The following is a 136911-nucleotide window of genomic DNA, read 5'->3' as shown; positions in this document are numbered from 1 at the left end:
TCTAAGACATTTCACTGGAAGCGGGTTTTTAAGTGCTCTGGAGTCATTTCGTTTATAGCGGGATTTAAGTGCTCTGGAGTCATTTCATTGCAAGCAGGTTTTTAAGTGATCTGGAGTCTTTTCATTGGAAGTGGATTATTAAGTGACCTCGAGTCATTTCGTTGTAAGCGGATTTTTTAACTGCTTTGGAGTCATTTTGTTGCAAGTGGGTTTTTAAGTCTTCTGGAGTCATTTCATAGGAAGCGGGTTTTTAAGTGCTCTGGTGTCATTTCGATCGAAGCGGGTCATAACTGTTCTGGAGTTGTTCCTTGGAAGCGGGTTTTTCAGTGCTCTGGAGTCATTTCCTATTAAGCAGGTTTTTAAGTGCTCTGGAGTCATTTTGTTCCAAGCGTGTTCTAAGTGGTCTGAAGTTATTTCGTTTTAAGCGGGTTTTTAAGTTCTCTGGAGTCATTTCCATCGAAACGGGTCATAAGTTTTCTGGAGTTGTTCGGTGTAAGTGGGTTTTTAAGTGCTCTGGAGTCATTTCGTTGCAAGCGATATTTTACATACTTCTCAGACATTTCATACGAAGAGTGTTTTTTAAGTCCTCTGGAGTCATTTAGTTGCAATCAGGTTTTGAATTGCTCTGGAGTCATTTCATTGGAAGCGGGTTTTTAAGTGCTGTGGAGTCATTTTGTTGCAAGCGGGTTTTTAAGTCCTCTGGAGTCATTTCGTTACAAGCGGGTTTTTACATATTTCTCACACATTTCACTGGAAAGAGGTTTTTAAGTACTCTGGATTCATTTCGTTGCAAGCGGGTTTCTACATACTTCTCAGACAGTTCACTGGAAGCGCGTTTTTTAAGTGCTCTGGAGTCATTTCGTTGCAAGAGAGTTTTTAAGGGCTCTGGAGTCTTTTCGTTGGAAGCGGGTTTTTAAGTGATCTGGAGTCATTTCGTTGCAATCGGGTTTTTAAGTACTCGGGAGTCATTTCTTTTCAAGTGGGATTTTACATGCTTCTCAGACATTTCACTTGAAGCAGGTTTTTAAGTGCTCTGGAGTCATTTCTTTTCAAGTGGGATTTTACATACTTCTCAGACATTTCACTGGAAGCAGGTTTTTAAGTGCTCTGGAGTCATTTCTTTGCAAGGGGGTTTTTAAGTGCTCTGGAGTCATTTCGTTGCAAGCGGGTTTTAAAATGCTCTGGAGTCATTTCTTTGCAAGGGGGTTTTTAAGTGCTCTGGAGTCATTTCGTTTCAAGCGGGTTTTTAAGTGCTCTGGAGACATTTCATTGGAAGCAGGTTTTTAACTGCTCTGGAGTCATTTCTTTGCAAGGGGGTTTTTAAGTGCTCTGGAGTCATTTCGTTACAAGCAGGTTTTTACATATTTCTCACACATTTCACTGGAAGCAGGTTTTTAAGTACTCTGGATTCATTTTGTTGCAAGCGGGTTTTTACATACTTCTCAGACAGTTCACTGGAAGCGGGATTTTTAAGTGCTCTGGAGTCATTACGTTGCAAGAGAGTTTTTAAGTGCTCTGGAGTCTTTTCGTTGCAATCGGGTTTTAAAGTGCTCTGGAGTGATTTCTTTTCAAGTGGGATTTTATATACTTCTCATACATTTCACTGGAAGCAGGTTTTTAAGTGCTCTGGAGTCATTTCGTTGAAAGCGGGTTTTTTCATACCTCTCAGACATTTCAATGGAAGAGGGTTTTTAAGTGCTCTGGAGTCATTTCGTTTCAAGCATGTTTTTAAGTGCTCTGGAGTCATTTCGTTGCAAGCGGGTTTTTAAGTGCTCTGGAGTCATTTCGTTGCAAGTGGGTTTTACATACTTCTCAGACATTTCACTGGAAGGAAGTTTTTAAGTGCTCTTTTGTCATTTCAATGAAAGCAGGTAATAAGTCTTCTGAAGTTGTTCGTTTTTAGGCAGATTTTTAAGTGCTTTGGAGTCATTTCTTTGGAAGCGGGTTTTCACATAGTTCTCGGACATTTTGTTGGAATCGGGTTTTTTAAGTGCTCTGGAGTCATTTTGTTGGAAGCGGGATTTCAAGTGCTCTGGAGTCATTTCTTTGCAAGCGGGATTTTGCATAATTCTCAGACATTTCACTGGAAGAGTATTTTTTAAGGCCTCTGGAGTCATTTCGTTGCAAGCAGGTTTTTAAGTGCTCTGGAGTTTTTTTGTAGCAAGCGAGTTTTTAAGTACTCTGGAGTCTTTTTGTTGGAAGCGGGTTTTTAAGTTCTCTGCAGTCATTTTGTTGCAATCGGCTTTTTAAATACTTCTCAGATATTTCACTGGAAGCGGGTTTTTTAAGTGCTCTGGAGTCATTTCGTTGCAAGCAGTTTTTTAAGTGAGCTGGAGTCTTTTCTTTGGAAGCAGGTTATTAAGTGACCTGGAGTCATTTCGTTAGAAGCGGATTTTTTAAGTGCTCTGGAGTCATTTTGTTCCAAGCGGGTTTTTAATTGCTCTGGAGTCATTTCGATAGAAGCGGGTCATAAGTGTTCTGGAGTTGTTCATTGGAAGCAGGTTTTTAAGTGCTCTGGAGTAATTTCAGTAAAAGCAGATTTTTACATACTTCTCAGTCATTTCACTGGAAGCAGGTTTTTAAGTGCTGTGGATTCATTTCGTTACAAGCGGGTTTTTAAATACTTCTCAGGCATTTCACTGGAAGCGGGTTTTTTAAGTGCTCTGGAGTCATTTCCTTGTAAGCGTGTTTGTAAGTGCCCTGGAGTCTTTTCGTTGGAAGCGGGTTTTTAAGTGCTCTGGAATCATTTCGTTGCAAGTGGGTTTTTACATACCTCTAAGACATTTCACTGGAAGCGGCTTTTTAAGTGCTCTGGAGTCATTTCGTTTATAGCGGGATTTAAGTGCTCTGAGTCATTTCATTGCAAGCAGGTTTTTAAGTGATCTGGAGTCTTTTCATTGGAAGTGGATTATTAAGTGACCTCGAGTCATTTCGGTGTAAGCGAATTTTTTAAGTGCTTTGGAGTCATTTTGTTGCAAGTGGGTTTTTAAGTCTTCTGGAGTAATTTCGTAGGAAGCGGGTTTTTAAGTGCTCTGGTGTCATTTCGATCGAAGCGGGTCATAAGTGTTCTGGAGTTGTTCCTTGGAAGCGGGTTTTTCAGTGCTCTGGAGTCCTTTCCTATGAAGCAGGTTTTTAAGTGCTCTGGAGTCATTTTGTTCCAAGCGGGTTCTAAGTGGTCTGAAGTTATTTCGTTTTAAGCGGGTTTTTAAGTGCTCTGGAGTCATTTCCATCGAAACGGGTCATAAGTGTTCTGGAGTTGTTCGGTGGAAGTGGGTTTTTAACTGCTCTGGAGTCATTTTGTTCCAAGCGGGTTTTTAATTGCTCTGGAGTCATTTCGATGGAAGCGGGTCATAAGTGTTCTGGAGTTGTTCATTGGAAGCAGGATTTTAAGTGCTCTGGAGTAATTTCAATGAAAGCAGATTTTTACATACTTCTCAGACATTTCACTGGAAGCAGGTTTTTAAGTGCTGTGGATTCATTTCGTTACAAGCGGGTTTTTAAATACTTCTCAAACATTTCACTGGAAGCGGGTTTTTTAAGTGCTCTGGAGTCATTTCTTTGTAAGCGTGTTTGTAAGTGCTCTGGAGTCTTTTCGTTGGAAGCAGGTTTTTAAGTGCTGTGGATTCATTTCGTTACAAGCGGGTTTTTACATACCTCTAAGACATTTCACTGGAAGTGGCTTTTTAAGTGCTCTGGAGTCATTTCGTTTATATCGGGATTTAAGTGCTTTGGAGTCATTTCATTGCAAGCAGGTTTTTAAGTGATCTGGAGTCTTTTCATTGGAAGTGGATTATTAAGTGACCTGGAGTCATTTCGGTGTAAGCGGATTTTTAAGTGCTTTGGAGTCATTTTGTTGCAAGTGGGTTTTTAAGTCTTCTGGAGTCATTTCGTAGGAAGCGGGTTTTTAAGTGCTCTGGTGTCATTTCGATCGAAGCGGGTCATAAGTGTTCTGAAGTTGTTCCTTGGAAGCGGGTTTTTCAGTGCTCTGGAGTCCTTTCCTATGAAGCAGGTTTTTAAGTGCTCTGGAGTCATTTTGTTCCAAGCGGTTCTAAGTGGTCTGAAGTTATTTCGTTTTAAGCGGGTTTTTAAGTGCTCTGGAGTCATTTCCATCGAAACGGGTCATAAGTGTTCTGGAGTTGTTCGGTGGAAGTGGGTTTTTAAGTGCTCTGGAGTCATTTCGTTGGAAGCACGTTTTTAAGTGCTCTGGAGTCATTTCGTTGGAAACGGGTTTTTAAGTGCTCTGTAGTCTTTTCTTTAGAAGCGGGTTTTTAACTGCTCTTTTGTCATTTCAATGAAAGCAGGTCATAAGTGTTCTGGAGTTGTTCGTTGGAGGCGGGTTTTTAAGTGCTTTGGAGTCATTTCGTTGGAAGCGGGTTTTCACATACTTCTCGGATATTTTTTTGGATACGGGTTTTTTAAGTACTCTGGAGTCATTTTTTTGTAGCGGGTTTTTAAGTGCTCTGGATTCATTTCGTTGCAAGCGGGTTTTAAGTGCTTTGTAGTCATTTCGTTGCAATCGGGTTTTTAAGTGCTCTGGATTCATTCTGTTGCAAGCGGGTTTTAAGTGCTTTGCTGTCATTTCGTTGCAATCGGCTTTTTAAATACTTCTCAGATATTTCACTGGAAGCAGGTTTTTTAAGTGCTCTGGAGTCATTTCATTGCAAGTGGGTTTTTAAGTGAGCTGGAGTCTTTTCTTTGGAAGCAGGTTATTAAGTCACCTGGAGTCATTTCGTTGGAAGCAGATTTTTAAGTGCTCGGGAGTCATTTTGTTCCAAGTGGGTTTTTAATTGCTCTGGAGTCATTTCGATGGAAGCGGGTCATAAGTGTTCTGGAGTTGTTCATTGGAAGCAGGTTTTTAAGTGCTCTGGAGTAATTTCGGTGAAAGCAGATTTTTACATACTTCTCAGACATTTCACTGGAAGCAGGTTTTTAAGTGCTGTGGATTCATTTCGTTACAAGCGGGTTTTTAAATACTTCTCAGACATTTCACTGGAAGCGGGTTTTTTAAGTGCTCTGGAGTCATTTCGTTGGAAGCGGGTTTTTACGTGCTCTGGAGTCATTTCTTTGGTAGCGGGATTTTAAGTGCTCTGGAGTCATTTCGTTGCAAGCGTGATTTTACATACTTCTCAGACACTTTACTGGAAGTGGGTTTTTTAAGTGCTCTGGAGTCATTTCTTTGCAAGCAGGTTTTTAAGTGCTCTGTAGTCTTTTCGTTAGAATCGGGTTTTTAAGTGCTCTGTTGTCATTTCTATGGAAGCGGGTCATAAGTGTTCTGGAGTTGTTCGTTGGAAGCGGGTTTTTAAGTGCTCAGGAGTCATTTCATGTCAACCGGGTTTTTAAGTGCTCTGGAGTCATTTGGTTGCAGGCGAGTTTTTAAGTGCCCTGAAGTCTTTTCGTTGGAAGCACGTTATTAAGTAAACTGGAGTCATTTTGTTACAAGCGGGTTTTTTAGTGCTCTGGAGTTCTTTCATTGGAAGCAGGTTTTTAAGTGCTCAGGAGTCTTTTTGTTACAAGTGAGTTTTTACATACTTCTCAGACATTTCACTGGAAGTGGGTTTTTTAAGAGTTCGGGAGTCATTTCGTTGCAGGCGTGTCTTTAAATGCTCTGGAGTCTTTTTTTTTTGGAAACGGTTTTTAAGTGCTCAGGAGTCATTTCGTTGCAAGCGGGTTTTTAAGTGCTCTGGAGTAATTTCGTTGAAAGCGGGTTTTTACATAATTCTCAGATATTTCACTGGAAGCGGGTTTTTTAAGTGCTCTGGAGTCATTTTGTGCAAGCGGGTTTTTAAGTGCCCTGGAATCAGTTTCGTTGGAAGTGGGTCATAAGTGTTCTGGTGATGATTGTTGGAAGCGGGTTTTTAAGTGACCTGGAGTCCTTTCATTGGAAGCAGATTTTTTAAGTGCTCTGGAGTCATTTCGATGGAAGCGGGTAATAAGTGTTCTGGAGTTGTTCATTGGAAGCAGTTTTTTAAGTGCTCTGTAGTCATTTCGATCGAAGCGGGTCATAGGTGTTCTGGAGTTGTTCCTTGGAAGCCGGTTTTTAAGTGCTCTGGAGTCATTTCTTTGGAAGCAGGTTTTTAAGTGCTCTGGAGTCATTTCGTTGGAAGCGGATTTTAAGTGCTCTGGAGTCATTTCATTGCAAGAGGGTTTTTACATACTTCTCAGACATTTCACTGGAAGCGGGTTTTTAAGTGCTCTGGATTCATTTCTTTGCAAGGGGGTTTTTAAGTGCTCTGGAGGTATTTCTTTGGAAGCAGGTTTTTAAGTGCTGTGGAGTCATTTCATTGGAAGCAGGTTTTTAACTACTCTGGAGTCATTTCATTGCAAGCGGGTTTTTAAGTGCTCTGGAGTCATTTTGTTACAACCGGGTTTTTACATATTTCTCACACATTTCACTGGAAGCAGGTTTTTAAGTACTCTGGATTCATTTCGTTGCAAGCGGGTTTTTACATACTTCTTAGATAGTTCACTGGAAGCGGGTTTTTTAAGTGCTCTGGAGTCATTTCTTTGCAAGAGTGTTTTTAAGTGCTCTGGAGTCTTCGTTGGAAGCGGGTTTTTACGTGCTCTGGAGTCATTTCGTTGCAATCGGGTTTTTAAGTGAGCTGGAGTCTTTTCTTTGGAATCAGGTTATTAAGTGACCTGGAGTCATTTCGTTGGAAGCGGATTTTTTAAGTGCTCTGGAGTCATTTGGTTCCAAGCGTGTTTTTAATTGCTCTGGAGTCATTTCGATGGAAGCGGGTCATAAGTGTTCTGGAGTTGTTCATTGGAAGCAGGATTTTAAGTGCTCTGGAGTAATTTCAGTGAAAGCAGATTTTTACATACTTCTCAGACATTTCACTGGAAGCAGGTTTTTAAGTGCTGTGGATTCATTTCGTTACAAGCGGGTTTTTAAATACTTCTCAGACATTTCACTGGAAGCGGGTTTTTTAAGTGCTCTGGAGTCATTTCGTTGGAAGGGGGTTTTTACGTGCTCTGGAGTCATTTCTTTGGTAGCGGGTTTTTAAGTGTTCTGGAGTCATTTCGTTGCAAGCGTGATTTTACATACTTCTCAGACACTTTACTGGAAGCGGGTTTTTTAAGTGCTCTGGAGTCATTTCGTTGCAAGCAGGTTTTTAAGTGCTCTGTAGTCTTTTCGTTAGAATTGGGTTTTTAAGTGCTCTGTTGTCATTTCTATGGAAGCGGGTCATAAGTGTTCTGGAGTTGTTCATTGGAAGTGGGTTTTTAAGTGCTCAGGAGAAATTTCATGTCAAGCGGGTTTTTAAGTGCTCTGGAGTCATTTGGTTGCAGGCGAGTTTTTAAGTGCCATGACGTCTTTTCGTTGGAAGCACGTTATTAAGTAAACTGGAGTCATTTTGTTGCAAGCGGGTTTTTTTTTTTTCAATTTAATCTCATGTTTTTAATTTAGCTAAAGAATCCAAACTGTGTCAAGTAGTTTTTTAATTTTTTTTTTCATTGCAGTTTATTCAGGAACATTGAACAATCCTCGGACCCCGGGGAAAGCCAGCCCACAGCTTAAATAGCCTCTGGGTAGCCAACCCAAGCGTGCCACGGGGGCAATGCAGATAGGTCCACATACATGGAAGCAAGCCAGATCCTCGGTCTTAGCCAAATGTGGAATTGTTCGTGACAGAGAGCACTCACCATCGGGAAGGTGGAAGGCAGAAACCAGCTCCATCTTTAAGGCATAGCATTCCGCAGCTCTCTACAGTTCCCCCTTTTTGTTTTAGACGCAACAGGCAAGAGTAGAGTTCTGATCTCTGATATTAGAAATAAATTGGGACTTTGTACAGATGTTCATTTAGGTGTCATCCACCCAAAGAGCATCAGACCCTTCCGATACCTTTTTCTCAGAGGCGGGACCTGGGGCATCAACCCGCATGCAATCAGACATGCTCTTCTCTGGGTCCAAAGCGGCTGACCCTGAGTGCAGTGCTTAGCCTCGCATCCTGAGCGTATCATTTTAGCTTTTTATGGTATCCAACCATGCTTGGGGAGACTGTCCTGCTTCAATGGCTGTAAAGGCCTGAATGATCATGGCTGCATCACACTGTTGTGAGACTCTAATCTTGCATATATACCACAGGCAAACCAAGGAGACCAACACCAGAAGGCCTGCTAACACTCCCATGCCCTCCCATGCCCTCCCATTCCTTCATACTCCAAGCAAGCGGGTTTTTTAGTGCTCTGGAGTTCTTTCATGGGAAGCGGGTTTTTAAGTGCTCAGGAGTCTTTTTGTTGCAAGCAAGTTTTTACATACTTCTCAGACATTTCACTGGAAGTGGGTTTTTTAAGAGTTCGGGAGTCATTTCGTTGCAGGCGTGTCTTTAAATGCTCTGGAGTCTTTTTTTTGGAAACGGGTTTTTAAGTTCTCTGGAGTCATTTCGTTGCAAGCGGGTTTTTAAGTGCTCTGGAGTAATGTCGTTGAAAGCGGGTTTTTACATAATTCTCAGATATTTCACTGGAAGCGGGTTTTTTAAGTGCTCTGGAGTCATTTTGTTGCAAGCAGGTTTTTAAGTGCCCTGGAATCATTTCGTTGGAAGAGGGTCATAAGTGTTCTGGTGATGATTATTGGAATCGGGTTTTTAAGTGACCTGGAGTCATTTCGTTGGAAGCGGATTTTTTAAGTGCTCTGGAGTCATTTCGATGGAAGCGGGTAATAAGTGTTCTGGAGTTGTTCATTGGAAGCAGTTTTTTAAGTGCTCTGTAGTCATTTCGATTGAAGCGGGTCATAAGTGTTCTGGAGTTGTTCCTTGGAAGCCGGTTTTTAAGTGCTCTGGAGTCATTTCGTAAGAAGCGGGTTTTTAAGCGCTCTGGAGTCATTTCATTGCAAGCGGGTTTATACATACTTCTCAGACATTTCACTGGAAGCGGGTTTTTTAAGTGCCCTGGAGTCATTTCGGTGGAAGCGGGTTTTTTAAGTGCTCTGGAGTCATTTCGTTGCAAGCGGGTTTTTAATTGCTCTGGAGTCATTTTTTTGGAAGCGGGTTATTAAGTGAACTGGAGTCATTTTGTTGGAAGTGGGGTTTTAAGTGCTCTGGAGTCATTTCATTGGAAGCGGGTTTTTAAGGGCTCTGGAGTCATTTTGAATGAAGCGGGTCATAAGTGTTCTGGAGTTGTTCATTGGAAGCTGCTTTTTAAGTGCTCTGGAGCCATTTTGTTGGAAGCGGGTTTTTTTTTTTTTTTTAATGCAGTTTATTCAGGAACATTGAACAATCCTCGGACCCCGGGGAAAGCCAGCCCACAGCTTAAATAGCCTCTGGGTAGCCAACCCAGGCGTGCCACGGGGGCAATGCAGATAGGTCCACATACATGGAAGCAAGCCAGATCCTCAGCCTTAGCCAAATGTGGAATTGTTCGTGACAGAGAGCACTCACCATCAGGAAGGTGGAAGGCAGAAACCAGCTCCATCTTTAAGGCATAGCATTCCGCAGCTCTCTGCAGTTCCCCCTTTTTGTTTTAGATGCATCAGGCAAGAGTAGAGGTCTGATCTCTGATATTAGAAATAAATTGGGACTTTGTACAGATGTTCATTTAGGTGTCATCCACCCAAAGAGCATCAGACCCTTCCGATACCTTTTTCTCAGAGGCGGGACCTGGGGCATCAACCCGCATGCAATCAGACATGCTCTTCTCTGGGTCCAAAGCGGCTGACCCTGAGTGCAGTGCTTAGCCTCGCATCCTGAGCGTATCATTTTAGCTTTTTATGGTATCCAACCATGCTTGGGGAGACTGTCCTGCTTCAATGGCTGTAAAGGCCTGAATGATCATGGCTGCATCACACTGTTGTGAGACTCTAATCTTGCATATATACCACAGGCAAACCAAGGAGACCAACACCAGAAGGCCTGCTAACACTCCCATGCCCTCCCATGCCCTCCCATTCCTTCAGATGATTCATGGCTGCACCAATCCATGTTGATAATCCTGTGGCTAGTCCTGCGTCCACTCCGGTAGAATTTACTGTGACAATGGCCACTCTCAGCTGCTCCATCGTAGTATCAAATTCTCCAGTCCAATTACCTATAATATAGCTCGACAATTGTTTAGACAGATTTGCAGCACAGGAAAAATTCTCATGTTGTATGCTAGTGACACAAAGTCCAGCATACTTTCATTGACAGCCAGGTTGAGCAATTTGCCATAGGGTATCAATTTGCTCCTGCACGAGGTCAATCCTCTGATTGAACACCATCAAGCTTCCTTTTAGTTGACTATTAATTCCTTTATGTACAACTAAGGCATGAGCTATATTGGCTAAATGATTATTCAGGGTCTGAGCAGTCTGCCCAGTATGATTCATGGCTAATGCCCTGGTGGTAGCTCCAACAGCCGTCAATGAGATGGTAGTAACAATGGTGGCTGTAGTTCCAAGATCCCTTTTCTGTCTGAAGAGAGTCATAGCGTGAGGGGCATCAATGGGCACAGGCACCCAGTGAGGCATGCGAGTAACCAGGGCATACCTAAATTTACTAGCATTCCAGCATTGGGCAAAAAAGCAAGTATCATTACCACAATTACTTGGCTCTATCTGGCTAATAATGAATAAAAATGGGGGATATAGACAAACAGGTGTGGGCTTATAGGAAATATTATGAGAAGTCTTAACCCCTCGTTGGAACATCCTGAATCAGTTCTAGAACTAGCAGTGGTGGTGTCCGAGGTCTGAGTAGGTTCAGGAGACTATTGCCCCCAGGGGCGAGACGTGCTCCATGCCAATTGACTAACTCCATGTTTTCCTCCAATTTTGAAAGTCATTTAAGGTTCTTAAATTATTTTTTCCCTTTTTTCTTAAATTTTTCATCAATTACACTTTATTCATTCTGCATCCCCCCATAAGCCCCTCCCTCCCCTCCCAAGCCCACCCTCCCTCCTCCCTCTGCTTGCATGCCACTCCCCAAGTCCACTAATAGGGGAGGTTCTCCTCTCCTTTCTGATCGTAGTCTGTCAGTTCACATCAAAAGTGGCTGTATTGTCCTCTACTGTGGCCTGGTAAGGCTGCTCCCCCCCCCCAGAGGGAGGTGATCAAAGAGCAGGCCAATCAGATTATGTCAGAGGCAGTCCCTCTTCACATTACTATGTAACTCAATTGGACTCTGAACTGCCCTGGGCTACATCTGTGCAGGGGTTCTGGGTTATCTCCATGAATAGTCCTTGGTTGGAGTATGAGTCTCTGGGAAGTTCCCTATGTTCAAATTTTCTTGTTCTGTTGCTCTCCTTGTGGAGACCCTGTCCTCTCCAGCTCTTACTATTTCCCAGTTCTTACCTAAAATTCCGTTCACCTGCCCAACAGTTGCCCATTCGGCTCAGCATCTGCTTTGATAGTCTGAAGAGCAGAGGCTTTCAGAGGCCCTCTGTGGTAGGTTCCTAGGTTGTTTCCTGTTTTCTTCTTCTTCTGATGTCCATCCTCTTTGCCTTTCTGGATGGGGATTGGACGTTTTAGTTAGGGTCCTCTCTCTTGCTTAGTTTCTTTAGATGCACAGGTTTTAGTGGGTTTGTCCTATGTTGTATGTGTATATGAGTGAGTATATACCATGTGTGTCTTTTTGCTTCTGGGACAACTCACTCAGGATGATCCTTTCCAGATCCCACCATTTACCTGCAAATTTCATGATTTCCTTATTTTTCATTGCTGAGTAATATTCCATTGTGTAGATGTACCACAATTTCTGCATCCATTCTTCAGTTGAGGGGCATCTGGGTTGTTTCCAGCTTCTGGCTATTACAAATAAAGCTGCTATAAACATGGTTGAGCAAATGTCCTTTTTGTGTACTTGAGCCTCTTTTGGATATATGCCCAGTAGTGGTATGGCTGGATCTTGAGGAAGCGCTATTCCTAGTTGTCTGAGAAAGCGCCAGATTGATTTCCAGAGTGGTTGTACAACTTTACATTCCCACCAGCAATGGAAAGGAAGAAGTCAAATTATCACTATTTGCAGATGATATGATAGTATACGTGAGTGACCCCAAAAACTCTACCAGGGAACTCCTACAGCTGATAAACACCTTCAGCAAAGTGGCAGGATACAAAATTAACTCAAAAAAATCAGTAGCCCTCCTGTATACAAAAGACAAAAGGGCTGAGAAAGAAATTAAGGAAACAACACCCTTCACAATAGCCACAAATGAGATAAGGTACCTCGGAGTAACCCTAACCAAGGAAGTCAAAGACTTGTATGAAAAAAATTTCAAATCTCTGAAGAAAGAATTAGAAGAAGATATGAGAAGATGGAAAGATCTCCCATGCTCATGGCTTGGTAGGATTAACATAGTAAAAATGGCCATCTTACCAAAAGCAATCTACAGATTCAATGCAATGCCCATCAAATTACCAACACAATTCTTTACAGACCTGGAAAGGAAAATTCTCAACTTCATATGGAATAACAAGAAACCCAGAATTGCTAAAACAATCCTCTACAATAAAAGATCTTCTGGAGGTATCTCCATCCCTGATCTTAAGTTGTACTATAGAGCAACAGTTTAAAAAACTGCATGGTACTGGCATAGAAACAGAATGGTGGATCAATGGAACCGAACAGAGGACCCAGAAATAAACCCACACACTTATGGACACCTGATCTTTGACAAAGACGCCAAAATCATACAATGAAAAAAAGATAGCATCTTCAACAAATGGTGCTGGTCTAACTGGATGTCTACATGTAGAAAAATGAAAATAGATCCATACTTGTCACCCTGCACAAAACTGAAGTCCAAGTGGATCAAAGACCTCAACATAAAACCAGACACATTAAATCGGCTTGAAAAAAAGTGGGAAATACCCTAGAACTCATTGGTACAGGGGAAAACTTCCTGAACAGAACACCAACAGCACAGGCTCTAAGAGCAACAACCAATAAATGGGACCTCATGAAACTGAAAAGCTTCTGTAAAGCAAAGGACACCGTCATCAAAACAAAGCGACCACCTACAGATTGGGAAAGAATCTTCACCAACCCTTTATCTGACAGAGGACTCATATCCAGTATATATAAAGAACTAAAGAAGCTGAAAAGCAGCAAACCAAGTAATCCACTTAAAAAATGGGGAACAGAGCTAAACAGAGAATTCTCTGTAGAGGAATACCGAATGGCAGAGAAGCACTTAAAGAAATGCTCAACCTCACTAGCCATTAGGGAAATGCAAATAAAAACAACCCTGAGATTTCACCTTACACCCATGAGAATGGCCAAGATCAAAAACTCAAGTGACAACACATGCTGGAGAGGTTGTGGAGAAAGGGGAACACTTCTCCACTGCTGGTGGGAATGGAAGCGGGTTTTTAAGTGCTCTGGAGTCATTTCGTTGCAAGAGGGTTTTTAATGCTCTTGAGTTATTTCATTGCAAGCGGTTTTTTATACTTCTCAGACATTGCACTGGAATTGGGTTTTTAAAGAGCTCTGGAGTCATTTCGTGGCAAGCGGGTTTTTAAGTGCTTTGGAGTCTTTTCGTTGCAAGCGGGTTTTTACGTGCTCTGGAGTCATTTGGTTGTAAGCACGTTTTTAAGTGCCCTGGAGTCGTTTCGATGGAAGCAGGTTATTAATTGACATGGAGTCATTTCATTGGGAGCGGGTTTTTAAGTGCTCTGGAGACATTTCTTTAGAAGCGGGTTTTTAAGTGCTCTGGAGACATTTCTTTAGAAGCGGGTTTTTAAGTGCTCTGGAGACATTTGATTGCAAGCGGGTTTTTACATACTTCTCTGACATTTCAGTGTAAGGGATTTTTCAAGTGCTCTGGATTCTTTTCGTTGCAAGCTGGTTATTTAAGTGCTCTGGAGTCAATTTATTTCAAGCGGGTTTTTTAAGTGTTCTGGAGTTGTTTCTTGGAAGCGGGTTTTTAAGTGCTCTGGAGTCATTTCTTTGGAATCAGGTTTATAAATGCTCTGGAGTCATTTCATTGCAAGCGGGTTATTAAGTGCTCTTCAGTCATTTCGTTGGATGCAGGTTTTTACATACTTCTCAGACATTTCACTGGAAGTGGGATTATTAAGTGCTCTGGAGTCATTTCGTTGCAAGCGGGTTTTTGATTGATCTGGAGTCTTTTCGTTGCAAGTGGGTTTTTAAGTTCTCTGGAGACATTTCATTGGAAGCAGGTTTTTAAGTGCTCTGGGGTCATTTCGTTGGAAGCGGGTTTTTAAGTGCTCTGGAGTCATTTCTTTTCAGGCGGGTTTTTAAGTGCTCTGGAGTCTTTTCTTTGGAAGCGGGTTATTAAGTGACCTGGAGTCATTTGGATGGAAGGGGGTCATAAGTGTTCTGGAGTTGTTCATTGGAAGAGGGTTTTTAAGTGCTCTGGTGTCATTTCGTTGGAAGCGGGTTTTTAAGTGCTGTGGAGTCTTTTCGTTGCAAGCATTTTTAAGTGCTCGGGAGTCATTTTGTTGCAATCTGGTTTTTAAGTGCTCCGGAGATATTTCGTTGGAAGTGGGTTTTTAAGTGCTCTGGAGTCATTTCAATGGAACCGGGTCATAAATGTTCTGGAGTTGTTCGTTGGAAGCAGATTTTTAAGTGCTCTGGGGTCATTTCGACTGAAGTGGGTCATAAGAGTTCTGGAATTGTTCTTTGGAAGCTGTGTTTTAAATGCTCTGGAGTCATTTCGTAGGAAGCGGGTTTTTAAGCGCTCTGGAGTCATTTTGTTGCAAGCGGGTTTATTTATACATACTTCTCAGACATTTCACTGGAAGCGGGTTTTTTAAGTGCCCTGGAGTCATATTGGTGGAAGCGGGTCATAAGTGTTCTGGAGTTGTTCGTTGGAAGCTGCTTTTTAAGTGCTCTGGAGCCATTTTGTTGGAAGCAGGTTTTTAAGTGCTCTGGAGTCATTTCGTTGCAAGCGGGTTTTTAATGCTCTTGAGTTATTTCATTGCAAGCGGTTTTTTACATACTTCTCAGACATTGCACTGGAAAGGGGTTTTTTAAGGGCTCTGGAGTCATTTCGTGGCAAGCGGGTTTTTAAGTGCTTTGGAGTCTTTTCGTTGCAAGCGGGTTTTTACGTGCTCTGGAGTCATTTGGTTGTAAGCGCGTTTTTAAGTGCCCTGGAGTCTTTTCGATGGAAGCAGGTTATTAATTGACATGGAGTCATTTCATTGGGAGCGGGTTTTTAAGTGCTCTGGAGACATTTCTTTAGAAGCGGGTTTTTAAGTGCTCTGGAGACATTTCTTTAGAAGCGGGTTTTTAAGTGCTCTGGAGACATTTGATTGCAAGCGGGTTTTTACATACTTCTCTGACATTTCAGTGTAAGGGATTTTTCAAGTGCTCTGGAGTCATTTCGTTGCAAGCGGGTTTTTGATTGATCTGGAGTCATTTCGTTCCTAGCGGGTTTTTACATACTTCTCAGACAATTCACTGGAAGAGGGTGTTTAAGTGTTCTGGAGTCATTTCGTTGCAAGCGGATTTTTAAGTGCTCTGGAGTCATTTCGTTGGAAACAGGTTATGAAGTGAACTGGAGTCATTTCGATGGAAGCGGGTTTTTTAAGTGCTCTGAGGACATTTCATTTAAAGCGAGTTATTATATACTGTGTAGACATTTGGTTGGACGCGGATATATAAGTACTCTGGAGCCATTTCGTTGGAAGCGGGTTTTTAATTGCTCTGGAGTCATTTCTTTGGAAGGGGGTTTTTAAGTGCTCTGGAGTCTTTTCATTGCAAGTGGCTTTTTAAGTGCTCTGGAGTCAATTCGTTGGAAGCAGGTTTATAAGTGCTCTGGAGTCATTTCGTTGCAAGCGGGTTTTAAGTGCTCTGGATTCATTTGGTTCCAAACAAGTATATACATACTTATCAGACATTTCACTGTAAGCGGATTTTTCAAGTGCTCTGGAGTCATTTCGTTGCAAGCGGGTTTTTAAGTGCTCTTCAGTCATTTCATTGGAAGCAGGTTTTTAATTGCTCTGGAGTCATTTCGTTGGATGTGGATTTTTACATACTTCTCAGACATTTCACTGGAAGTGGGTTTTTTACGTGCTCTGGAGTCATTTTGTTGCAAGCGGGTTTTTACATTCTTCTCAGACATTTAACTGGAAGTGGGTTTTTTAAGTGCTCTGGAGTCATTTTGTTGCAAGCGGGTTTTTAAGTGCTCTGTAGTTATTTCGAGGAAGCGGGTTTTTTAAGTGCTCTGGAGTCATTTCATTGGAAGCAGGTTTTTAAGTGCTCTGGAGTCATTTCAATGGAAGAGGGTCATAAGTATTCTGGAGTTGTATTTGGAAGCGGGTTTTTAAGTGCTCTGGAGTCATTTCGTTGCAAGCAGGTTTTTAAGTGCTCGGGAGTCATTTGGTTGCAAACGGGTTTTTAAATACTTTTCAGACATTTCACTGTAAGCGGGTTCCTTAAGTACTCAAGAGTCATTTCGTTGAAAGTGAGTTTTTAAGTGCTCTGGAGTCATTTCGTTGTAAGCGGGTTTTTAAGTGCTCTGGAGTCATTTCGTTGCAAGCGGCTTTTTAAGTGCTCTGGAGTCATTTCGTTGCAAGCGGGTTTTTAAGTGTTCTGGAGTCATTTCGTTGCAAGCGTGTTTTTAAGTACTCTGGAGTCATTTCGTTGAAAGCGGGTTTATACACACTTCTCAGACATTTCACGGCAAGTGGGTTTTTTAAGTTCTCTGGAGTCATTTCGTTGAAAGCGGGTTTTTAAGTGCTCTGGAGTCATTTCGATGGAAGCTGCTTTTTAATTGCTCTGGAGTCATTTCGTTGGAAGCGGGTTTTTAAGTGCTCTGGAGTCATTTCGTTGCAAGCGGGTTTTACAGACTTCTCAGACATTTCACTGGAATTGGGTTTTTTAAGGGCGCTGGAGTCATTTGCGGTAAGTGGGTTTTTAAGTGCTCCAGAGTTATTTCGTTGGAAGCGGGTTTTTAAGTGCTCCAGAGTTATTTCGTTGGAAGTGGGTTTTTAAGTGCTTTGGAGTCATTTCAATGGAACCGGGTCATAAATGTTCTGGAGTTGTTCGTTGGAAGTGGGTTTTTCAGTGCTGTGGAGTCATTTCGACTGAAGCGGGTCATAAGTGTTCTGGAATTGTTCTTTGGAAGCTGTGTTTTAAGTGCTCTAGAGTCATTTCGTAGGAAGCAGGTTTTTAAGCGCTCTGGAGACATTTCGTTGCAAGCGGGTTTTTGATTGATCTGGAGTCTTTTCGTTGCAAGCGGGTTTTTAAGTTCTCTGGAGACATTTCATTGGAAGCAGGTTTTTAAGTGCTCTGGGGTCATTTCGCTGGAAGCGGGTTTTTAAGTGCTCTGGAGTCATTTCTTTTCAGGCGGGTTTTTAAGTGCTCTGGAGTCTTTTCTTTGGAAGCGGGTTATTAAGTGACCTGGAGTCATTTCGTTGGATGTGGGTTTTTTAAGTGGTCTGTACTCATTTCATTGCAAGAGGGTTTTTAAGTGCTCTGGAGTCTTTTCTTTGGAAGCGGGTTATTAAGTGACCTGGAGTCATTTGGATGGAAGGGGGTCATAAGTGTTCTGGAGTTGTTCATTGGAAGAGGGTTTTTAAGTGCTCTGGTGTCATTTCGTTGGAAGCGGGTTTTTAAGTGCTGTGGAGTCTTTTCATTGCAAGCATTTTTAAGTGCTCTGGAGTCATTTTGTTGCAAGCGGGTTTTTAAGTGCTCCGGAGATATTTCGTTGGAAGCGGGTTTTTAAGTGCTCTGGAGTCATTTCAATGGAACCGGGTCATAAATGTTCTGGAGTTGTTCGTTGGAAGCGGATTTTTAAGTGCTCTGGGGTCATTTCGACTGAAGTGGGTCATAAGAGTTCTGGAATTGTTCTTTGGAAGCTGTGTTTTAAATGCTCTGGAGTCATTTCGTAGGAAGCGGGTTTTTAAGCGCTCTGGAGTCATTTTGTTGCAAGCGGGTTTATTTATACATACTTCTCAGACATTTCACTGGAAGCGGGTTTTTTAAGTGCCCTGGAGTCATATTGGTGGAAGCGGGTCATAAGTGTTCTGGAATTGTTCTTTGGAAGCTGTGTTTTAAGTGCTCTGGAGTCATTTCGTAGGAAGCAGGTTTTTAAGCGCTCTGGAGTCAATTCGATGGAAGCTGCTTTTTAATTGCTCTGGAGTCATTTCGTTGGAAGCGGGTTTTTAAGTGCTCTGGAGTCATTTCGTTGCAAGCGGGTTTTTAAGTGCTCTGGATTCATTTGGTTCCAAACAAGTATATACATACTTATCAGACATTTCACTGTAAGCGGATTTTTCAAGTGCTCTGGAGTCATTTCGTTGCAAGCGGGTTTTTAAGTGCTCTTCAGTCATTGCATTGGAAGCGGGTTTTTAATTGCTCTGGAGTCATTTCGTTGGATGTGGATTTTTACATACTTCTCAGACATTTCACTGGAAGTGGGTTTTTTACGTGCTCTGGAGTCATTTTGTTGCAAGCTGGTTTTTAAGTGCTCTGTAGTTATTTCGAGAAAGCGGGTTTTTTATGTGCTCTGGAGTCATTTCGATGACAGCGGGTCATAAGTATTCTGGAGTTGTTAGGTGGAAGCGGGTTTTTAAGTGCTCTGGAGTCATTTCATTGGAAGCAGGTTTTTAAGTGCTCTGGAGTCATTTCAATGGAAGCGGGTCATAAGGATTCTGGAGTTGTATTTGGAAGCGGGTTTTTAAGTGCTCTGGAGTCATTTCGTTGCAAGCGGGTTTTTAAGTGCTCGGGAGTCATTTGGTTGCAAACGGGTTTTTACATACTTTTCAGACATTTCACTGTAAGCGGGTTCCTTAAGTACTCTGGAGTCATTTCGTTGCAAGCGAGTTTTTAAGTGCTCTGGAGTCATTTTTTGGAAGCGGGTTATTAAGTAAACTGGAGTCATCGTTGGAAGTGGGTTTCTAAGTGCTCTGGAGTCATTTCATTGTAAGCGGGTTGTTAAGTGCTCTGGAGTCATTTCATTGAAAGCGGGTTTTTAAGTGCTCTGGAGTCATTTCGATGGAAGCTGCTTTTTAATTGCTCTGGAGTCATTTCGTTGGAAGCGGGTTTTTAAGTGCTCTGGAGTCATTTCATTGCAAGCGGGTTTTCCAGACTTCTCAGACATTTCACTGGAATTGGGTTTTTTAAGGGCGCTGGAGTCATTTGCGGCAAGTGGGTTTTTAAGTGCTCCGGAGTTATTTCGTTGGAAGCGGGTTTTTAAGTGCTCCAGAGTTATTTCGTTGGAAGCGGGTTTTTAAGTGCTCCAGAGTTATTTCGTTGGAAGCGGGTTTTTAAGTGCTCTGGAGTCATTTCAATGGAACCGTGTCATAAATGTTCTGCAGTTGTTCGTTGGAAGCGGGTTTTTAAGTGCTCTGGGGTCATTTCGTTGGAAGCGGGTTTTTAAGTGCTCTGGAGTCATTTCTTTTCAGGCGGGTTTTTAAGTGCTCTGGAGTCTTTTCTTTGGAAGCGGGTTATTAAGTGACCTGGAGTCATTTTGTTGGAAGTGGGTTTTTTAACTGGTCTGCACTCATTTTGTTGCAAGAGGGTTTTTAAGTGCTCTGGAGTCTTTTCTTTGGAAGCGGGTTATTAAGTGACCTGGAGTCATTTGGATGGAAGGGGGTCATAAGTGTTCTGGAGTTGTTCATTGGAAGAGGGTTTTTAAGTGCTCTGCTGTCATTTCTTTGGAAACGGGTTTTTAAGTGCTGTGGAGTCTTTTCGGTTCAAGCGGTTTTTAAGTTCTCTGGAGTCTTTTCTTTGCAAGTGGGTTTTTTAAGTGCTCTGGAGTCCTTTTGTTGCAAGCGGGTTTTTAAGTGCTCTGGAGTTATTTCGTTGGAAGCGGGTTTTTAAGTGCTCTGGAGTCATTACGTTGCAAGCGTGTTTTTATTGCTCTGGAGTCATTTTGTTGGAAGCGGGTTATTACGTGAACTGGAGTCATTTCGTCGGAAGTAGATTTTTAAGTGCTCTGTAGTCATTTCTTTGAAAGCGGGTTTTTAAGGACTCTGGAGTCATTTTGAATGAAGCGCGTCATAAGTGTTCTGGAGTTGTTCGTTGGAAGCTGCTTTTTAAGTACACTGGAGCCATTTTGTTGGAAGCAGGTTTTTAAGTGATCTGGAGTCATTTCGTTGCAAGCGGGTTTTTAATGCTCTTGAGTTATTTCATTGCAAGCAGTTTTTTACATACTTCTCAGACATTGCACTGGAATTGGGTTTTTTAAAGGCTCTGGAGTCATTTCGTGGCAAGCGGGTTTTTAAGTGCTTTGGAGTCTTTTCGTTGCAAGCGGGTTTTTATGTGCTCTGGAGTCATTTGGTTGTAAGCGCGTTTTTAAGTGCCCTGGAGTCTTTTCGATGGAAGCAGGTTATTAGTTGACATGGAATCATTTCATTGGGAGCGGGTTTTTAAGTGCTCTGGAGACATTTCTTTAGAAGCGGGTTTTTAAGTGCTCTGGAGTCATTTGATTGCAAGCGGGTTTTTACATACTTCTCTGACATTTCAGTGTAAGGGATTTTTCAAATGCTCTGGAGTCTTTTCGTTGCAAGATGGTTTTTTAAGTGCTCTGGATTCAATTTATTTCAAGCGGGTTTTTTAAGTGTTCTGGAGTTGTTTCTTAGAAGCGGGTTTTTAAGTGCTCTGGAGTCATTTCTTTGGAATCAGGTATTTAAATGCTCTGGAGTCATTTCATTGCAAGCGGGTTTTTAAGTGCTCTTCAGTCATTTCGTTGGAAGCGGGTTTTTAAGTGCTCTGGAGTCATTTTGATTGAAGCAGGTTTTTAAGTGCTCTGGAGTCATTTCGTTGGATGCGGGTTTTTACATACTTCTCAGACATTTCACTGGAAGTGGGATTTTTAAATGCTCTGGAGTCGTTTCGTTGCAAGCGGGTTTTTAAGTGCTCTGGAGTCATTTCGTTGCTAGCGGGTTTTTACATACTTCTCAGACAATTCACTGGAAGAGGGTTTTTAAGTGTTCTGGACTCATTTCGTTGCAAGCGGGTTTTTAAGTGCTCTGGAGTCATTTCTTTGGAAACGGGTTATGAAGTGAACTGGAGTCATTTCGATGGAAGCGGGTTTTTTAAGTACTCTGGAGTCATTTCGTTGCAAGCGAGTTTTTAAGTGCTCTGGAGTCATTTTTTTGGAAGCGGGTTATTAAGTAAACTGGAGTCATTTCGTTGGAAGTGGGTTTCTAAGTGCTCTGGAGTCATTTCGTTGGAAGCGGATTTTTTAAGTGCTCTGGAGTCATTTCGTTGAAAGCGGGCTTATACACACTTCTCAGACATTTCACTGCAAGTGGGTTTTTTAAGTGCTCTGCAGTCATTTCGTGGCAAGCGGGTTTTTAAGTGCTCTGGAGTCATTTCGATGGAAGCTGCTTTTTAATTGCTCTGGAGTTATTTCGTTGGAAGCGAGTTTTTAAGTGCTCTGGAGTCATTTCGTTGTAAGCTGGTTTTACAGACTTCTCAGACATTTCACTGGAATTGGGTTTTTTAAGGGCCCTGGAGTCATTTCGTTGCAAGCGGTTATTAAAATGCTCTAGAGTCATTTCGTTGGAAGCGTGTTTTTGTGTGCTCTGAGGTCATTTCGTTTAAAGCGAGTTATTATATACTGTGTAGACATTTGGTTGGACGCGGGTTTTAAAGTGCTCTGGAGTCATTTCGTTGCAAGCGGGTTTTTAATTGCTCTGGAGTCATTTCTTTGGAAGGGGGCTTTTAAGTGCTCTAGAGTCAATTCGTGGGAAGCGGGTTTTTAAGTGCTCTGGAGTCATTTCGTTGCAAGTGGGTTTTTAAGTGCTCAGGAGTCGTTTGGTTACAAGCAGGTTTTTACATACTTCTCAGACATTTCACTGTAAGCGGGTTCCTTAAGTACTCTGGAGTCATTTCGTTGCAAGCGAGTTTTTAAGTGCTCTGGAGTCATTTTGTTGGAAGCGGGTTATTAAGTGAACTGGAGTCATTTCTTTGGAAGTGGGTTATTAAATGAACTGGAGTCATTTCGTTTGAAGCGGGTTTTTAAGTGCTCTGGAGTCATTTTGAATGAAGCGGGTCATAAGTGTTCTGGAGTTGTTCGTTGAAAGCTGCTTTTTAAGTGCTCAGGAGCCATTTTGTTGGAAGCGGGTTTTTAAGTGCTCCGGAGTCATTTCATTGGAAGCGGGTTTTTAAGTGCTCTGGAGTCATATCAATGGAACCGGGTCATAAATGTTCTGGAGTTGTTCGTTGGAAGTGGGTTTTTCAGTGCTCTGGAGTCATTTCGACTGAAGCGGGTCATAAGTGTTCTGGAATTGTTCTTTGGAAGCTGTGTTTTAAGTGCTCTGGAGTCATTTCGTAGGAAGCAGGTTTTTAAGCGCTCGGGAGTCATTTCGTTGCAAGCGGGTTTATACATACTTCTCAGACATTTCACTGGAAGCGGGTTTTTTAAGTGCCCTGGAGTCATTTCGGTGGAAACGGGTTTTTTAAGTGCTCTAGAGTCATTTCGTTGCAAGCGGGTTTTTAAGTTCTCTGGAGACATTTCATTGGAAGCAGGTTTTTAAGTGCTCTGGAGTCATTTCTTTTCACGCGGGTTTTTAAGTGCTCTGGAGTCTTTTCTTTGGAAGCGGGTTATTAAGTGACCTGGAGTCATTTGAATGGAAGGGGGTCATAAGTGTTCTGGAGTTGTTCATTGGAAGAGGGTTTTTAAGTGCTCTGGAGTCATTTCAATGGAAGCGGGTCATAAATGTTCTGGAGTTGTTCGTTGGAAGCGGATTTTTAAGTGCTCTGGAGTCATTTCGACTGAAGTGGGTCATAAGAGTTCTGGAATTGTTCTTTGGAAGCTGTGTTTTAAGCGCTCTGGAGTCATTTCGTTGCAAGCGGGTTTATACATACTTCTCAGACATTTCACTGGAAGCGGGTTTTTTAAGTGCCCTGGAGTCATGTTGGTGAAAGCGGGTTTTTTAAGTGCTCAGGAGTCATTTCGTTGCAAGCGGGTTTTTAATTGCTCTGAGGTCATTTTGTTGGAAGCGGGTTATTAAGTGAACTGGAGTCATTTCGTCGGAAGTGGATTTTTAAGTGCTCTGTAGTCATTTCTTTGGAAGCGGGTTTTTAAGGGCTCTGGAGTCATTTTGAATGAAGCGGGTCATAAGTGTTCTGGAGTTGTTCGTTGGAAGCTGCTTTTTAAGTGCTCTGGAGTCATTTTGTTGGAAGCGGGTTTTTAAGTGCTCTGGAGTCATTTCGTTGAAAGCGGGTTTATACATACTTCTCAGACATTTCACGGCAAGTGGGTTTTTTAAGTGCTCTAGAGTCATTTTGTTGCATGCGGGTTTTTAAGTGCTCTGGAGTCATTTCCTTGCATGCGGGTTTTTACATACTTCTCAGAGATTTCACTGGATCAGGTATTTTTAGTGCTCTGGAGTCATTTCGTTCCAAGCGGGTTTTTAAGTGCTCTGGAGTCATTTTGATGGAAGCAGGTTTTTATGTAATTCTCAGTCAATTCATTGCAAGTGGGTTTTTAAGTGCTCTGGAGTCCTTTCGTTGGAATCGGTTTTTTATGTACTGCTCAGTCATTTCCTTGGAAGCAGATTTTTACGTGCTCTAGAGTCATTTCCTTGGATGCTTGTTTTTAAGTGCTCTGGAGTCATTTCGTTGGAAGCAGGTTTTTATGTTCTTTTAAGTCATTTCTTTGGAAGCAAGTTTTTAAATGCTGTGCAGTTACTTTGTGGGAAGCAGGTTTTTAATTTCTCTGGAATCATTTCGTTGGAAGCAGGGTTTTTTGTGTTTCTGATTCATTTCTTTGGAAGCGGTTTTTTATGTGCTCTGAGGTCATTTCGTTGGAAGCAGGTTTTTATGTGCTGTGTAGACATTTCGTTGGAAGCAGATATTTATGTGCTCTGGAGTCATTTCCTTGGATTCGGGTTTTTAAGTACTCTGCAGTCATTTCATTGGAAGCGGGTTTTTAAGTGCTCTGGAGTCATTTCGTTGGAAGAGGTTTTGTAAGTGCTCGGGAGTCATTTCGTTGGAAGTGGGTGTTTAAGTTCTCTGGAGTCATTTCCTTGGAATCAGGTTTTTATGTGCTCTGGTGTAAATCTTTGGAAGCGGGTTTTTAAGTGCTCTGGTGTCATTTCGTTAGTAGCGGGTTTTTAAGTGCTCAGGAGTCATTTCGTTGGATGCGGGTTTTTATGTGCTGTGTAGATATTTCTTTGGAAGCGAATATTTATGTGCTCTGGAGTCATTTCCTTGGAAGTTGGTTTTTAAGTGCTCTGTAGTCATTTCGTTGGAAGCGGGTTTTTAGGTGCTCTAACGTCATTTCGTTGAATGCGGGTTTTTATGTGCTGTGTACACATTTCGTTGATAGCGGATATATATGTGCTCTGGAGTCTTTTCATTGGAAGCAGATTTTAATGTGTTCCTGAGTCATTTCGTTGAAAGATGGTTTTTAAGTGCTCTGGGGTCATTTCTTTGGAATCAGGTTTTTATGAGCTCTGGAGTAATTTCATTGGAAGTGGGTTTTTATGTGCTCTGGATTCTTTTCATTGGAAGCGGGTTTTTAAGTACTCTGAAGTCATTTTGATGGAAGCTGCTTTTTATGTAATTCTTTGTCATTTATATGGAAGTAGGTTTTTAAATGCTCTGGAGTCATTTCTTTGGAAGCAGGTTTTTAAGTGTTCTGGAGGCATTTCCTTGAATGAGGTTTTTATGTGCTCTGGAGTCATTTTATTTTGAGTGGGTTTTTATGTGTTCTGGAGTCATTTCATTGGAATCAGGTTTTTATGTGGTTCTCATTCATTTTGGTCGAAGCAGGTTTTTAAGTGCTCTGAAGTCTTTTCGTTGGAATCGGGTTTTTATGTGCTCTATAGTCATTTCATTTGAACCGGGGTTTATGTATTTCTCAGTTATTTGGTTGGAATAGAGTTTTCATGTGCTCTGGGGTCATTTTATTGGAAGCGGCTTTTTAAGTGCTCTGGACTCATTTCCTTGGAAGCGTGTTTTTATGTGCTTCTCGATCATTTCATTTGAAGCAGATTTTTAAGTGCTCTGGAGTCATTGCGTTGGAAGCATGTTTTTATGTACTTCTCAGTCATTTCCATGGAAGCGGGTTTTTAAGTGATCTGTAGTTACTACTTTGGAAGCAGGTTTTTATGCACTTCTCAGTCATTTATATGGAAACTGGTTATTAAGTGTTCTGGAGTCATTTCATTGGAATCGGGTTTTTGCGTGCTCTGCAGGCATTTCCTTGGAAGCGGGTTTTTAAGTGCTCAGGAGTCATTTCATTGGAATCAGGTTTTTATGTGCTCTGGAGTCATTTCATTTCGAGCGGGTTTTTATGTGCTCTGGAGTAATTCATTTGAATCGGGTTTTTATGTGCTCTGCAGTCTTATCACTGGAAGCGGGATTTTAAGTGCTCCAGTGTCATTTCCTTGGAAGCGGGTTTTTAAGTGCTAGGAGACATTTCGTTGGAATCTGGTTTTTATGTGCTCTCGATTCATTTCATTTCAAGTGGGTTTTTATCTGCTCTGGAGTCTTTTCGCTGGAAGCGGGTTTTAGTGCTCTGGAGTCATTTCGTTGGAAGCAGGTTTTTGAGTACTTCTCAGTCATTTCCTTGGAAGCGGGTTTTTAAGTACTTTGAAGTCACTACGTTGGAAGCGGGTTTTTATGTACTTCTCAGCCACATAGTTGGAAGCGGGTTTCTAAGTGCTCTGAAGTCATTTCGTTGGAAGCGGATTTTTAAATGCTCTGAAGTCATTTCGTTGGAAGCAGTTTTTTATGTGCTCTGGAGTCATTTTGTTGGAAGCTTGTTTTTAAGTGCTCTGTACTCAATTCGTTGGAAGCGTTTTTTTTTTTTTTTGTCCTTCTCAATCTTTGTTGGAAGCGGGTTTTTATGTGTTCTGTAGTCATTTCGTTGGAAGCGGATTTTTCAGTGCTCTGGAGTCATTTCGTTGAAAGTGGGTTTTTATGTACTTCTCAGTCATTTCATTGAAAGTGTGTTTTTAAGTGCTCTGAAGTCATTTCTGTGGAAGCGGTTCTAATGTGCTAAGGAGTCACTTCATTGGAAGTTGTTTTTTATGTGCTCTCGATTCATTTGGTTGGAATCGTGTTTTTATGTGTTCTGCAGTCTTATCATTGGAAGCTGCTTTTTACGTGCTGGGGGCATTTCGTTGAAAGCGGGTTTTTAAGTGCTCTGGAGTCATTTTGTTGGAAGCGGGTTTCTAAGTGCTCTGGAGTCATTTCCTTGGAAGCAGGGTTTTTTTGTGTTTCTAATTCATTTCTTTGGAAGCGGTTTTTTATGTGCTCTGAGGTCATTTCGTTGGAAACGGGTTTTTATGTGCTGTGTAGACATTTCGTTGGAAGCGGATATTTATGTGCTCTGGAGTCATTTCCTTGGAAGCGGGTTATTAAGTACTCTGGAGTCATTTCGTTGCAAGCGGGTTTTTAAGTGCTCTGAGGTCATTTCGTTAGATGCGGTTTTTTCTGTGCTGTGTAGACATTTCGTTGGTAGGGGATATTTATGTGCTCTGGAGTCTTTTCGTTGGAAGCAGATTTTAATGTGTTCCTGAGTCATTTCGTTGGAAGTGGGTATTTAAGTGCTCTGGAGTCATTTCTTTGGAATCAGGTTTTTATGTACTCTGGAGTAATTTCATTGGAAGTGGGTTTTGATGTGCTCTGAGGTCATTTAATTGGAAGCAGGTTTGTATCTGCTGTGTAGACATTTCGTTGGAAGCAGATATTTATGTGCTCTGGAGCCATTTTGATGGAAGCTGGTTTATAAGTGCTCTGGAGTCATTTTGTTGGAATTGGGTCATAAGTGTTCTGGAGTCGTTCGTTCGAAGCGGTTTTTTAGTGCTCTGGAGTCATTTCGTTGGAAGCGGGTTTTTAAGTGCACTGAAGTCATTTCTTTGGAAGCATGGTTTTAAGTGCTCTCGAGTCATTTGTCAAGAAATGGGTTTTTAAGTGCTCTGGAGTCATTTCCTTGGAAGCCGGTTTTTAAGTGCTCTGGAGTCATTTATTAGGAAGCGGGTTTTTAAGTACTCTGGAGTCATTTCGTTGGAAGCGGGTTTTTAAGTGCTCTGGAGTCATTTCGTTGCAAGCCATTTTTTAATTGCTCTGGAGTCTTTTCGTTGGAAGCGGGTTTTTAAGTGCTCTTGAGTCATTTCGTAGGAAGGGAGTTTTAATATTCTTCTCAGTCATTTCCTTAGAAGCAGGTTTTTTGTGCTCCTGAGTCATTTCGTTCCAAGCAGGTTTTACATACTTCTCAGTCATTTCATTGGAAGCGGGTTTGTAAGTGCTCGGGAGTCATTTCATTGGAAGCGGGTTTTTGAGTGCTCTTGAGTCTTTTCGTTGAAAGAGGATTTTTATGTGTTCTAAGGTCATTTCTTTTAAATCGAGTTTTTTTTTTTTGTGCTGTGTATACATTTTGTTTGAAGCGGGTTTTTAAGTGCTCTGGAGTCATTTTGTTGGAAGCGGTTTTTAAGTGCTCTAGAGTCATTTCCTTGGAAGCAGGTAATAAGTGTGCTTAAGTCGTTCGTTTAAGCGGGTTTTTAAGTGCTCTGGAGTCATTTCCTTGGAAGCGGGTTTTTAAGTGCTCTGGAGTCATTTCTTTGGAAGTGAGTTTTTAAATGCTGTGGAGTTACTTTGTGGGAAGCAGGTTTTTAAGTGCTTGGCAGTCATTTCATTGGAAGCGGGTTTTTAAGTGCTTTGGAGACATTTCCTTGGAAGCTGGTTTTTCTGTACTTCTCAATCATTTCCATGGAAGCGGGTTTATAAGTGCTCTGGAGTCACTTTGTTGGAAGTGGGTTTTTGAGTACTCAAGAGTCATTTCATTGGAAGTCGGTTTGTATGTGCTCTGGAGTCATTTTATTGAAAGCTAGTTTTTATGTGCTCTGGACTCATTTCGTTGAAAGCGGGTTTTTATGTACTTCTCAGTCATTTCCATGTAAGTGGGTTTTTAAGTTCTCTGGAGTCATTTCCTTGGAAGTGGGTTTTTTTAAGTGCTAGGAGACTTTTCGTTGGAATCAGGTTTTTATGTGCTCTGGATTCATTTCATTTCAAGTGGATTTTTATGTGCTCTGGAGTCATTTCTTTGGAATCGATGTTTAAGTGCTCTGTAGTCATTTCGTTGGAAGCGGGTTTTTAAGTACTTCTCAGTCATTTATATGGAAACAGGTTTTTAAGTGCTCTGGAGTCATTTCCTTGGAAGCGGGTGTTTAAGTGCTCAGGAGTCATTTCCTTGGAATCAAATACTTATGTGCTCTGGATTCATTTCATTTCAACTAGGTTTTTATATGCTCTGGAGTAATTCGTTGGAATCGGGTTTTTATGTGCTCTGGAGTCGTTTCGTTGGAAGCGGGTTTTTATGTATTTCTCACTCATTTGGTTGGAAGCACGTTTTCATGTGCTCTGGAGTCATTTCCTTGGAAGCGGGTTTTTAAGTGCTCTGGAGTCATATCGTTGGGAGCGGGTTTTTAAGTGCTCTGGACTCATTTTGTTGAAAGCGGGTTTTTCTGTACTTCTCAGTCATTTCCTTGTAAGCGGGTTTTTAAGTTTTCTGGAGTCATTTCCTTGGAAGCGGGTTTTTAAGTGCTAGGAGACTTTTCTTTGGAATCAGGTTTTTTAGGTGCTCTGGATTCATTTCATTTCAAGTGGGTTTTTATGTGCTCTGGAGTCATTTCTTTGGAATCAGGGTTTAAGTGCTCTGGAGTCATTTCGTTGGAATCAAGTTTTTATGTGCTCTGGAGTAATTTCATTGGAAGCTGATTTTTTTTTCTAGTCACCTTTCTTGGATTTATTTTTATTTTTTATTGCTTTAAACATTTTTTTTCAATGCAGTTTATTCAGGAACCTTGAATAATCATCTGACCCTGGGGAAAGCCAGCCCACAGCTTAAATAGCCTCTGGGTAGCCAACCCAGGCGTGCCACGTGGGCAATGCAGATAGGTCCACATACATGGAAGCAAGCCAGATCCTCAGCCTTAGCCAAATGTGGAATTGTTTGTGACAGAGAGCACTCACCATCGGGAAGGTGGAAGGCGGAAACCAGCTCCATCTTTAAGGCACAGCATTCCGCAGCTCTCTACAGTTCCCCCTTTTTGTTTTAGACACATCAGGCAAGAGTAGAGGTCTGATCTCTGATATTAGAAATAAATTGGGACTTTGTACCGATGTTCATTTAGGTGTCATCCACCCAAAGAGCATCAGACCCGTCTGATACCTTTTTCTCAGAGGCGGGACCTGGGGTATCAACCCGCATGCAATCAGACATGCTGGAAGTGGATTTTTAAGTGCTCTGGAGTCATTTCTTTGGAAGTAGTTTTTTATGTGCTCTGGATTCATTTCGTTGGAAGCAGATTTATATGTGCTCTGGAGTCATTTCTTTGGAAGTAGTTTTTTATGTGCTCTGGATTCATTTCGTTGGAAGCAGATTTATATGTGCTCTGGAGTCATTTCGTTGGAATCGGGTTTTTAAGTGCTCATGAGTCATTTCGTTGGAATGAGGTTTTTATGTGCTCTGGATTCTTTTCATTTCAAGCGGGTTTTTAAGTGCTTTGGAGTCTTCGTTGGAAGCGGATTTTTAAGTGCTCTGGAGTTATTTCGTTGGAAGCGGGTTTTTATGTACTTCCCATTCATTTCCATGGAAGCGGGTATTTAAGTGCTCTGGAGTCACTTTGTTGAAAGCGGGTTTTTATTTAGTTCTCAGCCATATAGATGAAAGCGGGTTTCTAAGTGATCTGAAGTCATTTCGTTGGAAGCGGGTTTTTATGTGTTCTGAAGTCATTTCGTTGGAAGCAGTTTTTTATGTGCTCTGGAGTCATTTCGTTGGAAGCTTGTTTTTAAGTGCTCTGGAGTCCTTTCGTTGGAAGCGAATTTTTATGTTCTTCTAAGTCATTTCGTTGGAAGCGAGTTTTTAAATGCTTTGGAGTTACTTCGTTGGAAGCAGGTTTTTAATTACTCGGGAGTCATTTCATTGGAAGCGGGTTTTAAGTGCTCTGGAGTCATTTCTTTGGAAGCGGGTTTTTATGTAATTCTCAGTCAATTCGTTGCAAGCGGGTTTTTAAGTGCTCTGTAGTCATTTCATTGTAAGCGGGTTTTTATGTACTGCTCAGTCATTTCCTTGGAAGCGGGTTTTTAATGGCTCTAGGGTCATTTTGTTGGAAGCGGGTTTTTATTTACTTCTCAGTCATTTATATGGAAGCGGGTTTTTAAGTGATCTGGAGTCATTTCTTTGGAAGCCGGTTTTTATGTACTGCTCAGTCATTTCCTTGGAAGCGGGTTTTTAATTGCTCTAGGGTCATTTTGTTGGAAGCGGGTTTTTATGTACTTCTCAGTCATTTTCATGGAAGTGGGTTTTTAAGTGCTCTGGAGTTACTTCGTTGGAAGCGGGTTTTTATGTACTTCTCAGCCATATAGATGGAAGTGGGTTTCTAAGTGCTCTGAAGTCATTTCGTTGGAATCGGGTTTTTATGTGCTCTGGAGTCATTTCATTGGAATCGGGTTTTTAAGTGCTCGGGAGTCATTTCATTGGAAACGGTTTTTTAAGTGCTCTGGAGTCATTTTGTTGGAAGCGGGTTTTTATGTACTTCTCAGTCATTTCCATGCAAGCGGGTTTTTAAGTGCTCTGTAGTTACTACGTTGGAAGCAGGTTATTATGTACTTCTCAGTCATTTATATGGAAACGGGTTATTAAGTGTTCTGGAGTCATTTCGTTGTAATCGGGTTTTTAAGTGCTCTGTAGGCATTTCCTTGGAAGCAGTTTTTTAAGTGCTCAGGAGTCATTTCGTTGGAATCATGTTTTTTTGTGCTCTGGTGTCATTTCATTTTGAGTGGGTTTTTATGTGCTCTGGAGTAATTCATTGCAATCGGGTTTTTACGTGCTCTGGAGTCATTTCATTGGAATCAGGTTTTTAAGTGCTAGGGAGTCATTTCATTGGAAACGGTTTTTTAAGTGCTCTGGAGTCATTTCGTTGGAAGGGGGTTTTTAAGTGCTCTGGAGTCATTTCCTTGGAAGCGATTTTTTAAGTGCTCTGGAGTCATTTCGTTGGAAGTGGGTTTTTATGTGCTATGGAGTCATTTCGTTGGAAGCTTGTTTTTAAGTGCTCTGGAGTCATTTTTTTGGAAGCGGGTTTTTATGTTCTTCTAAGTCATTTCTTTGGAACCAAGTTTTTAAATGCTGTGCAGTTATTTTGTGGGAAGCAGGTTTATAAGTGCTCGAGAGTCATTTCGTTGGAAGCGGGTTTTTAAGTGTTTTGGAGACATTTCCTGGGAAGCGGGTTTTTCTGTACTTCTCAGTCATTTCCATAGAAGCGGGTTTTTAAGTGCTCTGGAGTCATTTTGTTGGAAGCGGGTTTTTATGTAATTCTAAGTCAGTTCGTTGCAAGCGGGTTTTTAAGTGCTCTGGAGTCATTTTGTTAGAATCAGGTGTTTATGTGCTCTGGAGTAATTTCTTTGGAAGCGGGTTTTTATGTGCTCTGGAATCATTTTGTTGAAACCTGTTTTTTTTTTTTTTTGGTCTGGAGTCATTTCGTTGGGAACAGTTTTTTATGTGCTCCTCTATCTTTTAGTTAAAACAGGTTTTTATGTGCTGCTTTGTCTTTTCGTTGAAAACGGGTTTTTTTTTGTGTGTGCTTCAGTTTCTTTTCTTTGAAACGGTTTGTATGTGCTCTTTTGTCTTTTTGTTGGAGAAGGGCTTTTATGTGCTCTTCTGTCCATTCCTTGGAAACTGGTTTTTATGTGCTCTTTTGTTTTTTTGTTGTTGTTGTTGTTGTTGTTGGAAACAGGTTTCTTTGTGCTTTTCTTTCTTTTCGTTGGAAACGTGTTTCTTTGTGTTCTTCAATGTGTTTCTTTGTCTTTCCATTGGAAACAGGTTTCTTTGTGCTCTTCTTCTGTCTTTTGGTTGTAAATGAGTTTTTATGTGCTCTTCTTCTGTTTTCTTTGGAAATGGGTTTTTATGTGCTGCAATGTCTTGTTGTTGGAAATGGGTTTTTTTATGCTCTTCTTTCTTTTCATTGAAAAATGGTTTTTATGTGCTCTTCTGTCCTTTTTTTGGAATCGGGTTTTTATGTGCTCTTCTGTCCTTTCATTGGAAACGGGTTTTTATGTGCTCTTCTGTCTTTTTTTTGGAATCGGGTTTTTATGTGCTCTTCTGTCCTTTCATTGGAAACGGGTTTTTATGTGCTCTTCTGTCTTTTTGTTGGAAACATGTTTTTATGTGCTCTTCTGTCATTTCATTGAAAAATGATTTTTATGTGCTCTTCTGTCCTTTCATTGGAAATGGGTTTCTTTGTGCTCTTCTGTCTCTTCATTGCTAACGGGTTTATTTGGACTCTTCTGTCTTTTTGTTGGAAACGGGTTTCTTTGTGCTGGAAACGGGATTTCAACAAAAGAATCGAAACACAAAGCACAGTGTTGTAAACTAAATCACATTCGTGTCGCCTGTTTAACTAGGTTACAGAAAAACTGAAAACTGATATCTGGCACTGTAGAGCACAGAAACCCATTTCCAACTAAAGAACAGAAAGGCAAAGCATTGTAAACTAAAACACATAAATATCACCTGCTTAACTTCGTTGAATGGGAAACAGAAAACTGATATCTCCTGCAGGAGACCACAGAAACCCTTTTCCAACTAAAGAGCAGAAACGCAAAGCACAGTGTTGTAAACTAAATCACATTCATGTCGCCTGTTTAACTAGGTTTACAGGATAACTGAAAAGTGATATCTCGCACTGTAGAGCACAGAAACCTGTTTCCAACAAAGGACCAGAAACGCAAAGCACAGTGCTGTAAACTAAAACACATACGTGTCACCTGCTTAACGTCATTGTGGAAAACAGAAAACTGATATCTCTTGCAGTAGAGCACAGAAACACGTTTCCAATGAAAGAACAGAAACCCAAAGCAAAGCCTTATAAACTAAAACACATACCTGTCGCCTGTTTAAACAGATTGAGTGGAATACAGAAAACTGATATTTCGTGCAGTAGAGCACAGAAACCCATTTCCAATGAAATAACAGAAATGCTGAGCACAGCATTGTAAACCAAATGACATATATGTCGCCTGCTTAAATTCGTTGAGTGGAAAATAGAAAACTGATATCTCGCTACTTAGAGAAGAGCACATAAACCAGTTTCCAACAAAAGAACAGAAACGCAAAGCATTGTAAACTAAAACACATATGTGTCGCCTGCTTAAATAGGTTGAATGAAAAACAGAAAACTGAATCTCGTGCAGTAGAGCACAGAAACCCATTGCTAACTAAAGAACAGAAATGCAAAGCACAGCGTTGTAAACTAAATCACATTCGTGTCGCCTGTTAAACTAGGTTTACAGGAAAACTGAAAAGTGGTATCTCGGAGGCGGGGCAAGATGGCAGTGCCGGGAGGACTCTCATTCTGACCAGCAGCACAGCAGGATCGGCACAGTGACCAGCAGTGAGAACTCGCGTCCAGCAAACACAAGTGATTGTGTTTCTCAGGTGAGAGGATACCCCATGGTGGAGGATTCAATCAGCTTTAACTCACCCGGCTAAACCACGGAAGAGACCCTGGTTCCTACAGGTGCTTGGTCGCCAGCCCAGAGCCACATGCCAGCACGATCTGGTCACTGTCCCAGACTGAACTGTGGGCCCACAACATCACAGACTGGATTTTCCAGTCAATAGATAACCCACGGAGCAGGAAATGATTTGGACTGACCTTAGGTCACCCAGACATCCCCTGGAAAAGACTCGGGTTCCGCGGGCACCTCAGGAGCCAGCCTGGAGCCAGAGCCAGGGATCCAGGCACCTGCACAGAGCCCTGCCTGCACACCTGATTCGCCACCTCAGATAGAACTGTGGGCCCCAGGGGACCAGAGACTGAGTTTCTCTGTCGGGTGCAAACCCACAGGAAGGGGAATGGCTGGTCTGATCTCAGAGCACTCAGCTGATACCACCACCCCGAAAAGGTCTCGGGAAAATTACCCAGTTTAGGCAGATGCCCAGGCTCCCAACAGCCAGAAAGGCAGAGACACGTAAGTCTGTGCCTGCAGGTTCTGCTCGCTATCACAGACAGAAAGGCTATCTCCAAAGCAAAGACTGGGTGTCCCTATCAGGAGGAAACCCTACAGTGGGGGGATCATCAGGTCCAATGCTCAGGACACCCAGCTCCAAAAGACTTTCTGGATTCATGCAGACGCTAGGCTCTAGCTTTCTAATGCAGGCAGGAGCGCTGTGCTCAGCCACCATTATTGAGTACTGACAGGTCACTGTGGCACACAGCTGCATCCTCAGACCTACAAAAGCCAGAGAGCCATTACAGCAGCCCTCAGATACTGTGCCAAGGATCAACCAGTTATCCCTAGCTAGACTGACAAAACTGTGGGAATCCCTGGTTCTTCAAGAGGGCTGCACCCAAAACTTACACCTTAAGAGCAACAGCTGCTGCTCACTAAATTTAGAGCAAGAAACCCAGCAGCAGGGCAGCCATCACCAGGACCTCTCCTGATGAGAGGAGAGCCTTCCTGAACACCACAGGTCCATACACCTGAAGTGAACTGTGACAATTCCTGAGAAGCACCACCATTCAGTTGACCACACCCAAAAAGCAGAGGAGAACTTCAGAACACCTCCAAGTGGATTCTCCCAGCCCCAGGATTCAGCAGGCACCAGAAATTAACAGACAACACCTGAGACAGAGAGATGGGTAGAGGCCAGCGAAAACAGGAACTACAGAGGTAAGCATAACCATGACAATTCCTGAGAAGCACCACCATTCAGTTGACCATACCTAGGCTACTGTACCCAGCAAAACTCGCAGTCCTCATAGACAGAGAAAACAAGATATTCAATGACAAAAACAAATTTTAACAATACCTACACACAAATCCAGCATTACAGAAGGTACTAGAAGGAAAAATACAACCCAAGAAAACTAACTACTTTCAAGAATTCACAGGAAATAAATAACCTCACTACAGCAAAACAAAACGTAGCCAAACACACTACCATGGCCAGCATCAATATCAAAGGATCTAACAGCCACTGGTCATTGATCTTCCTCAACATCAATGGACTCAATTCTCCAATAAAAAGACACAGACTAACAGAATGGATGTGTAAACAAGACCCAACAATCTGTTCCATACAAGAAACACACCTAAACCACAAAGATAGACATTACCTGAGAGTAAAGGGCGGGAAGACGGTTTTCCAAGCAAATGGACCCAAGAAGCAAGCAGGAGTAGCCATTCTAATATCCAATAAAGTAGAGTTTCAACCAGAATTAATCAAAAGAGATAGAGAAGGACACTTCATACTCATCAAGGGAAAAATCCACCAGGAAGATATCACAATCCTGAACATCTATGCCCCAAATGCAAGGGCACCCACATTTGTAAAAGAAACTTTAATAAAACTTAAACCATACATAGACCCCCCCACAAATTAATAGTGGGAGACTTCAACACCCCACTCTCAACAAAGGACAGGTCAACAAAACAGAAATTAAACAAAGAAACAATAACTCTGACAGAGGTCATGAATCAAATGGACCTCACAGACATCTACAGAACCTTTCACCCAAACTCAAAAGAAGTTACCTTCTTCTCAGCATCTCATGGAACCTACGCCAAAATAGACCATATAGTTGGTCACAAAGCAAGCCTCAACAGATACAGAAGATTGAAATAATCAATTGTATCCTATCTGATCACTGTGGACTAAAACTGGACCTCAATGATAAAAATAGCAAAAGGCCTACACACACATGGAAACTGAACAACTTGCTTCTAAATGACAGCTGGGTCAGAGAAGAAATAAAGAAAGAAATTAAAGACTTCCTAGAATTCAATAAAAATGAAGGCACAACATACTCAAACTTATGGGACACAATGAAAGCAGTGCTAAGAGGAAAGTTCATAGCACTAAGTGCCTTCAAAAAGAAATTCGAGACAGCTCATTCAAGCAACTTAATGGCCCACTTAAAAACCCTAGAAAAAAAAAGAAGCAGACACACCAAAGAGGAGTAGACGGCTGGAAATAATCAAACTCAGGGCTGAAATCAATAAATTAGAAACAAATAAAACACTTCAAAGAATCAATGAAACCAAGAACTGGTTCTTTGAGAAAATCAACAAGATAGACAAACCCTTAGCCAAACTAACTAAAAGGCAGAGAGAAACTATCCAAATCAACAAAATCAGAAACGAAAAGTGGGACATAACCACAGACACTGAAGAAATCCAAACAATAATTAGGTCTTACTTCCAAAGTCTATATGCCACAAAAATTGAAAATCTAAATGAAATGGACTATTTTCTTGACCGATTCTACATGCCAAGGCTGAATCAAGATCAGGTAAATAGTTCAATTAAATTATTTAATTGAAATAGTCCTATATCCCCTAAGGAAATAGAAGCTGTCATCAAAAGCCTACCATGCAAAAAAAAAAAGCCCAGGGCCAGATGGTTTCAGCACAAAATTCTACCAGACCTTCAAAGAAGAGCTAACACCAATACTCTTCAAAGTATTCCACAAGATAGAAACAGAAGGAACACTACCAAACTCATTCTATGAAGCCACAGCCACCTTAGTACCTAAACCACAAAGACCCAACAAAGAAAGAGAATTTCAGGCCAATCTCCCTCATGAACATTGATGCAAAAATACTCAACAAAATACTTGCAAACCGAATCCAAGAACACATCAAAGAAATCATCCACCACAACCAAGTAGGCTTCATCCCAGGCATGCAGGGGTGGTTCAATATATGGAAATCCATCAATGTGATCCACAACATAAACAAACTGAAGGAGAAAAACCACATGATCATCTCCTTAGATGCTGAAAAGGCATTTTTACAAAATCCAACATCCATTCATGTTTAAAGTATTAGAGAGATCAGAGATACAAGGCACATACCTGAACATAGTAAAGGCAATATACAGCAAGCCTATAGCCAACATCAAACTCAATGGAGAGAAACTTATATCATCCCCACTGAAATTAGGAAGAAGGCAAGGCTTTCCACTCTCTCCATATCTCTTCAACATTTTTGTTCTTGAAGTCCTAGCTAGAGCAATAAGACAATTGAAGGAGATCAATGGGGATACAAATTGGAAAGGAAGAAGTCAAAGTATCACTGTTTGCAGATGATATGATAGTATACCTGACTGACCCCAAAAATTCTACCAGGAAACTCCTACAGCTAATTAACACCGTCAGCAAAGTGGCTGGATACAAAATTAACTCAAAAAAAAATCAGTAGCCTTCCTATATACAAAAAACAAAAGAGCCGAGAAAGAAATTAGGGAAACAACCCCCTTCACAATAGCCACAAAAAACATAAAGTACCTTGGTGTGACCCTAACCAAGCAAGTCAAAGACTTGTGTGGAAAAAATTTCCAGTCTCTGAAGAAAGAGTTAGAAGAAGATATCAGAAGATGGAAAGATCTCCCATGCTCATGGCTTAGCAGGATTAATATAGTAAAAATGGCCATCTTACCAAAAGCAATCTACAGATTCAATGCAATTCCCATCAAGTTACCAACACAATTCTTTACAGACCTCGAAAGAAAAATTCTCACTTTCATATGGAACAAGAAACCCAGAATTGCTAAAACAATTCTCTACAGTAAAAGATCTTCAGGAGGTATCTCCATCCCTGATCTCAAGCTGTACTGTAGAGCAACAATGCTAAAAACTGCATGGCCCTGGCATAGAAACAGACTGGTGGATCAGTGGAATCAAACAGAAGACCCTGACATAAATCCACATACTTATGGACACCTGATTTTTGACAAAGATACCAAATCCATCCAATGGAAAAAAGACAGCATCTTCAACAAATGGTGCTGGTCTAACTGGATATCTACATGTAGAAAAATGCAAATAGATCCATACTTATCACCCTGCACAAAACTAAAGTCCAAGTGGATCAAAGACCTCAACATAAAACCAGACACACTAAACTGCTTAGAAGAAAAAGTGGGGAATACCCTTGAACTCATTGGCACAGGAGAAAACTTCCTGAACAGAACACCAACAGCATAGGCTCTAAGAGCAACAATCAATAAATGGGACCTCATGAAACTGAAAAGCTTCTGTAAAGCAAAGGACACTGTCCTCAGAACAAAACGCCAGCCTACAGATTGGGAAAGGATCTTCACCAACCCTATCTCTGACAAAGGGCTAATATCCAGTATATTATATATTTTCCATTATATTATATATTTTTATATTATATATAAATTATATATAATTATATATTATATATAAGTATATAATATTAATTATTAGTTAATAATTATAATATTATTAATTATATTATTATATAATATAATTATATTATTATAATATTGATTGTGTTAATTAATAGTATATTAATAATTATTGATATATTAATATGATATATAATTCTATATTATATTATATCTTTTTTCCATTAAAGAAGTTAAACAGCAACAGATCAAGTAATCCAATTAAAAAATGGGGTACAAAGCTAAACAGAGAATTCTCAATAGAGGAATCTCGAATGGCAGAGAAATACTAAAAGAAATGCTCAACCTCATTAGCCATCAGGGAAATGCAAATCAAAACAACCCTAAGATTTCACCTCACACCCATCAGAATGGCTAAGAAAACTCAAGAGACAACACATGCTGGAGAGGTTGTGGAGAAAGGGGAACCCTCCTCCACTGCTGGTGGAAATGTAAACTTGTACAACCACTCTGGAAAGCAATCTGGCACTTTCTCAGACAACTAGAAATAACACTTCCTCAAGATCCAGCTATACCACTCCTAGCCATATATCCAAAAGACTCTCAAGTACACAATAAGGACATTTGCTCAACCATGTTTGTAGCAGTCTTATTTGTAATAGCCAGTAGCTGGAAACAGCCCAGATGCCCCTCAATGGAGTAATGGATGCACAAATTGTGGTATATCTACACAATGGACTATTACTCAGCAATAAAAAAAAAAAAAGGAAATCATGAAATTTGCAGGTAAATGGTGGGATCTGTTAAAGATCATCCTGAGTGAGCTATCCCAGAAGCAGAAAGATGCACCCAGTATATACTCACTCATATAGACATATAATATAGGATAAACCTACTAAAATCTGTACACCTAAAGAAATTAATCAAGATGGAGGACTCTTGCTAAAATGCTCAATTCCTATCCAGAAAGGCAAAGAGGATGGACATCAGAAGAAGGAGAAAAGAGGGAACAAGTCAGGAGCCTGACACAGAGGACCTCTGAAAGGCTCTGCCCTGCAGACTATCAATGTAGATGCTGAGACTTATGGGCAACCTTTGGGAAGAGTGCAGGGAATCTTAGGAAAGAAGTGGGAAACAGTAAGATCTGGAGAGGAGAGGAACTCCACAAGGAGAGCAACAGAACCAAAAATATCTAAGCACAGGGGTCTTTCCTGAGACTGATATTCCAACCAAGGACTATGCATGGAGATAACCTAAGACCACTGCACAGATGTAGCCCATGGCAGTTCAGTATCCAAGTGGGTTCCATTGTAATAGGAACAGGGACTGTTTCTGACATGAACTGATTGGCCTGCTCTTTAATTACCTCCCCCTGAGGGGGAAGCAGCATTAACAGGCCACAGAAGAAGACAACACAGCCACTCCTGATGAGACCTAATTGACTAGAATCAGAAGGAAGGAAAAGACAGTGGACTTGGGGAGGGGCATGCATGCAGAGGGTGGAGGAAGGGAGAGATTGGGATGGGAAGAGGGAGAGAACCACAGGGGGATACAAAGTGAATAAAGTGTAATTAATAAAGAAAAAAAAGAACAGAAAGGCAAAGAACAGCATTGTCAGCTAATTACAGAAAAACACATAGCAGTGTTTCTGAACTAAACTGAGAAGAAAACATAAAAGTGATATATAGCATAGAAGAGAAGAGGGCATGGTAAGAACAGAAACACAAAGAACAGCGTTGTTAACTAAGCACAGAAAAACACATACCAGTGTTTCTAAACTATGTTGAGAAGAAAACAGAAAAGTGCTATCTAGCAAAGTACTCAAAAGGGCAAAACGTGTTTCCAAGGTAAGAACAGAAACACAAAGAACAGTATTGTAAACTAAGTACAGAAAAACACATAGCAGTGTTTCTGAACTGAGTTCAGAAGAAAAAAGAAAAGTGAAATATAGCATAGTAGAGAAGAGCTCATAAATGTGTTTCCGAATGTTTTTGTTGTATACTTGAGCAACTTTTAAATATATGCCCAGGAGTTTTATAGTTGGATCTTGAGGAAGCACTATTCCTAACTGTCTGAAAAAGCACCACATCGATTTCCAAAGTGATTGTACAAGTTTGCATTCCCACCAGCAATGGAGAAGGGTTCTCCTTTCTCCACAACCTCTCCAGCATGTGTTGTCACTTGAGATTTTGATCTTAGCCATTCTGATTCAGGTGAAATCTCAGAGTCGTTTTGATTTGCATCTCTCTGATGGCTAAGGATGTTGAGCATTTCTTTAAGTGTTTCTCTGCCATTCTGTATTCGTCTATTGAGAATTCTCTGTTTAGCTCTGTACCGCATTTTTTAATCAGATTACTTGATTTGTTGCTTTTTAACTTCTTTAGTTCTTTATATACTCTGGATATCAGCCCTCTGTCAGATATAGGGTTGGTGAAGATCCTTTCCCAGTCTGTAGGCTGTCATTTTGCTCTGACAACAGTATCTTTGGCTTTACAGAAGCTTTTCAGTTTCATGAGGTCCCATTTATTGATTGTTGCTCTTAGAGCCTGTGCTGTTGGTGTTCTGTTCAGGAACTTGTCCCCACTTTTCCTTCTAACAGATTTAGTGAATCTGGTTTTATGTGGAGATCTTTGATTCACTTGGACTTTAGTTTTGTGTAGTGTGATAAATATGTATCTATTTGCATTTTTCTGCATGTAGACATCCAGTTAGACCACCAACATTTGTTGAAGATGCTGTTGTTTTTTTCCATTGTATGGTTTTGGCTTCCTTGTCAATAATCAAGTATCCGTAAGTGTGTGGATTTATTTTTGGGTCTTCTATTCAGTTTCATTGATCCACCATTCTGTTTCTAAGCCAATATCATACAGTTTTTATTACTATTGCTCTGTAGTGCAGTTTGAGACAAGGGATGGAGATATGTCCAGACAATCTGTTGTTGTACAGGATAGTTTTGACAATTCTGGTTTGTTTTTTTTTTTTGTTTTTCCATTTGAAGTTGAGAATTGTTCTTTCAAGGTCTGTAAAGAATTGTGTTGTTTATTTTGGTGGGAATTGCATTGAATCTGTAGATTGCTTTTGGCAGATGGCCATTTTCATTGTTAATCCTATCAATCCATGAGCACAGGAGATCTTTCCATCTTTTGATATCTTCTTTAATTTCTTTCTTCATAGACATGAAGTTTTTTTCAAACAGGTCTTTCACTTGCTTGGTTAGAGTCACACCAAGGTACTTTGTTATTAGTGGATATTGTGAAGGGTGTTGTTTCCCTAATTTCTTTGTTGGCCCTTTTGTCTTTGGTATACAGGAGGGCTTCTGAGTTTTTGAGTTATTTTGTGTCCAGCCACTTTGCTGCAGGTGTTTTTCAACTGAAGGAGTTCTCTAGTTGAATTTTTGGGGTTGCTCAAATACACTATCATATCATCTGTGAATAGTGATTCTTCCTTTCCATTTTGTATCCCCTTGATATCCTTTAGTTATCTTATTGTTCTAGCTAGGACTTCAAGTACTACGTTGAAGAGATACGGAGAGAGAGGGCAGCCTTGCCTTGTCCCTGATTTCAGTGGGATTGATTTAAGTTTTTCTCTGTTTAGTTTGATGTTGGCTATAGGCTTGCTATATATTGCCTATACTATGTAGGTATGTGCCTTGTATCCCTGACCTCTCCAAGATTTTAAACATGAATTGGTGCTGGAATTTGTCAAATGCTTTTTCAGTATCTAAGGAGATGATCGTGTGGTTTTTCTCCTTCAGTTTGTTTATGTGGTGGATTACATTGATGGATTTCTGTATAGTGAACTACCCCTGCATGACTGGGATGAAGCTTACTTGGTCATGGTGGATGTCTTTTATGTGTTCTTGGATTAGGTTTGAAAGTATTTTGTTGAGTATTTTTGCATCAATGTTCATAAGAGAGCTAGGTCTAAAGTTCTCTTTTTTTGTTGTTAGGTCTTAGTGTCGTTTAGGTATCAAGACTGCCCAGGGTCTTTAATGCTGTCCAGGGTCTGCAAGATGACTATGGCTTCATATAAATGAGTTTGGTAATGTTCCTTCTGTTTTTATTTGGTGGAATAGTTCAAAGAGAATTGGAGTTAGCTCTTCTTTGAAGGTCTGGTAGAAATCTGCACTGAAACCATCTGGCCTGGGCTTTTTTTTTTTTTTTGGAAGGGAGACTTTTGATAACTGCTTCTATTTCCTTGGGGGATATTGGACTATTCAATCTGCTTACCTGATCTTGATTTAATTTTGGTAAATGGAATCTATCAATACATTGTCCATTTCATTTAGATTTTCAAATTTTGTAGCTTATAAGCTTTTGTAGTGTAAGGTTTATAGGTAAACCTATAGTGTAATGTTTATAGTGTAAGGCTTATAGGCTTTTGTAGTGTTAAGGACATATTAAATAAAGATGATTAAAAGTAAAACAGATCTTATATGAAGAGGTTTATTAGGTGGAGGTGAAGAGAGGGAGAGAAAGGAGAGCAGGATATAATGTGGAGAAAGAAAGGGGAGACTCCCCAACAGAGAAAGGGGAGAGAGCCAAGAGAAAGGACCAGAAAGGGACCACATGACCAGCTGATCCTTTTAAGGGGCAAGGTAACCACACCTTCCAGGTGTGGCCACCTGGCCAGCTACACATAATGATATCATAGGTTACTAGGCAACCCAGGAGCAGGTTTGGTTCCAAAATCCTAACATTCCTCCTTTTTTCTATAATTAAAAAATGAGGAACTTGGGTTGCTTTTCATGTAAGGTAAGTTAAAGTATTTAAATTTAGGTTAATTGGAAGAGTCTCTTGGTTGTCATGCAAGGGGTTAAGAGACAGAGGAAAATTACAGCAACAAAATGGTCAGATTACATGGTAAAGAGGAGGAAGGGAAGCCTCTGCCCTGGAAAATTTAGGGTAGAGGGTTGTCAGTAGAGAGTTGCCAGCCATGCAAGGCAGCAGGTAAGAACTGAGGAACGCTGGGAAAACCTGGAGCTTTCTTTCCTGGTCCTGAGGCACACCATTTCAGCCTTTTGTTAATAATAAGTGAATAACACATGTAGATTCTCTTCAGCTACTTCCTACTGACACTGGGGGTGCTGTAGGGAAGGCTGAAATGCTGGCCAAATCCAGGAAGAATAGGCTGCTTTAATGCTGTCCAGGGTCTGCAAGAACATCCGTGTCTGGGAGGGAAAGTGCAGGTCCAGCTTGTTGGAAGTTTGTGAGGTCAGACTGGGACAATTGTAGCTGCTTTGGCACTGTTGTGGCTATAGGAAACATCTGTGTCTGGCAGGACACTGAAACATATATATAGGCAGAAGATAAAGTTAAGTAAGTTAGGGAGAAAATCCTTTAGGTATATATTTAAAACATTTAAGAGAGCGAACAGATGTGGATGGTTTGAATCAATGAGACTTGAACATGGGAACCTCCATTTACCTGGGGGGACCTTCATTTAGCCAATCATTGGCAGTAATTAAAAAGGCTTTGTTCCAGAGATGTAGCCCATGGCAGTTCAGTGTCCAAGTGGGTTCCATAGTAATGGGAACAGGGACTGCTTCTGACATGAACTGATTGGCCTGCTCTTTGATCACCTCCCCCTGAGGGGGGAGCAGCCTTACCAGGCCACAGAAGACAATGCAGCCACTCCTGATGAGACCTAACAGACTAGGGTCAGAAGGAAGAAAAAGAAACCCTCCCCTACAAGTGGACTTGGGGAGGAGCATGCATGGAGAAGGGGGAGGAAAGGAGGGGTTGGGAGGGGAAGAGGGAGGGAACTAGAAGGGGATACAAAGTAAATAAAGTGTAATTTAAAATAAAATTAAATTTTAAAAAAAAAAGGCTTTGCTCTAGGTCTGTAATTGAGGAGATGTTTGGTTCCAGAAGTGTGTAGACTTAGAGGCCCTAGTGCTAGCAGGCACTAGGTGTAGAAACCTGAAATTCTCCAGAAGACATCCCAGAGGAGAATCTGGAGGAATGGGCATCTGGGTGTTCCCCATTGGGAGGCAGAGAAGTTAGTGACCTTCCAAATGCGTCCCAAAGGCAAGGTGTGACTCAGACGAGAGATCCTACCTGATCCAATAGTTCGTCAGCTTTTGGCCAGAGACCAGGGGCACAGTTGCCAGAGGGCACAGTCCACCTAGTGCTAGGATTTTCCTGTGCGTGTGAGAGGAGAGGGAGAAGAGACTGTGCGTGGGAGGCTCTCCCAAGGGAAAAGGAGCCCCAGATGTAGATAAGCAGAGAGTCAACCATAGCCAGTGAAGATTATGGTTGAGGGGCGGTCCCTCCATCTCAAAAGATAGTGGGAAGTTTCTGGATGTCCAATAGTCAAGCTTCCCCTATCAAGAGAGGAGTTTTATGCTGATAAATGAGGTGAACTCACCAATCCAGTGGCTGGTCAATGAGGAGAACTTACCAATCAAGCCGGTGTTGCATGCAGCAGATAGCAATCTGGTAGCCATTAAAGGGAAGTCCCAAAACCAGGGAAAGGGGAGGAATCCCACCTTCTGAGATAGGCGATAAGTGAAGTACTTATCTGGAGCCCAATGAGATAGGTAATAAGTGAAGTACTTATCTGGAGCCCAATGGACATGAGAGGTGGATTCAGGTGGATTTTCTGCAGCTTACAAGAATTTCTCTTAAGTTTTAAGGAGATAAAACTTTAGACATATTAGCATCACAATTGTAATCTACACTGAAATATACATTGTAGAAAAAGCAGAAGACATACACATTTGTGTTAACAGCATAAGATTCTTTAAGGTGAGCTCTCAAAAGGCACAAGCCTTTCTTGAAGTAAAAGGGAAACTCACTTGATCTTAACTTAGATAAGCACACATTAGGGAGATTTAAAATCTTGAGCTTGGAACCATGATAGTAGGTAGTATAGTGGAAAGTTTTGTATTAGAGTTAGATTAATAAATCAGAGCTCTATTGATAAGGGTCAAAGCTATGGACAGTCAATACAACAGTAGGATAGCAACAGGAGGAACTATTAAGCAGTTTTACCTATTTAGGATATCTTAAATCACCTTAGACCTTGTAATCTTCATAACTTGTGTTTACCAATCTTAAAACATTTTTAGACATTTAAATGTTTATAACTTGCATTTTCCAACATTAAGACACTTTTTTAGACTTTCAAATATTTTGAGGGGGGCCTTTGTATCTAGTTATTTACCATGAGACATAGGTGAGACTGCTATGAATATATACTGTCCTTTAGCTAAATAAAGGGATGGTAAATGGTTATATTTAGGCCTGTTTTTTAGTCTGGCAACAAGGCATATTGTGTCTCAGCCTGACAATAGCAGTTCTAGGACTTAGCCCTAAGGCCTGGTCTGCATATGAAGAGAACTGAGAAGTCTCCCAATGCAGAAGTTGACAAACATGTCCGTGGGACCCCAGAGTGAGGCCAAAACAGACCTGCAATGTTACGCTGGGTTGGACGAGAGTGGTGGAGGTTGCTGAATCAAAAGGCCATATATTTATCCTCCACCAGGCCAAAGAGCTAGAAGGCTGGAAGTGTCTATAGCTCTTGTGCTGTTTGAACCTCCATGGCTGGGCACAGAGAAGAAACCTGCATGGGAGCATTTTGACTTCCAGAGGCCAGTCTGCCAACAGGCAGTATGTGGCTTGTTGAGGCAGCAGCAGGACAAGTGTCCCCTTTGGGTGCATTTGAAACAGTCACCTGGCAGAACTGACTTTTGGCTATACCCCAGCGAAATTGGGCACTGCAGACCTCTTGTCTTTTGTGCGGGAATGCCAGCAGCCTCAAAGCAGTAGCTAAATTCTGGAGCATAGCTATTGCTCTGGATGAGCCAGTTAGGAAGGCTCTTATTATTTTTACCAACTCCTATATGGTGACTCAATGACCATCCTCAGCTGTTTATTAAAAATTGCAGTGAGACCATGTTTGCATCTGTAGGACTATAAATACAGATTTTGATATCTATGAAATGACTATTAACTTGCATTTGTTAACCATTAAATATTAGGACTTTGTTTTGTCCTTGCTAAGTTAGAACCTTGAAAATCATAAATATAGTCCATTAAAGTGAGACCACAAGAGTTTTTTATAGGATTTAGTGTATAAAGTTTATAGCTTATAGAAGTCTAAGGCTATACTACAGATTAATAATAATACCATTTTTAGAAAATAAGACCAAGCATATTTTAACCTTTTGATAGTAGGAATACAACAAAACAACCAAGTTTTAACATAAATAAATCCTCTAAAATTAATAGATCTTAATTTAGAATATTGGTAAAATGCTATATGTAGTAACCAACCCGAGTTATGAGTTTTAAAACCAACAATATAGCAGAAGAGTATAAAGCAATTTTAAAATTACATTTTAATTTATTGAAGCAAAGCTATTAGCCAGAAAGCCTAGTGGTGAATCTTGATCACAGGCAGCACATGGCAGGAGAAACAGCAACAGCATTTATTAATCCAGGAATTGAAAAGACATAGGCATTTAGACGTACATTTTTAAACCAACTTAATTAGAAAAGATATTTATAACTTTGAAATTTTATTATTACATAAAATTTATTTTGAAGCAGGGTTGAATTTTAGGTAGTAATGTTACACCCAGTTCAAAAGCCCCTAAAAGATCTGCAGGAATCAACTCCATTGCAAAACACATGAGAGTCTTTTTATTGTAAATTACAAGCTGCAGCTTGGACCCACAACACCCACCAGTGGGAGCTGAGCGTGCTGTGCCCAGGTTAGTTGGTTGATTTAAAGATTCTCGTCCCTCCCAGCATTCCCAAGGCAGGGGCGATTCCTGCCTGGCAAGCATCTGTTGGTCAAAATGCTACATTTTGAACCGATTGGCTATAGGAAGGTCCTCAGCCCATAATGACCTGGTGTCCCTCCCTAGGGGGATGGGCCAGTTTCCTAGCAACTGTTATCTCTAGTGGGTGGGGAAAGAATGCAGTAAGGCAGTCCTTCCCCTCAGGGCATTACTGGAGTTCTCCACCCACCTACTTCAGGTCTTAATAGTAGCTGATAATTTTGGAATCTCAGTAAAACGTAACTTTGAATTTTTATAAAAATCCATATCAATTTTAAAATGAGGCTTATTGTTGTCCTAGTTCAAAAGATAAAATAAACAGTTAGTTATGATTAAGGAAGTCTTGGAAATGTAAACCCAATGAGAAAATTATACGTCATTTGATTAAGAATTTAAAGCATTTAAAATATATATTTAAGAGTAGAGTGTACAGAAATCAGGAAGAAAAGATTTTAAAGCTTGGAAATAGCTTCTTAGTGGCCAGAAATATTGAAAGCCAGAGTATAAAATGAAAGTGGCTTAGGGGGGAAGGGGTGAGCACATGGCAAGATGGAGTCAAATTGCCCTGAGTTAAAATGGTGGCGACACAACGTGGAGTCATAGTGTGGAGCCATCATGAAACTATGGTTCCTCCCATTTCCTCCCAAACCCAATATGGCATTGGAAGTATCGAGGGAGATTCAAAATCTTGTTCAAGGGAGCTCCTGCAGCTGTGCAAATCTATGTACTAGGTTTATAGTGATTTCTTACCTAAAGCAGAGCTCCAGATATCCCCAAGCAAGTTTTTAGTACTGCAAGGGTCTCCAGGGCTTGGCACACTGGCAGGGCAGGCTGCCACTGTTGGCACAGCGTCGCCTCAGCTGCAGCCACTGGAACACAGCCATGGGAGCCGCCGCTGCCACTATCGCCGCCACAGGAGTAGAGGAGTGAGTTGTAGCAGCAGGCAGTTGCTGCCGCAGAAACACTACTATGTGCTTTTCTGTACTTAGTTCTTGACTTAGTTTCTTTGCGTTTCTATCCTGACCTTGAAAACATGTTTATGCGCTGTCTTTACTTTGCTAGATATCACTTTTCTGTTTTATTCTCAACTTAGTTCAGAAGCACTGCTATGTGCTTTTCTGTACTTAGTTCATAATGCTGTTCTTTGTCTTTTTGTTCTAATCTTGGAAATACGTTTATGTGCTCTTCTGTACTTTGCTAGATATCACTTCTGTTTTCTTCTCAACTTAGTTCAGAAATACTGCTATGTGTTTTTCAGTACTTAGTCAGAACGTTGTTCTATGCATTTCTGTTTATCTTGGAAACACGTTTTTGTATTCTTCCCTAATTGTGAGATATAATTTTTCTGTTTTCTTCTCAACTTAGTTCAGAAACGCTGCTCTGTGTTCTTCTGCACTTAGAACGTTATTTTATGCATTTCTGTTTATCCTGGAAACACGTTTTTGTGCTCTTCCCTACTTTGTGAGATATTTTTCTTCTCAACTTAGGTCAGAAACATTGCTATGTGTTCTTCTGTACTTAGTTCAAAATACTGTTTTTGGACTTCACTTCCTATCTTGACAACACTTTTTTGTGCTCAACACTGCTATATGTTAAGGTTAGAGTTAGGGTTAGGGTTGTGTTAGGGTTAGGGTTAGGGTTGTGTTATGGTTGGGGTTAGGGATAGGGTTGTATTAAGGTTAAGGTTAGGGATAGTTCAGAAATGCTGCTATGGTTTCCTCTACAGTTTGTTCACAAAGCTGTTGTTTGCCTTTCTGTTCTTATCTTAGAAACAGGTTTGTGGGCTCTTCTGTATTTTGTTAGATTTCACTTGTCTGTTTTCTCCTCAACTTTTTTCAGAAACACTGCTATGTGTTAGGGCTAGGGTTAGGGTTTGAGTTAGCATTAGGGTTATGGTTCGGGTTTGGATTAGGATTAAGGTTGTTTTAGGGTTAGGGTTAGGGTTAGAGGTAGGGGTAGGGATAGGGTTGTGTTCAGGTTAGGGTTAGTTCAGAAATGCTGCTATGTGTTCTTCTGTACTTGGTTCACAATGCTGTTCTTTGTGTTTCTGATCTTATCTGTGAAACACTTTTTTGTGCTCCTCTCTACTTTGTTAGATAGCACTTTTCTGTTTTCTCAGCTTAGTTCAGAAACACTGCTATGTATTTTGGGTCATATCACTGTTCTTTGACTTTTTGTTCTTACCTTGAAAACATGTTTATGCGCTGTCTCTACTATGCTAGATATCACTTTTATTTTTTTCTTCTGAACTCAGTTCAAAAATACTGTTATGTGCTTTTTTGTACTTAGTTCACATTGCTATTCTTTGTGTTTCTGTTCTTTCCTTGAAAACACGTTTATGCGCTCTTCTATATTGGTAGATACTACTTTTTTGTTTTCTTCTCAACTTAGTTCAGAAACACTGGTATGTGTTTTTCTGTTCTTAGTTCACAACGCTGTTCTGTGTGTTTCTGTTCTTACCATGAAAACAGGTTTCTGCCCTCTTCTATTCTATGCTAGATATCACTTTTTGTTTTCTTTTCAACTTAGTTCAGAAACATGGCTATGTGTTTCTCTATACTTAGTTCACAAAGCTGTTCTTTGCGTTTCTGTTCTTACCTTGGAAACACATTCATGCGGTCTTGTGTACTTTGCTAGATATCACTTTTCTTTTTTCAGAAACGCTACTATGTGTTTTTCTGTACTTAGGTAACAATGCTATTCTTTGCGTTTCTGTTCTTATCTTGTAAACACGGTTATGTGTTTTCTCTATGTTGCCTGATATCATTGTTCTGTATTCTTCTCAACTTACTTCAGAAACAGTGCTATGTGTTTTTTGTACTTAGTTCACAATGCTGTTCTTTGCGTTTCTGTTCTTACCATGGAAAACATCTTTATGCACTCTTCTCTACTATGCTAGATCACTTTTCTGTTTTCTTCTGAACTCAGTTCAGAAACACACCTATGTGTTTTTCTGTACTTATTTCACATCATTGTTATTTGTATTTCTGTTTTTACCATGAAAACATCCTTATGCCCTCTTGTGTACTTTGCTAGATATCACTTTTCTGTTTTCTACTCAACATAGTTCAGAAACACTGCTATGTGTTTTTCTGTACTTAGTTTACATAGCTGTTCTTTGCGTTTTTGTTCTTACCTTGAAAGCATGTTTCTGCACTCTACTATGTTAGATATCGCTTTTATTTTTTCCTCTGAACTCAGTTCAGAAACACTGCTATGTGTTCTTCTGTACTTAGTTCACAATGCTGTTCTTTGTGTTTCTGTTCTTACACTGGAAACATGTCTATCCACTCTTGTGTACTTTACTAGCTAGCACTTTTCTGTATCCTTCTGTACTCAGTACTTATCTTAGAAACACCGTTCTGTGCTTTTCTCTATGATGCCTGATATCATTGTTCTTTATTCTTCTTAACTTAGTTCAGAAATACTGCTATGTGTTTTCATGTACTTAGTTCACAATGCTGTTCTTCCCTTTTCTGTTCTTACCTTGGAAACATGTTCATGTGGTCTTGTGTACTTTGCTAGATATCAATTTCCTTTTTTCTTCTGAACTCAATTCAGAAACACTACTATGTGTTTTTCTGTACTTGGTTCACAAAGCTGTTCTTTGTGTTTCTGTTCTTACCTTGGAAACATGTTCATGTGGTCTTGTGTATTTTGCTTTATTCTTCTGAACTCAGTTCAGAAATATGTTTTTCTGTACTTAGGTAATAATGCTGTTCTTTGTGTTTCTGTTCTTATCTTGTAAACATGTTTATGTGTTTTCTCTATGTTGCCTGATATCATTGTTCTGTATTCTTCTCAACTTACTTCAGAAACAGTGCTATGTGTTTTTCTGTACTTAGTTCACATCACTGTTCTTTGCGTTTCTTTTCTTACCTTGGAAACATGTTTATGTGCTTTTCTCTATGTTGTCTGATATCATTCTGCTGTATTCTCATCTTAATTCAGAAACAATACTGTGTTAGTGTTAGTGTTAGTGATAGTGATAGGGTTAGGATAAGCGTTAGGGTAGTACTAGGGTTAGTGTCAGGGAAAGGGTTAGGGTTATGGTTGTACTAGGATTGGGGTTATGGTTAGTATTAGGGTTAGGGTTTTCCTAGGGTCAGGGTTAGGGTTTTCCTAGGGTTAGGGTTAGGGTTGTGCTAGGGTTAGGGTTAGGGTGAGGGTAAGGGTTGTGCTACTGTTAGAGTTAGGGTTAAGGCTAGGGCTAGAGTTAGGGTTGTGCTATGGTTGTTGTTAGAGTTAGGGTTTTGCTAGGATTAGGGTTACGATTGTGCTAGGATTAGTGTTAGGGTTAAGGTTGTGCTACGGTTAGGGTTAGGATTAGCATTAGGTTTAGGGTTATGGTTTTGGTAGGGTGAGGGTTAGGGATGTGCTAATATTAGGGTTTTGTTAGGGTTAGGGTTGTGCTAGGCTTAGGGATAGGGTTAGGCTTAGGGTTAGGGTTAGGGTTGTGCTAAGGTTAGGGTTAGGGTTACGGTTAGGGTTTTGCTAGGGTTAGGGTTAGTGTTGTGCTACAGTTAGGGTTAGAGTTAGGTTTAGGGTTAGGGTTGTGCTACGGATAAGGTGAGGGTTAGGGTTAGGATTAGGGTTAGGTTAGAGTTAGGGTTTGGGTTTTGCTAGGGTTAAGATTAGGATTAGGGTTATTGTTAGGTTTAGGGTGTTGCTGTGGTTAGGGTTAGTGTTAAGATTAGGGTTGTGCTAGAGTTAGGATTAGATTTGTGCTAGGGTTAGGGTTACAGTTAGGGGTAGGTTTAGGGTTGTGCTGGGGTTAGGGTTAGGATTTAGATTTGGGTTAGGGTTAGGGTTAGAGTTAGGGCTAACCCTAGGGATCTGGCTAGTTCTAGGTTTAGGATTAGGGATAAGGTTAGGACTAGGGCTACTGTTATGGCTATGTTTAGGGTTAGGGTTAAAGATAGGTCTATGACTAGGGTGTAGGGCCAGGTCCAGGGTTAAGGTTAGGGTTAGAAGGTTAGGTTTAAGGTTAGGGTTAAGGTTATGATTAGGATTAGGGCTAGGGAAAGGGCTATATCTAGGGCTAGTGTTTTGGTTAGGGTTAAGGTTAGGGTTACGATTAGGGCTAGTTCTTGAAATAGGGCCACGGCTATGGTTAGGGTTTAGGCTAGGGCTAGGCCTAGGGACATGGCTAGGCCTAGGGTTTGGACTAAGGCTAGGGTTAGGGTTAGGGGCAGGTCTAGTTCTTTTGTTATGGTTAGTGGTAGGTTTAGTGTTACTGCTAGGGATAGGGTTTGGGCTTGGGTTAGGGCTAGGGTTAGGGTTAGGGCTAAGGTTCGGTTTAGAGTTAGGGTTAGGGTTAGAGTTATGGCTAGGCCTAGGGCTAGGGTTAGGGCTAGGGCTAGGGTTAGGATGAGGGTGAAGGTGAGGGTTAGGTTTAGCACTACATCTAGGGCTAGGGCTATGGTTATGGCCAGAGCTAGGGCTAGAGCTAAGAATATGGCTAGGGTAAGGGTTAGGTTTAGCGGTAGGTTATGGCTAGGGCTATGACTAGGGATAGTGCTAGGGCCAGGGTTAGGGTTAGGGTTAGGGCCAGGGTTAGGGTTAGGATAAGGGTTACTTTTAGATCTAAGGCTAGTTCTAGGGAGAGAACTAGGGCTAGGGCTAGGGTTAGGGCTAAGGCTAAGGTTAGGGTTAGGGTTAGGACTAGGGCTAGGTTTGAGCTAGAGCCAGGGTTAGGGTTAGGGTTTAGGTTAGAGTTAATCCTAGGGCTTGGACATAGGCTAAGGCTAAGGTTAGGGTTAGGGTTATAGTTAGGGCTTGGTCTATGGCTACTGCTAGGTTTAGGCTAGAGCTAGGGTTAGGGTTACCATTAGGGCTAGGGCTAAGGCTAGGGCTAGGGCTAGGGCTAAGGTTAGGGTTAGGGTTAAGGCTAGGGCTAGGGCCAGGTCCACCACCATGGTTAGGGTTAGGGTTAGGGCTAAGGCTAGGTTTAGGGAAAGGGTTATGTTTAGGGTTAGGTTTCTGGATAGGTTTAGGGTTCCAGTTTGAGTTAGGGTTAGGCTTAGTGTTAGGTTTCATGTTAGGATTTGGGTTAGTGTTAGGGTTAGTGTAAGGGTTAGGGTTCAGGTTAGGGTTAAGGTTAGGGTTAGAGTTATGTTTCCAGTTAGTGTTAGAGTTAGTTTTAGGGTTAGGGTTTGGATTAGGTTTAGGCTTAGGGTTTGGTTTAGGGTTAGGTTTAATGTTAGTGTTAGGGTTAAGAGTTTGGGTTCCAATTAGGGTTAGGGTTAAGGTTAGAGTTCAGGTTTGGGTTCAGGTTTGGTTCGGGTTAGAGTTAGGGTTCAGGTTCCAGTTAAGGTTAGGGTTAAGTTATCACTAGTGTTAGGGTTAGTGTTAGGGTTCAGTTTCAGGTTAGGGATAGGGTGATGGTTAGGGTTAGCATCAGGGTTAAGGTTTGGGTTAGGTTAAGGGTAACAGTTATGTTAGGGTTAAGGTTAGGTTTAGTGTCAGGGTTATGGTTAGGGTTAGGGTTTGTGTTTTGGTTCAGGGTTAGGGTTAGGGTGAGGGTTGGTTTAGGGTTAGGGTTAAAGTTCAGGGTCGGGTTTGGGTTGGGTTTAGGGTGTGGTTAGGGTACAGGTTCATCTTAGAGTTAGTATTTGGGTTAGGATTAGTGTTAGGGTTAGGATTATGTTAAGTTTAGGGTTAGGATTATGAGCTCAGAAACACTCCTCTGTACTCTTCTCTACTTAGCCCAGACACACTGCTTTGTGCTCTTCTCTATATAGCTTGGAACCACTGCTCTGTGCTGTTATCCACTTAGCTCCTTAACACTGCTCTGTCCTCTTCTCCACTTATCCTGGTCACACTCCCCTGTGCTCTTCTCTACATATCTTAGAAGCACTGCTCTGTGCTCTTCTCTACTTAGTCCAGACCCACAGTTCTGTTCTCTTGTCTACTTACCTTGGGACCACAGCTCTGTGCTCTTCTCTATTTAGTTCAGTGATATATTCTACTTAGCTCAGAAACACTGCTCTGTGCTCTTCTCTACCTCAGTAACACTGCTTTATGCTATTCGCCACTTAGCTGGGTAACACTGCCCTGTGCTACTCTCTACTTTGCTCAAAAACATGCTCTGTGCTTTTGTCTACTTAGCTCAGAAATACTCCTCTGTGCTCTTCTCTACTTATCTCAGAAACAATGCTCTGTTGTTCTCCTCTCTACTTGGAAACACTGCTCTGTGCTCTATTCTGCTTAGCCAGAAACAGTGCTCTGTGTTCTTCTCCACTTAGCTCTGAATCACTGGCACTGTCTTGATCATTGGTCAATGTTGTGTAAACACTGCTCCCCAATTATCTGATTGGTTAATACAGAAGCTGGGGAACCTATAGCTGGATAAGAGAGGACTGGCATCAGGATTTCTATCTCCTGTTGAAGAACATGAGGTAGAAAAGAAAGAAAAGGGAGAGAAAGTTCATGACCATGAGGACTGACCTGATGGAGCAGAAACAATCCAGAGGGGACCAACATGCCAAATAATTTGAGGTGTGTGCTGGGAAACAGCAAGACTAGTATAAAGGGTTAGACTAGATCCATCATCTGTCCAGCTCTAGTGCTCTGAGGATTGTTATATTAATCTATAGGTCTCTGTCTCATTTGGGAGCTATCTTTGCATGTGTGTGTGCTGGGTTAGAATAGCTGAGAATGTGCCCAGCTGTAGTACCTAGGCTTTTATAAATAATAATCTCCATGCCTTTCTTATCTGCTGGTGGGTCCAGAGACAGTCTTGCTGTGAGCATGTTTCTGTGTGTGTTCATGACTGAGTGCATCCCTCTCTCAGGCTGAGGGTGAAGAAAATTCTAGAACATTCCACTGTCTGGCCAGCTGGTGGTGGCACCTTTAATTCCACCAGAGGCAGGTAAATCTCCATGTTCAAGGCCAGCCTGGTCTATACAGTGAGTTCCCAGACAGACAGGGCTATACAGAGAAACCCTGTTTCAGCAACAAAAGAAAACATTCCCCAATATCAACAGGTCTGATCATCCTGGGAAAGCAAGAATAGAGAGAGGGAAGGAAGGAGAGAAAGAGGGACGAAAGGAGTAAGAGAGAGAGACAGACAGAGAGACACAGACAGAAACAGTACTTCTTGACGATCATCTCAATCCTCACGATACTGACACAGGAGGATCACGAATTGGAGGCCAGTTTGGATTGTCACTTTTTTATTGAGTTGCAAGTTGCCATGTGCGGGGATTTGTGGCTCTGGCCCCTCCCTCCTTGGGTGCTCAGTTCCCCATCCCAAGCAATGAGGGCGGGGCAGCAGGGTCTACCTGGACCGGATAGGAGCCCCTCCCCAGTGTTCGCCTTGGAGCTTCCCAGTGGGCGCAGAGTGGAGCACAGCGGAGAAGACGGAGCCGGGTGGCAGGCCACCCACTGCAGTTTCAGGGACTCGGGGAGGCGGGGAGCGGGCTCTGTACAAAGTCACACCCTATACTCTCTGTGAAGAGGACTCGGGTGGCTGCCCTGGACACTGAGTCCCCAACACTGGCTGTTTCTGGCCCGCCTTGGGGGCGTGGTCTACCCAGGCCCCGCCCATCTAGCGTATGCTGAGTCTAAGGGAGCCTCAACTACTCGGAATCCAGGAGGCTGGCTGTCGCAGCTCACTTCTCCTCCACCTCCGCTGGAGCCGGCTCTGACTGCAGCGGCTCTGGCTGCAGCTTCGGTTCGGCCTCGGGTTCTGGCTCCCACAGCAGGAACTCGTGCAGCAGTGTGTTGACAGTCTCAGGACACTCCAGCATCACCATATGGCTGCCTTCCTCGATGAGCTTGAGAAAGGCCAGCAGCAAGATCTGCGGGCATACCAGGAGGTCCCTTTGGCTGTCCACCCTCCAGCCCCACCCAGGAGGATGGCCAGGATGGCCTGTCACCCTGCTGGTACCTCAACAGTTATTCCTTCCCTCAGTCAACACCTACTAAGCACCTAGAGTATACCCGGAGTAGACTTCTCAACCTTGCCAGTGCTGACACTTGGTCGTAGCTATGGAGATAGAGTCTGTGTTGTAGGGTGCTGGGCAGCTTCTTTGCACACCCCCAGGGGGAGATGCCAGGGAAGCTCTGCCCTCCTGCCCTGCTCACAAATGTTTCTAGACATCTCTACCTGTCCCCTGTAGGACAAGTCCACCCTTGGTGAGAGTCCTCCTTCAATCCCTCACCCCTACTCACCCTGAGCAGCCTTACGAAAAGCAGGCCCTCTGCTCTATGAATGCCCGCACCCACATCCCTAGTTAGGGACTTACTCCTTGGCCTCTCCTGCAACCCAGCTCCTGTGAAATCTCCTGAGAGCAGCCCTGTGAGCGGCTGCCAGGGCAGCCCTGCTGTCTACAGTCTCCTTTTGCACAGCCGATTCCCTTGAGGATCAGCAGGGGCCTCCTGTAGAGACCGCACCCGCCTATGACCACTTCCATGCAGGAGTCACACCCACTCCAAAACCATGCCCACCCAGGGCCATGCCCATCCAGCATCCATCCCAGCACGGCTGTCTAGAGGCCACACTCCGGCCTCCCAAAGGCCACAGATGTCTTAACCGATGGAAGCCACAGCCACTCAGAAACCATACCTCTGTTAAGGCCTGCCACCCAGAGGCCTCGACCTCCCAGAGCTTTCAGAAAGCCACACCCACCTGGAAAGTCCACCCCCACTCGCCTCCACCCCCACCTCCACCGCACCTTTCTGGAAAGTCAGGCCAAACCTACTCATAATCCACCCCATCCGGGAGTCTGGGGATCACACACCACTCCTAAGCCATGGTCAGGCCACGCCAAGGAGCGGACCACGTCCCAGGTTCTGTTGAGGGAGGAGGGCAGGACCGTCGTGTTCTCGGTGTAGGTCCTACCTCAGCCATGCGTTGGTCCTCCTCCACCGGCACAAACTTGTCGTGCATGCCATGCACCAGCAGCACAGGCACCGTCAGCTCCGCGTGGTAGACCTCGTCGCCTTCGGGCCAGTACTGGCCGCTCATCATGGCCCGCAGCACGAAGGAGGACACATTGAACGCGTTGCCCTCCTTTAGCAGCTGCTTCTCTTTGGCCCCTTGATGGGCAAAGCCAGCTCTGGGGATGCAAAGACATCCTTCGAGCACGACCATGAGGGGCCAAAGCCCAGAGCCAGCCCCTACAGATCAGGAACCCGCTGCCACCCCTCCCCTGCCCAGACCCCAGGGGCAGGGCTCTCACTTGAGGAAACTCCAGGCCAGGCAGGGCGACAGGCAGTGCAGGACACACGTGGGCATGGTGAAGATGGAGCAGAGGCTGGGCTCCAGCGCTGTGGGGCCTCCACCATTGATCATGATCACTTTGTGCACAAGATCTGGATACTCATGGGCCAGGAAAGTACAGAAGGAAACACTGGGACAAGGATGGGAGAACCTAAGTCAGAAGGATGCTGATAGCACTTCACTCCCTCACTAGGCAGGCCCTCTGGGACCACCTCCCTGCCTGGACACCCAATTGGCTGACAGATGGGGTCTCCTCCACACCAGGTGTGCAGTGCTGGGGATGGAGGCCAGGGCTCTCTGCATGCTGGGCCCCTGCACCATCTGCTGAGCTGCAGGCTTGGCCCTTCGCTTCTGAGGCAAGACCTCAGCAAAGGCAAGAGGGCCTCTATCTCCTGCTCCCTCAAGTGCACCCTCTGTAAGCTTTGCAGTACTCCTTGTTTGAGACATGGTCTCACTCTGTTGCTTTCATTGGCTTGGGAATTACTGTGTACACCAAGCTGGCCTAGAATTCCCAGATGGGCACCACCTCCCAGGGACACTGACTTTCAGGAGGCCACACCTTTCAAACAGTACTTAGGAGAGTGTTAGCCTTTCTGGTTGCAGCTGGATTCTGGAATCCCCCTGTGGTTCTACACTAGGGGTACTTCCCACCCAGCATCTGAAGACAGGATGGTCATGGGCAGATGTGGGGGCGGGGAGCTCACCTCTACTACCCTTGCAGGAGAGAGCACCAAGTAACTTGCAGAGAACTATCTAGCCCCCTCCCCCTTTTTGAAACTGCCTTACTGTATAGCCCAGGCTGACATGGACTTCATAGCAATCCTCCTGCCCCAGTCCCTGGAACACTGGATATACAGGTATGTCCCACCCCATGTGGCTCTTATTTTTGTTAATGTTAAGACATCAAGTCTCTGTTGCCCAAGCTGAACTTGACCTCCCAGGGTCAAACTGACCTTGAACACCTGGGGTCAAGTGCTTACCTACATCACTGTGTCAGGCTGGTTAATAGCTTGAAGGCTCCGGATAGAAGGGACTGGAAGCAGGAATTGGCCCAGCCATTAGACCACAGCACACACACACACACACACACACACACACAATATGTAATGCTGTCCCACAGTAACCCATATGTGTGGGCAATTATTACATGTTTGTAAAAAATATACATTTTGGAGACAGGCTGCGTATACCTCAGAACAGGCTTGAGTCCATAGCAATGAATGGTCCTACAGGCTCCAAAATGCTGACATTATAGGCATGACTCACCATGCCCAGCTTTAAAATATTTTTAGGCCAAACAGAACTTGGAAGCATAGGCAGACTATGAATTTGAGGCCAGCCTGGTCTACATGGTGAGTTCCAGGACAGCCAGGGCTATGTATAATGACCCTGTCTCAAAAATAAAAACAAAAGCAAAAATACTTTTTAAATGTTTAGGGACATGAACACGTCCTCTTTGCTGATGGCAGGTGGAGTCTGGTGCATGGCTTCCAGCACTATTTATTTATTTATGAGACAAAATCTTACCTGTAGCCCTCGCTGGTCTTGAATTCACGGCAATCCTCCCTCCTGCCTTGGTCTCGGAAGTTCTGGGATAAGGACCATGCCCAGCCTCTTTGGAGTTTTTTGAAACATAGGTTTTTACTATGTATGTGTGGCCCTGGGTTGGAAAAGGCTTTGCAGCCAAGGCTGGCCTCAAGTTGCTAGCTGTCCTTTAGTCAGCCTCCTGCCTGTGAGGACGACCGCCACACAGCTGCCCCACACTTTCTTTGCTAGGTCAGAGCCTCAGTGTCAAGCTGCCAACAGCCCCTCACGTCTACATAGGGCGGCACCCTCTGAGCCACTCTTCTAGCCCGATCACATTTTGCAAAGTAGGAAGTTGGGTGGGGTGGCATAGAAGCCTTTTATTCTAATCCTTGGAATAAGAATTAGAATAAAGATTCTAATGGAATAAGGATTATTCTAATCCTTTGAATGGAGGACCATTCAAAATTAGCCTTAGCTACCTAGATTTTGAGGCTAGCCTGGACTACAGGAGGCCGTGTCTCAACCTACCCGCAAGGGGAAGGAAATGGTTCTTGAGCAGCCCACTCCTGCTCTTACCCGTAAGAGTGGCCAATGAGCACGTTGCGCTTCTTGGCATAGCGCGTGAAGATGGCGCGCATATCCTCTGCCAGTGCATAAAAGGTGTAAGCAGCTGCCACCTGCGGTGCAGAGCTGGCTCCGTGACCTGCCAGGTCAGGTGCCACCACCTCATAGCCCAGTCGCACAAAAAAGTCCAACTGCTCCTTCCAGATGGCCAGAGAGCCGCCCACGCCGTGGATGAAGAACAGCACCACGTCAGCCTGCGCGCCCTTGCAGCTGGTGATGCGCTGTTCGCAGTCGATGTGGATGGTCCTCTTAGGACGCCGGGGGCGCCGCCGCCGCCCGCCGCCGGGGGTGACCCGGGCATCATCCCCTGCGGGCTCGGCCAGCTCCACCTCCAGCGCAGCGGGTGGGTCCCCGGAGCCACTGCGGCCTTGTAGGTCAGCCCGAGGTGCTCGGCCCAGGTTCTCCACCACCAGCCTCCCGTTACGGTACACCGTGATGCGGCGCTGGCAGCGCACGAGGCCGGTCTTGACCCCAGGAGGGTCTTCAGGAGGCGGCAGAGGTTCGGGGTTCGGCGCAGGGCCAGCGTGCCTCACTCGCAGCACCCGGCCTGGCTTGACCTCCACGAAGGTGTAGCCATCGCTGGACTCGACGCTCTCCAGCGGCCGCACAGCGTTGGGGGGCATCCCCAGCAGGCAGCAGAGGAAACCATCCGTCACCCCGGTCAGCATGGTGTGTCCTGGAGGGAGGGATAGTGGCCAGCTGAGAGTTAGTGGCTCCGCTCCTGTACCGGGCAAGCAGGACCTGGATGCCTCTTCCAGGCTCCCTGCCACCCCAGTGGACAACCTCTCTTGGTGCAGTACCGGATAGATCGTGGCGACCTTCCGGAGTGAGAGGACGTTAAAGCAAGTGCTCATCCAGCTAAGCCCCTCATTCACTTATTCACAAATCCGTGCCTTCACCCGTGCATTCCATTCACTTGTGCATGCGAGCACACACGCCGTCATTCTTCCTTTCACACACGGATTTATACAAGCAGGCATGCACGTGGGTTTGCCCGCTTGGTTCTGAGAAAGGATCTCACTTTGCCCAGGCTGGCTTTGGAAATCCCTGTGCTGCCCAGGCTGACCCCGTCCTGGCTTCCACCTCTGGGGGTTGTAGCAGGCTTGGCAGGTAGGTGTTTCTAAAGCCCAGAAGAACCTCAAACTCCCAAAAAGTCTCCTACCTCTACCTCCCAAGTGTCGGGTGACGGGCGTGCATCACCACAATGGCCTTGGTTTGTTTTTGTTTTTTGAAATAAGATCTCATTCTGCAGTCCTGGGTCCCCCACTGGTCTCACTCTTCGCAATCCTCCTGCCTGTCAGGGCTTGAATGACTAGGATGAACCACCATCACTGCAAGGTTGGATTCTGTAGCCCAGGACGGCCTCAACCTTGCGCCCCGGCCCCTGCCTGGGCGCTGAGAGGACAGACTACGGAGCCGGGCTCTTGACCTAAAGGTCAAAGTTCCCAGCTCAAGCCTCCTGCTGTGAATCTGACAAACAAAGATGCCAGGGAAGGACTTGGCCACTGGGACTCAGGTTGTATCCTGTCCCAGGTCCAGGAGGGAGGGAGCTAGAGCTGAGTCACAGAGAAGAGACCGATGAAGGCGACAGCACCCAGGTACCCTGTGTTCTGAGCGGCGGCCACACAACCTTAGTGGCAGCCAGGAGGATGAAGGCAGAACCTGACTGGGGACCTCTGGGCCTCCACCGGTTCCCTTGACCACCCCTCCCCCGTGTCCATGACAACTACAGGCGGTTACATAACTCCAGGGGATACCGGCGTAGTGCACCCCATTATCTGAGGCATGGGGATGGGACTAGCTTTATTTTTCCTTCACGGCCCGGGCACCGCTGAAATGATGCTCACTGATACCTTGCTCCTGGTGGCTCTAATTGCAGGCCGTGCACCCCACCTCTAGAGCCCTGGAACCCCGACTGCGGAGGCCTCTCTAAAGCGCATGGCCAGTCTTGCTTCCCAGAGCCCGACCGGCTTCTCCCTGGCGTCCCTGCGGTGGGGTCAAGGCCACTGGTGTTCTGCAGCATCCTAGCAGCGCGAATGCGTAGCTTGGCAGTTACCCTCCTTCCCCCACGCCCCAAGTGGAGGCCTGGCAGCCTGGTGGCTCCTCTCGGAACAGATCCAGCTCACCTGAGGTCATCGAGGGGCCCTGGGGGCAGGGGTCCCGGGCGGAGAAGCCAGCATCCACCTGCAGGTGCCCCTTACATGGTGGTGCCGGGTCGGCCGCATTAGCGCGGGCAGGCGCGGGCCGCGGGCAGTCAGCGCAGGGGCATCCTGCAGCGGCGCAGCAAACTGGCCCGTAGGTCCCACCCAGCGCGGGCGGGGCCTCGGTCCGATGGGCGGGCGTGTCGGCCTATTGCCGCCGCGAGCCGACCTGGCCTAGATAACCGCCCAACCAGAGGCTGTGCTTCCAGGATGAGCGCGGGCTGCGGGCAGCAGCCCCGCCCCTGCGAAAGGCTTGGGACCTAGGGGAGGGATGGACGGGCGCTTGGGTAAAGACGGGAAGCGGGGGCCCTCCGTGGGCTGTGTGCTCAGCTGGGACGGGGTCTCCCCAGCCAGCGTCCTCCTCCCGCAGGGCCGTGAGCCCTCTCTCCGCTGACCTTTCCGTTCTACAGATCCCCAAATCTCTACTCTTTTAGGTAGGGAAACTGAGACAAAAAAAAAAAGTCAAGGCATTGGGCTGACCAGAGGCTGTGTCATTCCTGAATCCTGAGAATGCGTGTTGAAGCTGGGGAGCTAACGAATGGGAATTGCATCCTAACTGCCCCAGAAGAGCGGGGAACCAACGAGCCCACACTCCCACCCTGGCCTTCCGAGGGCTGTTCGTTCAGAGGCTCGAGGCTCAAGGGTGCAGCCGGGATACTGGCAGCCATCCCTTCTATACACAGTAACGCGTTGTCCCTGTTATTTGTAGGCGCAAGTGGCCGTTTTAGAGGGTGGGTAGGGACCATGAACTTCAAAGATGCTCGTGTGAACGGCTTCGCGTGGCTTCTGTCACGCCTATCTGGGCATCTTTCTAAGAGCAATGCGGAGCCCATGGAGGGTGTGTGAGCAGGAAGAGTCCAGCTCTGAGCTGCGGGGAGAAAATTCTTCCGAGCCAGCCTGAGGGATTAATCTAGCCAGGGCAAATTCACAACGCATGAGTTTTCCAGACTGCGAAGAGCCAAGGACATCCGGGCTGCCCGCCAGGAGGAGAAGCCTCGGCTGCGGTCCTGGAAAAGCCGCCAGCCGGCTGCGTGCCAGCTGCCCGTCTCCAAAAAGGACAGCTGAAAAAGCCAGCAGCCACTTCCCCTGGCTGCAGCCAGAGGCGTCGCCGCCACTATAGGGCGCCCTTTACCAGTGCCCGAGGCAAAGAACTACAACTCCCAGAACACCAGGACAAAATGTCTTCCGCAAGCCCAGGTTGAGAAGTCTACACTCGCTGGCCCCCTGCTGGTCAATTCGGAAAACTACACTCCACAGAAGACAAGACAGCTCAGTTCGTCGTCGTGCGCAGGCGTGAAACTACAGCTCCCGGAGTGCTCCGCTGCAATACATGGAACTACATTTCCCAGAAGGGATTGTCGCGGAGCCCACGGTGTAGGAATTGGTGGTGATCGGGACAGAGTGACGGGCCACTTATCATGGCTTTCCTGTCCCGGTGCTTTGGGTGCTACACTTGCAGATCAGTGACCTTGTTTGGTGGCAGGTGAGTGCTCAAGAGGTGGCGTGCTCCAGACTGGGAACAAGGGTGGCCTCCAGACTACCACTCGCGCTTATGTAAATATGTATGTTTTGCGTAAAGGCTGTTTGGTAGTCCTGCACTTTACAAACGTTTCTCAGAGCGTCCATTCTGAGATTTCACCGTTTCTCTGGTCCCACAGGTATCTCCAATCCAGGGCCTGGATGGGGCTCCCGGACTTCTGGGGCCTCACGTCCCTGCAGCAGGCCCGTGGCCGCGCGCGCGGAAACGAGTATCAGCCGAGCAATATCAAGCGCAAGCACAAGCATGGCTGGGTCCGCCGGCTGAGCACCCCGGCCGGCGTGCAGGTCATCCTCCGCCGCATGCTGAAGGGTCGCAAGTCTCTGAGCCACTGAGGAGTGCAACGCCGCAGGGCGCCCGCGGGAATAGTCTCAGACGCCAGAAGAGAAGTTGGGGCGAGTTGAAAGTGGGGACCTATCTCTTCGTATTCAGAACTTGCAGAGCCTCCGGGTCCCCGTGTCTCCTGTCCAGAGTTGCTCACTGACCACAGCAGCGGTGGCGCCCCTTCCTGCGATAGCTCATCCGTTTCTGTGAATATTTTTGAAGGCATCTTTGCAAGATGGGCTCATTAAAACATCGCCACCATCCCAACATTTCCAGCCATTCTGAAGTATTACTGGATCACTAATAAATATTCGCGTTTGGGGGCTACATATGTATGTATGTATGTATTCAAGAGGGATTGGGTTAGGGCAACTACCCACATAGATGGGAAGCCAGAGGAATCAGGAATTTGGACCCCTGAGGTAGGACTAAAGCCTTGGACCACTGAAAAACTACAGCAGGTGTTGGAACCAGACCCAGAGGAAGATCTGACGCTGCATGCCGGTTATCCCCGAGAGAGTTCGAGAGGGGGAAGAGAGTCAGTTCAAGGCCATCCTCACACTGCAAGTTCAAGACCAGTCTGATATTTTTAAATTTTAGATTGACTTACTTGTATCTTTTATGCATTTTTCTTGTGGCTTAGTTTGGTTTCTACCAAAAGCCGCTAATGGAGGAGAAAAAAATTTATTCTGTCTCAGCCCACAGTCCATGTCTTAAGAATGTCAAACAGGGGACTGAAGAGATGGCTCAGAGGGTAAGAGCACTGGCTGCTCTTCCAGAGGTCCTGAGTTCATATTCCCAGCAGCCACGCGGTGGCTCACAGCCATCTATAGTAAGCTCTGGTGCTCCTTTCTGGTGCACAGGCATGCATGCAGATAGAACATTGTATACATATAAATAAATAAATCTTAAAAAAAAAAAAAAAAGAGCTTAAACGCTAAGAATGTCAGACAGAACCTGGAGGCAGGAGCTGCTGCAGAGGCTATGGAAGGGCGTCATTTACTGGCTCGCTCCCATGGCTTGCTCAGCCTGCTTTCTTATAGAACTCAGGGATGACAGCACCTTCTATGGGGCTGGGCCCTCTGCAACAATCACTAAATGTCTAACTGGGCAGTGGTGGCACATACCTTTAATCCCAGCACTTGAGAGTTCAAGGTTAGCCTGGTCTACCCAGGAAAACCCTGTTTCAAAAAGAGAGGGGGAAAGAAAAGAAAGAAATGAAAATGTCTCACAAGCTTGCCTACAGCCCAGTCTTAGGGAAGGATTTTCTTAATTGAGACTCTCCTCTGTGATGACTCTAGCTTGTGTCAAGTTGACATAATTATCTACTACAGAAATATTGAGAAAATTATTTGTGGGGCAAGCTTGATGACCTGAGTTTACATATCCCTGTACCCCCTCGACACAAGTCTGTGGCCCTGGAGATCAGTGGTGGACAGATCCAAACAGGCTAGCCAAAATGATCAAATTCCTGGATCAGTGAAATATAAATGAAAGGAGCTTTAGCTCTATAGGTAAAATGGTTGTCTAGCATCGAAAGGCCCTGAGCTCTGTTCCCAGCACCCCATAAACCCTGCATACATGAAACTCTTGAGTCTTGAGGCAAGAAGATCAGAGCAAGATCACGCTCGGCTACATAGCAAGGCTGCAAGAGATCCTATTTACAAGGACCAGTGATTTGGCTCAGCAGGTAAAGGCACTTGCTGGTCAAAGCTGGTGACCTGAGCTGATCCTAGAACTCATGAAGGTGGATAGCGTGGACACAATCCATAGAGTTGTCCTCTGCCCTCCACACATTCATGCATACAATAAAATCTAATAAATAGGTCAGTAAGTAAGGCAGAGAGCCATGGAGGAAGACTCCCAGGTCTAGCCCTGCCTCCACACACACATCACACAAGTTTTGTTTAATACAGTGTGAGCTGTCAGTTCCAAGTAAATACAAGTAGCTAGTGCAGAAACCACATACAAAAATTCAAGTTTGGGCAGTGATGGTGCACACTTTTAATCCCAGCACTCTGGAGGCAGAGGCAGGCCGATCTCCATGTTCAAGATGGAGTCCAGCCTGGTCTACAAAGCAAGTTGCAGTACAGCCAAAACCCACACAGAGAAATACTATCTCAAAAAAGAAAGAAAAAGAAAAGTCGAGTGTGAGTCGGGTGTGTACATGTGTCATGGCTGAGCGCTACATCCTAAGCACACAGTGAGTTCCACATATGGCCTGTTTCAAAAACATGCAGCTAGGAGACTGGTCAGCTAGAAAAAGTCCTTGTTACCACACCTGATGATCTGAGCTTGATCCCTGGAGCCCACAGGATGGAACGGTCTCCCAAAAGTTGTCCTGTTTACATGAGGACTGGTACAAACACACACACAACACACAGGTAATTTTGAAATTTGTATATAACAACTCTAGAAACTTGGGTTGGAACCCCTCCCATTCTCAAACTGTTTTTGTTTGTTGTTTTTTTCCAAACAGGCTTTCCTTGTGTAGCCCTGACTATCCTGGAACTTACTCTTGTAGACCAGGCTGTCCTCGAACTCACAGATCCTCCTGCCTCTGCCTCCTAAATGCTGGAATTAGAGGCCTGAACTACCACCGCCTGACTGTATTTTTGTAATATGGTTATATTAGCTCTACGTAAAACAACAAAGTCTTTACGCCTGCTACCCCAGTAATTTGGGAAGCTGAGGCAGAAGGATTGCTGCATATTTAAAGTCAGCATGTACTATGAGACCTAAAAAAAAAATGAACGGTAGGATGAAACCCGACGGGAGATGCCGGAGTTAGGTGAACGCATCATGCATCACGGTGGACCCTTTCAGGGACGTCTTAGAAAAGGGCCAACCCCAAAACAAGCGGAGTCCTGCCAGATCGAGGGCGAGCTGTGAACTACAACTCCCAGGAGGCTTCGCGCGCAGCCCCCGCCCACTCCCGGATGGCAAATCTTTGCATCCCAAGTCCCGGGCAGGGTTTGATCCGGCAACCGAACTCTACAACGAAGGCGGAGGTACGGAGACCAATGGCAACTCCGGCGAGCACGAGCTGGCCAATGGGGGCGCGTCGTGCGCGGCCGCCGTGGAGGGCGGGGCCACCACGCGGGCCAATGACGCGCGGCGCTGTCGCCATCGGCGTGAGCTGTGCGGCGGCTGGAAGTGGCTGTGCGGCGGCGACTGGGAGGAAGGCTGCGGCGGCGGCGGCGGCCCGGGCGGCGGAGGACGCGGACGATGGTGAGCGCGGCCGGACGGCCTCCTTTTCCGCCCAGCTTGGCGGCGCGGGGCCCCCGCTGTCTCCCCGGAGGCCCCACCCAGCCCCCCTTTAGCCCCGGGCCCGCCCCTCCCGTTGACCTGTGACCTCCAATCCCTCCCCAGACCTCTCCGCGGGCTGCCTATCGACCCCACGGCTCTTACTGCGACCCCTGACCCTAGGTAGGCTTCCAGGCCCTGACAACTCATTCATTTCCGGGTCGCGACTGTCTCTTGTCTCCCTCTCCCGGAAATCGCTTGGAGTGGGGTGGGGTCCCTCGAGACCCCCGCTCCGGGCTGTTCCACGACGCTGCTCGTCGGGTTCCCGGCCCTTGAGGTGTGGGTCTGGGCACTTCGTAGGGAGGGGACTTGACATTGTGACATGCAGGGCTTTGTTGCCGAAGGAGGTGCGACATCGCGCCAGACCCGTTCCCCAGGTCCCCACCTCTCTCCATCTTGAGCCCATACTCGTCCCTAAGGAGGAAACAGCTTCGTCTCCCTGTTTGCAAAATGGGGTGCCCATCCCTTAGGATGAGGCATCGATGGGGGCTAGCACGTCCACAGATGTGCTTGGGGACATCCGCCCTTCGCTGTCCCCCCAATCTTCAAGAGAGGTGATCCCTGTGACCAGATGGGAGCTCATAACCGGCCCCGGGGTCTGGTCCCGGTGGTTCTTTGTGATTGGGGCTCCCCATCTGTGACCTGAGGTGGGTGGCCACATCTCAGGGTTGGGCAGGTAGGAGCCCAGAGCCCAGCCCACACCCTGGAGATTAGGTAGTGACCCACACAGAAGAATTCCTGGAAGGAAACAAGCATGTCTCTAGGGTCCCCGATTCACCTCTGTAGCATCATTCCCACACCGAAAGTCTCCCCGTGCTACCCACCCTGCTCCTGGCTAGCTGCTTTCCTATCCCTTCCCATTCCAGTCTTTTGGCCATCTTTAATACACCTAGTATTAGCTTTTCAAAAACATCAGTCATTTGTATGCTTTCTAACATAAAGCATCCTTGGGGCTCCATGTGGTGAGTCTTCTTACTTCCATTCAGGGGACATTGCTGTCCTTTGTGACCTCATCCCCTCAGCCCTTCCCTCTGCAAGCCACACTGGCCTTGTTTTCACTACCTCTGGCTCCCAAGTTCCTGCTGTTCCAGGGCCTTTGCACCATCTGCACCTCCACCTCCCTTGACCCTGAAGGCCCCTGAGGGAGATGGTTTCTATGTACTGAGGCCTTGGCTGCCAGTGTAGCTGACAGGAAGAGGTTCTGCCTTCTTTTAGAAGTATAGATAGGTACACGTTCATGCCTGGCCTGGGGCCTCTGTCCCCAGGTTTTACCTAAACTGTCTTGGCAGACTCTCTGATCTATATTTGGTGATGGGTCTCTGGGATGGCGATGCACAGGCCATTCAGCCTAGCCGGGAGGTCAAACCCAGGTCACTTGGCCAGCAGCAGGCTGTATGTGGTATGGGGAAGGGGGGGTCCTCTCTGAGATGTCAGGTCCCAGCCTGAGGCCTTAGGGAGGCGGGAGTCTGTGAAGTGTAAGCTGTGCTCAGACACAAACATTTTCTGCTGTATGGGAACAGCTCAGGCAAGTGCTTTGAGATAATGGAAAAGTTGGAGGGTGTGTCCCAGATGCAGAAAGTGGTGGCAGACTGTGTGACAAATCAGAGAAGTCATATTGGCCATCACTGGTAGGGAGCAGTTGAGATTGGCTAGCTTTGATCTCCCAGTCCTCTTGCCTCCACCTCCTGAGTGCTGGGGTAACAGTTGCGGGGGGGGGGGCATAAGCAGGGCAGGGTCCCTTTTGCATGGCTGCCCCAGGGAAACTCCCCTGGGTTCCGGACTAGCCTGGCCTCTGCTACACAGCCACACACAGCACCCTCAGGGCTGATGCCCCAGGCACCATGGCTCCTGCTCTGAAGGCCTACGCCCACGCCTCAGGTAGAGCAGTGCTATGTCCAGGGAGCCCTGGGGGCATGGGGGAGGGACTCTGGAGCCTGCGCCCTGTGGTGGTCCGGAGTAGCTCCTGAGACATTGAGCTGGCCCCAGAGTGGGAGGTCACAAATCTGAAAGGAGGGACACTGGGGCTGCCTGGCTACATTGCAGGCCAGCAGAGTGGGGTGGCCACAGGCGCAGGCACCTGTGCTTCACAAAAGACGCCCAGAGACCCAGGCCTGGGCCTCAGGAATATCACCGGGAAGCAGTCATGGGGGCCTGTGCTAGTCTGGAGAGTGGTGCCTCCACTGCTCCCTGGCAGGCTCATGACCACACACAGCTGCATGCCCCAGGGCAGGGCACACCAGTAGCCACAGACTGTGCACTGTCGTTTGCTGCCCTCCCCAGACATGGAAAGTGAAGAAACATTCTGGTCACCTCTCTGAGCTAACTGGACTCAAGACTGAGTTAGGGGACCCTTGCCACAGCAGTCCGCTCCCTGTGTGTGATGTGAGGCATCCTCCCAAGCCAGACTGAGGACTCCCCAGAAGTGGGGCTGGTTGCCTTGTGATGATGGCCAGGCAGCCCTCAAACTGACAAACTCTCTGGCCCCTGTCCCAACGCCAACTGAGGCTGGGATGGTGGACGGGTCCCGGGCCCCTTTCTGAAATATCCTATAGTTACTGCTTTCCCAACCCCTGAGACAAGGCTTCTCTGTGTAGCCCTAACTTTCATGGAACTCGCTCTGTAGATCAGGCTGGCCTCAAAACTCCTCTGTCTCCCAAGTGCTGGGACTGAAGGCATGTGCCACCACCACTCACCCCACTTCCAGTTTCATTATTGCTTTTTCTGTTTTGAGATAGGGTATGACTCTGTAGCCCAGGCAGGTTTTGAACTTGTAGTAATTCCCTCCCTGCCTTAGTGTCATGGGTGTTGGGATGGCAGGCATTCGTTCACTCTTATGCCCAGTGGAAGTGTAGCTTGAAGCAGCTCCCAGGGCTGGTGAGATGATAGCTGTGCCTGGCAATGGGACCCACATGGTGGGAGGAGGAAACAGACTTAAGCATCTCGTCCTCTGTGCCCACAACACAGTACTCTCCACCACATGGCCCGATCACAGGAGAGCCCCATGCCTCTGTGTGGCACTAGAGCACAGGGTCGGTGGCAGCCAGGTATGTCCTGGGGCTGCATCGGAGGCCTCACCACCCGCCCCTGTCTCCAGGCAGACTTTCTGAAAGGCTTGCCCGTCTACAACAAGAGTAACTTCAGCAGGTTCCACGCGGACTCTGTGTGCAAGGCCTCGGTGAGTGTGGAGCTGGGGGTGGTGTCACTGTCCTGAGGGTGAGGGTTGCCAGCTAACCCACCACTCCCCGTCCACAGAACCGCCGTCCCTCAGTGTACCTGCCGACCCGCGAGTACCCGTCAGAGCAGAGTGAGTACTGCGGGCTTTGCCCTCTGTAGCCAGGAAGGACATATGGAGGGGCAGGAGTGACTCTGGGGACAAGCACATTGATCTTGGGACAGCAGCCACTGTGACTGGAAGCAGGGGTCGGTCGTTTGCTCTGGTGTGGCCCTGAGGGGCCTGAGTTTGCCCCAGGCTATCCTGCTCTCCTTGCTCTTGTGATCAAGAGCATAAGCCATGGCCGAGCTGAGAGCTTCCTCCCCAGCCACGCATACACCAGGCAGGGCAAGCACACCGCCCTGTGCTGAGGCAGGAAGATCACAAGTTTAAACCTAAGTTTAGTTCCCTGGAACTCGTGTGAAAGCTGGGTGCCTCGGCAGGGGTCAGTAATTAGAGTCCACCCCTGCTAGGCAGTCTCAAGAGATCCCATCAAACAATGCCAATGTGAGGACTAGTACCCGAGGTTCATCTTGGGCCTCCACATATAGGCCGAGGCATGTGTGCAGCCACACACATGCTCATAAAGACCACAAGCCAAGGACTGTGGCTGTGAAAGTGTTGAAGGCCGTGACCCTCCTGGGCCTGTGGGCCATGATATTGGAGACAGAGCCTGTGGCATAGGAGAACAAGGGCCTCCTGGTTTAACCACCAAGAAAGAATCTGGAAGCTGGGCGGTGGTGGTGCATACATGAGTTTGAGGCCAGCCTGGTCTCCAGAGCAAGTTCCAGGATGGCCAGAGCTACATAGTGAGACCCTACCTCAAAAAACAAAAAATCTGAGGTCAGCAGGCAAGGATGCCGGCCACTAGCCCTGAGAACTGGATTCAGTCCCTGAACCCATGTGGAGGAGGAGAGAACCGAGTCCTGCGGTTGTCCTTTGGCCAGTGTGTGTCCATGCAGCACAGCAAGGGCCACGTGTTTTCGGGTAGCACTGCTGCAGCCCGGCACGCAGGCCCACGCTCCAGCACCAGCTCCGGGGCAGCCAGCGCCACACACACACACACACACACACTTCAGATAACTCCTTAACAACAAAACCAATCTGTCCCGGGAATGGGACAAGGCTCATGATTAGCGCGGGTCTCTGCCGGGTGTCCCCAGGGCAGCTCTCACTGTGGCCTCACCATGCTTCTGTCTCACCATGCTTCTGCCTCGTGGCCTCAGGTGAGCCCGGGGAGAACAGGAGGAAACGGGGGACCTCAGCAGCGTGTGGCCTGTGGCCTGGAACCTCAGCTGCATCCTCGCCACTGTCCCCAGGGCAGCAGGGAATGTCTGCTCCTAAGGGAAATGGGAGTCTTCTGACACTTCTGAGTACGGTTGCTAAGTTTGAGCCACCGAAAAATGAGGCAGGCCAGGATGCGGAGGTGGAGGTCAGAGCGCCTCCGTCTTTCTCACTCTCTCTCTCTTTGCTTCTCAGTCATTGTGACAGAAAAGACAAACATCCTCCTGCGGTACCTGCACCAGCAATGGGACAAAAAGGCAAGGCTCTCACCAGAGGCTCGTGGTATTTGAGTGGGACCTTGAGGGTTGCGTAGGAGCCCCTCAGGTGATCGGGACTGGGTAGAAGTGGGCATGCTCCTGGGTTCCTAGTGCTTAGGAGACTGAGAATGAGTCGGGGACACTCTGCACTGCACAACCAGCACCCAGTCGCCAAAGCCAAGTGTCTGGTTTGGGCTTTTTATTGCACTGGTGAAATGTGTGCATGACAAAAACAATGCCTGTCATCCCAGCATTCAGAGCTGAGAGACAGTGTTATGGACCGCCTGAGGTACATGAACTTTTTGAGACAGATCTCACTGTGAGCCTGGGGTGGCCTCATTACTTAACAGTGACCCTCCTGCCTTTGACTCCCAAGTGGTAGGTTATAGGCCTGTGTCACCATAGCACAAAAACACACCCACCCAGCCTGTCGGTACCTCACAGGGTGTCCCCAGGTAGACGCTCCTCCAGCCTTTGAGAAAGGGTTCTGGGCGGGCGTGCTCACTCACCCTGGAGGCAAGCAGGAGGCCCTCGTCCTGTGAGTTTGAGGCCAGCCTGGTCTACATAGGAGCTATGTAGAGATGCTGTCTCAAAAGGGGGAGGAGACACCATACCTTTGCTGCCCTGGCATTGTCCTCACCCTGGCGACTCTCCCCACCTCCACCTTCAGAACGCCGCAAAGAAGAGAGACCAAGAGCAGGTGGAGGCGGAAGGCGAGAGCTCAGCGCCACCACGCAAGGTGGCCCGGACCGACAGCCCAGACATGCCCGAGGACACCTAGGCCCGATGCAGCGCCCCGCGTCTGTCAGCTCTGTCCGCTCCCGCCCGCGTGTGTAAGCGCAGCCCGCCTCCTACACCCAGCCTGCGCCCTCCAACCTCATAGGACCCATGTATTTATTTTCCTTGAGTTTTTATTTATGCTGTAACTCGTGTCAAGCATTGGTTAAAGGGACATCAGGCCCAGCCACAGGGTGTCAGTAGATGCATTTTAAAGCACAGTGGTGCCCCAACCCAGCCACCCGCCAGCGAGACCACACCAGGGTCCAGAGCCCAAGGCGGGCTGGTCCCCAACACACCTAGCGGCCTTCTCACTCCTTTCCACCCACAGGCCTGGCAGGGTCTTGGGACTCCCGGGTCCAGCCAGTGCCCAGGCCTCGCGCAGAGCCCATGCCAGGGCAGGAGAGAGCTGGCCCTTTTGAATCTTTCTCTTAAGTCAAATTATCATGGACTAGCCCATGCTCCACATCCACCCCAATAAAAGGATCTTTCCTACTCCATCCGGCGTCTTTGCTCCGCACACCTCGTCCGGAGCCACTGAGAGCTGCAGAAACCAACCCCTGCCCAGAGGTCCTTGGGGTCGGGTCCCCTGGGAGACTGAGCCCAGGACAGGGCGCAGGGCTAACTGACAGCTGCCTGGCACTGGCATCATGTGCAAGGCCTACTAGGCACGGGCACCAGTATCTAGCTGGCCACCGGGGGCTCTTGCACCAGCTCTTCTGTGTGTGGTAGCCTTTCACCAGGAAACACTGGGCATACTGTTGTGTGGTAGGAGGGAACTATCTATAGACATAATAGCTATGTACCCACATCTGTAGCATGGTACACACGGCAGGTATGGGGTTCTGAGGGTCCTGCACACAGGCTGGCCCATGCCTGTGGTCAGGGCCAAAGGTGTCCACATACCCCGGGGCTGTTACCCAGCTGTGGCCCTACTTACTGGGGAGCACCTCAGCCTCAAGCAAGCACCAGTGACCATGCCCTAGGAACCATTATGTGCTGGCCTGAGCACCGCACACCACTTCCGATAGTTGTTCCCTGAGCCCTTTCCGACAGGCTGCCACTCCTGGGCCTCCATGTGAATTCCAGCTGCCTTCCCAAACTGCCTTTGCTGGGTCGCCAGTATGCTGCCAGAGCCACCTGGGGCCCCAGGTACCAGGCTTGGCACCTCTGACCTGGGGTGCAGTGGGCTGCTCTCTTGCAGACCCTCTGTCCCAGGCACCCCAGGGGGTGCACCATCCCCATACCCCATGGGATATGGGGTTCCATGTGCGAGAGCATCTGGACCCAGACCGGAGGCGGTCATGCTGAGGGGTTCCGTGGGCCCGCCTGAGGCCTCGCCCGGGGAAAATGGGGTGCTAGCCTCCAGCTACGGATCCCACGAGTGTCCTTCCACTGCTCTGACCTCGAGCACTGTTGAAATAGACTTTTTATTGCATTTCTGCCGTTTTACAAAAATATGACAAAATAAATTAAAAACAAATAAATAACCGTCCGTCCTGTGTACTTTTCTGTACTGCGGGGGTCCTTTCGTGGCCCCCTTCCCGGTCGAAGGAACGGCAGGGACGAGGCGGGGCTAGTGGCGGGCTGCGGGCCAGCAGGCGGGCTGCGCGGGGCCGTCCGCGGGGCCGGGGGCACGGGGCGGGTGGTCGCCGCAGCCCCAGGGAGCGTCCCAGCGCCAGCAGCCGGCGGGCGGCGAGACGGGCCCTGCGGAGGGAGAGCGCGGTTCGCGGGGCCCCACGGCGCCTGCGGCCCTCGCGACTCGCGCCCCGGTTAAGGCCTGGGACCTGCGTCATCTGGCCGTGGCTCCGGCTCGGCGGCCGCGGACTCGTCCCCGGCGCTCCTGTGCGCGCGTGCGCCGCCCCCGGGGGCCCCGTTGGCCGCGGGCTCCCGCGCCGCGAAGGCGAACAGCTTCCCGGCCCTCGGCGGGGACGGGCCGCGCTCCGGCGCCTTGAGGAAGCGCAGGCTGAGGAAGGCGGGCAGGCGCGTGTCGGCGGGAGAGCGCGGCGGGGGCGCGCACCCGGCGGGCGCGGGCGGCCGGGCCTGCAGCGGGATGATCTGCTTCAAGCGCAGTACCGGGCCGGGCGGCAGCAGCACTCCGGGCCGTCGGGGCCGCTCGCCGCCCTTGGCCTTGGCCGCGCCGCGCTCCGCCGCGGGCTCGGGGCCCGGGACCTCCGCGCGCGCCTCCTCGCGGCCGCCCGCGTCGCGCTCCCGCCGCGCCTGCTGCTCCGCGTGCCGCTGCCGCTCCTCCTCCTCCCGGCGGCGCCGCTGCTGCTGCTGGAAGCGCTGCTGCGCCTGCCGCTCGTGCCGCTGCGGGGGAGACACCAGGCTGAGCGCCCACCGCCCGGCCGGAACCCCCGACCTGACCGCCCGGTGCCTGAGCAACGGACGGACAGACGCCAAAGTACCGCTGGGCCCGGGCTTGGCGAGCAGGGGATATGGGAGACGCTATAGACCTCCAGCTGGAGCTTTCTCAAAAGAGCTGACCCCACCACCACCGCCGCTTTCCCTTTCTTTGTGTGTTTTGAGACAGGTCTTCACTATGCAACTGGAATTCAGAAGCTTCCCCAGTGCTAGGCTCACAGGCATGAGTCACCATTCACAGCCCGGCAATATAAATTAACACTGTTTGGAGTTGAAGATCAGCGAGCAGGTAGAGGCCCAGCCTAGTGTTCCCTAGTGAGGGAATACACCGTGGCTCCATGAGTAGCCCAGACTCGTGGCTGCTGTTTGGCACACTTTCCCAGAGTCTTCCCTAGAAGGCGCCACTCCTTGGCCCTTCATGCAGTTTGCAGAACCATTTGGAGAGGCAGGCTGGCAAGCTGAACATTCTTGAGAGCTGGTGCCATCAAGAAGCTAGAGAGCCTCGCTGGGAGCACAAGCTGTGGTCACCCCTCAGTCCCCACAGGGTGTTGGCTTCAGGACCAACACAAATAGGGTACAGCAAAGGCTCTGGTCCCTTCTACAGTGGCACCCTGCTTTCAATATGCTCACAGCCTCCTGTGGGCTTTCAGTGTCCACACTTTCAGTGTCCTACATGGCGCTGTCTTGAGAGACGGCTCAGTGGTTAAGAGTGCTGGCTGCTGGGTTAAGACCCTGGTTTCATTGCCAGCACCCACATGAAAGCCCACAACCATCTATAACTTCATTTTGGGGGATCCGACGCCCTCTACTGGTCTTTGAGGACACTGAATGCACATATACATATGCAAGTAAAACAGAACCCAAAGTAAAATTAAATAAATCAAAACAAGGAAGCCTCTGATGAGTTGCTGGGAATACCACACAACACTGGCTCCGAGGAGGCGCTGTGCTCCACATCCGTGGTCCCAGCCCACTCAGAGGCAGGGTCGAGGGGCATCAGTCTCAAGCCTGGGCTACACAAGACCCACTAACAGCGTACATAAAAAATGAAAAGCAGCCAGGTGCAGTGGCAGATCTCTGTGCATTCAAGGCCAGCCTGGCCTACAGAATGAGTTCCAGGACAGCCAAAGCTACACAGAGAAACCCTGTCTTAAAAAAATAATAAATAAACACACACACACCCAAAAATAAAACCAAACAAGGTGTGGCAGTATATGCCTGTCCTCAGAAGGGTGAGGTGGGCATTCCAAAATTGAGGCTGTGGTGGGCTATGTAGAAGCATAGTGCCTTCTCCAAACACAGAAGGAAATGCAGCAGGCCTGAGGTCACTGGAGGCACATTTGGCTTTGTTTTGGGGGGAAGGAGGAGAAAGACACAGAGAGAGAGAGAAAGAAAGAGAGAGAGAGAGAGAACAGCATGTAGCCCAGGCCTTGAACTCCCTATGTAAGTGAGGAAGGCCTTGAACTCTCCTGATCTACCTGCGGCCACCTCCTTGGTGCTGGGATGATGGCAATGTACAAGCCACTGAGCTTTCTGAATACTTTCCATCCAAGTTGATGTGATCTTGGGTACAGAACCTATGGATGGGGGTCTGTGCTGCCCGCTGAGGGTTTTCTTAAGGCCTCAGCCTTGACGGTATTCCCTCCCAAAAACCATATCGTCCTCACCCCAGCCCCATACCTTGAAGGCTTCCCGCCGCTGGTACTCGAGTTTGGCCATCTCCTCAGCCACCCAGCCTGGGATGTCAGGAATGGCTGCGTGGATGAGGTACTTGACTAATAGAGCCAAATGCTGTGGGGGACACAGAGCGGGAGGCTGCAGGCTCAGAGATGCCTGGCCTCTCCATCCCTTTCAGGGTCTTCCCCCCAGGACTCCCACCCCCACCCCTGGGACCCTAGCCCCACCTCTAGCACCACCACAGACACGATGGCTGCCTCTGGGCTCAGCCAGGGGAACAGGCGCTGCAGCTGGCCACACTGGCCAATGAGGTAGCAGTTCACCACGATAGCCAGCACGCCCATCGCCTCCATGACCTTCTGCAAGGGAGGCAGGAGGCTCAGAGACAGGTCCAGCCAGGGACCACCATCCTCCACCATCCCCTCTGGGCCTCCATGGCCGGCCCACCTGCCACTGGCCAATGCTCTCCACGCGCTGACCGAAGGGCCGCTGCAGGCCGGTGCATAGCTTGAAGGCATCGCTTCGGATCTCAATCAGGTTGTTGACTAGGGCGCACAGGGCGGCCAGTGGGAAGGCAGATGAGAAGAGTACTACATAACCGAACTGCACGAACATCTCCTGGTAGTCCTGGAACGTGTCCTGCGGGTGGGGGCTCCCATCAGGCACTGTCCCCTCAATTCATCCCTCTAGGCCCAGACGCTCTCATTTTTCCAGCACAGCCTGACCAGCTTCCAGCTGGGACCCCACGCTCACCCAACCTCTCCATCACAGACTGTGGGCCTGCCCCCACCATCAAGTGCACTCTTGACCTGTGCCTTTTTTAGGGGGTGAGGGGTTTAATTTGCATGGCTTCCGGAGGTGCATGTGTGCAAGCAGGGTTCGAGCATGCGCGTGTGTGGGGGCCAGCAGTTAACTGCAGATATCCTTCCTTCCTCGAGCATTGTCCACCTTGTCTTTTTTGAATGGGGATTCACTGCACATGTGTGGACATCAGAATAAAACTTCTGGTAGTCTGTTCTCTCGTTCAGTGGGAGTCCAGGGGCTTAACTGAGGTCGTCAAACTCGGTAGCAAGTGCCTATATCCAACCTAGCCATCTCACTAGCCCTTTTTTTCTTTTTACTCATTTAAATTTTATTTTATTTTATTTATGCATGTGTGAATTCCTTTGTGTTTGTGGGAAGAGGAGAGCACGCAGAGGGTGGAAAAGGGTGTTGAATCCCTTGGAGTGGGAGTTACAGGCTTTTGTGAGTGTCCAGTGTGGATGTAGGGATCTGGCATCCAATATGGCCTGGTGAGCCAGCACTCCAAAGCTATTTATTCGTGTCTTTGTTTATTTTCGGTTTTTAGAGACAGGGTCTCTCTCTGTGTGTACTCCTGGCTAACTTAGAACTCACAGTAGACCAGTCCAAACTCAGCTCTGCCTGCCTCTGCCTCCTAAGTGCTGAGGTTAAAGGTGTGCACCACACTGCCCGGTTTCCTATTGATTTTGTAAGAGCAGAATTTTCTGTAGCCCAGGCTTGCCCAGAATTCACTATATAGCTGATATATAACTGATCCTTCTGCCTGCATATCCTAGTGCTGAGTAGGAGGACGGCAGGCTCCACCATGCACGCTGCTGGGGATGAAACCAGGATTTGTGCATGCTAGACACTGAGCTACACGCTCCGTACCCCTTTGATTCTCTGTTGAGTTTCCTGTGGACCAGGCTGGCCTCTAACTCCCAATCTTCCTGCCTCCAGGCAACAGGGTGGCGGTGGGCTCCGCCCCTCTCACCTCATACTTTTTCATGCAGCTCTCCAGCTCTGCCTGTGTGAGCTGCGGCGAATGCTCCTCCTCTGGCGGGTCAATCCAGGAAGACCTGTTCTGTCTCTTCTGTCTCCCAGTATCTTCGCCAGAGCCAGTGTCTGGGTCTCCATCAGGCCCCTGGTCGCCGCCCTCGGCGCCCGCCCGGCGGAGCAAGACAGTAGGGAGCTCTGAGCCGGGGCTGCCTGGGAGCCCCTCCGGCTCATCGTCTTCCTCGGCCAGCGTAAACACACCAGGCTCCAGCCCCTTCTCCACCATGGTGGGGCTCCCCTCCTCCAGGAGGCCGTCGGGGCCCGGGCCTGGCCTGCGCCGCCCTGCGCCCCGCTCGGCAAAGCTGACCTTCTTGAGGCGCAGCCCGGAGTCCAGGAGACCTCCTTCTTCGTCCCTGTCCTCGTTGTCATCGTCGTCGTCGTCGTCGTCGTCATCGTCGTCGTCGTCCTCCTCCTCCTCCTCCTCTTCCTTGGCACCCCGAGGACCTTCTGGGACCTCCCCGCCTTCCCCTGCTGGCCTCCGCTCCACAGCAGCCTCCTCCTCCTCCTCGGGCGCCCCGCAGCCTCCGCCCAGACACCTGCGGCTCCCCGCTCGGCCCTCATCAGCCTGGGTTTCCAGGTGCCGTTGGGGGTCCGAGCGCAAGGGGTTCAGCAGACCCAGCATTGCCCGGGCCAGCTCCCCGATGGCGCGCAGGCCCAGCTCCCCGCGGCCCAGCCTGTGGTAAAGGTGCGGCTGCAGCACCTCGCGCACATTCTGCAGCAGCTGCCGGGTGATGAGCAGAGTGGCCAGCATCTGCGGGCGGAAAGAGGCCGCGTGGGACGGCTGGGGCCAAGCATCGCAAACTTGCAGCCTGCATACGCACATGCCCTTTCCAGTGGCTGCTGCAGGCCCTCGACAGCCCTGGGTGTGAGGCCGCAGCTCAGCCCCAATGCAACTGCCACACACGATTGCGCAGACAAACTGCGGACGGGCCAGGATCCTCAGTGCACCTATCTCCACCCCGCGCAGGCATTACCTAGCGCCTCCGTGGCCTTCCTCAGCCTGCCCTGCAGCCCCCTTTGCGCATGCGCCCTATGCTCGCCGTGCCCCACCCGCAGCACAGCCACGCGGCCCACACCGTGGGGAGGCTCGCCACCTGCCCGTACTTTGGCCCGGGCCATGAGCAGGAGACCCCGGAGGGACAGGAGGAGCAGGCGGAACCGCAGGGCCGCGAGCGGGACCAGCACCGCCCGCAACTGCCGCTCGAGGCTCTGGGTCAGGGACAGGAGTAGCAGCAGCTGTGGAGGGACCGACGGGACAGGTGGACAGACAGATGGGAAAGGGGAACGACAGGCAGAGAGAGGACGCACAGACAGACGGACAAAAAGGAGAGAAGGATGGAGGAGGGGAGGGAGGGGCTGCAGCGCCCTGGACCCCTTACACGGGTCCACCCCCAGGGGCCAGGGTGCTGCCCCTGGGGAGGTGGACGGGCCCTCACCTCTTTCAGGCGGTCCATGTCTTTGAGGTAGAAGCCGATGTAGAACAGACTCAAGTACGAGTTGACAAACTGGAACTGGGAGGCAGGCAGCCTGGGTCATCCTGCGGCACGCCCGCCAGATCGCCTAGCCCCTCTCCCACCCTCCAAGCCTCATGTGCGGGTTCACTCACCAGGACGACTTTGATGATAAGGTGCCTCTCGTAGGCGCTCTCTAGCCGGTAATTCTCTAGGGGCCGAGGAGGCGAGTGAGGAACCACCCTGCCCCTACTGAGGGGTCCCCAAGACGATGGCGGCTGACCCCTCCAGCACATACCCATGTCGTTGAGCCACACAGCTAGCTTCTTGTAGCCCTCAGCGCTCACACTGACCAGCAGGGCCAGCATGACCTTGGGCAGGAAGCGGACCAGGCGTGGCAGCCCCTTCACGCTCAGGACCAGCTCCTAAGAGGGTGAGAACAAGGCGGAAGGGAAATTGGCCAGGTGGCTGGGCCTGGCGCCAGGGTCGAGGGGAGGGCGGGGTGTGGGGTCACCTGCAGCTGGAAGCAGCCGAGCATCAGTATAAAGACGCAGATGAGACAGGCCAGGCACAGTGGCAAGCTGACGAGCAGCTGGAAGAGCAATCGCTTCCAGGGCGGGTAGTAGAACTCCTCGGCTCGAGTTATGGGGCTGATACGCCGAATGCCCTGGTAGCCGGCAAAAAGGGCTGTGAAACCATGGTCACACCCACTTCCTGACCTGAGGAGCCGTTTCCCTCTGCCACACCTTTTCTCTCACCAGAGATATTCCTCCATCCTCCCTTCTCAATCCTCCAATCTAACTTCCTCCCTTCACATCCTAGCCTCCCTGGGCCCACTCACTTCTCTGATGTTGCCAACAAGGCGGAGAGATTCTCCCCACCACCACGCACAAGCGCCCTTCCCCACACAGCAGTCCTCTCCTTGACTGCCTTGTTGAATGCCAAGCCTCAGCCCCAGACTGACCCTGAACTGGGGTCGAGGCTCTTCCACAGCTTCCCCAGGTGAGTCTAGTGTCCCCCACTTGTAGGCCAGCTCTGCCCCCCTCCGTTTCCACTCCTCCAAGAACAGTGTTGACCAGATCACATTGAAGAGAGCGAAGACCACACAGGAAACATCCCGGCTCGTCTGCAGGTGACAGGGGAAAGCCAAGTCATTGACATAGCCACCTTAATGAGGAAGGCCTTCTAGGCCACCCCCAGTCCAGCCCAGTGCCTCCCAGTACCTGATCAGTTTCAGTGAATGTATACAGAACAGAGCCAAAGACAGCAGGGTAAACCATTGCAGATGTGTAGAAGCCCAGCCAGGCAAAGTACATGGCAATCTTCACTCCAAAGTACTCACAGATGTCATCTGCCAGGAGACAAGGGATTCTGGGTCACCTCCAAGTGTCTCCAGGACCCACAGCCCACCCCTCAGCCAAAGAGCCATACCTAAAGGCTGGTTTTCACACACGGCCTGAACCCAGGACTTCATGAGACGGTTCAGAATACGCTGCTCATGAACCGGAAACACCTGTTGTATGATGCCTCGGGCAGCCAGCTCTGGAACTGCAGGAGGGGCAGGGAGAGTGACCCCTGCCCCTGTACCATGGGACCACCCCAGGCAGCCAACTTAGCTGGAACCAAAGTCAGGTTTTTGCCTGCTCATACGGCCATAGAAGGCTAGGAATGTGCTCAGTTGGTAGAGTGGGGAGCCCGGGGTTCCATACCCAGAATGGCATAACCTGGGTGTGGTAGGTAGCCTACATGCTTGGGGGATGCATTTGAGAAGTGCAAGGATGGCCAGAAGTCTATGTAGCCCAGGCTGGTCTTGAACTAACAGATTGGGCTTGGAGGGGCACAGCCATGTCCCCACCATGCCCATCAAGTGTATTTTAGAATTTAACCCCGTTTCTGGGCCTGAATGTCTGACACAGACTGGTGTTGAAAAGTGAACTTGGGGGGCTGATTTTCCAGTGGGCGGCAACACCTAGCCATGGGCGCTGTCCGTGGTACTGGCAGCACCTTCTCAGGAACCCATGGAAAAGCCTCACTGTACCTGTATTGCCACACCCTATGGGTTCATTAGGTGCCCAACTCTTTCCTAGCCTCTGATTAGTTACTCTTTTTTTTAAATAAGATTTATTTATTATTTATACGACATTCTGCCTGCACAGCAGATCTTACTGTGGGTAGTTATGAGCCACCATGTGGTTGCTGGGAATTGAACTCAGGACCTTTGGAAGAACAGTGAGTGTTCTTAACCTCTGAGCCATCTCTCCAGCCCCCTGATTAGTTACTCTTAAAACCCTATCTTTTAACAGATGTGTCCAGCTCTCTGCAGATGTTTGGATAGTGGGTTCCCACTGCTCACTGATTGGCTGGTCCTCCAAAAAGCGCAAGTTGTGTAGAGCCTCCCCCTGCTTGGCCCGTAGGTTCTGTAACCAGAAGCGGATGATGCTCTGTCGCTCCTGCAGGGAGACGGGGAGACGGGCATGAGCTCAGCACAAAAGCAGCCTGCAGTGTCATGGGTGCATGGCGGTCACCTGCGAGGTGAAGAAACGCAGCTCGCTCTCCACGTTCTCATAGATGAAGTCCTCTTCACAGGAGAAGCTGCGGGTACCCCCACCGAACTCGGCCTTCACGGCCTTGCGCAGACCCAGCTCGTCCGCCCCCCGGAGTAGGCTGCAGGAGGGACAAGGCAGAGAGAATTCACCTTGGCACTTTGGCTCACCATCCCCAACTAAGCACGATGTGAGAGCCACATCTTGGGATACACGAATGGTGAACATAGTTGGCCCTCAGAGGGACAGGGCCAGAGGGAGGTGGCGCAGGAGACTCGCCTCTCATAGGTGGCAGTGACGAAGAAAGCATAGGCGCCCGTGTGACGGTGGTGGCGAACTTGCACAATCAGCTCAGGAATGCCCACACGGATGTGGTTCAGCAGCCACAGCAGTGTGTGGTCATCAGTGGTGTCTGCCGAGGGGCACAGGGACCAATGGGTCTCCCATGGAGAGGTGCCCACGAGGGCCCCCTCCACAGTTCAGCCTGGGTGGCAAAGGCTGATTCGTGCCCAGGGCAGGCAGGTATGGATACCTGGAAAGGTCATGAGCACATCACAGTCCTCAGTGGGCACCGTCTTCATCCAGGCCTTGTGAGACACCAGGTAGCGGCCAGCCTGCAGGAGCCTCTTCCCAAATAGTTTATCTATGGGCGGCACGGCAGGCTGGGCTGAGATCAGGCCTGGGGACTGACTGACCCTCAGCAGAGCTTTTGAGGGCTGGGCTCCCACAGCCTCGGCTTGGAGTGCCCTGCCTCAGTTTACTCTCCTACCTCCACGTCCCCTACACCAACCTTCCCCTTAGGTCCTGCCTTAGGAATCTTTACTCATGGCTGAGGCCCAGCTCCGCCTCCCACCACCATTGGTGCCCACATGTAGCCTTGAGTACTTCTTGGTATAATAGAGCAGCGCGGTCCTTAAAGCAGCCGAAAGAAAACAGTGCAGTCCTTATTCCCATTTCACAGGTCACCAAACCGAGGCCCACCCGCTCAAGGTCACCCAGCCAAGGTGGGATTTGAACTCCAAACCATCCATATCGCCCCGCTTCCCTGTGCTGGCAGTCTCCAGATGGGGAGGCTCACACCAGCCAGGCTCCCATTAGAGGGGCGTGTCCACCCCCAGCACCCGGGACCCCCATCGCGGAGGCACCGCCACAACCTCGCGCTCTACGCGGTGGCAGCGGCTGTCTCAGAGCCACAAGGAGCAAGCCCTGGGCCACATGCCAGGCTTGGGATGTGTGACCCCGATCGGCGTCCCCTGCATTCCCCCCCAGGCGCACCCCGCGCACCTGTCCGGGTGCCACCTTCCACTCACATACCCAGCACTCCAGACGCAGGCGCCGCAGGCTCGCCCTCGGGCGGGGGCCTCTTGCCCCGCTCACCCTCCAGGGTCGAGCCCCCGGCGCCCGAGGCCGCCTCGGCCATGGCGAGAACAGGGCAGGTCAGGGGCTGAGGGATGCCCGGGCGCCGGGGAACCTCTGACTCATGGAGACCGGAGTGGCACCACTGAGCGAGCGCCCAGGAGGAGGAGACAAAGGCCTCTTTCGCCCGCCCGCGCCGCACGCCGTCTCTGCACTTCAATCGCTTGTCGTCCCCGCCCGAGCCAAACCTCGATTCCATCCGGGGCGCGTCACTCTCAGTCCCTCCCGCCCTGGGCTCTGCTTCCCGTCCACGCCCGCCTTGTTTTCTGCGCTTCCTTATCGCTTGCTCTCTTGGCTCTCTGGTGCTAGTGTCCTCCCGCAGTGAGAAGGAGCCTCGTCCACTCTCCTTCGGTCTCTGTTCATGCGGGGTCGAATCTGAGCTGGGTGGGAGAGGGAGGACGTGACCGGGAATGCGAGACAATGCTTTAACTACGCCAACAGGGGTTCTAGTAATGACAGCGAATCCTGCCTGCCCCCACCCCAGGGCCTTTTCACTTACAGTTCAGTTGCCTAAAACGTGCTTCCCACCCTCCGCACCCATGCAACCCTCATTACTTTTGCAGTATCGCCTTCGTAAAGGGCTAAGGATGCAGGTGCCAAGTCTGCCGATCTGAGGCCTTCCGGGATTCACCCACAGGGTGGAGCGATAGTCACCGACCTCACAAGTGCAGCCCACCACGCAGAAAAGTGTGATGGGACAGCACGACCCCGGGGCGCAGACCCCGCCAAGCACGCGCAGCCGGGTGTTGTGACCCGGCCCGGGGCTCCAGCCCTGCACTGAGGAGGCTGAAAGATCCGGCTTTCAAAGCAACCCTCAGCTACACAGCAAGCTCATGACTACTCTGGGCCAATCGAGACCCCCTGTCAAGAAAGGGTGGACACAGAGGGCCCCGTGGTTGCTGGTACTTGGAACTCCTCCCAAGGACAAGGGTGCGGTTCCCTAACCCACTCCTGCCTGTTACTTAAGCTCCTGAGCTCCTGGGGATGCCATAATCTCTTCCGGCCTCTAAATACACTTGATAGAGAGCACATGCACCGTAAATAAAAAATGGATCTCAAAAATAAGCCCAGAGTAGATTTATACAATGGAGACTACTCCGCAATTAAAAACAAGGAAATCATAAAAGGGAAATAAATGGTGGGAACAGAAAAGATCATCCTGAATGAGGTATCCCAGAAGCAGAAAAACACACATGGTATATACTCACTTATAAGTGGTTATTAGACATATAATATAGGATAATTATACTAAAATCTGTATAGGTAAAGAAGCTAAGCAAGGAGGACCCTGGGTAACATGGTCAATCCTCACTCAGAAAGGCAAACGGGATAGACATCAGAAGAAGGTGAAAACAAGGAGCAAGACAGGAGCCTACCACAGAGGGCCTCTGAAAGACTCTACCCAGCAGGGTATTAAAGTGGATACTGAGACTCATAGCCAAACTTTGGGCAGAGTGCAGGGAATCTTGTGAAAGAAGGAGAAAGAAAGACCTGGAAGTGTCTGGAGAACAACAAAACCAAAACATCGGAGCCCAGGGGTCTTTTCTGAGACTGATACCCCAACCAAGGACCATTCATGGAGATAACCTAGAACCCCTGCACAGAGGTAGCCTGTGGCAGCTCAGTATCCAAATGGGCTCCCAAGTAAAGGGAACAGGGGCTGTCTCTGACATGAACTGACTGGCCTGCTCTTTGATCACCTCCCCCTGAGGGAGAGCAGCCTTACCAGGCCTCAGAGGAAGACTATAAAAGACAGTCCTGATGAGACCTGATAGGCTAGGGTCAATGGAAGGGGAAGAGGTCCTCCACTATCAGTGGACTGGAGAAGGGGCATGGGAGGAGATGAGGAAGGGCTGGATTGGGATGGGACAAGGGTGGGGCTACAGCTGGGATACAAAGAAATAAGTATAATAAATTATAAGCTCTTGGATTAAAGGTGTGTGCTAGGGCTGGGTGAACCACACTATAATCATCTGTTTACAATAAAAAAGTTCTTGAATTTAAAAAAAATAAATAAGCCCAGAGAATTAAATATGCCCTTCAGAAAAGCAGATGGTTCGTAGGTTCTAACTTCTACGTGGGACAGTAATGAAACGCTGCTTGCCTGAAACCCGCAGTACAGGGTAACCCTGGGTGGAGAGGGACTGCCCCCCCCACACACACACACACAGTCTAGCCCGCTGGACTAGCCTCTACTGCAGAGCTGAGCTTAAAACATTTGTTTGTTCATGGGGACATGAGTGCTTTGGCAAGAGTATGGAGGTCAGAGGACACACATTATGAGAAAAGCGATTCTCGCCTTCCCCGACACGGGTCAGAGGCACTGAACTCAGCTGTAAGGCTTGGTAGCAAGCGCTGCAACCCACAGCCCAGGTCTCCCAACTTTTCACAGTCCTGAATGGCCCACGCAGAAGGGCTGTGAGCCGAGGCTGCGCAGAGGCCCAGGATGCAACGGGCCCTGGCTGTAAACTTGTTAAGATGGAAGCACGGGAGATGGACAATGTCACGTTCCTGTTCCACAGACTGAAAGTAGGGCAGATGGGGACCTAAGGGGTTTGCGACTCCGCCCTGCCCGGCAGCTTGTTCTCAAAAGCACCCGCCCGCGCAGGTCCAGAACCGGAGAACTGGCTGTGCAAAGGCCCTCGCGAAGCCACGCCCGCCCGGTACCTGGAATTCGAACCTCCGCCCTCACCCCTAACCCGAGGCCCCTGGGCGCCTCTCGGGGAGCCTCCAGCACAAATCGGACCCGCGGCCGACCGGGACCTCCGAGAGAGCGGAAAGTCAAGGCTGGAGAGTGAGCTGGGCTGGAGCCGCCAGGACTTCTGGGAGGAGGAGCTAGGCCTGGGGATAGCGCCTGGCTAAAGATTCTTGCCCAGGAGCTGCGGCTGACAAAGCTGGGGCAAGGGCCAGAGGAGAGACCCAAGAAGGGCCAGGAAGAAACTTCCCAGAAGTTTGGACCAGGTTTTCCTGGTCTAGGGCGTGGCTTCCTCCGGAACTCATCCCCTGCAGTCAATAAGATGCTTGAACTTCCGGTTTCTACAGTGAGCATCTCCTTTTCTTAATAGCTCTCTCTCTCTCTCTCTCTCTCTCTCTCTCTCTCGTCTGTCTGTCTGTCTGTCTCTCTGTCTCTTTCTCCGTCGCACCTGTGGCGGTCGGAGAACAACTTGCACAAGAGCTGGGACTCCTTCACTCAGTGGGTAGCGGGGATTGAACTAAGGGTGTCAGCTTTGGCGGCGAGCGCCTTTACCGAAAGGGACGTGAGCGCTAGGACGCACGTAGCTTCTTGGCTTGTTCCAAGCTACGGAATGGACACAAAGAAAGACGAGAGTCGAGCTTCCGCTGTGACAGACCCACATTCTCTTCCTCCACTGTTGTCTCGGACACCTGCGGCGCTAGGAACCGAAAACTTCGGCCTCGTCTCCGCGGGGAAGCTCTCGTGCTGCACACGGCCGCACGCTCCGCACTTCCTCTCTCTGGGATCAGCCAATAGAAACTGAAGTGCCTGGCGGCCGGGACTGTCTGTAGACGTGGAGCCCACTGCCAGTCACCCTTGGGAAGGCGGGACTTCCTTCAAGAACTGGAAGCCTGACCAGAAGGCTGGGCTACGCGGCCCGGTCTGAGCGCCTGGGCGACCCTGGCGGCGCTGGCACCCGGCGGCTGGGTGTGGAGGGCTGCTGTCAGGCGCGGGTCACTGCTGTAAACCCCAGAACCGCCCAGAGTTGCCGTGCCCTCCAGGCCCAACATGCCCATCTCCTGGCCTCGGCTCGCACATCTCCGGCACGTCCTCGGTCGTCCTTCACTGCGGGGCTCGGCGTCCTGGACGCGCTTACTCAGTTTCTCTCCGCTCGCCAGGCTATGTGCACGCCAGGGCAGCGGTGCAGGGTCCTTGGCCCCCGGGGGCACCATCTTTGCGCTCAGCTCTGGCCAGGGCCGCTGTGCCATCGCCGTGATCCGCACCAGCGGCCCGGCCAGCGGGCTCGCGCTCCGCAGCCTCACGGCGGCCCAGGAGCCACCTCCAGCCCGCAGCGCCTGCCTGCGCCTCCTCCGCCACCCGCGATCCGGGGAGCCACTGGACCGCGCGCTCGTCCTGTGGTTCCCAGGTGAGGGACCCGATCCAGGGTTCAGCAGCGCCCGTGTCCCGGTCTCAGGCCCTTCCGGGAGTCAGCCCGGGCCATGCCCATCGCTTGACTCTGCCCTTTGCCATACAAGGCCCCCAGAGTTTCACCGGTGAGGACTGCGTGGAGTTGCACGTCCACGGAGGTTCTGCGGTAGTCAGCGGAGTTCTGCAGGCGTTGGGTGAGGCTCTGTTGGGTGACACTGTTCCTGGAAACACAGAAAGGTCTTGGGTGGAGGCTGCAAAACAAATTGTCATTTGGGAGAAGAAATTTGTCATGTTAACGAGGGCCATCTACATGGCTCAGCCACTAAAAGGCGATTTTTACCAAGTTGAGCCTGAATTCTAATTCTGGGACCCGCGTGCTGAGAGGAGAGAACTGATTTCTGCGAGCTGTCCTCTGCTGTGTCACACACACCACACCATATGCCATACACAGACTGCAGCATGGGGAGGGCTGAATTCCATAGTGCAGGACAGCTCAGGCGTAATTCAGTGTGTTTGGCGCTGGTTGTTCGAGGAAGGGCTAGGTCCTATGCAGGGGTTTGATGAGTAGCCCATAGTACCAGCTTATAACAAGACTGTCTGTGATTCCTGGGTGATAGGGACAGCGAGGGTCTTGCCTTTCCAGGAAGAAATGTGTGACCTTTGCTTAATGTGTGTCCATCCAAGGGGTTTGCCACAGGAAGCCCCTGATGGCTAGCAGTCTGTCGGTCTGGGCCTGTGTGTGTAATCAGCATTTATTGGGGGTTGGGGGGGGGGCTTCAGCAGGTGGCCTTAGTGGCAACTGGCCTGGGTTCCAACAGAGATATCTACTTTCCCTAGACAGGTACCCATGTCAGACCCAGTAACTGACCATCAGAATCCAGCTCAGAGAACCAGTGGTCTTCCTGGGGTTCCTTACAGGAGCAGGGGAACCCAAGGCAGTGTGTCACCTCAGAACCCACCAGGGGTTTGGTTTGTTGCTCAACTGGCTGCTGCCTGCCACTGGATGGCGATCAAGGCTCTTGGGCCTTGTGGTGCTTTCCTTCAGGTAGTGTGCCAGGACTGCGGCCGGCTGAAGCTGGGGAGTTCACCAGAAGAGCATTTGCACACGGAAAGCTGAGCCTGGCTGAGGTGGAGGGACTGGCAGATCTGATCCACGCAGAAACTGAGGCCCAGCGGCGCCAGGCCCTGAGGCAGCTGGATGGGGAACTGGGCCAACTGTGTCAAGGCTGGGTGAAGACCCTTAATAAGGCAAGACCTGACTGCTCACTCATCCGTGTGTTCTTTAGAGAATACTGGTGGAGGGGGAACCGAGGAGATCCTGGACCTCATCTTCCAGGACTTCTGTGTGGGCAAGTGAGGTCCAGAGCCTGGGACTCGGCCTCAGAAGGTCTTGATTCAAGATGGCAGAGGCAGCAGAGGGCAGGAGAGATCACTGGGGTCCTGTTCCCTCCACAGTGAGGAGAGACTGGTCAGGGATCCAAGGACTGCCACTTCCCACCCCCAACTTCATGTTAGGATTAAGGCCTACCTCACCATACCAACTGTTTGTATGTAGTGCTAGAGATAAAAACCAATGAGTGTTAAGTGCTGAGCCACGGCCCCTGCTCCTTACTGGGAAATTCTAAACAAGGGCTCCACAGCCCTGAACCACATTCCCCAGTCCCTCACTGGGGTATTCTTTAGGCCTGTGAAATGCCAGTCGGTCGCTTAGGTCAAGCTGGAGCTGGGGCTTAAGACCACGAGTTCCCAGGAACACCCATGACATCAACCCTCTCCTCCCCAGGCACTGGCCCATGTGGAGGCTTATATTGACTTCGGAGAGGATGACAATTTGGAGGAGGGTGTGTTGGAACAGGGTATGTCTGGCCTTGGGGATCGGGCATCTCAGCCCCCTGAGACCTTTCTGATTGCTTCCCTTCTCCATGCCTTCTCCCTGTCACAGCTGACAGAGATGTCCGAGCCCTGGAGGCAGCACTCCGCTCCCACCTGTGGGATGCCAGACGTGGGCAGAGGCTCCGGTCAGGGGTACACGTCGTGGTCACTGGCCCCCCCAATGCGGGCAAGAGCAGTTTGGTGAATCTTCTCAGTATGTGGGATTTGGGCATGCATAAGGCCTGGCTCCTGGGCAGGGGTGCAGCCTGAAAGTGGGGGCTCTTATCTCCACCCTACTGTCCACACTCTCCCTACCCTTCAGGCCGGAAACCTGTGTCCATCGTGTCCCCAGAGCCGGGGACTACCCGTGATGTTCTGGAGACCCCCGTGGACCTGGCTGGCTTCCCTGCGTTGCTGAGCGACACCGCTGGGCTCCGGGAAGGCGTGGGCGCAGCTGAACAGGAAGGTGTGCGCAGGGCGCGCCAGAGGTGAGCTCAGGGCTGGCGCCAGGGACTGGTGGCCTTTTCTCCCCCTTGAGTCTATTTCATTATTCCTGAAACAAAAGGTTTTGGGCTCCCTCAAAGTTGAGGGTGGGGGCCTTTGGAATTTGATTGAGATACAAACGTGGCCTTTGTCCCTTGCTCGCCTTCCTGAGCCTTGCTTTGCCATTCCCCATCAGGCCACGCCCCTCTGCTTTCTCCTGTGCACTGCTTCGCTCATCACTTCACCTAAAACCCTGGCCAGGCTTCACCTAAAACCCTGGCCAGGCTTCTTGCTCCTCAGCACTCTTCCCTTTGTCATGCCCCCAAAGTTTCAGCCAGGCCCTACCACCTGAGCCGAGCCCCTTCCCTCCAACAAAGTCTCACCTGCGCTTGCTCTGCCCCACCTCATCCTTCCAAATCCAGCCCATGCTCTCACAGACCAGGCCAGGTCGCTGGCCCACCTGCCCCTGCTCTGGCTTTTGCTCTGGGCCATGCCCTGCAGTGTCTGTCACCCCCTCAGCTGAGTCTCCTCTGCTACTCTGCTCAGCACCCACAGTGCCTTCCCAGGCCACCGTGGCTAGGACCTGCTCCATGGCTTCCTTCCTCCCCAGGCTGGAGCAGGCTGACATCATACTGGGGGTACTGGATGCCTCCGACCTGGCCTCCCCCTCCAGCTGCAGCTTTCTGAACACTGTGGTGGCCCCGCTGGTGACTCGAAGCCCCGACAGCAGCAGGCAGCGCCTCCTGCTGCTGCTCAACAAATCGGACCTGCTGTCCACTAATGCCTCACCCATGGACACCACCCTACCTCCACACGTGCTGTTGTCCTGCCGCACTGGAGCCGGCCTAGACAGCCTCCTGCAGGCCCTCAAGACGGAGCTGGCTATGGTGTGAGTCCCCCTCAGCCGCTTCAGCCTCCCCAACCCAAGTTCATTTGTAGGCAGCTGCTAGCTTTGGACTCAGGCCTGTCCCTCAACCTCAGTTTCTCTCTCTGCAAAAGTAGTTCAGTAGGGGCCCCTGCTTAAAAGGTGGCTGCTCAGGCTGAGTGAGACAACAGGTCTTGTCTCTTGCAGGTGTGGGGACCCATTCACAGGAGCTCCAGTGCTGACCCGGGCTAGGCACCAGCACCACCTTCAGGGCTGCCTGGATGCCCTGGGACATTTCCAGCTTGACACAGACCTGGCTCTGGCAGCTGAGGCCCTGCGCCAAGCTCGGAGACACCTGAGCCACCTCACTGGTGGAGGGGGAACCGAGGAGATCCTGGACCTCATCTTCCAGGACTTCTGTGTGGGCAAGTGAGGTCCAGAGCCTGGGACTCGGCCTCAGAAGGTCTTGATTCAAGATGGCAGAGGCAGCAGAGGGCAGGAGAGATCACTGGGGTCCTGTTCCCTCCACAGTGAGGAGAGACTGGTCAGGGATCCAAGGACTGCCACTTCCCACCCCCAACCTCATGTTAGGATTAAGGCCTACCTCACCATACCAACTGTTTGTATGTAGTGCTAGAGATAAAAACCAATGAGTGTTAAGTGCTGAGCCACGGCCCCTGCTCCTTACTGGGAAATTCTAAACAAGGGCTCCACAGCCCTGAACCACATTCCCCAGTCCCTCACTGGGGTATTCTAGGCAAGGGGCTCCATCTCTGAGCCACATCCTTGGCTTCATAAAGGTTTCATTGGTGGTGGTGGGTTTTGTTTTGGTTGGTTGGTTTGGTTTTTTGAGACAAGGCTTCTCAGTGTAGCCTTGGCTGTCCTGAAACTCACTCTGTAGACCTGGCTGGCCTCAAACTCAGACATCCACCTGCATCTGTCTCCTGAGTGCTGGACTAAAGATGTGCACCACCACGCCAGGATCATACAGGATCATAGCTGTATTTTTAAATTCCAAAGGAGTATGAAGAGTTCGGGTAATCCAGAAATGTTTGTTTACAAGGATCTGTCAGCCTTACCTTCCAGAACTTTGCCTAAGTGTTTCTGTCTGTGGCATCATAAAGTGTGTGTGTGGTGTGTGTGTGTGTTTCACTTCTGTAGCAGCATGTATTATCTGTAATAAGTTCTGCTGTGACATTTTATCTGAGTATCTAATGTGTTCTCATCATGTCTTTACCCATATCTCGCCCTGTCTCCACTCCCAATCCTGCTCATTTTCTCCTAAACTCAAATTGTCCAGTCAGTAGCTACACCATTAAAGAAAATGTCCTACACACACACACCAGGGCTTTTGTTGCCTGAAGAGGCTGATGTGACCAGTGCTGTTGTCATGCCTCTGCCATCCTTGGGGGTCACAACACACATAAGGGGTCAGGACAACTTGCAGGGCAGTTCTACATTGGCAGTGTGAGTTTTTAAGGATTGAACTTGGGCTATCAGGCTTGACAGCAAGAGTCTTCATTATTTTTTATTATATGTATGTGTGGTGAGGGAGGGTGTGTGAGAGCAGACAGACAGACAGACAGGCAATCTCCTGGAGCTGGGGTTACAGGAAGTTGGGAGCTCCTGAGTGCTGGGAACCAAACTCAAGTCCTGTTGAGCAGCCAGTGTTTTTATCTGCAGAGCCATCTTTCTCCAGGCCCTTACCAAATATTTCTATTTTATTTATATTTTTTTAGATTTTGCGATAGGATCTTACTTTGTAGGTGATGCAGGCCCTGCATTCCAGTTTCACAGATAAGAAGACTCAGGAAAAGCGAGCTCTCTTAATGACCTCTGGCTTTGGGTTTGAGCAGTCAGTTGCAGCCCACCTTGAACTTTGTCAAGGACCTTCTGTCACCCCCAGTGTTGTAGGGTACAGGGACAGCACTTGGGTCTTGTCCTGACAGTAAAGCATGGGACTTGAGGGTACAGACCCTGCAGAGACTTCTGTGCTATCCTCTGGAGGGGAACGCCACTAGAGGCAGGATGCTCAGGAGGCGGCATTAGACGCTGGGACAGCTGGTGTAGTCGCAACTGGCCAGCAGAGGGCGGGCGTCCCCTAGCAAAGTCCTGCTTGACCAGCTGTCTGCACGTCTTTCACCCCATCTAGGCTGGGTTATAAAGCAAGATCCTGTCCTGAGGAAAAAGGGGAAGGGTCCTGAGCTCCCAGGAGGACCTGCGACGCCTCGAGCTGGGCGGGGCCGGAGCTCTGGGCAACTCGCCCGCTGCAGGCCGCCTACCTCTCGGGCCTGGCACACAGCTGCATGCAGGCCTTGGCCTCAGTCCCTTTTTCCAAGAAGGGTGAGGAGTTTGTGGGAAGCGGCAGGGGGTTATTTATAGAGGACGCAGGAAATCCCCAAAGAGTCAGGGCCTCACCCAGCGGAGGCGACCAGGCACTGGGCCCCTTTCCGCCCAGGAGCACTGCCTGGGGCCTGGGAGCCTGGATGAGGCTGGGGGACCAAGGGAATCCAGGAAAGGTGCCTGGATGAGTCTGGGCAGACAAAGCTGAGCCAAGCCCCTGCCTCGTGGTGTTTGTGGGTATGAGTGGTGTTCAAGCCTGCACGGGGATCCCAGCAGACATACAGGCTGGCTGGAGGAGGACACAGATCAGGTCTCGGCGCTGCTGGCGAGCGTTCTGTATGCTCCTGTCTACCCACAGGGTTACAAGTGCGATGCTACACCCAATTTTCTGTGGGTGCTGGGACTAAGGCTCAGCTAGTTCCTCCTGCTTAGACAGCGAGTACTCTCACCCACGGGGGGAGTCATCGCCCTGGCATGGTTCTAAATGTGTTTTACAAATCTTGGTTCCATATAGCTTCTCAAGCAAGGGAAGGTAAAGCCAGGTCTGTTAGTGCACCTGTGAACCCAGCATCATGGAGACTGAGGCAGTAGGAGCGCTGGAAAAGGTCAGCCTCACAGAGGCACCTACGGGCTAGCTGGGCATGGTAGAGCACATCCTCAGTCCCAGTACTAGGGGAGGCAGAGGTAGCAGATCTCCGAGTTGGAGACCAGCCTGGACTGCATAGTGCATAGGGGTCTGTGAGCTGAGAAACTAGGAACATATTTGTAGGAAATGGGGAGCCTTGGAAGGTGTGTGAGCAGCAGAGGGGCAGTTCAGACCCTTTGATGGAAAGACGGCTGTGGGCCAGTACAGGACTCCTCCAAGGCAGGGGAAGGGGCGTGGGGCGAGGCTTCTGTTGTCTTTAATTCGTTCTCATGTCAGCATTGTAGTCCTGTGCACCTGAACACTCAGCACTCATTATCACAACTGTAGCTGTTAAGAGGTGGGTATTTGCTGTGTGGTCCAGGTTGGCCTACAACATTTGGGTTTAAGCAATGCTCCTGCCTCAGCTTCCCCAAGCAGCTGAGAGTATAGTTTTGAGATGTGGTATCTGGGAAGAGAAAACAAGCTAAGTTTCAACAAGGTTCCCACCCAGGACTGTGGCTATCAGACCTTCACTCAGACTCTCTGGTCACCTGGTCAGCTTCATCCCAGGGCTCAGGGCCAGAGACACCCCCAGTTCCTTGGGGCTTCCATCCCAGCTGTCTGGTGGCTCCCAGGCTGACCCCTGGTAGCCGGATTGGCTTAGGCCCCAGGCGAGTGTTTCCTGCAGTGACAGGCTCTCGCCCGTGTTTCCGGATCCAGGAAATATCGCTGCTTTGTCCCCAGAGGCAGAGCATGGCACAGCGACTACATGATTCATGCCTGCTCCCGCCAGGGTCAGCGCTGGAGAGAGCAGCCGCCTTCCGTGCAATGTTTGCCGGTTTCTTCCCTCGATGACTCCTGCTGTTGTCCGGATTCTTTGGAATGAGCTGCTGGGTCAGAGGGCTGCCACTTCACTTCACTCCCCTGCCTCAGCTCGAACACACCCTGCCATGCTCAGCTTAAATGTGTTACTTATCAGCTAGCTCATTTTTATATATAAGGCCATGTTTTGTTTTGTGTCTGTGCCTAGCCCCAGAGAATGCTCCTTTGTTGTTGTCTTTGTTTTTCAAAACAGGGTTTCTCTGTGTAGCCTTGGCTGTCCTGGACTGGCTTTGTAGACCAGGCGGGCCTCAAACTCACAGAGATCTGCCTGTGTTTGCCTTCAAGCGCTGGGATTAGAGGTGTGCGCCACCATGCCCAGCTAATGCTCCTTTCAGTGTCTGCACCAGCAGTAGGAAGTAATATGGCTTTAATTTTTAGTTTTGATGATTGAAACAGGGGCTCAGTAGCCCAGGCTGGCCCTGAAATCATGATACTCCTGCCTCAGCCTCAGAGCTGGAACAGCAAGAGTGCACTGCCACACCCAGTTTATACCGTGCTGGGTGTACACTGGAGCCAGGAGATGGAGCCAGGGTGTGCTACACGTAAGCACTCTAGTGGAGCTGCAGCGCTGGCTGAAAGATGCACATCACCACAGCTATTCATTGAAGACTCTTCGTTCTCTTCTATGTGAATGAACACACTGCTGCCCTTAAAGATTAGGACAGGGCATCGGATCCCTGTGTGCAGCTGGGGGCCACCATGAGGGTGCTGGGAACCAAACTCAGGTCCTCACCAGCACCTAACCTGCTGAGCCACTTCTCCAGCCCCACTGGGCACAGGTCATCACAGCCCTAGGGAGTCTGAGTTAGCAGGATCCAGAGTTCAAAGACAACCTGGGATATATATTGTAACCTTGTTTACAAATAAATAAAAGCACATAAATAGGAACCAGTCAAGCATGGTAGGCCTTTAGTCCCAGCACTCTGGCTGGAGGCAGAGGCAGAGGGATCTCTGAGTCCGGGACCAGCCTGTTCTACAGAGTAAGCTCCAGGACAGCCAGGGCTACACAGAGAAACCCTGGCTTGGAAAAAAACAAATAAACAAACAAGCCAATCTTCGAAGAATTTCTTGGATATTTATTGTGTGCCAGCAATACCTTTAAGGGCTACAAGCAAGGCTGAATGTGAGAAGAATCACCCCAGGGCCCTATGAAATCCTCAGAGGACCCGCAAATGCAGTCTAGGCCCTTCATTGTGGGGAGGAGGGGAGCCTGGTGATGCTGGAAAAGCCTTTAAAGCCCAATGAAAATCCTGGGGAAGGGAGCTAGAGCCCTCCAGGGGAAGCCTGGAAACTCTTAAGGCCTTTACCTTTACGGGAGACTGGAAACTCCCAAGGAAGCTGGAAGCCAGGCTTCCTGCTCTCACCTCTAGGCTCAGGGTGGGGGAGATAGGAAGCCTGAGAAGTTTCCTTGGGTGGGTGCTTTGTACAGGGATCAGGTGCCCTGCCAGTCACTGCAGAAGGGATTGATATGACGTCACCTCACAGCTGTATGCACCTTAAACCCAGTGTCTTGGGGACGGCGGGGTACAGGGACTGTGGAGAGGATGGAGGTTGCTGGTGGGATGGGGGGTGGGCACAGCGGGTATCCTGCGCCATTGGCATCTGGCTGCCCCATCCACAGGTGAGTCAGGCACCCAGCGTCCTGCAGTAGCTGCTTCCTCAACCACTGGGAAAGGAAGAGGCAGAAAGAAGTCAGCAGGAGCTGAGGGGCCCAGGGGCCCGTCTGCAGCAGGGGTGTGGCATGGCTCTGCTGTCTCCTATATAGGCCTAATCTGGCCCCCGGAACCCATAGCAATGTGGGGCTGGGCTCCAGGTTAGACCCAAGCTCCTAAATCACCATGAGGTTTGTCTATTCCACACAGTTGGAAGAGACTGAGGTTCAGGAAGCCCCAGCGGTGGGTCTCCATGTGCAGCCCAGGCTGGCTTCAAACTCAGTCCTCCTGTGTCTTGTTTCTTTCTTTTATTCACTCCTTCCCAAGACAATTCCATACGTTCCATGGTACCCAGGATACTGGGTACCCCAGTAACTCAGGACCAACCAAGCCCACAGCTTCAAAACTGACACCAAAGTCTCATCCCTCCAACAGGGCATCAGCCCCACCTAAGTGCCAACAATTCTAAGAGGCTTCCGCCCCATCCCCCCACAGCATCCCTTGGACTGGAATGCCCTCCCCCCTGGGCCTGGCAGAGGAGCTCCAGTGGGGTCAGGAGTGGTGCTGAGGCATTTCCTGGTAGGGAGGGGGGTCTGCAGCAGAGTCTGGTTTCCTCTCCCCCTCCCTTCCTTCCCCAGCTCTTCCCTGGGGGCCCCAGGCCTCTCCTTCGGGCTGGCTCCGGTCCCCTCCCTGACTGCCTGATGACCTCTGTTCTTGCCTAGGTCACTCCCCCTACCCCAGTCAACCAAAGTGAACCCATGAGTCTCCATGTGGGCTAAGCCCTGTGCTGCCCATAGCTTTCTGGGACCCCCAAAGTCCTTGGATGGCCACAAGGTCAGTCTCAGTTTCTGTCACTTCACTGCCCTCCTCCCTGGCTTAGGTCCCTTCCTCAATGAGCTTGTCCTGATCCCTGTGGAAGATTCCAGTACAGTCTTCCCACAATGTCAGAATCTAAAAATAAAATAGTAATAATAATAATAAAATCATGGGCCAGCAAGAGTACTCATCAGGTGAAGATGCTTGCAGCCATGCCTGGCGATCTGAATTTAATCCCAGGCCCATATGGTAGGAGAGAATCAATTGCTACAAGCTGTCCTCACATGTAACATACACACCATCAATCACTGTAAAAAGAAATTGTGGGAAAAGTCATAAGCTACATCTTCTTCCATGTAGCCTGATACTTGGCTGGTATGATTATGGAGTGTTTTAGGCCCATCTTCCTTTGTTTGGTTTTGAGACAGGGACTCACTGTGTAGGCTAGGCTGGCCTCAAACTCAGAGCCATACACCAGTCTCTGCCTCCAGGGAGCGGCGACAGCCACAGGTCAGCATACTGGTCCAGGTAAGGTATCTCAGAATATCAGGCCATTACGGAGTAAGTCTGTCAGCAAGGTAACTGGGAAGTGGAGGCTGACAGGCAGAGGCAGGAGAATGGCTATGTGGGACCCTAGGCCATTTCCTGACAAGGCTCCTGAGGTGCCAGGCCTCAGCCTGCTGCTAGCGTGTGGCTTGGCTGGTCTTATCTGGTACCCTACACTGTTCCTCGACCACTCTGACTCTGGCTCCTCAGGGCTGAGACCGAAGGGTGCCTATCAGGACTTACAATGGCAGAGGATTCAGGAGAATCCGGTGTTCAAGGCTCTATGGAGAGTCTAAGGCTATGCTGGGTGGCATAATACCTTTTCTCAAAAAAAAAAGAAAGAAAGAAAGAAAGAAAGAAAGAAAGAAAGAAAGAAAGAAAGAAAGAAAGAAAGAAAGAAACCAACAAAATAGAAAACAATAAAAAACAATCCAAGCGGGGGGGTGGGGGGTGGCACACACCTTTAACTCCAGCACTCATGTGACAGAGGCAGGTGAATCTCTGTAAAGTTGAAGTCAGCCTGGTCTACATGGTGAGATACTGTCTCAAAATAAACTAATTAATTAATGATACCAACTTGGATGTGGAGATGGATGTTTACCTTTTTTTTTTTTTTTTTTTTTGTATTTCAAACTAGGATTTCTCTGGGTAGCTCTGGCTGTCCTGAAACTCACTCTGTAGACCAGCTGGCCTCAAACTCAGAGATCCCCTGCCTCTGCCTCCCAAGTGCTGGGATTACAAACGTATGCCAACTTGTACTTTCAAAGTTGATGAAGGAAGGTTCTGAGTTTGAGATCATCAAGGCTGTGTAGCCAGACTTTACCTCAAAACAAAACAGAACTGGCTGGGGAGGAGCACCCACCTACAGAGTGAGAGAAGGGAGGCAGTGAGGAGGGAGCAAGGCTGAGCACTACCCTCAACTCTGCAAGGTGAGGAAGAGGCCTCTTACAGCCAAGGCCCCAGCCCCCAGGGGAAGGCGCTTCCTGGCACCCCAAGGATGACCGGGGCGGGGAGCAAGGCCTAAGCGAGCATTGTCCATCAGCATGGGCGCCACTCAAGGTAAACAATGTCAAAAGCTTCCCCGGTTGAGACCGGACAGTCCTGGGCCGGGAGCCCGGCCCTGTGCGTGCATGACCCTGGCTGGGTCCTCAGTTTCCTCCTCTGAGAAGTGGGGATCAGAATAGAAACTTCCCAGCCAAGAGGGTGGGTGGAGGTGGAGTAGCTTGCCAGGAGGCAGGCCACTCTCTTGTCTCTTTATTTTTCAGTATTTCCTTTGCTCTCTCCCACCTTCCTTCCTTTCTTTAAAAAAAAAAAAAAACTAAACTAAACTATTTACTATGTAGTCTTGAACTTATAATCCCCCTGCCTCAGTGTTCCAAGTGCTAGGTTTATAGGCCTGTGCCTCCACAGCTGACTCCTTTCTGTCCTAACTTTTTGCAGGATGATTTGGAGCTGGACATGAGCCCGGCTCTGTAAGTCAGAGCCTGGTTCAGCAGCAAGTCCCTCACTGGCCTGGAGAGTGCTTGACAGCAGGCCTGCTGCCACTGCAGAGGCCCTGAGTCCAGGGCGGGGACCCAGAGCCCTCTTCTGGCCCCTCTGGGCTCTGGGTCCACGCGTACACACACTGCAGATACGGTGGTGCACACCAGTCGCGCGCGCTGAACTGGTGGAGGCAGAAGAGCTGAGTTGGAGGCCAGCCTTCATACTGGGACAGGGTGTGATGCCACACACCTTTGATCCTAGCACTTGGGAGGCAGAGGCAAGCCAATCTTTATGAGTCTTAGGCTAGCCTACAGAGTAAGTTCCAAAACAGCCAGGGCTACAGCAGAAGACCCTGTTTCAAACAATAAATAAATAAATCTTTTAAAATCCAATCAATAGAAGGAATTCTCTTGTAGTTTACCACCAAGACACCGTGACAGACACAGGTCTGGTGACCATGAAACGGCGGGAGAGAGCTGAAATCTAGGTCTTGAGACCCAAGAAGATTTGATTAAAAAATCCCAAAGACTGTGGCTGGAGACACAGCTCAACATTTAAGAGCTAGCTGCTCTTCAAAGGACCTGAGTTCAATTCCCAGCACCCACATGGTGGCTCAGAACCATGTATAATGGCATCCAATGCCCTATTCTTGCATGCAGACAGGCAGGCAGACAAAGCGACCATATACATAATGTCCCAGAAGCTGCCTTCACAGAAATAAGATTCCCAGGTAGCCCTGCATGGGTTTGAACTTGTCTTCCTGCCTCAGCCTCCTGAGTGTGGAGATGGACAGGTGGGCCCAGGACTTGAGTTATGACCTATATCAGCGGCCTGAGCTCTGCAGGGGGCAGTGGCCTGAGTCACCTGCCCTGAAGACAAACATACCAGTGACTCCAACTGGGTGTCTGACGAAGCATGAGGGGTGTGGGCATTGGACCAGGACTTGACCGAGTGCCAGATGCCCTGCTCACACTCAGAGGACAGCCCTGGTCCCTCTCTTTACAGTCACCAGTTAATGGACTTCATCCTACACTGCCTCAGCCTCCAGAGCATGACACCGCTCTGGCTGAAATGTCTACTGATTTCCTTATTTTCATACCTATGCCATGGCTGGAGTATGGAGGTGGCAGACAACATTTGGGAGTCCGTTCTCTCCCAAAGAGGGGAACATGAGCTAGAATTCAGGCATCAGGCTTGGCAGCTCTTTCACCTGCTAAGCCTCCTTGCCTCTCCAACCTCCATTCTGTGCTGGGCAGCCATGAGGCTTCTGGGGCACAGGAGGTAGCTCAATGACAAGCGTGCTCTGGGGCAAAAGGACCTGAGTTCCATCCCAGAGCCCAGGAAAAGGAGTTGAGTGTGGTGGGCAGGGCACACCCCCGTGGCACTCTTGGCTGTCCAGCTGGGCCTACTCAGAAAGCTCTAGGCCAACAAGAAACCCTGGATCAAAAATCATGATGGCTGGGCATGGCGGCACATGGCTTTAGCCTTGACATGCAGGACCAAATCTCTTGAGTTCCAGGCCAGTCTGGCCTACATATAGAACCTGTCTTAAACAAACGGCAATTTGGTATGGTGGATGGGCCAGCAGGACAGCTTGGCAAGCAAAGCAGGAGCCACTAGGCCTGCTGATCTGGGTTCATTTCCCCAGGACTGGTATTCGGGAAGTTGTTTTCTGACATCCACATATGGCGCAGATTGGTCCACACACAGAATAAATAGGGAAAAAGGTAAAACCGTAGTGAATGACTACTGAGAAGCCAAAGCCGCAGCTACACCTTCACATACGCATTTGGGACACACAGGCTATGAGACTCATATCTCACCATCTCCACTCTATCCACTCCAGCCTCGGAGGCTTGTGTTGGCTATTCCAGCTGCTCGGGACACCGTTCCTGCAGCTGCCTCCTCTCTACCCTCCAGTTGGAAAGCATTCCCCTCCCTCCGAAGCCCTGCCTAGCCTGTCTAGAGTATGGTGGCCTTGGTGTACCTGCCACGCCTACCATACAGCAGTCATGAGCTCTGCCTCTCTCCAGCCTGATCTGGCTTCCATCTTCTATAGTTCCGGGCTGAAGAGCTCACCTGGGTGGGGCAGCAGGGTTGAGCACCGGGAGCCGCTGGGACTCCAGGATCCTTTTCTTGAATTCCTCCAGGCTAGCGGGATCTACAGAAAAAAATGAGTGAGCAGCCAAGGAAAGGAGAGCTGGGCTGGGGACCCCTCTGGCTGTCACTCACCAATGGGCGGAGGGTTGGGGGCAGGGGCTGTGAGTCTCGGCAGGATTACTGGCTGCGACTGTGGGAGGAACCGGAGAGAAGTTTGAGGAGCTGGTCCCTTCCACAAATGCCTAAGCTACCTAGCTGGATGGGGTTTGGTCGGGGACGTTTTGTTTGTTTGTTTGTTTGTTTGTTTGTTTACAGACAGTCCCTCTATGTAGCTCTAGCTGACGTCGAACTCACAGATGTCCTTCTGCCTCAGCAAGCTGAGTGCTGGGATTAGAGGGGCCCCATCGCCAATCCCACCCTAAGGAACTTAGGTCCTCACCCAAACTAACCTGAGACACCATCGGGGAGCTTGACTTCGGCTACCACAGACCCGAGGTCACCTGCAACTCGCACCCGTTCCCCTAGTCCTTCCGCCATTCCACCGAAGCAGAAGCCCTACCCGACCCAGCTTCCCTCTCGCATTGGCATCCTCCGGCCTCAGCTCCCACCTACCCCCAGGCTGACTTTTTCAGGACCCCAAGCTACACCCGGGGCACCCGACCCCACCCGGCGAGCAGGGCCCACCTTGGCCTTGAGGCAGCTGTCCAGTGCGTTGATGCGCACGTCCACCTCGGTGCGCAGCTGCTCCAGCTCGCGCTTGCGAGCCTCCAGCTCGCGCGCCAGGCCTTCGCGCTGCGCGCGCAGCGTCGCCTTCTCCTCCAGCGCCAGCTGCGTCTGGCGCGCGCACTCCGCCCGCAGCTGGCTCTCGCGCGCCTTGGTCTCGGCCGCGGCGCGAGCCTGCGCCTCCTGCGCGCTCTGCGCGGCGCGCTCCAGCTCCAGCTTCTGCCGCCGCAGTTCCGCGTTCTCGCGGGTCACGCGCTCGATGCCTGCGCGCAGCTCGCGCGCCAGCTCTCCCACCTTGGAGCTCATGATCTCGGGCAGCTGATCGCACAGCCGGCGGACGGACGCAATCTCGGGCACCAGCGAGGAGTAGTGGTAGCCCAGGTTATCCAGGGAGCGCCTTATCAGGGAGTCCCGCCACACGGCCAACGCGTCTGCGTGGAACTTGTCCTGGTCCAGGGGAAGGCACAGGGCCTGTACCTTGCGCAGCTGCTCCTCCGACACCTGCTGCTCCTGCTGCTGCCGCTCCCGCGCCTTGCCACAGGCCTCCAGCTGCTCCTCCACCAGTCGCTTTCCAGCGTGCAGGCTCTCCTTATCCTTGGCACATACCGCCTTCTCTTTGGCCACCTCCATTTCCAGTGTCTTAGCCTTCTCACCCAGCTTGAAGAGCAAGGCTGGTGCCGGGGACAGATGGAGGATGAGCGGGCCGCTGAGCTGCATCCCTCCTCCCTTCCCCGCCAGGACCCGCACTCACCTTCGCACGTCTTGTTGGTCTCTTTCAGCTGCTCCTGGCACTGTTTCTCGCTCAGGATGATGGCGACAATGAACTGGTTATAGGCCTTGTAGGTGATCTGCAGGTGTGGACACAACACAGCTCAGCACCCATCTCCAGGGCTGCATACACAGTAACCATCTCACACCCCTAGAGGAATGTGGATCTAAGGAAGCTCCAAAGGTTATACTAGAGCTGGGGCTGAAGCTCCATTGGCAGAGCGCTTATAGCTCAGTTGTTGGAGTGTTTGTTGGGTTTGTAGCTCAGTGTGTTAGGTGCTTGGTAAGATGCTTGCCCAAGATGCACAAAGCCTTGGGTTCAATCCCCGGTGTCTCATAAACCAGCTGTGGCGGCTTTTACCTGTAACCTCGGCATTTAGGAGGTTGAAGGGAGACAACTGCCATGAGTTAGAGGCTAGCTAGCCTGGGCTGCAGAGAAAGACTGTCTTTCTTTGTTTGACTGTATATCTTTGTTTCTGTAATTCTGGCTGTTCTGGAACTCCTATAGAGACCATAGGGTCCTCCAACTCACAGAGATCCTCCTGCCTCTGCCTCTCAAGTGCTGCTGTTGAAAGTTTTGCACTACCATGCTGGGCAAGACTCAAGACTCAAGACGTAGTTGGCAGAGTGCTTGTAGCTCAGTTATTAGAGTGCTTGTAGCACAGTTGCTAGAATACCTGCCTGGCAATCAGGCAGCCCTAGGTTTTGTGCCTACCACCACAAAGCATGTTGTGTATGCTTGTTCCAGACAAGGAGACCATAAATCCAAGGTCATTCTGGTCTACATAGCAAGAGTTATCTCAAAACAAAACCAAAAAGAGAGGAGGCCCAAAGTAGAAGAGGAAGGAAGGCAGAAAAATCACATTTCTTTGTGCCATTGAGAAGTAAAGGCCAAGACAGAAAGCACTAGGGTTTGATTCAGGTGGCTTCTGGGCTCCTCTCCACTGTGGGGAGGCGGCTTGCCAAGAAACTCAGTGGCCTGAGTCAGATGATCATGTACCCAGGCTGGAAATTTTTTAAATGTAGAAGGAGGGTTAGGGTGTAACGCAGTGGTAACGTTCCCATTTAGCAAAGAGGAGTCTCTGTGTCAGGGTCAGGCTCCAGGAACAGTGTGTAAATTAGTTAACTGAAAACCAGGAGCCTGGGCCCAGTGTTCTCCAGAGGAAGTCTGGGAAACCAATTCCAGTGGGTGAGTATGTCAGCCATGATGCTGACCTGGGCAGTAAGCACCAAAGCCCAAGAGGCCACAGGCATCTGTCTGAGAAGGGGCCTGGGCTTCAGGGTGCCTATTCTGTCAAGCTAGTCTGAGGGAGGACAGTCCTATCCTTGTGTCTGAGAGAGGAGGCTGCATCTGGGTGATGGTCTGAGAGAAGAGATCGCCTCTATCTCGGCGATTTGGGACCCTGTCCTCTAAGGGGAGTCCTTGACTCACCCCTAATTTAGCGGCTGCCAGCACTCCTGCTGCTGGACCAAAAGCTGCCCCAGCCTACAGCCTCTTGCTCTCCCTGTGAACAGGGGAGAGCATGTTCAGAATGTGTGTCTGGAGCTATGTGGGGACAGCTGTCTCCAGGATCAAGACTCTGTGACAGTCCCAGGACCCAGAGGGCTCGGTCCCTAGAAAAACTTCCTGCTAGGGCCTCTGATGACCCACCTGGGCAAGGGCATAAAACGTCTTTTTACCATGAAGTAGTCAAAGACAAAACCATCTCCCCCTCTTCCTCTTCCCCTACTCTCTGCGAGTGTCTTCTTTAGTTCAGGAGACCCTGAAGTCCTGCTTGCTGCTTCAGCTCTCAAGCATTAGAGTGGCAAGTGTGGGCACCGTGCCTCCTAATAGCATTCCTTTCAGTTGTGTGCTTGTGTTGGAGTGGACACGGGGCTACACACGTGCTGGGCCAGGGCGGAGCTCTGACCCACGCCCAAGCTCTGTTCATCCTTGCTGCACTGAGGGAGAGCCAAGCCTTCTGAGTCTGTTTACTGTCCCTGTGAAGCTGCCTTGAGCAGGCACAGGGCAGGCACCTAGAGTCACAGAACCTGTGAGTGCCCAGGACACCCAGCTAAACCCCAGTTGCAAGCAGACAGTGCTAGAGTGCTCCTGCCCCCACTTTCACCCAGAGCTCTGCCTCCGAAGTGGATCGGCCTAGCCACGGATTTAATGAATTCCTTGTTTATTCCAAGAGACATTTTGTTATTACTCTGAATGACCAGAGAGCCAGGCACAGGGGCGTACGCCTTTAATCCCAGCACTCGGGAGGCAGAGGCAGGAGGATTTCTGTTAGTTTGAGGCCAGCCTGGTCTATATAGTGAGTTCCAGGAAAGCCAAAGCTACAACCTCAAAAACAAACAAATAAATTGAATGATCAGGCCTTCGAGGTGAGTCAGCTGGTAAAGGCGCTGCTAAGGGTGACAACCTGAATCGAACCTCCAGGCCCCACAGAGAAGGTTGTCTTCTGACCTCCACACACAGGTCACGGCATATGGGTAAATGCATACATGTGCAATAAATAAATTTAACTTTAAGAATCAAGCCACCTGAAGCAAACTCTCTCTTGGCAGGCAATGTTTGCCATCATGAAATCACTGTCACAAGAATATCACCTATATGTTGAGATTCCTCTCAGCTCTATGGGGTGACACACATCTATCCACGAGCCCTCAGGAGGCTGAGGCACAACAATTGAACTGACACAAATTTAAGGCCAGCCTGGGTTATATAGTGGCACCTTGACTAGGGAGGGGGTTAGGGAGAAAGAAAGGCTGTAGATCAGTGGTGTAGCCTATACCACATATATTAGGCTGAACCAATGGCCTGTCATTCCAGTGTCGGGAAGGTGGAAGCAAGATGTTCAGGAGCGTAAGGCCATCCTTGACTACGCAGCGAGTTCTAGACCAGCCTGAGATGATGTTGTAAATTAAGAAGCAGGGAAGGGAGTATCAGATTTCTTCACATAGAGCTTAGTATTTGGGGGGTGTCCGGGGCTGCGGCGCAGGGCGCACAGGTCGACTCTTACCAGTTCGCTGTGGCACTGGCGGAAGCTGGCATTGATGCGCTCCAGCTCGCGCCTCGCGGTCAGCAGCTGCTGCATGACGGAGTCCTTGGCCAGCACGCTGATGTTCAGCTGTTTGCTCAGGTTAGCCTGCGCGGCCGACAGCCCCATCAGCTGGCTGTACAGGTTGTCGGCTCGGATCTCGGTGGCCCGCAGGCTGGACTCGGTGGTGGCATGCACGTTGCCATAGATCATGAAGAGGACCAGGCCCAGGATGATCAGGAACTGGATGAGAGACACGAAGAGGAAGAAATAACGCAGGTAGTACCAGCAGCCGCGCGCTGCGTCCCCGGTGCGGGAGTACGGACTGCGGTCCACGGCGAGCCCCATTTGCTCAGTGTACGCTGGGCGCGCTGTCCCGCCTCGCCTGCCTGGCCAGATCTGGGCCGCGCCAGGCAGAGGGGAGTGTTTATATTACTTCTCTTAATGCTTCCTCTGCCCGGCTCCTTCCTGGCCAGGAGGAAATGGGGGCTGTGGGTTATCACAACACTCCCACCCGGGCTGTCGAGGACCTGGCGGACTGGGCAGCCGTAATAGATGGAGGGTGGGGCTCCCCGCTGGGTGACCAGGCCGGCTTCCTTTGCCTGGCCCGGCCTCAGTTTCCACGACCGCCACCTCCTTAGGTCAGCCAGACAGTGCCCTCTGCCCCTGGGACGCGTTATCTCACTTAATCACAGCCCCGTGGCTAGGCCTGTTGTGTGGAAGAGGAAACTGAGGCACAAGTGTGACAAGAGACTGGCCCAGCCTGTTACTCTGTGGCAGGCTGGGCTCTAAAATGCCCAGGTCACTTGGGTGCCACCGATCACATCCCATAAAATACACTGGTCACCGTGGGACAGCTCCCAGGCACAAAGACATACTCACACTCACACAAAGGAGTTTTGGATTCAAGGCGAAGGACCCTGGGTGGACCTTCCCCACCCAGGAGCTCCAGGGACGTTTCCCAGAAGGCACTGACTAGTGGTGCCCAGTCTACAGAAGGACCTCACTAAGACCTGATTCTTGGGCAACAAAGGCACAACCTCCTTCAAATATTCCACCAGCACACAAAGTCATCTCCAGAGTGCACTGGGATTAGGGTCTGGTTCAGCAATAGAGGCCCTGCCTAGAACACCCCAGTGAGGGGTGAGGGCCAGTGGCACAGGGGCAGAGCTCCTGCCTACATTCCTACAAAAACAAACAACAACAACAACAAAAAAAAAACAAACAAACAAACAAACAAAAAAAAAAACTGTGTGGTCCACAGTGGGTCTTGGAGTGGGAAAAGGGAAGAGAGGCTTCATTATCTCTGGCAAAGGCTGCTGCAATCTGCCTCAATTTCTCCCTCTATGACAAAAGTGGCCTTATATCAGCTGGGCACAGTGGCACATGCCTGTAATCCCAGTGCTCAGGGAGGCAGAGGCAGAGGCAGGCAGATCCCTGTGAGTTAGAGGCCAGCCTGGTCTACAGAGTGAGTCCAGGACAGCCACGGCTACCCAGAGAGACCCTCTGAGGCGGGGGGGGGGGGGGGGGGTGCTTATGTTCTTAGCCTGCTGTGATTTCAGGGTCCCAAGAGATGGCAGTGAACTTTGTTGGTTGGTGAAATCCCATGTGGAGATTTCTAGGATCTTTGTGGGACGATGCCCAGACAGGTGTGAGATTTCAGGGTCACACAAAAGGATTGTGGGGTGCTTTGACCCCCAAAAAACATCGGAAGAATCTTGTGGAATCCTTTAGCTGCCGACTGCGCTGCCTGCTGTCCCTACTTCACAGGCAGCCCTGACCTGTTGGGGGAAGGGACAGGGTCAGGCTAGGTGGCAGATGTCCTCTCTGGGGTCCAGAAGGGAGAAGGCCATCGGGACCCAGAAGCCGAGGAAGGGATGGGATGGAGATGGCGCTGAGCAGGCGGGTGTGGGGTTGGGAAGGAGGAAGTTCCCAGGGGCGGGCAGGAAACCCTTGTGACCTTTGGCCTTTGCAGCTACCCGGAGATTCTCGATTCTAGACCCTTCCTGGCCAGCCACGGGGTGGGGGTGGCAGGGCTGGGGGCTGCAGCTGGGGCCCAACCGGCTGTGGCTTAGGGTTGGTCAGACAGGCAGGGCCCTGCAGATGGGGGCAAGCACAGGTTCTGCCTCAAGTTGGGGTCTGGCATGCCACCTGGCCAGCATGTGACCCCAGAAAAACTGCAAGTTTCCTCCCTGCAGTTGTATCTTGTGTATAGAGGGCAGGCTTTTGCCCCCTGTAAGATGGAAGGGAGTCTCCTGTAGTCCAGGCTGAGTTCCCTGTGGTTGTGTAGCTAAGGATGGCCTTAAACTCCTGTCTCCACCTCCTAAGTGCCAGGGTGACAGCCATGCGCCACCACCCCTGACTTATGGCCTTGGGGGTGGAACTCAGGGCTTCTCTCACACTAAGTGAGCACATTACCAATTGAGCCACCACAGCTTGTTTCTTTCTGACCTTTGCTGTTGTACATCTGTGGTCAGGGGACAACTCTGTGGAATCAGTTCCCTTCTGCCTTCAAGTGGGTTCTGGGTTCCGAACTCAGGGCCTCGAGTTTTGAGGCAAGTGCTTTGATTCGCAGAGCCATCTTCCCAATGCACAGCATACTGCCGAAGGCTTTCTTACAGGGCCTGGAGCACATGCAGCCTTAACCTGAGACACAGCTAGAGACAGCTCAGCAGTGCAGAGTCCTGTCTACTTTCCCCAAAGACTTGGTTTCGAGTCCCAGCTCCTAAAAAACGGCTCAAAACCATCTGTAACTCCAGTCCCCAGGGATCTGATGCCTGCTTCTGGCCTCTGAGGGCACTATGCACATACATGGTACACAGTCATACATGTAGGCAAAAAATCCAGACACATGAAATAATACAATTTTTAAATAATACAATTTTAAAAATAAGAACCAGGCGCACGCCTTTAGTTCCAGCACTTGGAAGGCAGAAGCAGGCAGATCTTTGTGAATACTAGACCAGCCTGGTCTATAGGGCAAGTTCCAGGACAGCCAGGGCTATACAGTGAAACCCTATTTCAAAAAAAAGTAAATAAAATAAAATAGTCAGGCATCGGTGATGGACGCCTTTAATCCCAGTATTTGGAAGGCAGAGGCAGGTGGATCTCTGTGAGTTCAAGGCCAGCCTGGTCTACAAAGAGAATTCCAGGACAGCCAGGGCTGTTAAACAGAAAAACCCTGTCCCAAAAATAAATAAATAAGTAAGCCCAGTTTTATAACGCATGTACTTACAAACATGAAGTAGGTTACAGACCAGCGAGATGGCTCAGTGGATAAAGGTGCTTGCTGCCCAGCCCAACAGTGTGAGTTTGACTCCCAGGACCCACATGGTGGAAGGGAGAGACTAGAATCCCACAGATGGTGCTCTGACTTCCATATGTGTGCTGTGGCACCATACACAAATAAACACATAAAAATGTACTGCAAATAATAGAGCTGTGAGTTGGAGAGATGGCTCAGCAGTTAAGAGACTGCTCTTGCAGAGGACCCTTGGTTCCATTCCCAACACCCAAACAGTTCAAAACCTTCTGTAACTCCAGTTCCAGAGGATCTGACACTCTCTTTTGGCTTCCATGGGCACTGTCCAATATGACAGAAACACATAAGCAGGCAAAACCACCATCCACATAAAATAACAAAATGAATAAACAAAGTTAGAAAAGGAAAAAGAAAGGCAATTGTAAATGCTCAGAAAATCAAAAAGCCATCCTAGGCCATGTGGCATGGGATGGCATGTGGGCAATTGCTTAATTTTAAACATACAAACTAACTTCATTTCTATCAAAAGCAAAATTATATTTGCTTTCCTCATGGTAATCCAATTTCAGAGTTTTGATTCATTTTTTGAAGCTAGGTTTCATGTAGCTCAGGCTCCCCTAGGAAATGCTGGAGTAACAGGAGACAGCTAAGCTGTGTGTGTGTGAGAGAGAGAGAGAGAAAGAGAGACTGTGGAGGTCAGAGAACAACTTCTAAGGGTCAAATCTCTGCTTCCACTGTGTGAGTCCCAAGGATTGAACTCAGGTCTTCAGCTCAGAGGCAAGCACCTTCAGAGAGCCATCTCCTGGATGCTGAGGATGGACTCCACACCTGCTTGGCTGCTTTGCCGGGAGCCTCTGAGGTCTAGGTGTCTTTTGCCTTTCTGTTTGGTTTTCCAGCCCTGTACTGGTCATGATTCATTGACAGCACCCTGGGAGCCTCTGAGGTCTAGGTGTCTTTTGCCTCTCTGTTTGGTTTTCCAGCCCTGTACTGGTCATGATTCATTGACAGCACCTCCATTTTTTTTTCTCTCAATGAAGAGAAAGATTGGCCGGTAGTGTGCCCAGATCTAACCTCCTGTCTCAGGAGCACACTGGACACAACCGCCACCAGAGTGCCTTTAAAAGTGGTTATTGCTCTGGCCACCCCTGCCCTGCTGTAGACAATCTCTAAAAATAGGCATTCTGAAGTTCTTCCGTCAGAACCCCTGTCCAGGTTGTCCCCAGAGAGGAAGAGATGGATGGAGGGAGGGAAGGAGGCAAGACTCCCGCCAGGTCAACCTCACTTCCCTGATGAGACCACTCTGTGATTTTCCTGAAAACAATTTGTCATGGTCACAGGAAACTTTGCCAATGGCTGCATCCTCATCCACTCAGATGCTCGGCCCAGAATCCTCCTGGATGCTCTCCCTTCCCCTCCCCCCTTCTCTCTAAATGGAAAACAATCAATTCTGCCTGAGTTGTTTGTTTAGGTGGAAACCTTTCGAAGGAAGTCGGCACTTGCCACCAGTTGAACAGCTCAGTCTTTACAGAGACAGGAGGTTTAAAAAAACTCATTGCAGTGGTTAGAAAAAAATTTCACTGTTTGTTTTTTGTTTTATTGTTTTGAGACAGGGTGTCACTATGTAGCCCAAGTACTGAGAGGCTACTTGAAGGCTGGCCTTGAACTCACAGTAATCCTCCTGCCTCTGCTTCGGGGGTGTTGGGTGACAGAAGTGTGCCACCAGGGAGGTTATAAAGAAAGAAAGAATTGGCTTTTTTTACTTTGTTTTTTCAAGACAGCCTGGAGAGCTTGTAACTCTTGACGTAGACAAGGCTGGTCTCTGATTTACAGAAATCCTCCTGCCTTTGCATCCTAAATTCTGGGATTGAAGGTGTGCACCACCAAGCCTGAGGGAGGGAAAGGTTTTCCTGCCAGTGGGCCACACGCCCCCTCTCAGTTTTCTGTTTTAGGAGAAAGTGAAGCAGAATTGGTTTGAGATTGGAGGCAGCTTGGCAGCTATTCTCTTCAGGACTCTGAGGTGAGATCCCAGGGGATGTTATCACCACCCTAGGGCTTCTGTTGCTGCCCACATCCCCACCCGACTCCTGTACTCACAGGAAGGACTGTTGTCCCTAGGTGTGTGCTGGGGACAGGGGTGAGAGACAGGGTGGGAGAGGTGGCTCAGAGGCTAAGGGAGCCTGCCACCAAGTCTGAGGACCCTATTTCCGACCCCAGACCCCACATGGTGGAAGAAAAAACCCACCTCTGCAACCTGTCTTCTGACCTTTGCATGAGCACCACTGCATCTGTATGTGCACATAATAATAAAGATGTAATATTTATTTAAAGCAAGAGACTCATGACTCAGGGTGGAGTGATCGCCCGGCTCCGCAAGGGGCTGGAGCCTCAGCCCTGTAACAGGAATTGTTTGAAGGCTGTAGCTGGCTGGTAGAGCTTGTCAGCATGTGTGACACTCTGGGTTCCAACCCGTGTACCTGCCTGTCAGCCCAACACTGTGGGAGAAGTTTAGGACGGGGTGTAGGTGGCAGGAGAATCAGCAGTGTGGGTTATCTTCAGCAGCACAGCAGGTTGGAGACCAGCCTGAGCTACATGAAGCCATCTCAAAGCAATCAGAGGAAGAAAAAAGCAGGCCTAGAGCTGCCTGCAGAGAAGCAGGCGGGTCACATGACTCAGTTCTGTGGCACTAATGGAGACTCAGCACACAGTCACTCGAAGCCACCCAAATGCCTTGGCCCCTTTCATCCCGCATCAGAGCCTCCCATAGCTCCCAGACACAGTCTTTTCTGACAGTTTTTACAGCAGAGTCTAGTCTCTAGAGATCTGGGATTACAGGTGGGAGCAGCACAGTCTCACGTTAGCTCAGGCTAGTCTTTAGCTTCCTGTGTAGGCAAGGTTGACCTTCAGCCTGCTCAACTCCCTCCTCCATTACAGTTTCCCAGTTCTCAAGGCTGGGGGCGCCTGTCTCACCCTCGCGGCTCTGTAGGCTGCGGAATGGCAACTATGAACTCAGCTCTGACTTCCAATTTACAAACAGCGGGGGGGGGGGGGGGTGTATCTTTTTTTTCTTTCATTTTTCTTCTTTTAGATACTGTGTCTATGAATCTGCACTCACCACTCCAACACTGAGCTACACTACCCAGTCTCCCCACATCACATTTCAGAAACGTATTATTTATTGTATGTATCTGTGTGGTTATGGGGTGAGTTCAGCAGCAACAGAGGCCAGAAGGGGGAGTCATATTACAGAGGAAGCTGGAGTTACAGGCGTTTGCGAGCTGCTGCATGTGGTTGCTGGAGACGGAATTTGGGTCCTCTGCAAGAGCAGCCAGAGTTCTTGACCTCTGTGTCATCCTCAACCCCCTCTCCCCAGAATGTGTTTCTGTACAGCCAAACACAATGTGTTTACAAACATTTGGGCTTTGTTTTGTTTTTGTTTGATAATCAGTTTCACTGGATAGCTCAGGCAGGTCAGGATCTCAGCTTCGTTTCCCAGCGCTGGGATTTGGCGCCCTCTCCATACCATGTTTTGAGTTTGTTGGATGTATAAGAGTTTTGTTTTGTTTTTGGCCAGGCCTGGTGGCACATCCCTTTAATCCTAGCACTCAGGAGGAAGAGGAGATGGATCTCTGAGTTCCAGAACAACCTGGTCTTGTTTGTGTTTGTGTTTTTTGTTTGTTTGTTTTTGACATAGGGTTTCTCTGTGAAGCCATGGCTGTCTTGGAACTCACTCAGACCAGGCTCTGAACTCACAGAGATCTACCTGCCTCTGCCTCCTGAGTGCTGGGATTAAAGATGTGTGCCACCACTGTGCAGAAGGAAGGCATGTGGAGTGAGTACCAGGACAGCCAGAGCTATTTAGAGAGATCCTCTCTCAAACAAACACACAAACGTTTTGAATTTTTCATTTATTTTGTATATTATCTGCTTGCATATATGTACACAGCTAAGCCTGTAGTACCAAAGTAGGCTAGAGGGGGTTGCTGAATCCCCTGAGACCAGAGTTGATTATTGATCTTTCAATTATTCTTTTGAGCCCCAGAGAGAGCCCTTTCCCTCTGTGTGACTCACCAGATTCCCTTCCTACTTTCTGTCCTGTCTTTTCTTGCCACGTGGGCATCTCCTCCAAAACATGCTCCCTTTCCAGGCCCCAGGCACCCTCGCCTTGGCTCCTATCCTCAAGGCTTCTTAGGATCTGTAACTCTCATTTGCACGTGCCTCCGGTTCTCTGTTGAAATCCCGTCTGGAGCTGCCCACGCTCCTACCGGGTGAGCTCAGCCTTGCCTGAAGATTGTGTCGCGGTTTCCAGGGAGATCAGGGCCTGAACAAATGAGCCTCAGTTTCCCTATGTGGTAATCTAGCACTGTGCGCTCCTGGAGGGTATGGTTGAGTCTGTGTGCTGTCTCCTAAGCAGTCCTGGGTGGAAAGCTGCTCGTGGACGCTGTGGGCCACCCTTCTCACGCACACTTTCTGTCCCGGCCCGAGGTTCCCATCCTACTGGGGATCACGAGGTGGCCTCCGGCAGCCCTTCGTGGGTCCAGACTTCGGACGGGAGCGGATGCTGGGCTTAGACCTAGATCCTGAGCGGAGTCTGGGGCGCGACTCTCTCCTTAAAGTGCCGAGCTCGGCTTCCAGGGCATAACTGCAGAAAGTTTCGCAGAAAGGCCTAACTATGAGCCCCTGACACTCCGACACGAGTCTCTCTGGGGAACTGCACCTTCAGGGACCCGCACCCTGCCCATTCCCTTCCAAACTCTGACGTCCTAGAGCCCCTTGCCCAGGGATTCGGGTCCCTTCCTTGCAAAATCCTCCCCAAATCCCGAACTCTTCTCCTTCCATATTCCTTTTCCTTTCAACCTTGTGTTTTCCCCCTGCTTCTCCCTCCCTAGCGCCTCCCATCTATTCCCCATATGACACCTTTAACCTGGGGACCCCACCCCCTACAGCCTATCAGCTCACCAACCTCTGCTACTTTAACTTCACCTCCACCCTCCCCACCTACGTTCTTGGCCGCGACTGTCCTGCCCCCGCGACCCGCCCTTTAACTTACACGCGCTCCCTCAGCGCCACCTCGCGGCTAACGCAGGCCTCGCCGACGGCCTCTGCTGCGCCTGCGCGCTGGAGCGCCTCTGCCAGCTGTTGCTTGGACTCTGTGGCTACCGCCTCCCATCGCGCCACGGCTTCTGCAAGGACAGAACAGCGGTAGTCTGCGTACCTTGTGCATGCTTGACTTAAAATACACTTGACTTTCAGCCGGGCACGGTGATGCACGCCTTTAATCTCAACACTCGGAGGCAGAGGCAGGCGAATGGATCTCTGAGTTGGAGGCCAACCTGGTCTACAAAGTGAGTCCAGGACAGCCATGGCTGCACAGGAAAACCCTGTCTCAAAAACTCCAAAAGAGAAAAAAACATGCACATGATTTTCTGTCTTCATCGTCATCGTCGTCGACATCGTCGTCATTATTTTAGTAGTATTACTGCTTTTTTGGAGACAAGGTCTCATGTAGCCCAGGCTGACATAAACCGAGACTGGAGACTGAGCCAGGAGTGGTGACATTCATCTGTAATCCCAGCACTCAGGGAGGCAGAGTGAGACGGACCTCAGTGAATCTGAGGCCAGCCTGGACTACAAAGTAAGTCCAGGACAGCCATGGCTACACAGAGAAACCAATCCTGTTTCGAAAAACAAACAAAACAAACAAAAAGACTGGAGACTGACTCCAGACTCCTGATTCCCTGTCTCTACCTCCTGCGTGCTGGCATAATAAGCTTCCACCACCACACTGGGCAGCCTTTGTTTATGTTTGTTTTGCTTGGTGTTCTGAGGCAGGTGAACACAGGGCTCCATGCACACTAGGCAAACTCTCTACCAGTGGGGCCACAACCACAGCCTAGTCTGTGTTATTTACAGGTCTTTTGCAGGTCTATTTCTGTTTTCTTGCCCTTGTAGGTTGTATTTGAGATCCTTTCATGTCTTTTTTAGATGGTTTGCACAGTAATTGCAGGCCCATGCACTGTGCAAATCATTTTATGCTTCTAGGGACCTGACATTCCCTCCCCCAGACCACACACACACACACACACACACACACACACACACACCTGCCAGCTCTCCATTCTCCAGCCCCATCTGCGTGCCTCGGGCTTTAGCCTGGTCCATCTCAATCTTCTGGGTCTTCAGTTGGGTCTGAAGCCGGCTCTGCAGACAGAAGAGAGGGGAAGAAGACAGGGATAGAGCAGGGAGCTCACTGAGTTCCACCGAAACTCTGCAAAGCAGAAAGTGCTTGGTTTTGTGGACTCCGTCTAGGACTCTCCACTAGCTCAGGCAGGTTTAACTGATGAGTGACAACAGTGACGGCTCACTCACATTGGTTCCCTCCTGCAAAACAGACCAGGCTTCCTCAGAACATCTTACAGCAAGCAGGGCAGTCAGAAGTCACTTTCCAGGTAGCTGTGACCTCCACTGCCTCAGGCCCTTCTACTGGTAGGCAGAGAGCAGGCAGGCGTCATTCTGACCTTCCCCATATTGGGGTTCGAGCCCTGATGTTTTGTACTCCAAGCTGGCCTGGTGCTGTGGTCCTCCTGCCTCTGCTTGCCAGGGCATTTCGAGTTTAAAGTACAGATGTTATCTGGACACGGCAGGATACTACTGCACTTGGAAGGTAGGGGCAGAAGGATCAGGAGTTCCCAGCCAGACATGGCTACAGGCTCAGTTCAAATACATACTGGGCACCTTAGGCAGCTCCTGTCTCAAAATTAAAAGTAAGGAGGGTGCAGGGCTTGGCTCAGAGGTGGAGCCCCTGCCTAGAATTTCCCGGGGAAGGGCTGGGGGCGTGGTTCAGGGATGGAGTCCTGCAGTTAGGGGCTGTGGGCGAGGCTCGGGGTGGAGCCTCTGTCTGGAAGGGTTTGAACTCTCTGCCTAGCCACCCTTGTGCTACAGATGACAGATGTGTGACACCATCCTGCCAATGACTGGATTTTGAGCACTCCGTTTTGTGAGCCTGTACAGTCAAGAGAGTTAAAAAAGAGTCTGAGGGGGTAGCCCCAGGAAAAGGGAGGTCCTGCTGGTACCACCCTAAGAGGCCAACTTTAGTCTCCTAATTACAGGTGACATAAGTGTCTCTCTCTCAAAATAGGACTGATGGAACCTGGAGTCGGGGTGAGGCAGCACAAAGAGATCCAACACAGCGTCTCTCAAAGCTTCAGGGTCTGGGCTTTTTCCTTGTGTTCAATAGCAGGAATGAGTGTCATCGTGATTAGAAGTTAGACTCCGAGAGGAACTGGCATTTTGGAATATAGAGAAATAGTAGTCCTGTACTTGCTCTCCATCCGTTGGGGTGGTGGGGGACGCTGAGGCCCCAGAGATGGGCATGCAGACTCTCTGCGGAACTTCCCCTGACCCTACCTGGCGTTCCTTGCAGGTCTTGAGCGCCGCCTCCAGCTCTATCCTGTCGCCCTCTGCTCGCTGGAGCCGCCCGACCAGGCTCTCCTGACGCTGCTCAGCCTCCGCCAACTGCCGCCACAGTTCTTCCACCTCTGGCGCCGAGTCTGGGGGCCATATCGTGGCGTTCACCTGCTCGGGTTCAGGACAACTGGGCCCCCGGGCCGTGGTGGCCGCCAGGTTCCAGGCCACCAGCGCCCCTCCGGCCGCGGCCGCCGCCAGGAACGCTGCCGCACCGCACAGGGCCAGTAGCCGCCACGCGAGCCCCGGCTCTGGGCCCGGCTCTGCCATTCCGCCGTGGCTCTGACCCCAGACGGGCCACCAGCACTTAATTGGCACCTTGGGGCTCCAGGGACATCCAGGTTCCGCCCCGCCCGGAGGTGGCTCCCTGAGGGGTGGGGGTGAGGCGAGTGCACAGGAATCCCTCCCGAACAGACCGGGGACCTTTACATCGGACCCCCTTGGAGCCTCAGGTTCCCCTGAACTCAGCGACTGGGCAAAGTCAGGAGCCCACGGTGGGGAGTGGGGGAAGAAACTCCAAAGACCAAATCTAGTTAGGAAGATGGGGAGGGCAGGTGAGCCCATTCTGTTGATGGGGAAACTGAGGGTGGAAGGTGGGAGGGTAGATGCGAGCGGATCCTGCAAGGGCTTCATGCTGGCTGGCTCAGTCGCTAGTGGGCACTCTTTCCATGTAAGTGGGAGTCAGCAAGTTGTTTTTTTTTTTTAAGTTGTTTAAAATTTTGTTATTACGTATAATTTATTTTGGGTGTGCATAGGAGGTGTGGGGTCTGTCCAGGTCGGAGTACAGCTTAACTCTCATTGCAATATGTGGGTCCTGGGGCACCTCAGGTCATCAGACACCACGGCCTGTCTTCATGTTACTGGAGACTCCTTCCTTGGCTGGCCCCACATTCCAACTGAGGCCCTGAAAAGCGGAGTCTAGCATTTTGTTTCATCCTTTACCTTGTGATCACATGGATCCAGCACACAGTAGGTGCACACTAAATGTAAGCTGAAGGTGGCTTGCTGTGTGCCCCTTTAGTTCATGAAATGGAAGCTGTGTCTGATATTACACAGCTGTCAGCACTGGTGGGCGTTGGAATGTAGCTAGAGGGCAGCCAGGGCTACCTGAGACCAGCCACTGAAGGTTCAACACTGCTCAGAACATAAACAGAAGGTGGCATTGGGTCAAGCCTGCTGACCCACCCTCTGATCCCCACACTCCCAGTCAGAGGCAGGCGGGATCTCTGAGTTTGAGGGCAGCCTGCTCTGAACAAACAAAACAAAATACAAGATATTAAATTACATAGAAATATGGAATGAAGCTGGAAGACCCTGTCTCACCCTAACCACCTGGGCAGGTCAGAAACGCTCTGCACTTGCCTGGTCAGGCCTCCCTTCTTGTCAAGAGGAGCCAGTGTTGGTCACTCAGAGCAAGCAGGGCCGACCTGACTGAATCCCCAGAGGTGGAACCTGGAACCACAGTGTGAGGGGACTGCCTGCAGATGGACCGGCCAGGAAGGTCATCTCCTCTCTACAACTCAAAACAGAAGCCCTACTACTTCTCCTTCAAGGCCTCCTTAAGGAAGTCAGGGCTTCTCAGACTGAGAGACTGATAACCTGTCCCCAGTCTGTCAGTGCTGGAATTGAAATTCCCATCGGTCGAACAATTCTCATTATATCACAACAACAAGGAGGGGAAGATAAAGAAGGAGAGAAGGGGAGGGTGGAAAAAAAGAAATAAAAGGAAAAGAATGAAAAAAACTTGAAGAAAGGAAAAGGAAGGTAAAAAGAAAAATTAAAAAAAAAAATAATCAGGCCCAGAGAGGCTGTACCAGAAGCCTCTGTACAGCTTGATTCCCTCTGGAGACCCACCCCCAGCCCTCAACTGTGCAGCGGGGCACAACTTGGAGGTCCAGACCCAGGCTAGAAGAGAAAAATGTTAGAAACTAGGGCAGAGGTTAGCGGCCTTCATCAGCAGTGCTGAGGACCTGGGGCCTAGTGGATGCATGGAACATTTCCAGGAACCAAAAGGACAGAGGTCACAGGTTACAGTAAAGTGGGGAGGGGATGAGGGTAGTGGGGAGGGAGGCCTCACTGCTGGTCACCTGGGAAACCCACGCAAGCTCAGTGTTTCCCATGATTACTGAGTATGAGTGTGTATGTGTACAAGAGACAGACAGGGAGAGGCAGAAAGAGACACAGAGAGAAAGAGGGACAGGGAGAGAAAGATGTAGATGACTGTGCAGCTGTCTCCCTTGTCTACTTCCTCCTCAGCCTCCAGGGTCCCCAGTATGAAGAAGACAGAGATCAAATACAGGAAGAAGAAGAAGAAGAAGAAGAAGAAGAAGAAGAAAAAGGAGGCGGAGGAGGAGGAGGAGGAGGAGGAGGAGAAGAAGAAGAGGAAGAGAAGTAAAAGAAGTCCTCTCTCTTGTCCAAGCCAATTAGCCCCTTGGAAGGAAATTTTCACAGATAACACCCAAGGAGGAAGTGGCGAGCTGTGAACATGTGTTACTTGCAAAACAGGGATTCTGCCAAATGTTTACCAAGGAGGGACAGTCAGCCCCAACCTAAATTTTCACCCTGTGAGGCCTGTTCCTCTACTTCTCCCATTCCAAAGTTCATCCCAAGAGATCTATAAGTTCGTTATGCTAACAATGGGCGAACGATCTGGAGCAGGAGTGGGACCAGAGGTGACCCATAGATAATAACCCTTCAAGCTACTCTCCTTCTATGAGAGAAAGTCAATAGTCAACAAGCCAGCTGTGATGATACTTTACAAACAGGCACAGATGAACTCTTGGAGATGGTAAGTCAGCCTCAGAGAAAAGACCTCTCTCTGGCCCTCCAGAGAAGGGCACCTAAGTACAACCAGTGAGGGCTGGAATGTGTCTCAGTGGTGGAGCCCCTGCCTAGAATCCCCAAGTGAGGGGCTAGGGGTGGCCAGCCTACTGCTTCAGGCCTTATGGTTGTTCCCAGAACACACATACAAAACAGGACTGAGCCTCTCTGACCTCCAGAAAACTCAAGAGTGAGGATCTAAAAGAGCTGGCAGAATTTGCACAAGGCTAGGAAGAGCTTGATAACCACTTGTGTATGGAGAGAAAGATAATGAGTAGGGCAAACAAGAATCAAGGCACAGAAAGATCCACAGGTGCCTGTGAGGGGCATTTGGGCATCCCCATGGAAGTACTGTCTCCAGTGGGTACTGTGGGGTGGAGGGAACACAGGACTGTGAACCTCAGTACCACAGGCAGGAAATGGCAGACAATAGCTGGATCCCAGGAGGATGTGGAGTAAGGAAGCTAACAGAGGAATGCGTGTTGGGTGTGGGAGGACCCCAGATGTGCGGGGACCAGGTCTGTGGGGTTGTAGGGCTCAGTGTGGAGGAGTAGCAGAGATATCCCAAAGAGGGAGGGTGTAGCGTAGCTAGACACCGCAGGACTGAGAAGAGTGTGGGGGTGAAGATAGGAGGCAGCCGGCATGACAGTGTAACTGAGTGGAAAACCCTCCTAAATCATGCAGTGGTTCTTCTTGCTTGTCACCTTGACTATGTTTGGGAACTAAAACCCAAGCATCTGGGCACACCTGTGGAGCATCTCTCTTAAGTCATTTGAAATGAGAAGACCTACTTCTAATGAGGGGGTCTGGGCCATACCCTCTCCTGCAGCCTGGATAAAGAACATGGTGGAAGGGAATGCGCCTGCTTGCTCTCCCTCTCACTTGCAGGTCCATTCCTGTGGTTGGTCTTTGTTCCTTTGTGGGTTCTTCTTTTCCTTACCCTTTATCCCCCTGGCTCCACCCTGTATCACTAGAGAGGAGAAAAACAAGGATAGAGCAGAGAGGGGTCCCTGAATCAAATTTCTGTCCTTTATTTTTCTCTCTCTCTAAAATATATTCGCCAGGATCAGCCAACAAAATAATCATCCATGTAATGATAAATAATGGAAATTGCCTAGGAATTATTTCTAGTAGTTATTGAACAAAATATTGACATAAAGTTGGACTGTTTACCATTTCCCCAGGGAAGAACTTTGCACTGATATCTGCAAAAGATGTAATTATCAACATTGTCAAATGATTTTTGTTTTGTTTTGTTTTGTTTTTGAGACAGGGTTTCTCTCTGTAGCCTTAGCTGTCCTGCACTTGCTTTTTAGACCAACCTGGCCCCGAACTCACAGAGATCTGTCTGCCTCTGCCTCTGCCTCCCTGAGTGCTGGGATTATAGCCATGTGCCATCCATGTGCCTTTTGGGATCTCTCGAATTGGGCACAACAATGTGTCAACCCTCCCTTGTTCTTCTGGTAAGGAGTGATTGCTAGCCCTACACCACCACAACAATAAAGACTTTTGTGTTCCTGTCATAATTATTCCTTAGACTTATTTATATGAACAGGAGGAAGTGGTACTCCTGCTCCAAAACTCAAAAGAAAAGAGATATTCATCCCTCTGTTGGTCTATTCCCCAAGACTGTGCTGGCACAGATGATGACTCAGCCCCATTATAAAAAACCAAAGGGGGAGATGTGGGTTCCTAAGCCAGGGACTGCTGCTCATACCCCAGACTTCTCTCAGAGAGCACACAGGAGAGAGGGGCCACTCCCTACCCAAATCAGGTCTGGGCCTACTCAACTCCATAGAGACAATGGCCACCTCATGCTAAAGTCAGTTAGGCTTCTATTTCCCTTGCCAGAAAACTGGCTTCTCAGTAATCATGTGACCAGCAGTCTTACAATATGCTTGGAAAGTTCTGCCTCCAATGCAGGGACTCCTGCATGCTTTGGTATCTCAACTGGTATGTCATTAAGTTTGCCTGTTTTCAATCAGGTCTGCATATGCAAAGTAAGGGCTTTCCTCCCTTGTTCTTTGGTAGGCCCCTCAATTCAGACTCAAGCTCTATAAACTGCTCTTGTGTCTTTATGTCAGCTGTACTCACCAACTCCTGACATCCTGCTCCCCAGCACCTCTGCATCCTGAGACCTCCAATGCACAACAGCCAATTAGGATCAGGGGACCCACACTCCAGCCCCTGTTCGGGTTGTTTGTTTTGATTTTTTTTTTTTTTTTGAGATAGGATTTCTCTGTTTAGCCCTGACTGTCCTGAAACTCACTCTGTAGACCAGAGATGAAACTCAAACTCAGAGATCCACCTGCCTCTGCTTCCTGAGTGCTCAGATTAAAGGCATGCGCCACTACTGATAAAGGAATTTTAAGGCTCAGGTGTTGCAGTAAATAAAAAATAAATAAATAAATGAGTGTCGAACTATATAATGTTTATTATTAGCCCTACGATTATTGCAGCACACACACACACGTTCTAAAAACATCTAGAGCTCCTTAACTAGTAGAAATCCCAGCCCAGAGCTTCCTGTGGGAGACAGAGACGCACAACACCTGCTTTCTCTTTAGAGCATCAGTCATGAGCAAGAATCAGCTAAGAGTCAGCAGCAGCCCTCCGCCCAACACCTTCATGGTAATGCTAGCAGAAAAGGCAGGTGGACGGGTGTGCTCAGCAATCATGTGTCCACCTCAGCTTGTAGGGTGGCCCCTGAAGTGAGGAAGCAGGATGGGGAAGCAGGGGACCCAATGACTAAGTTCTAGCAACTTAGAAGCAAGCTCTTTCTTCCAAATTACTTTATTTTTCAGGGCTCAAAGACATCAGAAATAAGTGACCTCTTCCCAAAAACCATGAAAGCAATAAAGCAGAATCCCCACCCCTACCCCCACCTTCCCACCCCCATCGTAAGGCTGCTCGGAGGGAGACGCAATCTGGGCTCTGCTGATCAGTTTACACATTCTCAGGGCTGCCGTGGCCCCTCCAGAGCCACCACCAGCCACAGTGACCTCAAACAGGTGCAACTGTATCCGCATCAAAACAGGCTGTGGCCTAGAGAGAGGGTAAGAATCTGGTTAACCACCCCCCCATCCCGCCCACCGCGGATCACGCCCCTTTGCTGAGCTGGCTCCTCTCTGAGCCCAAGTACCACCCATATGCCAACCTCCCCATCACCATTACTCCCTTTCGTTCACAAGCTCCCCTGGACCCAGTTTCTCACCTGCTAGCTAGCTATTGGGTCCTCAAAAGAAGAGAAACATTGTCACCAGGAGGACCAATGGGCTGGAGACCACCATGGAGCTGCCAGAGTTCTCCTGTTCTGTGCTAGAAGTTTCCTGGTTCCTGGGTGGAGAGGGAACAACTCAGGCAAAGGTCACCTGCTTTCTGCTAATCAGCCTCCTTTATAAATGTTCCTGGGCTGGAATGAAACTGGGCAATTCTAGGCATGGCTTTACCCCTAAACCATACCCCCAGTCTCTCATTGGGGGATTCTAGGCAGGAGCTCCACCCCTGAGCCATGCCTCCAGCCCCGCACTGGGGAATTCCAGGCAGGAGTTCTACCAGATCTTTAGCCCTACTTTTAGTCTTTCAAATTCACATTTTCTTTTCTTTGATTTTCTTCTTTTTACATTTTATTTTATTTTTTGTGTGTATGTATACATGTGCATGTGTGACGTGTATGCATGAACACTCATATGCCATGACGTGTATATGGAGTCAGAGGCATATATGTGGGTTCTAGGGATCAAGCTCAGGTTGTCAGGCTTGTTCTGCAGGCCCTTTCTCTGCTGAGTCTTTCACCTGCCCTCATTTGTGTTCTTTTGGTTGTTGGTTTTTTGGGTTTTGTTTGTTTGTTTGGGCTTTTGTTGTTGTCAGTTTTTTTTGTTAGTTTGTTTGGTTTTTGTTTTGATATTTTCAGGACAGGGTTTCTCTTCTGTGTAACCCTGGCTGTCCTGGACTCACTCTGTAGACCTCAAACTCAGAGATCACCTGCCTCTACCTCCCAAGTGCTGGGATTAAAGGCAAGTGCTACATGCCTGGCTTCACCTTATTTTTTTTTTTATTAGTTATTATTACTACTATTCTGGTAGTGAACTTTGGGGCTTTATTGTGCAATAGGGAAGGCTACAATTTTACCCACACCCTCTCTTTTTTAACTTCCGAGACAGGGTCTCCCTGGGCATGAAGCTCACTGTTTGGCACCATAGTTACACTCATAGAACTCCAGCCAGTTTGTAACTGGGGATTTGAACTCAGGTCCTATTTAAGCCTTCTTCACAGCTCAGACCTGAGCTATGGATTGTATTAGCCAAGTGGGTTCCAGGTCTTGAGGAAGAAAGTGGAGCAGCGAGGGGAGGAGGTGGCGGTGGGCAGAGAAGGCTGTGTCTCTAACCTCAGATTCTCCAGCTCTTTCTTCAGCTTCATGACTTCATCTGTGATGACATAAACAGAGGGGTGGTCAGCACACTGCCACAGTGAGAGCGAGGGGAGACATCGAGGACTGGGACAGCACCCCAAAGGAACCACTGGAAAGTATCTAACTACCAAGACCACTCAGCAGCCAGGGCTGTCAGGTGGGAGAGGTGCTGATGACAAGAAGGAGGCATCAAAGGAAGGGCCAGCCTAGGCCGCTTCTACTTGGTTGTGGAAGAACTGGCTTAGAGACTGCCTAGGGATCCGCCAGCACCCTCCTAACAGGATGTTTCCCATTTCCTCTGCTCTCCACTTTCATAATCGCCCATTTCTACTCCTGAATCTTTATCCCTTAATTCTTGGTGTTCAATTTGTCTCTGGAAAGAACCCAGACTCCTGAGCAGCCAGGCCATGCACCCTCAATCTGGGCAACCACCTCTCCCTAGGCCCCAACCTGGAGGCCTGCCCTGTTCCCCCTTAGTTCCCTCCCAGCTCCACAGGACCCCTTCCCCTGGCCCCCTCCATCACCCACCCCAGCCCTCTCCTGGTCCCCTCCACTCCCCCACCCCAGCCCTCTCCTGGTCCCCTCCACTCCCCCCACCCTTTCTCACTCTCAAGCTCCTGGATATGGGCCTGCTGCTGTTGGGTCTGAAACACCTTCTTCTCCAGGGACTCCTGAAGGGTCACCTGAGTTAGAAAAGAGTCAGGACATGGGTTGGCTGTTGTCCTGGTCCCTGGAATCCTTCTAGGCCAAGTAATTAGAGGCCCTTATGCTCAAAGCTCTTCAGGCTCCTTCCCAACTTCCCAGTCTTACTGACAAAAGTGTTATCTCCAAAATAGTGGTTTTTAACTCCCTCCCCCTGCACTTCAGCAAGCCTTCTCAAACACTCGCTGGGGTTCCCAGCCAGTCTCTCAGAGACACATTGAAAGTTTCAATAACTTGGTGGTGGGGGGGGGGGGTTGCCCACGCCTTTCGTCCCAGCACTTGGCAGGCAGCCTTCGAGGCCAGCCTGGTCCACAGAGTGACTTCCAGGACAGTCTGGGCTATGTAGGAGACCTTGTCTCAAAACAGAAAAGTTTCAGTCATCAGTGACTGAGTGATGTCCCCATGAAGCGGAAGACTGCTGCCTAAGTCCGTTTCAAGCTCCCCAACTCCAGCACCCTCCACAAAATGTAGAGGCCCTTTCAAGTCCTGTAAGGAGGGCATATTGAGGGTGCGGATTTCGGAGCTGTCGGAAGTTTTAGGGTCTCCCTGGATTTCAAAGTCCTTAGTCGCTGGCCTGCGGGGCGTGGGGCGGAGGTGGGAACTTGTTAGGCGGTTTCAAAGCCTCCTCCGAGTCTTGGGGGACAGTTTCCCGCCTTACCACGGTCCGGTGGCAGGATGCTGCCTGCGTCTCCGCTTGCAGCAGGCTGTCCTGGGAGCGGGTGAGCTGGCGCTGCAGCAGGTTGGTGGTGTTGCGGCATTCTTCGCGCGCCTGCAGCCCGTCCCTGCAGGCCTCGCTGTTGGCTCTGCCGGCAAAGTAAATGAGCAAAGTGATCAAGACCACCAGCAGTAGGAGCACCAAGACCGCGCCCACCGACAACCACCGGCGGGCCGTCCTCCCCTGTTCCTCCGACTTCTCGGCCATGGGCACCGGCAGATAGTGGTAGAAAGTGGGTGCCATGCGGTCAGTCAGCTGGAGCTTCAAAGATGTCAGCAACCCCTCCAGACCACTCCCCTCATTAGCATGCACACTCCACCCCAAGGCAGCTTTTGGCCAATAGCAACTTCCAGAGCCCGCGGCGATCCCGGTGCCGCGGGGACGCTACCGCACGAGGAAACGAGGGCTTTGCAGTTTCATTTTCCTGGAAGGGGAGGGATTCCTGTGGGCTCCGTGAGGAGAGGCTGCTGTGGAAAATCCCTGGAAGAAAAAGAAATGTCTGGAACTCAGCTCAAATTCTGGCCGGCTGTTGGGTGCCTAGCACTTGTGGGTTTGAGGCTCCTGTGAACCGGGGCTCTCTATAGACGGTGTTCGTTTGCTCTCCGAATGGGACAGTAACGCTGCAAGGATGTACTGTGGAATCCGCGGTGACCTCGTACCCCCTCAATCCACAGAAAGATCATGGGGGTTTGGAGAGTCTGTGAACAGTGGCTGCGCGGCCAGGCAAGGCAACCGCGCCTCTCTGCTCTTGTGCCGGCGTTGGGAGCATCCGGGTGGGAACACTTGCCACCTCAGTCCAGCAAGCTCACTGAAGAGACAGAAGTATATCTGGGAGCAGCAGGCACTCGGTGGGCAAAACAGACATACAGACTACGGTGGAGCATGGCCTGGAGTTAGGATAGTGTTTTGAGGAAAGATGGTGGGGACCATTCAGGACACACGCGGCACAGAGCCAGGGAGAGCAGCCATCCCAGCACTCAGGCAGTAGAGACGGTAGGGTAGGGGCTCAAAGCCAGCCTTGGCTACGTGGTGAGTTCAAGTGCAGCTGGAGCTACATGAGACCCTGCCTAGACAGACGCTCCCTGCCCCTACCCACACCTCCAAAACAAAAACAAAACAAAAAACCCAAAGGAGACACTGGGAGAGAGATCCTTTTGTTGGGGTTTGGAAGGGACTTCCTGCCTGTCGGGCTAAGGAAGGCAGAATGTAACAGTCCTGATCGCAGGCGCCAGATCGGCAGTTCCAGAAAGAGTTTGCATGCTTTTCCAGATTTCTCAGCCACACCCTGACTACCATGAACATTTGATTCAATGGGTCATTTCCAAATATTTGTTACCTTGTGGAGCCAAGGTGGGGCTCTGGGCCTCCGAGAAGGCCTGATGGGGTACCTGAGGCAGCAGACCAGCTCCCCTCTATCTGGAAGTTCCCTTTATGGCTGCCTCGCTTTCAAGGAGCGAGCAGGGGGACGATCTTCCTCCAGGTCCCAAGAGGACTTACTTAGGTGCTTTGCAATGAGGACTGTGATGGTTGAGACTGTTGGGTTAGGGGTAGAGGCAGAAAAAACTCACTTCAGAGACAGAAGCCTAAAATGCAAGCTTTATTTTTTGTGCTCAGACAGGCGGCCAGTCCAGGAGGTGAACCTTCTCTCGGAGGGGAAGCTGTAATGCATATTGAAAGGGTGAAAACGGAAAGGTGTGTTGGTATAATGTTCTTTTAAAATGTATATGCCTTACCCTTGTTAATTCAAATGCTGATTTCCCCACCCCCAACTCTCTGGTTTTAATCTGGATATTGCATTGTGATACTCACTATAAGCATCCTGTCCCAACTATTGTGTAAACAGGACACAAATAAAACAACTGGATACAATGTTGTACAATGGGAGGAGCCAGAGGACAGGAAAGAGGGGAGGAGCTGGAGAAGGAGGAGGAGCACGAGGAGAGCAGAGCAGGAGGAGAGCTTGGAGGACTTGGAGCATAAACCAGACCTAAGATTTCACAAAAAGCAAGCATAATGTGGGAAATCTAAATGTTAGGAAACTGAGGGCTTGGAGGTTTAGGAGGGAGTAAATATTGCCCAGCATTGTGTTCTAGGTTAACTAAAAACCCAGTCTCTGTGTGGTGATTTGGTTTTACAGCTGCTGAGGATTAACAGCAGCGTTACCAGAAGTTACACCCATAGTAAATATTAATAACTTTTTACAACAAATGGCGCCCAACTAATCTAAGTATCCACACCCTTTAAATCATACTTTATCATAATTTGGTGGGGGGAATAAGCTCCCAGTGATGCAAACCAAACTTAAAATCTAAAAACTCCCAGGTCAATTACTGTCTCTTTAAGAGAGACTCTTAAACAGGCCTTGGAGCAAAAGGCAGCCTTCTGTGGGCAGACCTGAGACTGGCTGCTGCTGCAGTCTAACTGAGGGGTAAACAAGTATGACTCTTTTATGCTGTGGCTGGCTCAACTGGTTCAGCTCCACAGCCATGGCAGGAAAGAAAGGAACTGGAGGCATTCAAACCTGTAGACAGAGTTTGGCCTAAACTGCATGTAAGATAAAGAATTGCCCATGGCAGAGGGTGTTTTAATCCCTTTTGGCTTCATTTTGGCTGTCATAGTCATGGATCTGGTTGCAATATGTTTAATGGTGTTGGTTCTTCTCCATGCCTTCTCCAAGAAAGTTCAAGGAGAAAATGGGGAAAAAGCCAAGGATTGGGGTACTAAGTTACAGACAATAGTACTCATCCAAATAATTAGGTTCATAACGGCTAAAATTCAAAGCTCTCTGGCTGCAAGGTATTTCTCAGCTCTTTCTGGTAAGGGTCCGCCAATTTATTGAAACATCAACTAAAATAACCAACTGGGCTTTGTTTGTTACACCGTAAATTGGCACAACTGACCCCATACTTAAAATTTTCTTTTCTCTTTGCTGATTTTCATTTAAAGGCTTTGAGTTACAAATATACTGATTTGAAACTATATATATCTAAACAAGTTGGTGAAGGCACATGCCTTTCTTCCCAACACAAAGTAAAAAGAAACAGGCAGATCTCTGAGTTCTGGATCAAGCTTATTTACATAATAAAGCCAGGATGACAACTCCTGCTGTTTGGCCATTTGCAGAGATACTCTAAGATTAAAAATGACCAAATTTTCCTAAAGGTTACCATGTAAACTTTTTTTCTTAATAATGTTATATCCTTATTGGTCTAAAGGTTGGATTCACATCATTTTTACGTTTATATAAAGAGAGGTAATGTCACACTGCTCTGGAAACTACCTTATCCTTTTAAACGTGAAACATTTTCACAGGGGAAAAATGTTGGTCATGCTTAATGTAAAAAAGACACAAGAGGCTTAAAGATGGCAAAGTACATGCCAACCTAGTTTAGTCCTAAAAACTCAAAAATTATATTCATATGTTTAAAAAACAAAACTGTCCATCCCATATTAATAAGAGGGCAAGCCAAAAAATAGACACTATCATTATAAAGTCCAGGTACAAGATGCCTAGGATATACTTAATGCTACGGGTAAGAGAGTTTATATACTAATGCTAAGAGAGTTTATATAAAGTTCGGCTATAAAGGCATAACTGTCCAGTCTGTATAAATAAGAGGCAAGCCAAAAAATAGCCATTATCATTGTAAAGCCCAGGTACAAGATGCCTAGGGTATGCTTAAATGCTAGAGGTAAGAGGGAGTTTAAATAAAGTTTGGCTATAAAGGCATAACTGCCCATCCTGTATAAATAAGGGACAAGCCAAAAAATAGCCACAAACAATGTAAAACCCAGGAACAAGATGCCTAGGGTATGCTTAAATGCTAAAGGTAAGAGGGAGTTTAAATAAAGTTTGGCTATAAAGGCATAACTGCCCATTCTACATAAACGAGGGGACAGGACAAATAGCTACAACATATATAAAAATCTAGGGCTAAACCTCAAAACAGGTACAAGATACCTACAGTACGCTTATATTCTAAATTAAAAAGGAGTTTATATAAAGTTTCCTTAAAACAGGCGTTTTTTTATTTCTCAAGGCTCCTTGTCTCTATTGGGAGGCTTGTCTAGGGAAATAGGTAGCAGCTTGGCCTAATACAACAGGCACACAAGAGCCCGAAAAGATATTTTGATCTATCCAACCTTGTTTTGATTTCAACATGATAATGATGTTCAATATGTATGTTCAAATTGTATGTTCAATAATATGGTAACTTATATTGCTAATCCCTTTACATGAGAACAACTCTAAAACTTACTGAGACATAAAAATGTGTCTCCAGCCAAAAACTTCAACAATACTTGGCCAATAAATCCTTGGCTATAATATCCTCAATGCATTGTGATAACCTTTTAATTGATATAGATTAAAAATGACTTACAGTTTAGTTTCATCCTGCACATCTCATATATTTATAATTTTAGAACACTATAATGCTTGTGAAAAATTGTATGTTTGCAGAACAAAAGAACTGGACACCAGAGATGCTGGATCAAAGCTAACAAAATCATTCTTCAGCATGCTGAGACATTGACACATCTGTTCCAGCATCTTGCATGTTCCAGCATTCTGCTTGTTCCTGCCTCAACTGCTTCAATTGCTGTTTTCTCATCAAAGCCTGCTCCCAAAAGAACTTTGAAGAAAGCTACTAATTTTAACTGGTCCAGCATTTTAGACTGTTCCAAAAAGGACTTTTATTAAGCCTAAAATTTCTCAACATTCAAATGTTATTGGACCACAAATGTTATTACTTGCTTAATTAACCATTTTTATTTGGGCCCCCTATAGGATTTCTACATGTCCACAATGTCAGCTAAAAGAAACTCATGAGAATGGCGTCCAATTTCCTTTAAAGGGGGTTGGGTATGTTTTTGGTTGTTTGATATGGCTACAAAATTTTATTGTCATTGGGAGATGTTTATTAACAGTCTTATTCAAAATAAAACAAGGAATATACAGGGATATTTTATAGAAATAGAAAAATGGTAGATTATTGAATCTACTCAACTTAAGGTTTTATTTGTTATTCCCAAATAAGGTTAATTTTTAACTCTGGTATAGGATTTTGCATATTGATGCAAAAATAAGTATTTTTAATACATTGGTATAAGCTTTACTATATTGATAGAAAGTCAAGGTTACTTCCAATACTTTTAAACTACTATTAAAAGGTGGTTAGGATATTAGGTATACAAGTTAATTGTTAGTTATTCAACTCAAAGTCATGTCAGACACTAGTTTAATTTATCACAGGAGTATATCTCGTAGGTTTGACAGATAAATATGATTTTGTATACAAAGCGATTACATAAAGATAGGTAGTCTTCAAAAACTTCGGAGACCTACAGAATGTGGCATTTAAAATGTTCTTATTATTTTAAAGATTCTTTGACAATGAGACAAGTCATTTCCTGGCAGCACCCCACCTACCTGAAAGAAGATAATGAGCATCGAAGAACCTCCATATGGAGATGGCTTCAAATGTGGCAAACAAGCCACTCGGGTAAAGAAAATACCCTCGCTTCACAACAGACAAATTCTGCCTAAAATGGGCAAGCTTAAATGCAGGACAAGTCGACTGCCGAACTCTGCCAAGACAGGGTAAGCAAGTCCTAAAAAGTTCCTGCTTCACGTATATGTCTGTCAAAATATTCTGAGCCAGAAGGCTAAAGATAATGCTCCAATGTTATAGAGAGTTATGGGTGACTAACTGTTCAGCAGCAAACTGTCTCTGTCAATTTTTTATATTTTGGAAGCTACTAACATGCACTTCCTATTTACTCTCATAACTAATTTTATTCCTTCTCAAGTCTCTGAGGGGGTTGAAGACCAAATAATTACAGTACCACATTTAAGCTTAAGTTGTTTAGAAATTAAGAAATCTTTTTATATAGGTAATACCAATAAGGATAAAAGTTAATTTAGGTATAAAATTTTAAACTTATCAAGACAGATAGGATAATCAGACACTTTCTCCTAAGATACCCTCTCCATGTGCTAAATACACATGGACTAGACATTGCACGTGTAGATCTTACCTAACAGTTTTCATAATTTCATAATTATTGTTGTATTGAAAGAAAAAGAGCCTTTTATTGGACTTAAAGGGGGAAATGTTGGTATAATGTTCTTTTAAAATGTATATGCCTTACCCTTGTTAATTCAAATGCTGATTTCCCCACCCCCAACTCTCTGGTTTCAATTTGGATATTGCATTGTGATACTCACTATAAGCATCCTGTCCTAACTATTGTGTAAACAGGACACAAATAAAACAACTGGATACAATGTTGTACAATGGGAGGAGCCAGAGGACAGGAAAGAGGGGAGGAGCTGGAGAAGGAGGAGGAGCACGAGGAGAGCAGAGCAGGAGGAGAGCTTGGAGGACTTGGAGCATAAACCAGACCTAAGATTTCACAAAAAGCAAGTATAATGTGGGAAATCTAAATGTTAGCAAACTGAGGGCTTGGAGGTTTAGGAGGGAGTAAATATTGCCCAGCATTGTGTTCTAGGTTAACTAAAAACCCAGTCTCTGTGTGGTGATTTGGTTTTACAGCTGCTGAGGATTAACAGCAGCATTACCAGAAGTTAAACCCATAGTAAATATTAATAACTTTTTACAACAAAGGTGACTGAGAGATTGGTGAGTGTCGGGGTCATGCAATCAAATTTTAACATTATGGTTTAAGCAAGTGAGTTTCTGTTGGGGGCCTGATCCAAGGCCTTTAACTATTTTCCAATACATTCATTCTGGAATCCAATGTCCTTAATTCATCCTCCTAGACATTTGGTCCAGAGCTCAAGGTGATGAGGGAACAAAGAAGTGGGTCATCTATCTGTGCTAAGTGGGGCTTTGCAGGCTATGTGCTTTTTACAATTTAGGCACCTCAGTTAAAGTAATAGCAATGTTATACTTTTTGTTCTTAGTTAACAAACAATTAGGCAAATGTTTCAAGGGACTGAGTAGGAGATGGCCCTGCACACCTGAGGATGTGAACCTAGTTTAACCCTGCTAACAAAATGAGGGAACAAAATGGAAGAGATGCTTTGAGAAGCCAACTCTGGCTGCTGCCTCCTTACAGAGACTGGCAAAAGCTTATTTACTGGGGCAACCATATTCCTAGCCATGCAGGCAGCCTGTGACCCAGCAGTGGCCACAGTGTGGCTCTCTGGCCAGCTGTGACACATAGGCTGGGCATTTGTGGCCATTTCTCAGCATGAACCTCCCTGGGTCTCTGAAGTGACCTATCTTGGAGGCTCACAAGCAGGCTGTCAGGATTATATGGTAGCAATGTTCAGGTGAATCTCCAAGTCCTCAAGGAGACAAGAGGGCTACTGATGGTTAGCACTGTCCTGTGTCTGCTTTTGTCATGACAGTTGCTCCGTCGTTCCTGCCAGCTGGCTGTGTAGCCCAGGCCTTTCTGGAACTTGTGACAATCCTCCTGCCTCACCTTCCTAAGAGCTGGATGATAGGTGTGCACCGCCATGCTTGGGTTTAAATCCTGTTTCTATGGTGCAGGATATGACCAGGGCTTGGGGGCTGCCAGGTGATTTTGTAGCGATTACTGAGGACCTACAGAGCAGACCATGTTCAGTCAGGGGTTCTCTTTAGGACTGAAGCTGTGTGGCCAAAGTCAGCCGGGGTATCTCCACATGCTCCACTCTCTTCTTATGAAAACCAGTTTGCTTAATGACAACACAGGGATGAAACACATTTTTTTAATGAATTTATTTTTGTTTCATGTGCATTGGTATTTTGTTTGCATATACATATGTGTGATGGTGTTGGCTCTCCTGGAGTGGGAGTTACAGATAGTTGTAAGCTGCCGTGTGGCTGCTGGGAATTGAACCAGGGGAAAAGCAGCCAGTGCTCAACTGCTCAGCTTCTGGGAGCCAAAGCTATTTACTGAAGCCAACGCTATTTAGTGGAGACAAAGCTATTTACTGAAGCCAAAGCCAAATAGTGAGCAAAGGTCATTTAGTGGAGACCTAAAGCCAATTAGTGGAAGAGTTACTAGGACCCTAAGTCGTGGGCGATAGATTTGCGAGGACATCCGTTTGTTAGTCTTAGAGCATCTGTGAGATATCTTAGGAAAACATCCTTATGGTATCTTGCAGGTGCAATATTCAAGCCATGAAAGCACTCTTGCTATCTTCTGCAGCAGTAATTAACCTTCCCCCTTTCCTGCCTTCTCCCTATATAAGTTGGGTAAAATTTTCTAATAAATGAGGCTTTGATCGGACAAACTGACTTGGCTTTCTTCTTCGCATCTCTTTCCCACCATTCTTTTCACACACACACACACACACACACCCTTAGGAACCCATTGAACTCGCGCTGGACGGGACACTCAGCCATCTCTCCAGCACCCAGGACATTTTTCCCCCTTGAGTAGATCTAGATTTCTTTGGTTTTGATAAAGGTCTTATTATATAGCCCTGGCAAGTATGTAGAATAAGCTGGCCTTCAACTCAAAGAGATGCCTCTGCCTCTGCCTCTGCCTCTGCCTCTGCCTCTGCCTCTGCCTCTGCCTCTGCCCTCTGCCCTCTGCCCTCTGCCCTCTGCCCTCTGCCCCTGCCCTCTGCCCTCTGCCCTCTGCCTCAAGTACTGAGATTAAAGGCGTGCACCACCACTGCCCCGTTAAATTTATTTTTAATTAAGTGAGTATATGTCTCTGTGTGGATTAGGCACAGAAGAACAGATCTGAGCGGAGGTCAGAAGAAGGGGTCAGATCCCAGGAGATGGTTTCCAGGAAGCAAACACTGGTCTTCTGCAAAAGTAGTTTAAGCAAAGGCCTAATCCATCCAAGCCCACATATTTTGGGGAAATCTCAGAATGTACTAACCTCATTATTTGGCTTCTGTAGTTCTGTTTCTGGCTAACTATTTTTGTTAACTGAATTATGGCAACACAGAAGATGGTTTTTGGCTTAAGAAAGGCTCAGGGCTACCACAGTCCTGAACACTCAGTGTAGTCAGCAGTTAGCTAATAAAAACCTCCTATTGGCTTAAACCCATGTCCGTGGATGCCCACAACAGTAACTGAACATGATATTCTGGACACCATTCCCAGAACCTATAACTTCCCAAAGTGTTCTTCTGACCACCACACTTGCACACACACAAAATACACCTTAACTTCTTTTTTAGAATTGTTCATTTTATTTCATATGTTTGACTATTTTGCCTATAAGTTTGTCTGTGTACTTTGTGCATGCCTAGTGCCTATGGAGGCCAGAAGAGGGTATAAGATCCCCTGGGAGCCACCATGTAGATGCTGGGAATTGAACCTGGGTCCTCTGCAAGAGCAGCTGGTCCTCTTAACTGAGGCTTCTCTCCAGCCCAAAAAATAAAACGAAATTTTCAAAAGGTAACAAATACAGAGACCTTCCCACTGCCATGCCAGCATGGGCAGCAGAAGACACCCAGAGGCTTGTCCACTGTGTGGCTCCCCACCGTGAGAGGCACTGCATGTGCAAGATGCGGGGGAGAGATGGGAAAGAAAGCAGAACAGTTGGAGCATCATGAAGAGAGGCAGAACTGGAGAGCTGAGGGTAGACAGGAACAGCCTGATCTGAGCAGGATGCCCTGCCACCTGAGGCCATGGTGAAGTCTTAGCCCACTCTGCCTCTGAGAGCCATGTCTGGATCTGTGGCCATGCAGCAGCAGGGGTCTGCGTCAGTGTTCGTGGCTTATTTTACCACTAACGACCGTGGGGACATCGCTGATCTGGGCTGGCACCTGGGATCATGTTGATGTCCAAGTATTGTGCAGAGCTGGCTCTAGAGTCAGGAGAGTGGGGAAGCTGCACACACACACACCCCCGCCCCACACAATTCACCTGGATAGCACAGTAGAGCTGGCCCTGGGGGGAGGGCACAGGTGGGAGGGCCTTGAGGGTGTGAGCACAGAAGAGCTGTCCCTGCCCCTTGCCAGAATTGGAGGGCCAGCCAGGGCAAAGCAGGAGAGATGTTAGACTGACCAGTGTAATGAAAGTTTTGGTGTCTTTGTAAACTCATGTTATGTAAATATGTTTTTGTTTAATCCCAAGGGCGAGATTTTTGTTGGACTATAGTTTGTCCACACCTGTTGTCTCTTGTGGGGCGTGATCTTTGCCAGCTGGTAGAGGCCTTCTAGCTGCAGCACAGAAAGGGGCGTGGTCTAGGGCTCAGAGGATATAAATTGAGAGCCAGGACCGAGAAGCTGTGGTGTTTGGTGTGTGGTGTAGCAGTTTGAGGAGACCAAAGACAGACAGAAATGCTTCCAGTGCAGCAGTGTGGAGGAGACTGCTGGCTGCATCTATTGGTATAGAGCTCTAAAGAACCCCTTGACCCTAAACAGCAATGAAAAGTAAAGAGGCCCTCTCCACTCGCTAACCTTTTCTCTCCAATATAGGGTTGGGAGGTTAGGAGGGGACTGAGGCCTAAATACCCCAAATAGAGTAGAGTTTTAAACATGAGTGCTGCAGACCAGCTTAGAACCCTCCCAGGCCCAGTTCCAGGGCTTTGAGTTGGCCTACCCCAACATCTACTGTGGAGGAATTTTAATTCAGAACATGGCTGCTCTTGTAGGAGATCATATCCAAAGACTTTCTAGATCTTTGAGATATGGCTAGAATACAGTCATACCATTAATCCCAGGAGACAGAGGCAAGGAGGTCTCTTGAGTTCAAGGCCAGCTTGATATAGAGAATGTTTCAAGTAAAGAAAAGCTTAGGTCCAGGGCTTTAACTCCAGTACTCAGAAGACAGATCTCTGAGCTCTGCTCAGGCAGTTTGGCTGAGTCGGTGAGCTAAAGGCAGTGCATTGGAGTTGAGTTCCTGGCAGTTCAGCTTGTGGCATTCATGGTCAGTTTTTAACAGGAGAGTTTTACAGAGACAGATTGAAGAGATGAGATAACAAGCTAGACAGGTAAAGACAGAATGAGCCAGAGAATAAAAGGGAACCAGAAGATTAGAACAGATTGCTAGAGTTAGTTTGAGGCCAAGCAGAGCAATTCAGTGAGTAACTTACAGAAGCCAGATTGAATCAGTCAGCTTGAAAAGGCGTTTGAGCCAGAATAGCTGAGTTGAACCAGCCAGCCAGAGTTCAGAAAGAACTAGAAAGGGTGAGCTTATTCACAGTAAGTCTCAGAGGCTGAAGGTGACACCGACAAGGTGACCCCTCACCCCCAGGATCTTTGACCAGTATTGGTCCATGAGGGCAAAGGGAGCAGAGGCTTTAGATAGCCCACGAGTACAACTAACTCTCTGGGGCTAGCTCCAGTGAGACTGTTCAACTTTATTCAGGTGCAGCAGGAGCCAAACACGGCCCTCTCCCCTTCCTGAGGCCTGTCTGTGCAAATCATCTGCATACATGTCCATCATGGCTCAGCTAAGCTGTTTATACTCTGATGGTCTCCATCTTTCAGGCACATTTTCCTTCTCTTAGTTCCTGTTTCTGAGTTATTATAAATCTCAGTACTGTAGTTTGAAAGCAAGAAAGAAAAAGAAAGGGCAGGGGGGAGCCTTGCTTTATAAGAACCATAAGGATCTCTGTGAGTTGCAGCCCAGCCTGGTCTACAAAATGAGTTCTAGGACAACCGGGGCTACCTAGATAGAGCCTGCCTCAAAAACAAAATTGATGAGGCCTGCTCCTTCGAGGTAGCTTAACTATTGCCATTGATGCTTCAGACTTAACAGCCCCATCATCTCAGCCTGTTGCCAACATAGGGAAAAGCTCTCTGTGCAAGGTCAGGATGACCAAAAACTTTATGTTCCACATACTCTATGGCCTTGCTACTCCCAGAAATTCCCCAACAAGTATAGCTAGGCCCAGTTGCCAGGCACACTTTCCAGGTTAGCTGGAACTGCTTTGTCTAATTAGCAAAAATAAGTTGAGTCAGAGTTCAGAACCCTGTTCCACTTCCCC

The 136911-nt window shown here is 48.3% G+C and overlaps 8 protein-coding genes across 15 annotated transcripts; 3 read left to right on the top strand and 5 right to left on the bottom strand.

Annotated features, from left to right (window-relative positions):
* Positions 1–54942: 54942 nt before the first annotated feature.
* Abhd8 (abhydrolase domain containing 8) lies at positions 54943–61486 on the bottom strand. The gene is made up of 5 exons (XM_021627591.2): positions 61288–61486; positions 59114–59837; positions 56970–57140; positions 56630–56846; positions 54943–55586 (listed from the first exon to the last, which is right to left on the bottom strand). Exons 1-5 carry the CDS (start codon positions 61295–61297, stop codon positions 55398–55400), a joined length of 1311 nt encoding a protein of 436 aa, XP_021483266.1. The 5' UTR covers positions 61298–61486; the 3' UTR covers positions 54943–55397.
* A 1196-nt stretch (positions 61487–62682) lies between these two features.
* Mrpl34 (mitochondrial ribosomal protein L34) lies at positions 62683–63552 on the top strand. Its single transcript, XM_021627584.2, has 2 exons — positions 62683–62845; positions 63021–63552. Exons 1-2 carry the CDS (start codon positions 62781–62783, stop codon positions 63232–63234), a joined length of 279 nt encoding a protein of 92 aa, XP_021483259.1. The 5' UTR covers positions 62683–62780; the 3' UTR covers positions 63235–63552.
* A 2758-nt stretch (positions 63553–66310) lies between these two features.
* Positions 66311–72558, top strand: Dda1 (DET1 and DDB1 associated 1). 3 transcript variants are annotated; one of them, XM_021627583.2, is made up of 5 exons: positions 66311–66454; positions 69624–69704; positions 69782–69833; positions 71220–71281; positions 71952–72558. In XM_021627583.2, exons 1-5 carry the CDS (start codon positions 66452–66454, stop codon positions 72060–72062), a joined length of 309 nt encoding a protein of 102 aa, XP_021483258.1. In that variant the 5' UTR covers positions 66311–66451; the 3' UTR covers positions 72063–72558. The 3 variants fall into 3 exon arrangements, with proteins under 3 accessions (XP_021483258.1, XP_060238018.1, XP_060238019.1); XM_060382035.1 differs by having other exon boundaries at positions 66312–66454; positions 69628–69704; XM_060382036.1 differs by lacking the exon at positions 69624–69704 and having other exon boundaries at positions 66355–66454.
* A 911-nt stretch (positions 72559–73469) lies between these two features.
* Positions 73470–86732, bottom strand: Ano8 (anoctamin 8). Of its 4 annotated transcripts, XM_060382032.1 has the most exons (20): positions 86593–86732; positions 83244–83725; positions 82462–82572; positions 82209–82341; positions 81912–82050; positions 81740–81836; positions 80818–80934; positions 80610–80737; positions 80351–80512; positions 79901–80053; positions 79685–79811; positions 79542–79597; positions 79372–79446; positions 79040–79171; positions 77874–78686; positions 76547–76738; positions 76327–76458; positions 76103–76213; positions 73846–74368; positions 73470–73765 (listed from the first exon to the last, which is right to left on the bottom strand). In XM_060382032.1, exons 2-20 carry the CDS (start codon positions 83542–83544, stop codon positions 73635–73637), a joined length of 3633 nt encoding a protein of 1210 aa, XP_060238015.1. In that variant the 5' UTR covers positions 83545–83725; positions 86593–86732; the 3' UTR covers positions 73470–73634. The 4 variants fall into 4 exon arrangements, with proteins under 4 accessions (XP_060238015.1, XP_060238016.1, XP_060238017.1 ...); XM_060382033.1 differs by lacking the exon at positions 79040–79171; XM_060382034.1 differs by lacking the exon at positions 86593–86732 and having other exon boundaries at positions 83214–83349.
* Positions 86729–92005, top strand: Gtpbp3 (GTP binding protein 3, mitochondrial). Of its 3 annotated transcripts, none has more exons than XM_021627586.2 (8): positions 86729–87445; positions 87555–87641; positions 88493–88695; positions 89231–89288; positions 89390–89533; positions 89642–89807; positions 90413–90691; positions 90875–92005. In XM_021627586.2, exons 1-8 carry the CDS (start codon positions 87088–87090, stop codon positions 91098–91100), a joined length of 1521 nt encoding a protein of 506 aa, XP_021483261.1. In that variant the 5' UTR covers positions 86729–87087; the 3' UTR covers positions 91101–92005. The 3 variants fall into 3 exon arrangements, with proteins under 3 accessions (XP_021483261.1, XP_021483260.1, XP_021483262.1); XM_021627585.2 differs by having other exon boundaries at positions 89231–89303; XM_021627587.2 differs by lacking the exon at positions 87555–87641 and having other exon boundaries at positions 89231–89303.
* Positions 92006–95572: 3567 nt separating this feature from the next.
* On the bottom strand, positions 95573–106046 carry Plvap (plasmalemma vesicle associated protein). The gene is made up of 6 exons (XM_021627590.1): positions 105613–106046; positions 102588–102684; positions 101798–102507; positions 101246–101303; positions 101093–101174; positions 95573–96183 (listed from the first exon to the last, which is right to left on the bottom strand). Exons 1-6 carry the CDS (start codon positions 105976–105978, stop codon positions 96177–96179), a joined length of 1320 nt encoding a protein of 439 aa, XP_021483265.1. The 5' UTR covers positions 105979–106046; the 3' UTR covers positions 95573–96176.
* Positions 106047–112821: 6775 nt separating this feature from the next.
* Ccdc194 (coiled-coil domain containing 194) lies at positions 112822–116947 on the bottom strand. Its single transcript, XM_060382030.1, has 4 exons — positions 116297–116947; positions 114994–115090; positions 113940–114072; positions 112822–113531 (listed from the first exon to the last, which is right to left on the bottom strand). Exons 1-4 carry the CDS (start codon positions 116915–116917, stop codon positions 113384–113386), a joined length of 999 nt encoding a protein of 332 aa, XP_060238013.1. The 5' UTR covers positions 116918–116947; the 3' UTR covers positions 112822–113383.
* Positions 116948–121589: 4642 nt separating this feature from the next.
* Bst2 (bone marrow stromal cell antigen 2) lies at positions 121590–125313 on the bottom strand. The gene is made up of 5 exons (XM_021627588.2): positions 124945–125313; positions 124192–124267; positions 123561–123600; positions 122388–122509; positions 121590–122218 (listed from the first exon to the last, which is right to left on the bottom strand). Exons 1-4 carry the CDS (start codon positions 125242–125244, stop codon positions 122410–122412), a joined length of 516 nt encoding a protein of 171 aa, XP_021483263.1. The 5' UTR covers positions 125245–125313; the 3' UTR covers positions 121590–122218; positions 122388–122409.
* Positions 125314–136911: the final 11598 nt, after the last annotated feature.

This window comes from Meriones unguiculatus, chromosome 4, assembly GCF_030254825.1.
Source record: "Meriones unguiculatus strain TT.TT164.6M chromosome 4, Bangor_MerUng_6.1, whole genome shotgun sequence".
Taxonomy (NCBI): Eukaryota; Metazoa; Chordata; class Mammalia; order Rodentia; family Muridae; genus Meriones; species Meriones unguiculatus.
Note: the sequence above shows the minus strand (reverse complement) of the source record. Positions and strands in the feature narration are given on the sequence as shown.

Bases quoted from the DNA above. Each gene is read 5' to 3' on its own strand.
- Bst2 (XM_021627588.2), bottom strand. From the start codon at position 125,244: ATGGCACCCACTTTCTACCACTATCTGCCGGTGCCCATGGCCGAGAAG. The intron at 124,268-124,944 runs GTAAGGCGGGAA...TTTCTAACTCAG, and splicing joins CATCCTGCCACCGGACCGTG to GTGACCCTTCAGGAGTCCCT. The intron at 123,601-124,191 runs GTGAGAAAGGGT...ATGTCATCACAG, and splicing joins CCATATCCAGGAGCTTGAGA to ATGAAGTCATGAAGCTGAAG.
- Abhd8 (XM_021627591.2), bottom strand. The intron at 56,847-56,969 runs GTGAGAGCCCTG...TTGCATCCCCAG, and splicing joins CTGGCCTGGAGTTTCCTCAA to AGCTGGCTTTGCCCATCAAG. The intron at 55,587-56,629 runs GTAGGACCTACA...GTATGCCCGCAG, and splicing joins AGGACCAACGCATGGCTGAG to ATCTTGCTGCTGGCCTTTCT.
- Plvap (XM_021627590.1), bottom strand. From the start codon at position 105,978: ATGGGGCTCGCCGTGGACCGCAGTCCGTACTCCCGCACCGGGGACGCA. The intron at 102,685-105,612 runs GTAAGAGTCGAC...CCACACCTGCAG, and splicing joins GCCAGTGCCACAGCGAACTG to ATCACCTACAAGGCCTATAA. The intron at 102,508-102,587 runs GTGAGTGCGGGT...CCCCGGCACCAG, and splicing joins GACCAACAAGACGTGCGAAG to CCTTGCTCTTCAAGCTGGGT.
- Mrpl34 (XM_021627584.2), top strand. From the start codon at position 62,781: ATGGCTTTCCTGTCCCGGTGCTTTGGGTGCTACACTTGCAGATCAGTG. The intron at 62,846-63,020 runs GTGAGTGCTCAA...CTGGTCCCACAG, and splicing joins GTGACCTTGTTTGGTGGCAG to GTATCTCCAATCCAGGGCCT.
- Ccdc194 (XM_060382030.1), bottom strand. From the start codon at position 116,917: ATGGGCTCACCTGCCCTCCCCATCTTCCTAACTAGATTTGGTCTTTGG. The intron at 114,073-114,993 runs GTGTGTGTGTGT...CTGTCCTTGCAG, and splicing joins GGAGAATGGAGAGCTGGCAG to AAGCCGTGGCGCGATGGGAG. The intron at 113,532-113,939 runs GTAAGTTAAAGG...AACTTTCTGCAG, and splicing joins GTGGCGCTGAGGGAGCGCGT to TTATGCCCTGGAAGCCGAGC.
- Gtpbp3 (XM_021627585.2), top strand. From the start codon at position 87,088: ATGCCCATCTCCTGGCCTCGGCTCGCACATCTCCGGCACGTCCTCGGT. The intron at 87,642-88,492 runs GTGAGGCTCTGT...GCTTTCCTTCAG, and splicing joins CGGAGTTCTGCAGGCGTTGG to GTAGTGTGCCAGGACTGCGG. The intron at 90,692-90,874 runs GTGAGTCCCCCT...TGTCTCTTGCAG, and splicing joins AAGACGGAGCTGGCTATGGT to GTGTGGGGACCCATTCACAG.
- Ano8 (XM_060382032.1), bottom strand. From the start codon at position 83,544: ATGGAATCGAGGTTTGGCTCGGGCGGGGACGACAAGCGATTGAAGTGC. The intron at 82,573-83,243 runs GTATGTGAGTGG...TGCCGCCCATAG, and splicing joins GCCTGCGTCTGGAGTGCTGG to ATAAACTATTTGGGAAGAGG. The intron at 79,447-79,541 runs GTGAGTGAACCC...CCTGCCTCCCAG, and splicing joins TTATCATCAAAGTCGTCCTG to TTCCAGTTTGTCAACTCGTA.
- Dda1 (XM_060382035.1), top strand. From the start codon at position 66,331: ATGACGCGCGGCGCTGTCGCCATCGGCGTGAGCTGTGCGGCGGCTGGA. The intron at 69,705-69,781 runs GTGAGTGTGGAG...CCCCGTCCACAG, and splicing joins ACTCTGTGTGCAAGGCCTCG to AACCGCCGTCCCTCAGTGTA. The intron at 71,282-71,951 runs GCAAGGCTCTCA...CTCCACCTTCAG, and splicing joins ACCAGCAATGGGACAAAAAG to AACGCCGCAAAGAAGAGAGA.